The sequence below is a fragment of the Xenopus laevis genome, chromosome 3S (genome assembly GCF_017654675.1).
Source record: "Xenopus laevis strain J_2021 chromosome 3S, Xenopus_laevis_v10.1, whole genome shotgun sequence".
Classification (NCBI taxonomy): Eukaryota; Metazoa; Chordata; class Amphibia; order Anura; family Pipidae; genus Xenopus; species Xenopus laevis.
The window spans coordinates 26,367,560-26,509,165 of record NC_054376.1 but is presented as its reverse complement, the minus strand read 5'-3'; the positions used below and the strand labels follow the sequence as shown (position 1 = coordinate 26,509,165).

The following is a 141,606-nucleotide window of genomic DNA, read 5'->3' as shown; positions in this document are numbered from 1 at the left end:
GATTCAATCTAGCTTGAACAATTGGTTTGCGGATACTCAAAATGGTGAATGAGGTAGGCCTTATAATAGAAAATTGCCTCCCGAGGTCCCATGGGGATGGGTCTGCGCGCTCTAGATAGGGGATTAATATGCAAGTTTAAAACTCAAGACGATAGTTATGCTACACAGATGCAGGATAAAGCTGACTGCGCGCCTGAGTATGATGAAGGGATCTGCCACATTTGGTTGGAGACCCATCCTAGTATCTACCCAAAAACAGGGAAAGGGTAGGGGTTCTGCCGGTTGCGGTCCTAATTACAGTCAGAATAATGATTCTTCTGTAACTATGATTAATGTAATTTATTATTATTTTTAATGGTAATGTTTGTTGTTTGTTGGAAGGAAATATGTTGTTAGGAAATGAAAATACAGGTCCTCTCACTTTCACGCTAACCTCCAAAATGAGGAAATTATGATTTGAGTTTTATTCTGGAATTAAGGGGAGATTTCAAAACGTATGGCATATGTGAATGTTTGAGCTTATTTTGCATCAAACTGATGGTATTTCCATATGTTATGTTGTTTTAGCGATTGTAAGTGTTTGAATTTGTAAATGTGTTGAAGGTTATGGTGCGTAAAGACCTGGGTGTATTGAAGGCACAATCAAAATTGGTATAGGCTTAATAGTCAATTGTCTTCACTGTGGGATGAATATCACGGCTCACATTGGGGGGGGGTCCCTCGTGTGTGAGGGAACAGATTATGTCACTTAATGCGGTCAAAGTGAGAATCCTCTGCTATTGGCCCAGGCTCACCTAGCTTATGCAGCCTGGTATGAATGGACCCCACAAAATTTTGGTTGAGCATGTAACGGCCGACCAAACACACACGTGGAGAGAGTGCGTAATGGGCGAGTTTTCTCCAATGGGGTCACCTGCAGCAAGGGCTATGTGGAGTATCCATTCTTCTTACTATTGACATTCTCAAAAGGTACATAAATTTATTTTTATTTATTCGGATATATAGGCATATTGGTTCTGAGACAAAGTTGTTCCACACTAAAGTGATTTAAATAAATGAAAAAAATATAGAGGTGTTCCTATTCAATATGTCCCACAAAAACAATGTATATCTGGTTATGATTTTGCGGTCTCATATAATCTGGAAATCACAGGGTAGTCTTAACAAGGTCACAAGCGTATGCAATATCTTAGTGAAAGTTTAAAGAGGTTACAGTTTTATACGATCATATTTGAGAGAGAGGAGAGGTCACTAAGAGATTGGTGTATTATCAGTTCCTGATTCTTTTAGTATTTAGGGTAATTTCAGTATTATAATTTGTAGTAAGGAGAGTATCATGGGGTATTCTGGTGAAAATAAAAAAAGGTTTTCCTAAAAAAAATATAGTTAGTTAGCCCAAAAATGTATATACACAAAGGGCTGAAACGACTGGGATGTCTACATATAACAGAAAATAATACAACTTCCGCTTTTCAGCTCTGAGCTCTGAGTTTGTCATGCGATTTTAAAGGGGGGCCCACATGGGACATAGGTGCTAATTCTAATTCGCGCAGATAATGAGCCTTTTGAGACAATGTATGCATACTCTCCTGCAGTGGGTCCCACTCATTTGGGGTGGGTTCCTCAGTTGTAAGTGGAGATAGTATTACTAGACTTAACCAAAGAAGCTCACTATCCACGCTCTATAGGCAGGATGAGATCAGGCGCGCACTGGTATGATGGGATGCTCCCCGCTTTGGTTGCAGCATCTCGGTAACACCAATATCATCCAGGGGAGATATGGGGTGTGTTAACCTGTGGGTTCCCTTGGGGTCCTTAGCCAATTGAAAATCTTTCTTACATATAAATGTATAATTATTATTATAGATGGTTTGTTGTTAATAATTGTTTAAACTTTAATAGGTTTTTGTTCAATCCATAAAAGAGCCAAATTAATGGTTTATGTTCTTATTCTTGAATAAAGATGCACGATTGTCAAATACTGTGTGAGAATAAAGCCCACATTTCGGAGTATGCGTAAAGCTAGTTTGAAGAGCAGTGCGAATTTAGATTTTATGCAGTTCTATCTCCGAGGTATATTAATTCTCCATATTAGTAATACATCCAGTCACTCCATGTTTTTTAGGATGTTTCTCTGGTTTTCGTAATTTGATACAATGTGTTAACAAGGTTTATTTTCATTGGCTAAAATTAAACCTATATTGAAACCATGTATTTGTTGCAATTTCGAAACTATGTATACAGGGCCTTAATAGTCATCTAATTTGGCTTAGAGGTCCCACTTTGGGCGTAGGTGTTCACTTCTTTAAGGTAGGAGGACTTGATATGCCTTAACCGCAAGAGAGATAGCTTAATGCAGGATTACGACTATGCGGCCTGGTTCACAGGATGGATCTTCCGATTGAGTTGAGCACATGTAATTGGGCCTCGGTCTAACATAACAGGAAATGGTAGCTTCGGGAATACCCGAGTTGGAAAAGTGAATCTCCGCAAATGATTATCGGTCTCACTTACAGAGATATTACCAATATGGTACTATCAGGAGAAGAGGTCACTTGTTGATATTTAAAGGTATATGCTATCCTGTTACACTCTAAAGTATGTTTAAATTCAAATATAATTGTTTACCTCATACAAATGAAAAACATTGTTGGGATGATTTTGAGTTTTTATTCTGGATTAAGGGAGATTTTCAATACGTATGCATATTGTGATATGTATTGAGCTTTATTTTGCAGCGAGTAACCTGATTGTAGTTCCTTTACGCATTTTGGTTATTTTAAGTAAACTTGTTTTAGGATTTTTGCACTTTGGTTCTGATTATATATTGAATCTCGCTCCAGAACTCTACTTCAATAACCCCAAGTGATATTTGTGCAAATCAATTGGTATAACGTGTCCTTAAAGACAACAGTGTTGCTGCCTGGGGTTATCCTCACATGGGGATGGGCCCATTTTGTTGAGGCGAAAGTTGTGGATATGGATATCTGCTTAACAAACAACAGAGATCCTAATCACTGGCAGGATACCCGCTAGGTCTGGCCTGGTCCCGAAATCCGATGTGGAGCTGCTTTTGGTTTGAGCATGTCATACCGCCCAAAAACGGGAAAGGGTAGGGGTTCCGTGGAGTCTCCTTTCCCTCGCCATTGAAAGTTACTCATCCTCTACAACACATATATAATAGGTCACTTTGGCTATTCAAAATTTCCCTTAATAACTTGGGTATCTGTCTCGTCTTATCAAAGTGCTTTTAACTATGTTACACTCCATTTGGTGTTTCTGCACTAATCCAAATGAAAATTTACTTAATGTTTGGAGTACTTATCATATGTGCTAAGGATTGATAGGGAGATGATTTAACAATACAAGACAGATTCTATTTGATGGAATGGTTGAGGCGTTTAATGTATCGACAGTGACTATCTGAATTGTATTCTCCATAATGGTTAATATTGTTTTTAAAGAATGTTTTGGTCTGTAGCATACATGTGTGCAATGTGAAGGTCATATTCAATATCCGAGCATTGCTCTGGCATCAATGTTGGAGTATAAAATATTCTGTCTGGAATGCAAAGGCCTTCCAATAGTCAATGCGTCGGATCCCCAGGGGGCTGGGAGATCACACTTAATGAAAACCGATTGAGTGATTGTTTATTAATTGCTAAACCACAGAAGAGATACCTTTCCATCTCCTAATCAGGCTGGATAGCTAGCGCCGGTTTATGCAAAAGGAATCACATCTCATGAAGTTTGACGCATAAGTATACGCGGCAACAAACAGTGCCGAAAACCGCGGCGGCTAGGGGATTTGTTCCCTTGGGGTCCTTCAGCATTGCATATTCTTCTATAAGCATATAATTATATGTTATATAGGATTATTTGAGGTGATAAGGGTATTGGTGGAGAGTAAAGTGTTTTAAATGAATAAGGTTGTGTCGAGAGGGCGAGAGATGGAGCTCCCAGCAAATTATGATAATGAGTTTTATATTGCGCTGGATTTAAAAGGAGAGATTCTTCTAAGTATCGGATGGAGGGCATAATTGTGACACTGTTTGAGTCTGTTATCTTTTTGCCCAAATCACTGAGATTGCTTAACCACAATGGGGTTATTTACTTTGTTTTTAATACGCGATTTACTCTGTTGGTGAAATTAAGAATGTGAAGGGTGTATTCCATCGCCTGAGCACTTGTGGCAACCTCAATTGGGTATATAGTGTGCTCTTTATATAGTAATCCTATATTTTGCTCCGGTATGAACTACTCCGACCTATGGGGGTGGGGTCCCTTTGTGCAGGGATGGATATTGCTTACAACTCCAAAGACCGATCCCTTCATGGCAAGGATAGCAGTCAGCCTGGTTATCGCCCAAATGTGCCACACCTAGCGAATGTTAAAAGTTGAGCATCCTGTAACCACCAATAAACCAATAATGAACACAGTGGGAGAATAAGAAGCTTTAGAGGGAGTAATCCCTATGGGTCCCTCTACAAATTTGAATTTCATTTCTTACAGCATCAATTTAAACATGATATTAAAAGATAGGTACAATTTATTATATATGTAAAAAATGCAGAGTAATAAAGTTATAGTTAAGAGTAACACGCCTGATTCTAAGAGATGTAAATAAACCCTATTATAGTATTTCACAATCCATATAGTCGAATTAATGATTTGAGTTTTATTCTGGATAAGGGAGATTTTCAATACGTAAATGCATATTGTTGAATGTTTGAGCTTTATTTTTGCATCACTGATTGAATATTTCTCCATATGGTAATATATTTGTTTTAGGATTTTATTGCCTCGTCCGAATTTGAAATGTGAATCTGTTGTATCATATATGTCATAGTAATATTGTGCAATTTGCGAGAGGTTGGGTATACTCCTGGTGTGGTGGCCCTCCATAAGTAGATCAAATTGCTGGGCTTGTTTATTAATCCACCACAATATGGGAGGTGGGAAAAACAGTCCCTTTCCGTTAGGGGAATAGATATGTCACAATAATCGTCTAAATGAGACTCATTCCATGGCAGGATAGCTAGCGCCTGGTATGATGGACGCACTTGAGTTGAGTCTATTGTATATCCCCAAATTTCACAAGTTGTGCCATGAGAGCGATAGGGCGCCTTCCCTTGGGTCCTCAGCCAATTTGTAATAATCTGGTCTTATCATCATACCCCAATGTAATACCCCTCATTACAACTTATAATGGTATTGCCTAGTTTAATCACAAGAGTTTAATATGTTAATAAAGGTTTTTGCAATATAAGAAATAAGATACATAAATAACTGTATTGTTGAGTATTTTATTGCAAAGTGATTAGGGAGAATTTCATACATATTGACATATTGTAGCAATGTTTGTAGGCTTTATATTTTTGCATCACACTAACGTATGTCTCGGTAAGTGCTCTCAAAATGGTATAAATAGAAAAAAAATTGTGCTCTTCTCAAGAATTCTGTTTTAGCCCATCTCTGAAATGGATGAGAGGCTCTTTGACTCTAACCAAGTTTCCCTGATGTAAATTGTGTCAATCAATGTGGTTATTTCCATGGCCTTAGAGACGATCCCAACAATTTCGCCTGCCCTAGGGTCCCCAATTGGGGTAGGTCCCTTTTGTAGGGGATGATATGCTTACCAAAGAGATCCTTCATGGCAGGATAGCTAGCGGCCTGGGTATGATGGACCACTTTTGGTTGAGCATGTAACCCCAAAAACAAGGGAAAGGGTAGGGTTCCCTTGGGGTCCTCAGCAATTGAATTCTTCTTACATATAAATGTAATATTATTATTATTAATGGTATTGTTGTTAATTAAAGTGTTTAAATAATAAGGTTTTTTTTCAATCCAAATGAAAATTATGAAATTTGAAGTTTTATTCTTGGATTGAGGGAGATTTCAATACGTTATGCAATATTTGAAATGTTTGAGCTTTAATTTTGCATCATCTGGATTGTTTCTCCATATGGTTATATGTTTTTAAAAGATTGATTGTTTGAATTTGAATGTGAAGGTTATTCATGGTCATTGTGCAATCAATTGGTATAGGCCTTATAGTCAATTGCTGGGTCCCCATGGGGTGGGTCCTTTGGTAGGGGATGAATATGCTTTACCAAAAGAGACCTTCATGGCAGGATAGCTAGCAGCCTGGTATATGGACTGCTTTGGTGACGCATGTAAACCCCAAAAACAGGGAAAGGGTAGGGGTTTCCTTGCGGTTCCTCAGCAATTGAAATTCTTCTTACATATTAATGTATATTATTATTTGTTTAATGGTAATTGTTGTTAATAAAGTGTTTAAATTAATAAGGTTTTTTTCATCCAAATGAAAATTATGATTTGAGTTTTATCTGGATTCAGGGAGATTTCAATCGTCATGCATATTGTGAATGATTTGATCTTTATTTGCCATAACTGATTGTATTCTCCATATGGTTATAATTGTTTTAGTATTTTTTTGGTTTGAATTTGAATGTAAAAGGTTATTCCATGTATTGTGCAATCATTGGTATAGGCCTTAAATAGTCAATTGCTGGGTCCCCATTTGGGGTGGGTCCCTTTGTAGGGGATGAATATGCTTAACCAAAGAGATCCTTCAGGCCAGGATGCTAGCGGCCTGGTATGAAATGGACTGCCTTTGGCTGAGCATGTAACCCCAAAAACAGGGAAAGGGTAAGGGGTTCCCTTGGGGTCCTCAGCAATTGAATTCTTAACTTACATATAAATGTATATTATTATTATAATGGTATTGTTGTTAATAAAGTGTTTTTAAAGATGAATAAGGTTTTCCAATCCAAATGAAATTATGGAAATTTGCAGTTTTATCTGGATTAAAGGGAGATTTCAATACGTTATGCAATATTGTGAATGTTTGAAGCTTTATTTGCATCAACTGGATGTAATTCTCCATATGGTTATAATTGTTTTTAGGATTTATTGTTTGAAAAATTTGAAATTGAAGGTTATTCATAGTATGTGCAATCAAATTGGGTATAGGCCTTAATAGTCAATTGCTGGGTCCCCCCATGGGGGTGGGTCCCTTTGTAGGGGATGAATATGCTTAACCAAAGAGATCCTTCATGGCAGGATAGCTGCAGCCCTGGTATTGATGACCACTTTGAGGTTGAGCAATAGTAACCCCAAAAAACAGGGAAGGGGGTAGGGGTTCCCTGGGGTCCTCAGCAATTGAATTCTTCTTACATAATAAATGTATAATATTATTATAATGGTATTGTTGTTAATAAAGTGTTTAAATGAATAAGGTTTTTTTCAAATCCAAATGAAATTGTTATGATTTTGGCGGTTTATTCTGGATTAAGGTGGTTTTCAATACGCTAATGCATATTGTGAAAAGTTTAAGATTTTATTTTACATCATTGGTAATCTCGATGTGGTTATACTGTTTTTAGGTATTTTTCGGTTTATAATTTGAATGTAAAGGTGATTCATGTATTGTGCAATCAATTGGTATACGGCCTTAATAGACATTACTGGGTCCCCATTGGGTGGGTCCCTTTGTAGGCGGATGATATGCTTAACCGAAAGAGATCCCTTCATGGCAAGGAATAAGCTAGCGGCCTGGTATGATGGACCATCTTTGGTTGAGCATGTAACCCCAAAACAGGGAAAGGTTAGGGGTTCCTTGGGGTCTAGCATTGAACTTCCTTAGCATATAAATGTATATTATTATTAATCATTTGTATTGTTGTTAATAAGTGTTTAAATTAAATAAGGTTTTTCAATCCAAAATGAAATTATGTTTATTTTTATTCTGGATTAAGTGAGAGATTTCCAATATGTATGCATATTGTGAATGGTCTGATCTTATTTTGCATCACTGCATGTTATTCTCCATATGGTTATTTGTTTTTAGGATTTTTTGGTTTGAATTGAATGTAAAGGTTATTCATGTATTGTGCAATCAATTGGTAATAGGCCTTATAGTCAATTGCGGGTCCACATTGGGGTGGGTCCCTTGGTAAGGGGAATGATAATGCTTAACAAAGAGAATTCTTCATGGCCAGAATACTAGCGCCTTGGTATGATGGAACTGCTTTGGTTTGAGCAATGTAAACCCCAAAAAACAGGGAAAGGGTAGGGGTTCCCGTTGGGATCCTCGCCAATGAATTCTTCTTACAAATATATATATAATTGGTATTTGTCTAATGGTATTGTTGTTAATAAAGTGTTTAAATTAATAAGGTTTTTTCAATCCAAATGAAATTATGATTTGAGTTTTATTCTGGATTAAGGGAGATTTCAATACGTATGCATATTGTGAATGTTTGAGCTTTATTTTGCATCACTGATTGTATTCTCCATATGGTTATGTTGTTTTTCGGATTTTTTGGTCTGAATTTGAATGTGAAGGTTATTCATGTATTGTGCAATCATTGGTATAGGCCTTAATAGAAAATTGCTGGGTCCCCATGGGGATGGGTCCCTTTGTAGGGGATGATATGCTTAACCAAAGAGATCCTTCATGGCAGGATAGCTAGCGGCCTGGTATGATGGACTGCTTTGGTTGAGCCATGTAACCCCTAAAAACAGGGAAAGGGTTAGGGTTCCCGTTGGATCCTCGCAATTGAATTCTTCTTACAAATATAAATATATTGGTATTTGTTTAATGGTATTGTTTGTTAATAAAGTGTTTAAATTCATTTGGTTTTTCAATCCAAATGAATTATGATTTGAGATTTATTCTGGATTTAGGGAGATTTCAATACGTATGCATATTGTGAATGTTTGAGCTTTATTTTGCATTACTGATTGTATTCTCCATATGGTTATATTGTTTTTAAGAATTTTTGGTTAGAATGAATGTGAAGGTTATTCATGTATTGTGCAATCAATTGGTATAGGCCTTAATAGTCAATTGCTGGGTCCCCATGGGGTGGGTCCCTTTGTAGGGGATGATATGCTTAACCAAAGAGATCCTTCATGGCAGGATAGCTAGCGGCCTGGTATGATGGACCACTTTGGTTGAGCAATGTAACCCCAAAAACAGGGAAAGGGTAGGGGGTTCCCTTGGGGTCCTCAGCAATTGAATTCTTCTTACATATAAATGTATATTATTATTATAATGGTATTGTTGTTTAATAAAGTGTTTAAATGAATAAGGTTTTTCAATCCAAATGAAATTTGTTATGATTTGCGGTTTATTCTGGATTAAGGGTGTTTCAATACGTATGCATATTGTGAAAGTTTAAGAATTTATTTACATCATTGGTAATCTCGATATGGTTATACTGTTTTTAGGTATTTTCAGTTTATAATTTGAATGTGAAGGTTATTCATGTATTGTGCAATCAATTGGTATAGGCCTTAATATACAATTGCTGGGTCCCCATTGGGGTGGGTCCCTTTGTAGGGGATGATATGCTTAACGAAAGAGATCCTTCATGGCAGGATAGCTAGCGGCCTGGTATGATGGACTGCTTTGGTTGAGCATGTAACCCCAAAAACAGGGAAAGGTTAGGGTAGGGTTGCCACCTGTCCGGTTTTGAACCGGACAGCCCGGTATTTTGAAGGGCTGCCCGGTTCAATGCTTCCTGCCCGGTTTTCCAAATAAGGAAAACCGGGCGGGATTAGCTTGATTGACGCCGCGATCGGCCAATCGGTGATCACGACGTCATAGCTCCGCCCCGTGACGTCACGGGACCGCCCACTGACGTCACGGGAACGCCCACTGACGTCACGGGAACGCCCACTGACGTCACGGGACCACCCCCTGTCCGACTGGAGCCACAGGGAAAGGTGGCAACCCTAGGTTAGGGGTTCCCTTGGGGTCCTTAGCAATTGAAATCTTCTTACATATAAATGTATATTATTATTATAATGGTATTGTTGTTAATAAAGTGTTTAAATTAATAAGGTTTTTCAATCCAAATGAAATTATGGTTTATGTTTTATTCTGGATTAAGTGAGATTTCAATACGTATGCATATTGTGAATGTTTGATCTTTATTTTGCATCACTGATTGTATTCTCCATATCGTTATATTGTTTTTGGGATTTTTTGGTTTGAATTTGAATGTAAAGGTTATTCATGTATTGTGCAATCAATTGGTATAGGCCTTAATATACAATTGCTGGGTCCCCATTGGGGTGGGTCCCTTTGTAGGGGATGATATGCTTAACCAAAGAGATTCTTCATGGCAGGATAGCTAGCGGCCTGGTATGATGGACTGCTTTGGTTGAGCATGTAACCCCAAAAACAGGGAAAGGGTAGGGGTTCCCGTGGGATCCTCGCAATTGAATTCTTCTTACAAATATATGTATAATATTATTTGTTTAATGGTATTGTTTTTAATAAAGTGTTTAAATTAATAAGGTTTTTCAATCCAAATGAAATTATGATTTGAGTTTTATTCTGTATTAAGTGAGATTTCAATACGTATGCATATTGTGAATGTTTGAGCTTTATTTTGCATCACTGATTGTATTCTCCATATGGTTATCTTGTTTTTAACAATTTTTGGTTTAGATTTTGAATGTGAAGGTTATTCATGTATTGTGCAATCAATTGGTATAGGCCTTAATAGTCAATTGCTGGGTCCCCATTGGGGTGGGTCCCTTTGTAGGGGATGATATGCTTAACCAAAGAGATCCTTCAAGGCAGGATAGCTAGCGGCCTGGTATGATGGACTGCTTTGGTTGAGCATGTAACCCCAAAAACAGGGAAAGGGTAGGGGTTCCTTTGGGGTCCTCAGCAATTGAATTCTTCTTACATATAAATGTATATTATTATTATAATGGTATTGTTGTTAATAAAGTGTTTAAATTAATAAGGTTTTTCAATCCAAATGAAATTATGATTTATGTTTTATTCTGGATTAAGTGAGATTTCAATACGTATGCATATTGTGAATGTTTGAGCTTTATTTTGCATCACTGATTGTATTCTCCATATGGTTATATTGTTTTTAGGATTTTTTGTTTGAATTTGAATGTGAAGGTTATTCATGTATTGTGCAATCAATTGGTATAGGCCTTAATAGACAATTGCTGGGTCCCCATTGGGGTGGGTCCCTTTGTAGGGGATGATATGCTTAACCAAAGAGATCCTTCATGGCAGGATAGCTAGCGGCCTGGTATGATGGACTGCTTTGGTTGAGCATGTAACCCCAGAAACAGGGAAAGGGTAGGGGTTCCCTTGGGGTCCTCAGCAATTGAATTCTTCTTACATATTAATGTATATTATTATTTGTTTAATGGTATTGTTGTTAATAAAGTGTTTAAATTAATAAGGTTTTTCAATCCAAATGAAATTATGATTTGAGTTTTATTCTGGATTAAGGGTGATTACAATACGTATGCATATTGTGAATGTTTGATCTTTATTTTGCATCACTGATTGTATTTTCCATATGGTTATATTGTTTTTAGGATTTTTTGGTTTGAATTTGAATGTAAAGGTTATTCATGTATTGTGCAATCAATTGGTATAGGCCTTAATAGTCAATTGCTGGGTCCCCATTGGGGTGGGTCCCTTTGTAGGGGATGATATGCTTAACCAAAGAGATCCTTCATGGCAGGATAGCTAGCGGCCTGGTATGATGGACCACTTTGGTTGAGCATGTAACCCCAAAAACAGGGAAAGGGTAGGGGTCCTCAGCAATTGAATTCTTCTTACATATAAAGGTATATTATTATTATAATGGTATTGTTGTTAATAAAGTGTTTAAATGAATAAGGTTTTTCAATCCAAATGAAATTGTTATGATTTGCGGTTTATTCTGGATTAAGGGTGTTTCAATACGTATGCATATTGTCAAAGTTTAAGATTTATTTTACATCATTGGTAATCTCGATATGGTTATGCTGTTTTTAGGTATTTTCAGTTTATAATTTGAATGTAAAGGTGATTCATGTATTGTGCAATCAATTGGTATAGGCCTTAATATACAATTGCTGGGTCCCCATTGGGGTGGGTCCCTTTGTAGGGGATGATATGCTTAACCAAAGAGATCCTTCATGGCAGGATAGCTAGCGGCCATGTATGATGGACTGCTTTGGTTGAGCATGTAACCCCAAAAACAGGGAAAGGGTAGGGGTTCCCGTGGGATCCTCGCAATTGAATTCTTCTTACAAATATATCTATATTGTTATTTGTTTAATGGTATTGTTTTTAATAAAGTGTTTAAATTAATAAGGTTTTTCAATCCAAATGAAATTATGATTTGAGTTTTATTCTGGATTAAGTGAGATTTCAATACGTATGCATATTGTGAATGTTTGAGATTTATTTTGCATCACTGATTGTATTCTCCATATGGTTATATTGTTTTTAGGATTTTTAGGTTTAGAATTTGAATGTGAAGGTTATTCATGTATTGTGCAATCAATTGGTATAGGCCTTAATAGTCAATTGCTGGGTTCCCATTGGGGTGGGTCCCTTTGTAGGGGATGATATGCTTAACCAAAGAGATCCTTCAAGGCAGGATAGCTAGCGGCCTGGTATGATGGACTGCTTTGGTTGAGCATGTAACCCCAAAAACAGGGAAAGGGTAGGGGTTCCCTTGGGGTCCTCAGCAATTGAATTCTTCTTACATATAAATGTATATTATTATTATAATGGTATTGTTGTTAATAAAGTGTTTAAATGAATAAGGTTTTTCAATCCAAATGAATTTATGATTTATGTTTTATTCTGGATTAAGTGAGATTTCAATACGTATGCATATTGTGAATGTTTGATCTTTATTTTGCATCACTGATTGTATTCTCCATATCGTTATATTGTTTTTAGGATTTTTTGGTTTGAATTTGAATGTAAAGGTTATTCATGTATTGTGCAATCAATTGGTATAGGCCTTAATAGTCAATTGCTGGGTCCCCATGGGGATGGGTCCCTTTGTAGGGGATGATATGCTTAACCAAAGAGATCCTTCATGGCAGGATAGCTAGCGGCCTGGTATGATGGACTGCTTTGGTTGAGCATGTAACCCCAAAAACAGGGAAAGGGTAGGGGTTCCCGTGGGATCCTTGCAATTGAATTCTTCTTACAAATACATGTATATTGTTATTTGTTTAAAGGTATTGTTGTTCATAAAGTGTTTAAATTAATAAGGTTTTTCAATTCAAATGAAATTATGATTTGAGTTTTATTCCGGATTAAGGGAGATTTCAATACGTATCCATATTGTGAATGTTTGAGCTTTATTTTGCATCACTGATTGTATTCTCCATATGGTTATATTGTTTTTAGGATTTTTTGGTTTGAATTTGAATGTAAAGGTTATTCATGTATTGTGCAATCAATTGGTATAGGCCTTAATAGTCAATTGCTGGGTCCCCATTGGGGTGGGTCCCTTTGTAGGGGATGATATGCTTAACCAAAGAGATCCTTCATGGCAGGATAGCTAGCGGCCTTGTATGATGGACTGCTTTGGTTGAGCATGTAACCCCAAAAACAGGGAAAGGGTAGGGGTTCCCTTGGGGTCCTCAGCAATTGAATTCTTCTTACATATAAAGGTATATTATTATTATAATGGTATTGTTGTTAATAAAGTGTTTAAATGAATAAGGTTTTTCAATCCAAATGAAATTGTTATGATTTGCGTTTTATTCTGGATTAAGAGTGTTTCAATACGTATGCATATTGTGAAAGTTTAAGATTTATTTTACATCATTGGTAATCTCGATATGGTTATGCTGTTTTTAGGTATTTTCAGTTTATAATTTGAATGTAAAGGTGATTCATGTATTGTGCAATCAATTGGTATAGGCCTTAATAGACAATTGCTGGGTCCCCATTGGGGTGGGTCCCTTTGTAGGGGATGATATGCTTAACCAAAGAGATCCTTCATGGCAGGATAGCTAGCGGCCTGGTATGATGGACTGCTTTGGTTGAGCATGTAACCCCAAAAACAGGGAAAGGGTAGGGGTTCCCTTGGGGTCCTCAGCAATTGAATTCTTCTTACATATTAATGTATATTATTATTTGTTTAATGTTATTGTTGTTAATAAAGTGTTTAAATTAATAAGGTTTTTCAATCCAAATGAAATCATGATTTGAGTTTTATTCTGGATTAAGGGTGATTACAATACGTATGCATATTGTGAATGTTTGATCTTTATTTTGCATCACTGATTGTATTCTCCATATGGTTATATTGTTTTTAGGATTCTTTGGTTTGAATTTGAATGTAAAGGTTATTCATGTATTGTGCAATCAATTGGTATAGGCCTTAATAGTCAATTGCTGGGTCCCCATTGGGGTGGGTCCCTTTGTTATGATGATATGCTTAACTAAAGAGATCCTTCATGGCAGGATAGCTAGCGGCCTGGTATGATGGACTGCTTTGGTTGAGCATGTAACCCCAAAAACAGGGAAAGGGTAGGGGTTCCCTTGGGGTCCTCAGCAATTGAAATCTTCTTACATATAAATGTATATTATTATTATAATGGTATTGTTGTTAATAAAGTGTTTAAATTAATAAGGTTTTTCAATCCAAATGAAATTATGATTTATGTTTTATTCTGGATTAAGTGAGATTTCAATACGTATGCATATTGGGATTGTTTGATCTTTATTTTGCATCACTGATTGTATTCTCCATATCGTTATATTGTTTTTAGGATTTTTAGGTTTAGAATTTGAATGTGAAGGTTATTCATGTATTGTGCAATCAATTGGTATAGGCCTTAATAGTCAATTGCTGGGTCCCCATTGCAGTGGGTCCCTTTGTAGGGGATGATATGCTTAACCAAAGAGATCCTTCATGGCAGGATAGCTAGCGGCCTGGTATGATGGACTGCTTTGGTTGAGCATGTAACCCCAAAAACAGGGAAAGGGTAGGGGTTCCCGTGGGATACTCGCAATTGAATTCTTCTTACAAATACATGTATATTGTTATTTGTTTAAAGGTATTGTTGTTCATAAAGTGTTTAAATTAATAAGGTTTTTCAATCCAAATGAAATTCTGATTTGAGTTTTATTCTGGATTAAGGGAGATTTCAATACGTATGCATATTGTGAATGTTTGATCTTTATTTTGCATCACTGATTGTATTCTCCATATGGTTACATTGTTTTTAGGATTTTTTGGTCTGAATTTGAATGTAAAGGTTATTCATGTATTGTGCAATCAATTGGTATAGGCCTTAATAGACAATTGCTGGGTCCCCATTGGGGTGGGTCCCTTTGTAGGGGATGATATGCTTAACCAAAGAGATCCTTCATGGCAGGATAGCTAGCGGCCTGGTATGATGGACCACTTTGGTTGAGCATGTAACCCCAAAAACAGGGAAAGGGTAGGGGTTCCCTTGGGGTCCTCAGCAATTGAATTCTTCTTACATATAAAGGTATATTATTATTATAATGGTATTGTTGTTAATAAAGTGTTTAAATGAATAAGGTTTTTCAATCCAAATGAAATTGTTATGATTTGCGGTTTATTCTGGATTAAGGGTGTTTCAATACGTATGCATATTGTGAAAGTTTAAGATTTATTTTACATCATTGGTAATCTCGATATGGTTATGCTGTTTTTAGGTATTTTCAGTTTATAATTTGAATGTAAAGGTGATTCATGTATTGTGCAATCAATTGGTATAGGCCTTAATATACAATTGCTGGGTCCCCATTGGGGTGGGTCCCTTTGTAGGGGATGATATGCTTAACCAAAGAGATCCTTCATGGCAGGATAGCTAGCGGCCTGGTATGATGGACTGCTTTGGTTGAGCATGTAACCCCAAAAACAGGGAAAGGGTAGGGGTTCCCGTGGGATCCTCGCAATTGAATTCTTCTTACAAATATATGTATATTGTTATTTGTTTAATGGTATTGTTGTTAATAAAGTGTTTAAATTAATAAGGTTTTTCAATCCAAATGAAATTATGATTTGAGTTTTATTCTGGATTAAGTGAGATTTCAATACGTATGCATATTGTGAATGTTTGAGCTTTATTTTGCATCACTGATTGTATTCTCCATATGGTTATATTGTTTTTAGGATTTTTAGGTTTAGAATTTGAATGTGAAGGTTATTCATGTATTGTGCAATCAATTGGTATAGGCCTTAATAGTCAATTGCTGGGTCCCCATTGGGGTGGGTCCCTTTGTAGGGGATGATATGCTTAACCAAAGAGATCCTTCAAGGCAGGATAGCTAGCGGCCTGGTATGATGGACTGCTTTGGTTGAGCATGTAACCCCAAAAACAGGGAAAGGGTAGGGGTTCCCTTGGGGTCCTCAGAAATTGAATTCTTCTTACATATAAATGTATATTATTATTATAATGGTATTGCTGTTAATAAAGTGTTTAAATGAATAAGGTTTTTCAATCCAAATGAAATTGTTATGATTTGCGGTTTATTCTGGATTAAGGGTGTTTCAATACGTATGCATATTGTGAAAGTTTAAGATTTATTTTACATCATTGGTAATCTCGATATGGTTATACTGTTTTTAGGTATTTTCGGTTTATCATTTGAATGTAAAGGTGATTCATGTATTGTGCAATCAATTGGTATAGGCCTTAATAGACAATTGCTGGGTCCCCATTGGGGTGGGTCCCTTTGTAGGGGATGATATGCTTAACCAAAGAGATCCTTCATGGCAGGATAGCTAGCGGCCTGGTATGATGGACTGCTTTGGTTGAGCATGTAACCCCAAAAACAGGGAAAGATTAAGGGTTCCCTTTGGGTCCTTAGCAATTGAAATCTTCTTACATATAAATGTATATTATTATTATAATGGTATTGTTGTTAATAAAGTGTTTAAATTAATAAGGTTTTTCAATCCAAATGAAATCATGATTTATGTTTTATTCTGGATTAAGTGAGATTTCAATACGTATGCATATTGGGAATGTTTGATCTTTATTTTGCATCACTGATTGTATTCTCCATATCGTTATATTGTTTTTAGGATTTTTTGGTTTGAATTTGAATGTGAAGGTTATTCATGTATTGTGCAATCAATTGGTATAAGCCTTAATAGTCAATTGCTGGGTCCCCATTGGGGTGGGTCCCTTGGTAGGGGATGATATGCTTAACCAAAGAGATCCTTCATGGCAGGATAGCTAGCGGCCTGGTATGATGGACTGCTTTGGTTGAGCATGTAACCCCAAAAACAGGGAAAGGGTAGGGGTTCGCGCGGGATCCTCGCAATTGAATTCTTCTTACAAATACATGTATATTGTTATTTGTTTAATGGTATTGTTGTTCATAAAGTGTTTAAATGAATAAGGTTTTTCAATCCAAATGAAATTGTTATGATTTGCATTTTATTCTGGATTAAGGGTGTTTCAATACGTATGCATATTGTGAAAGTTTAAGATTTATTTTACATCATTGGTAATCTCGATATGGTTATACTGTTTTTAGGTATTTTCAGTTTATAATTTGAATGTAAAGGTTATTCATGTATTGTGCAATCAATTGGTATAGGCCTTAATATACAATTGCTGGGTCCCCATTGGGGTGGGTCCCTTTGTAGGGGATGATATGCTTAACCAAAGAGATCCTTCATGGCAGGATAGCTAGCGGCCTGGTATGATGGACTGCTTTGGTTGAGCATGTAACCCCAAAAACAGGGAAAGGGTAGAGGTTCCCGTGGGATCCTCGCAATTGAATTCTTCTTACAAATATATGTATATTGTTATTTGTTTAATGGTATTGTTGTTAATAAAGTGTTTAAATTAATAAGGTTTTTCAATCCAAATGAAATTATGATTTGAGTTTTATTCTGGATTAAGTGAGATTTCAATACGTATGCATATTGTGAATGTTTGAGCTTTATTTTGCATCACTGATTGTATTCTCCATATGGTAATATTGTTTTTAGGATTTTTAGGTTTAGAATTTGAATGTGAAGGTTATTCATGTATTGTGCAATCAATTGGTATAGGCCTTAATAGTCAATTGCTGGGTCCCCATTGGGGTGGGTCCCTTTGTAGGGGATGATATGCTTAACCAAAGAGATCCTTCAGGGCAGGATAGCTAGCGGCCTGGTATGATGGACTGCTTTGGTTGAGCATGTAACCCCAAAAACAGGGAAAGGGTAGGGGTTCCCTTGGGGTCCTCAGCAATTGAATTCTTCTTACATATAAATGTATATTATTATTATAATGGTATTGTTGTTAATAAAGTGTTTAAATGAATAAGGTTTTTCAATCCAAATGAAATTATGATTTATGTTTTATTCTGGATTAAGTGAGATTTCAATACGTATGCATATTGTGAATGTTTGATCTTTGTTTTGCATCACTGATTGTATTCTCCATATCGTTATATTGTTTTTAGGATTTTTTGGTTTGAATTTGAATGTAAAGGTTATTCATGTATTGTGCAATCAATTGGTATAGGCCTTAATAGTCAATTGCTGGGTCCCCATTGGGGTGGGTCCCTTGGTAGGGGATGATATGCTTAACCAAAGAGATCCATCATGGCAGGATAGCTAGTGGCCTGGTATGATGGACTGCTTTGGTTGAGCATGTAACCCCAAAAACAGGGAAAGGGTAGGGGTTCCCGTGGGATCCTCGCAATTGAATTCTTCTTACAAATACATGTATATTGTTATTTGTTTAAAGGTATTGTTGTTCATAAAGTGTTTAAATTAATAAGGTTTTTCAATCCAAATGAAATTATGATTTGAGTTTTATTCCGGATTAAGGGACATTTCAATACGTATCCATATTGTGAATGTTTGAGCTTTATTTTGCATCACTGATTGTATTCTCCATATGGTTATATTGTTTTTAGGATTTTTTGTTTGAATTTGAATGTGAAGGTTATTCATGTATTGTGCAATCAATTGGTATAGGCCTTAATAGTCAATTGCTGGGTCCCCATTGGAGTGGGTCCCTTTGTAGGGGATGATATGCTTAACCAAAGAGATCCTTCATGGCAGGATAGCTAGCGGCCTGGTATGATGGACTGCTTTGGTTGAGCATGTAACCCAAAAAACAGGGAAAGGGTAGGGGTTCCCGCGGGATCCTCGCAATTGAATTCTTCTTATAAATATATGTATATTGTTATTTGTTTAATGGTATTGTTGTTAATAAAGTGTTTAAATTAATAAGGTTTTTCAATCCAAATGAAATTATGATTTGAGTTTTATTCTGGATTAAGGGTGATTTTAATACGTATGCATATTGTGAATGTTTGATCTTTATTTTGCATCACTGATTGTATTCTCCATATGGTTATATTGTTTTTAGGTTTAGAATTTGAATGTGAAGGTTATTCATGTATTGTGCAATCAATTGGTATAGGCTTTAATAGTCAATTGCTGGGTCCCCATTGGGGTGGGTCCCTTTGTAGGGGATGATATGCTTAACCAAAGAGATCCTTCATGGCAGGATAGCTAGCGGCCTGGTATGATGGACCACTTTGGTTGAGCATGTAACCCCAAAAACAGGGAAAGGGTAGGGGTTCCCTTGGGGTCCTCAGCAATTGAATTCTTCATACATATTAATGTATATTATTATTTGTTTAATGGTATTGTTGTTAATAAAGTGTTTAAATTAATAAGGTTTTTCAATCCAAATGAAATTATGATTTGAGTTTTATTCTGGATTAAGGGTGATTTCAATACGTATGCATATTGTGAATGTTTGATCTTTATTTTGCATCACTGATTGTATTCTCCATATGGTTATATTGTTTTTAGGATTTTTTGGTTTGAATTTGAATGTAAAGGTTATTCATGTATTGTGCAATCAATTGGTATAGGCCTTAATAGTCAATTGCTGGGTCCCCATTGGGGTGGGTCCCTTTGTAGGGGATGATATGCTTAACCAAAGAGATCCTTCATGGCAGGATAGCTAGCGGCCTGGTATGATGGACTGCTTTGGTTGAGGATGTAACCCCAAAAACAGGGAAAGGGTAGGGGTTTCCTTGGGGTCCTCAGTAATTGAATTCTTCTTACATATAAATGTATATTATTATTATAATGGTATTGTTGTTAATAAAGTGTTTGAATTAATAAGGTTTTTCAATCCAAATGAAATTCTAATTTGAGTTTTATTCTGGATTAAGGGAGATTTCAATACGTATGCATATTGTGAATGTTTGATCTTTATTTTGCATCACTGATTGTATTCTCCATATGGTTACATTGTTTTTAGGATTTTTTGGTCTGAATTTGAATGTAAAGGTTATTCATGTATTGTGCAATCAATTGGTATAGGCCTTAATAGACAATTGCTGGGTCCCCATTGGGGTGGGTCCCTTTGTAGTGGATGATATGCTTAACCAAAGAGATCCTTCATGGCAGGATAGCTAGCGGCCTGGTATGATGGACTGCTTTGGTTGAGCATGTAACCCCAAAAACAAGGAAAGGGTAGGGGTTCCCGTGGGATCCTCGCAATTGAATTCTTCTTACAAATACATGTATATTGTTATTTGTTTAATGGTATTGTTGTTCATAAAGTGTTTAAATTAATAAGGTTTTTCAATCCAAATGAAATTATGATTTGAGTTTTATTTTGGATTAAGGTGGATTTCAATACGTATGCATATTGTGAATGTTTGAGCTGTATTTTGCATCACTGATTGTATTCTCCATATGGTTATATTGTTTTTAGGATTTTTAGGTTTAGAATTTGAATGTGAAGGTTATTCATGTATTGTGCAATCAATTGGTATAGGCCTTAATAGTCAATTGCTGGGTCCCTTTGTAGGGGATGATATGCTTAACCAAAGAGATCCTTCATGGCAGGATAGCTAGCGGCCTGGTATGATGGACTGCTTTGGTTGAGCATGTAACCCCAAAAACAGGGAAAGGGTAGGGGTTCCTTTGGGGTCCTCAGCAATTGAATTCTTCTTATATATAAATGTATATTATTATTATAATGGTATTGTTGTTAATAAAGTGTTTAAATGAATAAGGTTTTTCAATCCAAATGAAATTGTTATGATTTGCGGTTTATTCTGGATTAAGGGTGTTTCAATACGTATGCATATTGTGAAAGTTTAAGATTTATTTTACATCATTGGTAATCTCGATATGGTTATACTGTTTTTAGGTATTTTCGGTTTATAATTTGAATGTAAAGGTGATTCATGTATTGTGCAATCAATTGGTATAGGCCTTAATAGACAATTGCTGGGTCCCCATTGGGGTGGGTCCCTTTGTAGGGGATGATATGCTTAACCAAAGAGATCCTTCATGGCAGGATAGCTAGCGGCCTGGTATGATGGACTGCTTTGGTTGAGCATGTAACCCCAAAAACAGGGAAAGGGTAGGGGTTCCCTTGGGATCCTCGCAATTGAATTCTTCTTACAAATACATGTATATTGTTATTTGTTTAATGGTATTGTTGTTAATAAAGTGTTTAAATTAATAAGGTTTTTCAATCCAAATGAAATTATGATTTGAGTTTTATTCTGGATTAAGGGTGATTTTAATCCGTATGCATATTGTGAATGTTTGATCTTTATTTTGCATCACTGATTGTATTCTCCATATGGTTATATTGTTTTTAAGATTTTTTGGTTTGAATTTGAATGTAAAGGTTATTCATGTATTGTGCAATCAATTGGTATAGGCCTTAATAGTCAATTGCTGGGTCCCCATGGGGGTGGGTCCCTTTGTAGGGGATGATATGCTTAACCAAAGAGATCCTTCATGGCAGGATAGCTAGCGGCCTGGTATGATGGACTGCTTTGGTTGAGCATGTAACCCCAAAAACAGGGAAAGGGTAGGGGTTCCTTTGGGGTCCTCAGCAATTGAATTCTTCTTACATATAAATGTATATTATTATTATAATGGTATTGTTGTTAATAAAGTGTTTAAATGAATAAGGTTTTTCAATCCAAATGAAATTGTTATGATTTGCTTTTTTATTCTGGATTAAGGGTGTTTCAATACGTATGCATATTGTGAAAGTTTAAGATTTATTTTACATCATTGGTAATCTCGATATGGTTATACTGTTTTTAGGTATTTTCGGTTTATCATTTGAATGTAAAGGTAATTCATGTATTGTGCAATCAATTGGTATAGGCCTTAATAGTCAATTGCTGGGTCCCCATGGGGGTGGGTCCCTTTGTAGGGGATGATATGCTTAACCAAAGAGATCCTTCATGGCAGGATAGCTAGCGGCCTGGTATGATGGACTGCTTTGGTTGAGAATGTAACCCCAAAAACAGGGAAAGGGTAGGGGTTTCCTTGGGGTCCTCAGTAATTTAATTCTTCTTACATATAAATGTATATTATTAGTGGTGCTTGCGAAGCAAAGCATCACTACTGTTATCTTGCAAACTTATTTTTATTCTTCTTCCGTATGAAAGTTTGGCGCGTAACTAGTCCCGCACCGTTTGTCCTAGACCCATGAATGAGGTGTCAAATCGTGCGGCTTAGTTGGGAATGGGGTGCTATGACTTTTCTAAGGGGTGGGTGGTTAATTGCCCCTTGCGGGGGCAATTAACCACCCCGAAAAGTCCCATAGATTAACATTGAGGCCAACTTTTGACGGATTCTAGCGCAGAGAGGGAATCTTGTAGAAACGTTAAATTTACCACATTTGAAGAGGTTTGCGACCTGTGTCAGATGATACCCCACACGAGGGTATAAGTTTTACCCCCGGGGCAGGAGAGGTCCCCAAATTTGCCCCATTGACTTATAATGGGGAATTTATCGAATAATTAGTTTGTCGCAGACCCATGAATGAGGTGTCAAACCGTTCAGCTTATTCGGGAATGGGGTGTTGTGACTTTTCTGTCCTATTTTGGGGACCCAAAAAAGTGAGCGGAGCCGCAAACAACCAATCAGATTTTCCCTATTGACTTCAATGAGAAAATGTAAACAGCTGTAATTCTCACAGTAATAAAGCCAGAGCTCCCAAACTTGGCACCGTGGGTCACTGGGTGACTGCAGCCAAAATTTACAAAAAGTGGGCGGAGTCTACAACAGCCAATCAAATTTCAGCCATTCAATTAAATAGGAAGATTTTAAACTGCTGCCGCTCTTAGACGGTTAATGGCAGCCTCCTCAAAGTTGGCACAGTTGGTCACTGGGGGACTGGGATTAAAATTAAGAAAAGTGGGTGGAGCCAAAACCAACCAATCAGATTTCTTTGATTGGTTTTAATGGGAAAAATTAAGAAGGCTGCCATTCTCTCAGTATTGATGTCAGGGACCTTGAATATCACAAATGTGGTCGCTGGGGGTTTCCACTTCAAGTTTAGAAAAAGTGGGCGGAGCCACCAACAACCAATCAAATTTCATTCATTGATTTTCAATAGAAAAAAATAGAAATGCTGCCATTTTTACACATTAAATGACAGCATTCCCAAACTTTGGTATGTTAGTCACTGAGTGACTGTGGTTCACAATTAGGAAAAAAAGGGGCGGGGCAACAACAGCCAATCAGATTTGGGCCTGAGTTTTGCCACGGCAAGCACCACTCACATTTTCTTCAGGAAATGTACCTCTCTAGTTATTATAATGGTATTGTTGTTAATAAAGTGTTTGAATTAATAAGGTTTTTCAATCCAAATGAAATTCTGATTTGAGTTTTATTCTGGATTAAGGGAGATTTCAATACGTATGCATATTGTGAATGTTTGAGCTTTATTTTGCATCACTGATTGTATTCTCCATATGGTTATATTGTTTTTAGGATTTATTGTTTGAATTTGAATGTGAAGGTTATTCATGTATTGTGCAATCAATTGGTATAGGCCTTAATAGACAATTGCTGGGTCCCCATTGGGGTGGGTCCCTTTGTAGGGGATGATATGCTTAACCAAAGAGATCCTTCATGGCAGGATAGCTAGCGGCCTGGTATGATGGACTGCTTTGGTTGAGCATGTAACCCCAAAAACAGGGAAAGGGTAGGGGTTCCCGTGGGATCCTCGCAATTGAATTCTTCTTACAAATACATGTATATTGTTATTTGTTTAATGGTATTGTTGTTCATAAAGTGTTTAAATTAATAAGGTTTTTCAATCCAAATGAAATTATGATTTGAGTTTTATTTTGGATTAAGGTGGATTTCAATACGTATGCATATTGTAAATGTTTGAGCTTTATTTTGCATCACTGATTGTATTCTCCATATGGTTATATTGTTTTTAGGATTTTTAGGTTTAGAATTTGAATGTGAAGGTTATTCATGTATTGTGCAATCAATTGGTATAGGCCTTAATAGTCAATTGCTGGGTCCCTTTGTAGGAGATGATATGCTTAACCAAAGGGATCCTTCATGGCAGGATAGCTAGCGGCCTGGTATGATGGACTGCTTTGGTTGAGCATGTAACCCCAAAAACAGGGAAAGGATAGGGGTTTCCTTGGGGTCCTCAGTAATTGAATTCTTCTTACATATAAATGTATATTATTATTATAATGGTATTGTTGTTAATAAAGTGTTTGAATTAATAAGGTTTTTCAATCCAAATGAAATTCTGATTTGAGTTTTATTCTGGATTAAGGGAGATTTCAATACGTATGCATATTGTGAATGTTTGAGCTTTATTTTGCATCACTGATTGTATTCTCCATATGGTTATATTGTTTTTAGGATTTTTTGTTTGAATTTGAATGTGAAGGTTATTCATGTATTGTGCAATCAATTGGTATAGGCCTTAATAGTCAATTGCTGGGTCCCCATTGGGGTGGGTCCCTTTGTAGGGGATGATATGCTTAACCAAAGAGATCCTTCAAGGCAGGATAGCTAGCGGCCTGGTATGATGGACTGCTTTGGTTGAGCATGTAACCCCAAAAACAGGGAAAGGTTAGGGGTTCCCTTGGGGTCCTTAGCAATTGAAATCTTCTTATATATAAATGTATATTATTATTATAATGGTATTGTTGTTAATAAAGTGTAGTAAATTAATAAGGTTTTTCAATCCAAATGAAATTATGATTTGAGTTTTATTCTTGATTAAGGGAGATTTCAATACGTATGCATATTGTGAATGTTTGAGCTTTATTTTGCATTACTGATTGTATTCTCCATATGGTTATATTGTTTTTAAGAATTTTTGGTTTAGAATTTGAATGTGAAGTTATTCATGTATTGTGCAATCAATTGGTATAGGCCTTAATAGTCAATTGCTGGGTCCCCATGGGGGTGGGTCCCTTTGTAGGGGATGATATGCTTAACCAAAGAGATCCTTCATGGCAGGATAGCTAGCGGCCTGGTATGATGGACCACTTTGGTTGAGCATGTAACCCCAAAAACAGGGAAAGGGTAGGGGTTACCTTGGGGTCCTCAGCAATTGAATTCTTCTTACATATAAATGTATATTTACATATAAATGTATATTATTATTATAATGGTATTGTTGTTAATAAAGTGTTTAAATTAATAAGGTTTTTCAATCCAAATGAAATTATGATTTGAGTTTTATTCTGGATTAAGGGTGATTTCAATACGTATGCATATTGTGAATGTTTGAGCTTTATTTTGCATCACTGATTGTATTCTCCATATTGTTTTTAGGATTTTTTGGTTTAGAATTTGAATGTGAAGGTTATTCATGTATTGTCATGATGCAGGCGCGCGTTCTGACGCAGGCACGCGTCATGAAGCAGGCGCGGCGTCCTGACACAAGCGTGCGTCCTGAGGTTAAAAGGACGCTCAGGCCTAGGCTCAATGCGAGGTGATCGTCTCTACTGACACTAAGCGTTTTGACTTTGATGATTCTTCTGATTACGACCACGGCTTGTTCCTGACTACTCTTCTGATTACCCCTGGATCTTGTGACTGATACTTCTGATTTCGACCTCGGCTTCTCCTGACTACTCTACTCGTTTATTCCCTAACCGGCTCCAGCTTCCTGATTGTCTCTAGTGTATGACCCGGCTTGTTCCTGACTTCGTCTCTTTGTTTGCAGATAAGTGCTGAGTCCTTATTCACAAACTGTTATTTTCTGTGGGCTCTATCGGCACTCCTGCTATTCCTTATTCTGGGACCGTCCTGTACCAACCCTCAGGGCGCAGCTCAGTGGGAAGCGTGGGGGAGGCTTATACCTTCAGACTCGCCCTGATACCTGACAGTATCACCTCGCCATGGAGTCTGAGGAACCAGCCCCTTCCCCTTTGGAAATCGTTGCCCAACAATTGGCTGGCCTCACCTGGGCTGTTCGAGATTTACAGGGAGGTTATCAACAATTGCAGGCCCAAATGGAAGATATGACTGTTGGTGCTGCTCTTCCTCCTGGGCCCCCAGTTATTCCAGCCTCATCTGTTTCAGCATCCTCTTCCACACATCCGACACCCGAGCCCAAGATGCCACTTCCTGAACGTTTTTCTGGGGATAGAGCAAAATTTCGAGCTTTCGAAAATGACTGTAGACTTATGTTTTCTCTGAAAGTTCAATCCTATTCTGCAGTACAAATCAGGGTGGGAGTGGTTATGTCATTATTGTCTGGGGAACCCAAGACTTGGGCTCATCGTTTATTTGAAACTCAAAGTCCATTACTGGCTAGTGTGGATACTTTCTTTTCGGCTATGGCTCAGATCTACGATGACCCTAAGAGATCTGATACCGCTGAAACGATGATTAGGACTCTTTTCCAGGGTAAACGCCCAGTGGAAGATTATGTGACGGATTTCCGTACATACGCCACCGACACCAAGTGGAATGACAAGGCTCTTAGGCATCAATTCCATTTGGGTTTCAGTCTCACTCTGAAAGACGAATTAGCCAGAGTAGGAATACCTGACTTCTTGGAATCCTTGATTGATCTTTGTGTACAGATTGACCGACATCTAAGGGAAAGACGTGCAGAGAGAGCTACAACATCCTCTCTTGGAGCATCCTGGGTTCTACCTAAAGCCCCTCTATCTCCACATGTCTCTTCAACTTCCTCACTCATCTTGCCTTCTGCTTCTACGGCAAGTGTCCCGGAACCCATGCAGATTGGACTTATTAGAGCAGCTATCTCAGCTCAAGAAAGGACTCGGAGAAGAGAAAATAACCTATGCCTATACTGTGGGCTTTCTGGGCATTTTTTGAGAGACTGTCCTACCCGACCAGGCAGGGCCGCCATTAGAAATCACGGGGCCCCGTACAACAAAATTTTTGGGGCCCCCTGGGCCCCGCCCACACTGACGACCAAGCTCCGCCCCATATCCCGCCCACATCGCAGTTAAAAGACCACACAGACATCAGCGCTAAAAAAGTAACCCCCCCCACACAAGTTGTAAAAAGCTATTGATGGTCAGGGCCCCCTTATAAAAAAAATTGGGGCCCCAAAAAAAAAAAATTAAAATTTTTTTTTTTAAAAACATTGGTGGCAGGGGCCCCCTGTTAAAAAAAACTTGGGGCCCCAACAAAAAAAAATTTAAAAGAAACTAAAAAATAAACAAACATTGGTGGCAGGGGCCCCCTTCTAAGTTAAAAACAAATTGGGGCCCCAAAAAAAAATTTGAAAAAAAATTAATTTTTTTTTGAAAAAAAAAAAAAACATTGGCGGCAGGGGCCCCCTTATAAGTTAAAAACAAATTGGGGCCCCAAAAAAAAATTTGGAGAAAAAAAAATTTTTTTGAAAAAAAAAAAAATGGTGGCAGGGGCCCCCTTACAAGTTAAAAACAAATTGGGGCCCCAAAAAAAATTTAAAAAAAAAATAATTTTTTTTTGAAAAAAAAAAAAACTGGTGGCAGGGGCCCCCTTACAAGTTAAAAAAATTTGGGGCCACCAAAAGAAAATTAATTTTTTTTTTAAAAAAAAAACCCAAAAAAAAACAATGGTGGCAAGGGGCCCCTTACGAGTTAAAAAAAAAATTGGGGCCCCAAAAACAAAAGTTTTAAAAAAAAGATTGGTGGCAGGGGCCTATAGAATATTAAAATAATACATTGGTGGCCAGGGGATTAAAAAAAAAAAAAAACACAAACTGGTGTTCAGTAGAATTGAACTCATGGCTTCAGTACTTCAACTTCGCCTCCTTTCGTGACTTCGGGTCTTTTCACCGCTTCAGGACTTCGGCTGTTTTCGTGACTTCGGGTCTTTGCGCTGCTTCAGGACTTCGGCTTCGGCTGTTTTCGTGACTTCGGGTCTTTTCGGCGCTTCGTGACTTCGGGACTTCGGCTTTTTCCGTGACTTCGGGTCTTTTCGTCGCATCGGCTTCGGCTTTTCGGCACTTCCGCATTCGGCACTGAAGAGGCAAGATGTACGGCTCGGGCGCTCGTAAGGGGGGCCCGGATCTTCAAAAAAATGCAGCGCTGCCGGGCCCCCCTTCATGCCCGGGCCCGGTACGCTTGTCCCCCCTGTCACCCCCTGATGGCGGCCCTGCGACCAGGGGTTAAGCATGTTCACCCAATTTGTCTTCCATCCTCATCTTCTGTCATTTGAGATTTGCCTCTGCTTATTGTTCCCATTTCCTTACAGTGGCCTCAAGGGTTCCCCGAAAGTAAGGTCGTCATAGATTCGGGAGCCTGTGGGTGCTTTGTGGATACGGAATTCATTAAGACTCACAATATTCCAACTCGGCCCAAGACACAGCCGTTTCTTGTAAGAACTGCAGATGGCTCTCAACTTTTCTCCGGACCAGTGATGCTGGAGACTATACCACTGTCTGTTGTTATGGACTCTAATCATATTGAGACTTTGTCATTTGATGTGGTGTCTTCTCCTCTTTTCCCTTTGATTCTTGGTTTCCCTTGGTTGAAAACACACAATCCCTCAATAAATTGGAGCACTGGGTTATTGCAATTTTTGTCCGCAGCCTGTAATTCTCATTTTGTCTCGCCCAGAACCAATTCCAAATTATTAGCCTTGTGTTCACCCCAAGGCCCTCGTTTCCAGGCTATTCCAACCTTCCTTCATGATTTTATGGACGTCTTCGATCAAAAGGGAGCTGACACTTTACCTCCTCATCGAATCTATGATTGTCCTGTGGAGTTGCTTCCTGGGGCTCCTATTCCTTTTGGACGCATCTACCCTTTGTCTGAACCGGAACTGTTGGTCCTGAAAGAATATATCCATGAGAATTTGAAGAAAGGATTCATTCGTCCTTCCACTTCTCCTGCAGGAGCAGGTATTTTCTTTGTAGAAAAAAAAGATCATTCCTTACGTCCTTGTATTGATTACAGACACTTGAATCAAATTACAGTGAAAAAACGTTATCCATTACCCCTTATACCTGAGCTGTTTCAGAACCTTCGTGGGGCCAAGATTTTTTCAAAATTAGATTTACGGGAGCATACAACCTGGTAAGGATACGACAAGGAGATGAGTCGAAGACAGCTTTCCGTACACGTTTTAGACATTATGAATATCTCGTTATGCCATTTGGCTTATGTAATGCTCCCGCTACTTTTCAGCATTTTGTTAATGACATTTTCAGAGATTTTTTGGATCAATTTTTGATTGTCTATCTGGATGATATTCTAATTTTTTCTTCCTCAGAACAGGATCATGAGATACAGCTAAGAAAGGTTTTCAACCGTTTGCGGACTCATCGGTTGTATGCTAAATCGGAGAAATGTGAATTCTGCAAGTCTTCAGTGGATTTCTTGGGGTTCGTAATATCATCCGATGGAGTCTGCATGGATAAGAAGAAGGTGTCCACTATTCTTGAATGGCCTGTTCCTTCGTCCCGAAAAGTAGTGCAAAGTTTTGTTGGATTTGCTAATTTCTATAGGAAATTTATTAAAGATTTTTCGAAGATTATTGCTCCTATTACAGATTTAACCAGTTCCACTAGATGTTTTCAGTGGTCTACGCAAGCACAGGAGGCTTTCGATCAGCTGAAACTTCTTTTTATGTCTGCTGCTATTTTGAAACATCCTAATCCTGTGTTGCCGTATATTTTAGAAGTTGATGCTTCTGAGACTGTTATTGGAGCCATTTTATCTCAAAGAACCGGCAATAATAACACCCTTCATCATGTGGCTTTCTTCTCAAAGAAACTTTCAATTTCGGAGAAGAATTATGATGTTTCTGACAGGGTACTCTTGGCCATTAAATCAGCTTTTGAGGAATGGCGTCATTTGTTGGAAGGAGCTTTACATCCAATCATTATCACCATAAGAATTTAGAATATTTGTGGACCGCCAAATGATTTAAGCCAAGACAAGCCAGATGGGCATTATTTTTTTCTCGTTTTAATTTTCATATTACTTACAGGCCTGGCTCTAAGAACAAGAAAGCAGATGTTCTTTCACGATTGCAGGCTCAGGAAGAGAATCCTTTGCCACCGGATACAATATTACGTCCTCAAAATTTTTTTCTTTTGCAGACTGAACTTATGTCAAAGATCAAGGAAGCGTCCTCGTCTTTATCTCCACATGGGGATTTGCAAGTTTGCGATGGATTTTATTTTCTGAAAGATAAAGTCTTTATTCCAGAAGCTCTTCGATTGGAGACCCTTAAGTTACTCCATGATCACCCGTTGGCAGGTCACATGGGATATGTCAAAACTCTGGATCTTGCTCAGAGTTTTTTTTTTCTGGCCCCATATGGCTAAAGACTGTAAGGATTACATAGCCTCCTGTGAGATGTGTGCTCGTTTTAAGGATTCACGTGTGAAGCCTCTAGGTCTACTACGTCCCTTGCCAGTTCCTACTCGGCTGTGGGGTTCCATTTCTGTTGACTTCATCGTGGAGCTTCCTTCCTCACAAGGTAACAATACGATTTTTGTAATTGTGGATCGACTCTCCAAGATGGCACATTTTATCCCTCTTTCCGAAGTGCCTTCTGCAGCCTCTACGGTGGAGGTATTTATTAGAGAGATTGTCAGGCTCCATGGAGTTCCGGATGAGATTGTGTCGGATCAGGGAGTGCAGTTCACTTCTAAAATTTGGAGAGCACTATGCAAGGCTTTAAAGATTAAGTTGGCCTTTTCTACAGCATTTCATCCACAGTCCAATGGACAGACAGAGAGGACTAATCAGACATTGGAACAATATCTTCGTTGTTTTTCGTCTTTTCTTCAGGACAATTGGAGTGAACTTTTACCATTGGCGGAGTTCTCCTATAATAATGCTCTTCATTCCTCTACCAAGCAAACTCCTTTCTTTGCTAATCATGGTTTTCACCCTCACGTTCTTCCTAACCTTCCGAAGGGAATAAAAGTGCCAGCAGTACAGGAGAGACTTTCTTTTCTTCTTGAGAATACTCAGAGAATCCAACAAATGATGTCTCAAGCACAGAATAATTTTAAAGTCTTCGCTGATCGCACGAGGAGGAAGGATCCAGAGTTCCAAGTTGGAGACCTGGTGTGGTTGTCTACTCGGCATATCAAACTTCCATGTCCTTCCAAGAAGTTGGGTCAACGCTTTTTGGGTCCTTTTTCCATTATTCAGCATGTGAACGAGGTAACGTTTAAACTTAAATTGCCGGCTACTTACAGAATTCACCCTGTTTTTCATGCAGCTTTACTAAAACCAGTGGTGAAGAACACCTTTTCAGGAAGAGATCACAATCCTCCAGCTCCTGTGTCTATTGAAGGGGTGGATGAATTTGAAGTAGAGGCTGTTTTCATTAGATTCCGACAAGGTCGACTTCAATATTTGATCCAGTGGAAAGGCTTTCCTCCCGAAGAGAATTCATGGGAACCCGTGAGTAATGTACATGCTCCTCAACTTATTGAATTGTTTCATAAGTCTCACCCTGAAAGGCCAGATCCTACATGCATCCGGAGGTTGCATATTGAGGGGGGACAATGTCAGGGCTCGGCAGAACAGCTCCGGGTTGAGCTGACGTCATCTCCTGAATCGGCCGGTGCCTCTGCGCCAGCGGCTGTTGTTGGCGCGTGTGCTGATGCGCGCGCGTTTTAACGCCTGCGCACGTTTTGGCGCGTGCGTACTGGCACACGCGCGTACTGGCACAGGCGCGCGTGCTGACGCAGACGCGCGTCCTGACGCAAGCATGCATCCTGAGGTTAAACGGACGCTCAGGCCTAGGCTCAATGCGAGGTGATCATCTCTACTGACACTAAGCATTTTGACTTTGATTCTTCTGATTACGACCACGGCTTGTTCCTGACTACTCTTCTAATTACCCCTGGATTTGACTGATACTTCTGATTTCGACCTCGGCTTCTCCTGACTACTCTACTCGTTTATTCCCTAACCGGCTCCAACTTCCTGATTGTCTCTAGTGTATGACCCAGCTTGTTCCTGACTTCGTCTCTTCGTTTGCAGATAAGTGCTGAGTCCTTATTCACAAACTGTTATTTTCTGTGGGCTCTATCGGCACTCCTGCTATTCCTTATTCTGGGACCGTCCTGTACCAACCCTCAGGGCGCAGCTCAGTGGGAAGCGTGGGGGAGGCTTATACCTTCAGACTCGCCCTGATACCTGACAGTATGGCTAAAAACTACATCCCCCACAATGCCTCTCTTCCTAAGTTTTTCATTTCCTGGGCAGAGACTTTTGGTGTGCATGCAGCTCTTCAACAGACATTGTGGCAAGAAGGTATTACTGCATGGAGGAGGGGGGTTAGATAACAAGCTATAGGCAGATAAGGTATTCAGCAGTAGTCATAAACATAGATAAACTTCTGTATATAATGTTTATGTGTTGTTTGTTTGGAGCATGTCTTGAAAGCAGCAGAGAGAACTATATTGTAATTTCCATTATCATTTAACCCCTTGATCCAGGCATTTTGTGTAAATGCTCTGTAGAAACATCTGAAAAATGTTGATCTCTTTTCAGCAAAATATGGAATTTGAAACAGAAGTAATTGATGCAAACGTTTATAATGTAGGTATTATTTTTAATCACTTCTTTGTTATGATGCACTAACTGTCGCATTTATGGTTGTTTCCACTTAAATTAACAAAATGCTAGGCTGTGGTTTAATAACTGTGCAAATAACTAATTTCTTAAAGGGATACACATCAACCATGGTAATTGATTGTGATTGTGTTGATGCAGTCCTCTCCAGAAGCACTTGCGCCATTTTTTTTTTAAATATGCGGATGCCCATAGTAAATTATTTTAAATTTGTTTTATGCACTTGTACCCTTATTTTTTAATATGCAGATGCCCAAGGTGAATATTTTTAATTAGCTTTATGCACTTGCACCATTTTTAAAACAAATATGCCGGTACCCAGGGTAATTATTTCTAATTTGCTTTATGCACTTGCACCATTTTTTAAAAAAAATAGTCCGGTACCCAAGGTAAGTATTTTTAATTAGCTTTATGCACTTGCACTATATTTGTATATGCGTAAACCCAATATAAGTATTCCTAATTTGCTTTATGGCTAAGTTTCTTGCAATCTGTATAACAGAGCATTCTGTCCCAGTGGCTGCACAGATCCTATCTGATCCCCATTGTACACAGCAGTCCTGTCCTGCTTTATGGCAGCTGAGATTCTAGCTATCTGTATAGTGGAACATTCTGTCCCAGTGTCTGCACAGATCCTATCTGATCCCCATTGTAAGCAGCAGTCCTGTCCTGCTTTATGGCAGATGAGATTCTAGCTATCTGTATAACAGAACATTCTGTCCCAGTGGCTGCACAGATCCTATCTGATCCCCATTGTAGGCAGCAGTCCTGTCCTGCTTTATGGCAGATGAGATTCTAGCTATCTGTATAACAGAACATTCTGTCCCAGTGGCTGCACAGATCCTATCTGATCCCCATTGTAAGTAGCAGTCCTGTCCTGCTTTGTGGCAGCTGAGATTCTAGCTATCTGTATAACAGAAAATTCTGTCCCAGTGGCTGCACAGATCCTATCTGATCCCCATTGTAAGCAGCAGTCTTGCCCTGCTTTATGGCAGCTGAGATTCTAGCTACGGTATCTGTATAACAGAACATTCTGTCCCAGTGGCTGCGCAGATCCTATCTGATCCCCATTGTAAGCAGCAGTCCTGTCCTGCTTTGTGGCAGCTGAGATTCTAGCTATCTGTATAACAGAAGATTCTGTCCCAGTGGCTGCAGAGATCCTATCTGATCCCCATTGTAAGCAGCAGTCTTGCCCTGCTTTATGGCAGCTGAGATTCTAGCTATCTGTATAACAGGATAAACCCCTGGTTTATGACTGATATTCTATCTCAATAACTTATATTTTGCACCACTTGTATTTCTGTTATAGTTTCAGAAATAAAAAGAAAAAAAATGTAAAAAGGCTATATCCTATGAAATAATTCAACCATAATAATTGTTGTGTTGTGTTACATGGTATATGCCAACTGCTAATTATAGTTAAAATCAAAAAAATATATATATTGCCCACTATCTCAACCGAAATTACGTTTTGGTTGAAGTTCACCCTCATACAACCAACTATAGCATGACACCCTGATAGGTTGTTAAAATATACTGTTTGCAAATGTAGTATCACATGCTCAAATTCACCATCATGTTTTGAAATCTTTTAGCTGTATATGTTATGATCCAGTGATATCAACAATTAGTCTACATGTACTTTATTTATTTTCTCCTAGGATTCTGATGTTGAATCAACAGAACTAAGCACTTCTGAGGTTTGTAGTTGATCATGTACTTCAAAAAAAAAAAAAAAAAATAAATAAATATATATATATATATATACACACAAAATCAATAAAAACAGTTCAACTCAAATTATTTTAATTTCTTTCTCATAAGGACACTGAAGATGAGAGTGACCACACTGACATAATAGACACTGTCTGTGACCCGGCGAGTATCATTAGTTGTCTTCAGCTGTCTTTTTATTTATACCATTGTCAGGTTCCTTCCTAACAGCTTTGTGGTTTATTTCTTTTTTTATTTAAAGATTTTATTTTCATACCCACTGCAGACTTTTACATGAAATTTTTTTTCCCTTTACTAAAAGTTGGGCTGGTATAAAGGCCCATCGTTATTGGTAAATGCCCTCCAAATCATAGCTTCAAACCTTCCAAATAGATATGGGATCGTTGAGCTCAAAATATTCAGGTTCTGGTAGTACATTATCATTACATTATAAGTACATTATTACATTATAAGTACATTATAATTTGGCCTTCTTGTGGGTTGTGTATGGCTACCTTTTTTATCATATGCGATTGATTTATTTCCAAAGGCATATGTTCTTTACAATTTTCTTTTATATTGAAGGATCTGGATTCGCTCTATGCTGGGTTAAGGTCTATGATGCAACAGAAGCATGTACAATGCTTTCAAAATGACCCTGTATGGCCTATTGGGTCCGATATTCCTGATGAAAATAAAGAAAACTCCAGGATTGACAACACAAACTGGTGTGCTTGCAGTATATGTGTCTCTATGCCTACATTAGCTGAATCTTTATGTTGTCATGAGCTTGATGATCTAAAACAACACCTAAGTGAAGAAATGTCATGCATTAGCCAGCTGGCTGCAATAAAAGCAATAATACTGAGCGAGAATATGTTAACAGTGATGATTAGATTTCATGGCAAAGTTTCAGCAAGCCACTTTAAAGAACACAAGCACAGGTATGTTGCATATCAAACGCTTTTGAAAAGCTGCCATGTTTTGTGGTTGTGACATAAATTGTACAAAAGGAGATTGCATTTCAAATGGGCATACATAGAGATGACACCCTGGTGATGCCCTCGGCAAACAATCATCATTTACATTTCTGTGGTCACTGACAAGTTAGAAAACAAAAGGTGATATCTCTCTAGTGTTGATAAATACACCTCAGTGGGCATTGTAAATATCACTGAACCCCCTAAACGGATGCGTTGTTAAGACCGGCTAACAAACTAATGTTGTGTGAAGGCGTTAAGGTTGTCCACTTTGTACATTTAAGATAGTTATTAAAATGTATAAAATTGTTATAAATATATATTGAAATCAGCGCCGGATTTCAGTGTGCGGCGCCCCTAGGCCGCGCGGTCCGACCAGGCGGCCGCGCGGTCCTAGTGCCCACCTCACCTCCCCTTCCCAGCGCGCCGGCGTTTTTTCTTTGTGTAAAGATTGGTCATCAGCTACTCTACAGTCATCTAAAGAACTGGTGGCTATTGTATTTACATTGTTAGCATCTGACAAAGCCAGTGACAGCTGCTTAGGGAAAATTGTTGGAATAGCATCAGCTTTTAACCTAGTCTGATACCGTTTTAGCACATAGCAATTTTTATCAAAATGTGCAGAACACAACCTATAAGCGTCATTTAACTTTCCTTTTTGCACAAGCATTGCAAATTGATCGAGATCTCCAAATTCTTGAGGTATTTGCTGCAACCATAATTTGATTCTTTCTAAAGATGCCAGAAACGCATGCAGTATTATACCTGTAGTTTTCTTTTTGCTACTGTTCGAGCAGTAATGTACAATACAGGAAGGCATTCTATAAAAAACAAAATGGAGATGTACAAATATTAAGACGAAGTATTCAAGTGATTCAATTCAACAGATCTCTATTGCATTTCTGATTGTGATATATGCATTATAGAAGTTGAAGAAATACAAACCATGTATTTTTTGGTAAAGAAATAGACTACTCTACTAATCACTAATGGTGAAAATCTGTGATAGTAAGCAGATATGGTGCCTATAGTAACAGTGGTAAAATAGTCTCTGGGAAGGGAGTGTGACTGTGGGATAGCAGGTATAGTAGGGAGAGATGGTGCCTATAGTAACAGTGGAATAATAGTCTCTGGGAAGGGAGTGTGACTGTGGGATAACAGGTATAGTAGGGAGAGATGGTGCCTATAGTAACAGTGGGATAATAGTCTCTGGAAAGGGACTGTGACTGTGGGATATCAGGTATAGTAGGGAGAGATGGTGCCTATAGTAACAGTGGGATAATAGTCTCTGGGAAGGGAGTGTGACTGTGGGATAACAGGTATAGTAGGGAGAGATGGTGCCTATAGTAACAGTGGGATAATAGTCTCTGGAAAGGGACTGTGACTGTGGGATATCAGGTATAGTAGGGAGAGATGGTGCCTATAGTAACAGTGGGATAATAGTCTCTGGGAAGGGAGTGTGACTGTGGGATAGCAGGTATAGTAGGGAGAGATGGTGCTTATAGTAACAGTGGGATAATAGTCTCTGGGAAGGGAGTGTGACTGTGGGATAGCAGATATAGTAGGGAGAGATGGTGCCTATAGTAACAGTGGGATAATAGTCTCTGGGAAGGGACTGTGGCTGTGGGATAGCAGGTATAGTAGGGAGAGATGGTGCCTATAGTAACAGTGGGATAATAGTCTCTGGGAAGGGAGTATGGCTGGAGGATAGCAGGTATAGTAGGGAGAGATGGTGCCTATAGTAACAGTGGGATAATAATCTCTGGGAAGTGACTGTGGCTGTAGGATAGCAGGTATAGTAGGGAGAGATGGTGTCTATAGTAACAATGGGAGTTTCCCCGCGCAGAATAGCTGGGCAATTCCAAGTGCCGGTTGAGAAGGGGGTGGTTTTAGCAAGTTGCTTTAACTGAAAGCTATGTTAAAAAATATGGCAAAAAGAATATAACAGTCAACGGTGGGACCCCAAAAATAAGTGAGCCCTGTACAGATGCCCTATTGCCAGCTTATTAAAGTGGACCCGTCACCCAGAAATAAAAATCTGTATAATAAATTTTCAATTAAATTAAATATGAAATCCAATTTCTTTTTTTTATTAAAGCATTCATAGCTGTTGTAAACTCATTTAAAAAATCTCAGCTGTCAATCAAATATTGCCTACCCCACCTCTATGCCTAGGCATAGAAGCGGGGCAAACAATTACTTTCACTTTCCATTCAGCACTTCCTAGATGTCACCGCTCTCCCTGCATTCCCCCAGCTCTCTTAACGATTTAATTGTGTAACCAGGGCATGGGGATGGACATTGGGTCCCTGTCCCCTGGTGCACAAACAAGATTCTGAGATGATACAAGGCTTGTCTTAATAACAGTGTCCACAAAATGGCTCCTGCCTGCTTGCTATAATTATGAGTTCCCAGACTGATGGAAACAATATTAAAATAATTTATACAGTGTAATTAAAGTTCATTTTGCTTGACTAACATGATAAAATAGGATTTGGAATAATTTTGTTTGGGTGACGGGTCCCCTTTAAAGGAGACCTGCAAAGCAGACCTGGTTCCAACAGCTCCCCTCTCTCCCTGCTGACTTGTTGCAGGCAGTTATGTGGGGGAGGATGAGTCCTGGTCTTCTGATGGACAGCTCAATCAGCAGGAGGGAGAAGTTGTCTAGGTTACGACTATGCTTCCTGCTGAGCATGATGACGTGAGGATTTCTGAGTCAACTACTTTCAGTGAAGCTGTCTGTAACTGGAGTGAAGAAGAAAAAGGCTGAGTGACCATTAGAAGCTTTTTCAGAGTTAAATTGTCTCTAAAAGGTAAGAAAAAAATAATGCATTGCAATTAATAAAATATGTGTTTCACTACAACTTAAAGATTTGGACATTTTTTTGAAAACCGGAGTTCCCCTTTAAAGGGCATGTAAAGGCAGAAAAATAAAATCCCATTTTTACTTTCTTTAATGAAAACGAAACCTATCTCCAATATACTTTAATTAAAAAATGAGTACCATTTTTATAAGAAACCTGACTGTATGCAGTGAAATTCTCCCTTCATTTACTGCTGTGGATAGGAATTGTCAGATGGTCCCTAACTGCTGAGCAGGGAAACAATCATACTTATGAACAGCAGGGGGAGCCCCCGCCTTACTTCCCAGCCATGCAGAACTCAAGCAGCTTTGTTTATGACGATCCCTAAGCAGCCCAGACCACACTGAGCATGTGCACAGTCTTAGTCTTGCAAAGATGTTTAACAAAGTTACAAGATGGTGACCCCCTGTAGCCAACTTTGAAAGCATAAATCATTTGTTTGACTAGGCTTGTGGTGCAGTAAGAATATTAAGTAGGAGGAAAGAGAAGCTTTATACACCACGGCATCACTGTGTTTATTTATTTTTTATTTTTCTAGCAAATAAATGGTCGTGGCTTGCACATGGACTTTTAAAAGGAAGATTTTTTTAGTCTAATCATAGTGTGATTTGTAGTGAATAAAATATTTTTCTAGCAGTAACTGCTATCTGAGTGCTCTCCTCTATACTGCAGAATTTTGAGTCTACATAGGATTGCGGTAATCCTTTGCTGAGGATCGAAGCATTGAGGAATTAACTCCGCACGGCTGAGCGTGAACAAATTGTGTTTTTTGTGGTGCAGTAAGTTCATGTTTATATTTAGTATACAAAATACAGCATTTCTAGCCTTATTCTATTCTAGACTTTGCATGCCCTTTAAATATTCAGATTACATTTACAGTCAGCAGGCTTGAAACAACACTTTAGTTAAAGTGATACTGACACTAAAAAATTAATTTTAGCATATGAATGTACATTAAATGTTACCTATAGGTCATGTTGATCATTTTTTGCTGAGAGATTTGTTTTTATATATAATTGTTAGTTGAAGTTCCTAAGCCTGACTCTCTGACACTCTGACTTTGCCAACCTGACTGTCCCATCTCAGCCTGTTAGTTACAGTTTCTAATGCTAACGGACTCCTGCTGCACAAATATGGCAGCCCCCTCATACAGGAACATGGGGGATCAGACAGGTAATGTAAAAGCTTTGTGCAAATACTTTATGGCAAAGTTAGAAGTAGCTTGCAAAGCCAATATTATAAGAGATGTAAATAAAAGTTTAATTTCAGGTGTCAGTATCTCTTTAAGGTCAGAAACTCCAAGGGGGGACAAGTGCCCTCCCTTGCCCCTATTTGTGGACTAGGTTTGCCAACTTTTGGCCTAATGGGGCTGTGACTCTGCAGGGGGTGGGCTATGACATGGCGATCGGCAATTGGCCAGTTGTTAATCATAGGGAATTCTGCCTGGTTTTTCTAATTTGAAAACTGGCAGGTATAAACCCTATTGTGGATGATTATAACTGCAATGTTCTGACAACTTACAATTCTACACATAATTTAGTCATAATTCATCTTTATGATGGTTCACCAGGGCCCCATTTAGCAGGATTACTATAGGTGGTTCCCCCATAACTGTAAGGCCCAAGAACTTCTAGTTACACCCCTGGCAAGACTATAATTAATATCTGTCTTCTGGAATTCTCTCCTTCGCCCCTTCATACATTACTATTCCACCAACACCCCAATTGTAAAAATTCTGTCTATGCAGGGATGCTTCTCAAAGTAGGGAACAGGGCCGGATTTACATAACAGGCGCCCCTAGGACCGCTGTTGTTCATCACCCCAGTTCACTCCCTTTTTATTCGCTCAAATTCTCCTCACTGGGACCGGAGCAATGGGGATTGGCGCACAGGAAATTTGACCCAGTACAGCTGAAACTGCAACTTCACACCCATCACTGCTGCAAATTATTCTCCCAAATATTACTCCAATCCCCTCTCACTAGACTTTAAACTACTTGTACTGAGGCAGGGTATGTAGTTACATAACATATAAGACTATAGAGAATCCTTCATAACTGGGGTTACTTAACTTTGCCACTTTCACCTTCCAACTGTAATTTCTAACAAGCAGGAACCTCTCTCCTGATTTCTTTCATGTGGATTTTTTTCTGATGAAGAACCAAATGTATCATATCCCTACTCCACAGGGAATACAGGTTATTCATGGATCTAGTGATTTACACAGTTTTAAGAGAACTTGCAGATTGACTTCTTACATCAGCTTTGTTGTTGCAGCGCCGGGGCCAGCTATATATTACATTTGTTCTAGCAAATATGAGAAGTCCTTCTCAGGGATTAGGAAAATCTATGGGACGCCATGTGGAAGTAGATTTGAAATCGTTTTCATTGGGGATGCACCAAATTTAGGCAATTGTAGGGATTAGTTCAGAATTCAGTTTGTAAAATGTGGATTTGCTCAAATACTTAGGGGCAAATTTAATAAAGGGCGAAGTAGCTAACGCTGGCGAAAATTCACCAGTGTGACGTCATTTTGCCACGTCGCTGATTTACTAAGTGTCCTTGTCGAAAATTCGCTGGTGAAGTAGATACTACTTCGCACCCTTACGCCAGGCGAAGTTGCGCTCTGGTGAAGGGACGTAACTACGCTAATTCATGAAGTTGCGGATTTTACTGTACGTTACCTCTTGCGCCAGACTTTACTTCACCAGCTCAGACCAGGCGAAGTGCAATAGAGAAGATAGGCGTTTCTCTAAAAATAGTTTAAAATTTTTCTAAGTCCCAAAAAACGATGGCGTTTTTTACTTTTTACTAGGTGATAGGCTGAAAAAGATCAAAAAAAATTTTTTTTTGGGGTACCCTCCTTCCCTCTTACATTTGGCACCTAAACTATACAGTGGGCACATTTGTAGGGCAATATAAGACCTCTATTTAATCTTTAATAATAAAATAAATCTTTAATAATAATAATTAAGTTTCCCTGGCCTTGTGTAGTGTAATGTAGTTGCTGCAGCATATACGTCCATTGTACTTTAACTACACGCCGTATGCTAATTAGGCATCTGCAGCATAACTTCCGACTGCTTATCGTATTATCACTAGCGCAACTTTGCAAGCGTTCAATCTACGCCTGGCAAAGTGTTGCGGATGTGAGCGAAGCCAGCGCTGGCGGATCTTTGGAGGTAAGTAAATTTCCCCCTTAGTGTTTAGCTCATTTACAATGTTCCACACAGTGTGTGAGCCGATATTCAGACATTTCTTGCACTTTGCCCACTGCATGGGGCATTGTACAATTAGCTGACGGCCTCTGCTCTCCATTTCTGAGCATTAGTTGGTTATGAATTTGTGAGGAGTGACAAGGGGAGGCAAGTAGTAGGCGTATTCCTTTTCCAACCATCCAAGGTAGGACAAGCAGCCTGATCTGGTCATAAACGCCTGATTTTTATCCGGCTCTCAGTGCAGGGGGGACATTTACACCCCCAAGTCAAGAATTACTACTTAAAATGAATTGTTACACCTCTTTTTTAATAGGGTTGAAAACATTGCCGTTTCAGAAAGCGTGATTTACCAGTCACAGCATTGCTGCCAACTATGCCTGGTTTTGACCATCTGCCCCTGGAAATGGCCCTTGCATTTGAGACTGACAAGCCAATAAAAAAAATTGGCAACCATAAATCAATAAGAGCTTAGTCAAACCAAATGATTTCATGGATAGGCAATCTATGCAGCATGCTACAGGCCTCTCTTTCACTCTGGGGTTAAATTCCTACATAAAGCGTGTGAGACTGGAACAATGGAAACAGAGCCATAAGTGTGTAAAGTCTCCTCCAGATGTTCTGAGCTGGAACCTGCCCTTCACCTCTCCTTCTCCAGATGAATAATAAATAGAAAGGATTTTTTGGAGTGAGACTGTAAGCTTGGAGCAGAGTCTGAGAAACCAGAATGGAATTTACAGATATAATATCTATTATCCCTCCAGTCCTTATTGCAATGGCCTTACACATTTCATGTCATTCTCAAACTCTGTCAAAACGTAACCTTAAAACATTGATCAGAGGAAGCAAAGATCTTTGTACTTATTTTTGCCCATGTGCTCCTATTTTGAGGCAGGACACAACTCATAGAGATAAGTACAAGTACAATGAAAGACATGTGCATTTCACATCTGTCAGAGGTTGCCATAGTTTGGAACATAATATGTAATTCATTTAGTGCTGTCTTTTAAATTCCCTGAGCATTTTCTGCCTAGTGAAAACAGCCTAGAGGTTGACACTATCCTAGCAAAGACCTGCCACCATATGCAGTTTATCTTACTGTTTTTCTTGAGGTCTATGTGGAATTCAGAGCCCACGTGGGCTGTTTATACCCTCTGATTTTGATTGGAAATGAAGGTTGGCATGTGGGAAAGTCACTATGAAAGTGCTGAACAGATTGTGCAATGGGTATGGACGTGGGCAGGGAGGGAGCTAATGAGATCCATAAGATAAGGAGGATATGGAGATCATACATGACCAAGCCCCAAAACATCCTGGGGAAGACGAGGTCTGGCTGACAGAACTGGAAAGGGAATGTTGTCTATAAAAAGAACTGTAACATTTTAACAGTGACTGAGAAAACACAGAATCAGCTATGCCGGCAAGAGGCCATAAAAACTAGTTCAGAAGAAACCCATTTAAAACACAGGTTTACTGATATTTGGTCTCTATATTTCAATCAAGTGAACTAAGCACATGTATAAAATTTTGGAGCTGTTACAGTTTTAATGATTCTACTTTAGTGGCTCTGTGTCTCTATAAAGCTTTTTGATTTCTTAATTCCACCATGTGAGGTTTAGTTTATGTTGAATAGATTCATTTCTTTATTTGTTAATTTGATTATCAGCCTTGTACAATGCAGTTATTGTGTTTATACTTTTATAAGTGTTATATACTCCTTTGCATTGGAAGCTACATGTTATTGGCTTGCGTGATATTTTATTGTGGTTAACATGATCTGTTAGATTGAAAATCTGTTGTGCTTTGGAAAACCTAATAAAAATGTCGCATCAGGAGAAACAACAGACTCGTTCAGGGCCAGACTCGGAGAAAAAAGCAGCCCTGGCAAAAAAAAAAAAAAAATCAAAGCAGCCCACTTCAGGTATGGGATTGGTTATCCAGAAACCCGTTATCCAAAAAGCTTCAAATCATGGAAAGGCCATCTCCCATAGACTCCATTATAATCAAAATGTTTAAAATTGATTTATTTTTCTCTGTAATAATAAAACAGAACCTTTTACTTAGCCAAACTAAGATATAATACATCTTTATTGGCATCAAAATAAGATTATTGGGTTTATTTAATGTTTACATGATTTTCTAGTAGACAAAGTATGAAGATCCAAATTTTGGAAAGATCCATTGTCCGGAAAACCCCAGGTCTTGAAGATTCTGAATAACAAGTCCCATACCTGTTTACTGTACATGTGTGACATTGGCCACCAAGCTCCCCCACCCACACAAGCTAAAAAGCAAACATTGGTGGTCAGGGCCTCCCCAATAAAAATAGGGGGAAAAAGGTGGTCAGGGCCTCCCCAATAAAAATAGGGGGAAAAAGGTGGTCAGGGCCTCCAATAAAAAGTAAAAAAAAATAAATTGATGATCAACCCCCCAGTTAAAAAAAACATTGGTGGCCCGCTCCCTCCAAGTTAAAATAAACATTGGTGGTCTGGGCTTTCTAAGAAAAAAAAAGATCATCGGTGTTCAGTGGAAACTTTTAAAATTTGACAGTTACAGGTTCCATAAGTGCTGACACCTAGTGGTTCCTTTGAAGAACTGCAGAAGAGCTGCAGTCACTAGAGAAATAAGCGACATCTAGTGGTGTTTGTCAGCAACAGGAGCCTCATTAAATCTAATCGGGACAGCTGCTGCCCATTTACATTGCACAGACAGTGGCCCAATGGGCATTTGCCCGAATTCACAGATGGCCAGTCCGGGCCTGGACTCATCTATCACATGTGTCCTGAACACAAATAAATGCTCCATAGCATCTAGCTGATCTAAAATTCAGAAGAAACAGAACTATCAGTAGTTATCTACAACTGGCATTGTAGGGGAGAAGAAAAGCATTGACTCTAGTATGGCAATCAGACCAGTGCTGGACTTAGGTCCCACTAGAGAAGCTGACATGAAAGGCCCAACTCTCACAACAATTAGATGTAGACAAAAAGGAACACCAAGAGCCCCAATAGTGTAATATGTTTTTACAAGGAGTAATGGTAGAGTAAACAAGTTAATACTCATAAACCAGGGTTACCGATAGGCAACCACTGTATAGGCAGGTGGGGAGATTATCCTGACCCCACTCAGGAATAGGACGTCGCTCTCTGTAGAAGAAGAAAACAGGGATGATACCCCTCCACTCGGGGTGGAATCGATATGGTAGTAAGACAAAACAGAGGCGCCAAAAGGATAAAAATAGCTAAAAGCACTTAAAAACTCAATGGGTAATTCAGAGAAGTTAGTAATGAACTTACCTCCTCCAAGCAGACACCAACGAAAGTGGTAATTTTCAATAATAGTTTATTCACAAAACTGTTTTGTGAATAAACTATTATTGAAAATTACAAATGTATCTTTTAATAGAGACCTACATTGTTTGGGGGGTATAGTTTTCCTTTAATGTAATTGGTGTCATATAGACCCATATAGACCCTATGGAAAAAATCTGAAGAGCTGATGGGAATGGTCCCTGGCTTGGCCCCACTGGGAGACAGCTAGTTTTTTTTAGAAGGGTTGTCCTGGTGAAAGCTGCCTGTTCAGATTTCCAAATAAAGAAATCCAAGCAGAATTCTGAAGTGAATGACTGGTGATCAGCAAACCGTCGATCAACGTGGCCTAGTACTGCCCCTGACATCACCACTGCATCCTCCTGACATCACTATCCTGCCCCTAAAACTTCACCGACCCACCCTCTGCCTTGACTTCCCTGCCCAATAGGCCTGTTTCTCAACATTTTATTGGGGTTTATGGAAAACATAAAAGATTTTCCATTGTTGACAAATAATGTAAACCACAATAATACAAAAGAAATGCATATGCAATGCAGCTTACACCGCAAAAGGATGCAAAAAAAAATATATATATATGTGCACTATAAATTCAAGGATACAACCCTATTGGGACAGTACTTTTGCAGGCCAATTTGAGGTCAGGCAGGTTTAATTTTCCTGTCCTATGGAAAACCATATCTGTGCATTGGCCTGGTGCTTGACCCACATTAACAGCAACTGTGATCAGCCCAATATTGGGCACCTCTTTGTTGAAAGATCCTCTCGTTTGTGACCTCACCATCTTTATGGACACCATTAAATATTCCTGGAACTACAAAAGAGTGAACCCGTTAGGGGGTGAGAGTGGTGCCCAAGCACCAAAAGAAGGGGCCTGAACCCAGTTAGCCTAAAAAACAGAGAACTATGTTGGCATAGTAAGTGATGTGGTTAAGGGTTACATGCAACTAAGTAGACCGCATTTATATCAATACCAGCATCCACTGTTCTACTTTCTTTATTTTCAAAAGCCACAATATTTGTTGAACTCTTTTAACTCATAAAATGGGAGCTTGTAAAAAACCATCATCTAGCTACAGATGTCAGAATTATAGGTCTGTAATTCTCGGCTTGAGATTGCATGACTTTTGTCTGGGAATAAATCGCCTTCCCTCGACTGACACTACACCAGACAAGATGGAATGTGATTAAAAATATTTGGCTAAGGTTAGGGGTACATCCAACTCTTGGCATATTTCAATTGGTTGAAAAGTGCTTGGCTCTACCTCCTGTGGATCCCATAGACTTGAAATAAAAATGTGTGGAAGTGCAAAATGTGGTCTGCACATATTCTAATGAGAATGTACCATTTAAGTCAATGGGAGCTGTACGAGTCACAAGTGTTTTTTTGTTGACTGAATTAAAGGACCAGTAACATAAAACAAAAAATATGTACATTTTTTTTCCTACTTATCGAAAAAAAAACCACCAAGGCAGTTTTAACTTTCAATTCACAAAGTCTTTATTAAGAAATTACTTACCGATTCTCTGCTTGCGCTCCTCTTCAGAAACTGCGTCAGGGCGATGATCCATCGTGCGGCGCTTGATTTCTCCTCCCTGCCTTCTATAAGAGATATCCAGGGAGGAAAAATAGAGTGCCGCACGATGGATCGTCGCCCTGTCTGAAGAGGCGCACAAGCAGAGATTCAGTAAGTTATTTCTTAATAAAGACTTTGTAGTAGATTCATCTATTCATTACAAACATTTTCTGTTATTTTCAAATATGTCCTTTAATTAAGAGACTGCGAGATCCCAGTTCATACATGTCTAGGGTACAATACAGTTTTGTTGAATGTTGAACAAAGATACATGATTTTGTATATTCAATTTTCTGCATAGACTCTGATTGCATGAATCAGATCTAACTGTACTGGTTCTCTTACATGGAGCAAGAACATGAAGCTGTTGGTACGTCACCACCCCAGCACTCCTGTAGTGTCCAGCATTTCCATTCACAGTTTTATGCAGGGCTGTAGTTGCATCACATAAGGCCGTCTAGGGGTGGAAGTTGTAACTAAACATACAAACGACATAAATTACATAACAGTTAGGGGCAGATTTATCAAAGGTCGAGGTGAATTTTTGAATTAAAAAAAAATCTAATTTCGAGCTATTTTTTGTGTACTTCGACTAATGAATAGTCCAAATTCGATTCAAATTTGAAAAAGAATGAAAATCGAAATTTATCATGTACTGTCTCTTTAAAAATTCAACTTCGACCATTCGCCATCTAAAACCTGCCGAGTTGCTGTTTTAGCCTATGGGGGACCTCCTAGAACCTATTTGGAGTCAATTGGTGGACTTTAAAAAATTTATTTTTTGTGGGAAAAACTTGAATCGAATTAGAATGAATGTGCTATTCTTCAATTCGTACAATTCGAATTCGGCCGAATAAGGGCCTATTTGATCGAAAATGGGCTTATTCGACCCCCAAAAAAATAACTACATTTCGGTTGGTCTGCTTGAATTCGAATTTCGAAGTTTTTTCAATTCGAAATTTGACCCTTGATAAATATGCCTCTTAATGTTTTCAGTACATTCAGACAGAGGAGGATTATGTTAAATCCTACCATTGGCTCACTAGCTATTGATATAGGTTTCCCAGCAGCTCAAATGCTGTTAAAGGAACAGTTACACCAAAAAATTAAAGTGTTCTAAAGTAATGAAAATATAATGTAGTTTTGTGCTGCACTGGAAAGGTTGTGTGTTTGCATAAGAAACACTACTATAATTTATATAAACAAGCTGCTGTGTAGCCATGGGGGCAGCCGAAAAGGCACAGGATACACAGCAGATAACAGATAAGCTCTGTAGTATACACTGGGATTCTTCAGAATTTATCTGATCTATTGTGTTTCCTGTGCTTGAATGGCTATAGTAGTATTTCTGAAGCAAACACACCAGTTTTACCAGTACAGAGCAACAGAACTAATATAGTCATTCCTATAAAACACTTTTTTTTTTGTTACTGTTACTTTAAAGGGAATGTAACACCAAAAAAATAAGTGTTTTAAAGTAATACAAATATAATGCAGTGTTGCCCTGCACTGGTAAAACTGGTGTGTTTGCCTCAGAAACACTACTATTGTTTATATAAATAAGGAAAAGAAGACTAATCGTATATTGTCATTCACAGAAACAGTAAACTGTATATCCTAATTGCCTGACAAATAAAAATAAACCCTTGCGTGATCACATACGGTGCTAAAGTATTCAGACCACTGATCAATTCGATCATTTTAATGTGAAATCCTACACCTGAAATCTTGCTTTCTGTACAATGTCATTGCAGGTCCGGTGAGTTAATCTGGTAACGGCACACGTCTAAGCTTTGAGCTCATTAACTAAAGCTGCTTGTAGCAAACCCTCTACACAAGCCCTGTCCAACTCTTTCCATGTAGTGGGCTAATTAGCGAACATACTACATTTTCACCAGCTTGATAATATCAAGATTAAGTCATGAAAGTATAACAAAACAGAAGGAGGCCATTAAAGAAAACCTTGAAGGGTCACATCTAGCATGTGGGCCTCCAGCTGGACAGACCTATTATACAGAAAGAGCTTTACCAAGGACACCTCAATGTGTTTTTCCTGTGTCATTTCTTCTCTGCCTGAGGTGCTTGATCTCAGACTGCTCCTTCTGACAACAGATTCCAGCTGCTGGGACACTGTGTACAGACTACAATTCCTTGTGCTCCTTCTAAAAATATTAGATCTATTTTTCTTCCCTTTGCTCAGATTAGCCTGTCCTCTTGCACTTGCTGTTCACACACGCCTGTGAAGCAAATATTCCCATGGCTGCTTCCCTGACTCTGGTTAGAAGATTCTATTGGTTGCTGGTCCCAAATCTCTGGGGACAGGTCTTTGGGCAAAGGCCGCTCCTGCAGATAGTTGTCAAACTGGCGCAATAATTCCTTGGGGTTTTTCTTGGCAAAAGACTCAACCTCTGTGGAAAATCAAATGGGGAAATCGTTAAGATACAACTCTGCTCTTCTACAGATTTGTGATTTATACATTGTACAAAATGGATGCCGCATGCAGTGTTTGGAAGGAACAACTGGCAGAAGGAGAATTGCTTCTATTTCCAGCAAAGTCCAAATGCATGGGTTTACAGGGAATGGTAAAGGCTAATAAAAAGAACCGAGCATTTTCTATTGGGCTGTACAGAATAAATGGCAAATGTAGCAAAGTACCCTCCAAAGTTGCCATTACTCTTAGGCAAGGCATTAAGTGTACAAAAACGACTTACATTTCTTACAAACCACCACAAGTTTCACTATGGATAAACACACAGCTACAATTAGAGGCATTATACATAACACACATATTCTGCCAGAATTATTTATCAGATGACAATCCATCTCACACCCAATGAGCCCCTTTTGTGTTCAGAATCACATTACGTGGCAGATTTATCAAGGGTCGAATTAATTAGAATTTTTTTAATGGTTTGGTTAAAACCGACTACTGTAACAGGCTTGCTCACAACCTCCCCACTTTGCTTGTTCACCACAAGACATGAGTGCTGTGGAAGCAGATGGAAACCGTGCAAATCCCCTGCCCCCTACTGCTACCATGGCACCTGATTCATAAAATATAGGGATGCACCGAATCCAAGATTCGGTTCGGGATTCGGACAGGATTCAGCATTTTTCAGCAGGATTCGGCCCGGCCGAACCGAATCTGCATATGCAAATTAGGGGTGGAGAGGGAAATCTCATGACTTTTTGTCACAAAACAAGTAAAAAATGTGTTCCCCTTCCCACCCATAATTTGCATATGCAAATCTTTCGATAAGGATTCGGGGGTTCGACCAAATCCAAAATAGTGGATTTGGTCCCTAATAATATAGCATGGCTTTGCAACTTCTCATTACCAATTTAATAAGCACCCTATAATCTAAATGTCAACCTTTTCCTATCTAGATTGTGATAGTAGTATCACCACCCCACACCTACCTTTCAAGACAAAGCCTGAGTCACTGATAGTTTTCTTCTGCGTCTTCCACATATGGTAGAGATGATAGAACGTCGCCACATAGAAGTCATTGAGTACAGCAAACACCTGCTGTCGGCGGTTACATTCCCTGTAATCAAGAGAAAATTGGTTATTGGTGCTTTAAAATGTGTATTTGTTAGAGAACAGAAATATTACACAATATGGAGAAGCAGGGTATGTAGTGATATAAAGGCACACACAGCAATACAGACACGGAAAGGTATACATAGATATAGAGGCATAAATAAAAGGCAAGAAGAGACGCGGTGGTAAAGCAGGTGCAGATACAGGGAGAGAGAAATACAAGACAGACAAAGGGAAACGCTCACTTGGAGACTCGTTCTTCTCTAAGAGCCTGGAGGCAGATTCTGGTGATATTAATGGACATAATGCAGAATGGAAAATTCTGAAAGAGGAAGAAAGATAGTGTATGTCCCCTTATGCCTACTTCTCTACCAAGCTAAAACCAGCAGAAATCAGTTCACCTTCAATGTTGGTTATTCTAAGTTACCAACTGTTGGACCACCCAGAGACTCTATAAAGGTCCATTTAGTTTTATGACTTAAAGAGATACTGACACCAGAAATTCAACTTTTTTTACATCTATCATAATACTGTCTCTGCATGCTATTTAATATTTTGCTATAAAAGTATTTGTCTGATGCTTTATATTCCCTATCCATTACTCATATACCTCTACGAGGGGGCTGCCATGGTTGTGCAGTAGTAGTCCGTTAGCATTAGAAACTCTTAATACTCAGGGTGACAAAAGGGACAGTCAGGTTGGCAAAACAGTCAGGTTTAGGAACTTCAAGTTACAATTACTTACAGAAGCAGAACTATCTGCGAAAAATGATCAATATGACCTATTGGTAACTTTTAATGTACATTCATATTTTGAAGAGTTGTTTTTTTAGTGTCAGCATCACTTTAAGTACCATTAACAATAATACATAAATATTATAATGCAAAGGTAATAAGGATACCTGTGTATGGTGCTGTGACAGTCTGTAAATATCATGGGCAAGAGGCAGTGTTTTGGGCTCCATCACCATGTACAAAGGGTGCATCAGACCCAGCAATCCAGCTGCTCGAAGATCTGTGCCTGGATCCAGACCTATAAGGGTTGTAAAATCACAGGACTCTGTAAGTTGCCATATTTATTATAGAGGTGTGGGATATATTACATGGAAACCTGGTACCCAGGTTAAGAGAGTGCCTGACCAATTTTCCTTTTCTCTGTAATAAATAAAATGACCTTGTACTTGATGGTGACTAAGCTGCATAAACCCATGTTAGAGGCAAAGCAATTCTACTGGAGTTTCATGATGTTTAGTGGAACCCAATGAGGGTGCACAGGGTTAGCCAAAAGAAGAAGAGGAAAGGTTTATGCAAATAAAGTGTCATCTTATCACATGGGCAATAAATATCATGAGCCTAACTAAAGTCTAAAATAAAATAAGGCTAGAAATGCTGTATTTTGTATACTAAACATAAACTGACTGCACCAGAAGCCTAATAAAACAAATGATTTATGCTTTCAAAGTTGGCCGCAGGGGGCTGTCATTTTGTAACTTTGCTAAACATCTTTGCGTGTGCACATATCTGCCATAGAAGCCTATACAGCAAGACGTATTAATAATCAGAATAGGCAGACTGCACTGGGTCCTGTGTTGTCATGTAATCACATGTGGATTTCATAGTTTTTGTATTGTTTAATACAAACTTTTCCAAACTCTCCAGAACCAGTGGCTGCAGCAAAATAATCCTTCAATGAGAATCCCAGTTTATCTGTTAAAATCTTGCTCCATGATCTTTGTCCCTGCAGCTGGAGTTGGAAACATTAAAGAGGATGTAAAGGCTAAAATGGGACTGCCCTGCTCTATCATTATTCAAAATGAAACCACAATATATTCCACCACTTATGCTAATATCCATGCTTTTCACCTTGGAATCCTAGTTGCTCCCAGTGTGATCCATACAATGGGCAGTCAAATCTGGCCCCAGTGAGCCTCTTGTATATGGTCTGTAGGACTCTGGTGTGAACCTGCTGACTGTTGTCCAGGGGACCTGAGCACACACAGAAGAGGCACAGTGAAACCCACATTGTAACACTTTACTTTTGCTATTTACTACTATTACTCTGCTCCCACCCACCAACACATACACACAGCTAACATTATACCTCCATACTGTTAAATCTACTGACAAGAACATTACATACACAGGTCTCCTATCTCTAAAAAAAAAACCTTTCCTCAATCAGACAGAGTTTATGTTGTCAGCTCCCTATATCTTAAGGTGGTCATACACGGGCAGATAACGCTGCCGATATCAGTCGTTTAGACCAATTTGACAGCTTATCTGCCCGTGTATGGAGGCTTCCGACGGGTCTTCCCGATCGATATCTGGCCACGATATCGATCGGGAAGGTTTGATTTTTAACCGACCGACCCGTCGGAGCCCCTTGGCGCATCGTAATTCGTTCGAATTACCCCCGATATAGCCATTCAGTTAGTGGCATATCGGGGAAAGATCCGTTCGTTTGGCGATGCCGCCAAACGAGAGTATCTTTGAGTCTATGGCCACCTTTACTCACATTGTGCAATAGCAAGCACCAGGTCCCGCTCTGAATGAAGTTCCTTGCTAAGCCGGGGAGGCCCAAATAGCATGTGAGAAATTAGAGAGAGTCCTGAACGACGAACCGTAGGCTGAATCTTCCTCTGTAGGATAAAACAGAAACCTCAGATGGGAGTTGCAGTTGGGGCATTCTCTGTAATCACTTCCAACAATGTTCTGTATTTGGACATGTTTGTTTACATACCTTGTACTCTGACATATCTGCTGTCTGGAAGTACTGAAGTGCTTCATTAAAGGAGATCAAACTGGTTTGTCCAGGAAAGTCTCCCAGGAGACCTGATAGAGGATTAAACTGATCAGCACAACATGAAAACAAATATCAACTGTAAACAGATAGAAACTGAATTTGTACAGGAAGATCTATAAACACCTGTGCCGATCTCTGCACCCTTCTTACGGCTACTGCTCCTTTTCTACATCTATACTCAAGACATGTCAATGCAACGAAAATCTGACTTTCTTTGTCCTCCCCTCTTGTACTTGGAGTGTTGTTAACTTATCTTATAATCTATTATACACAATAATGCCAAAAAGCCAAGTAGTTCAATTCAAGCCTAGATTAATTTAGGCACAAGGGCTATTCCTGACTCTTGCATCAATATTACAGATAGGGATGAACGGAATCCAGGAATCCTTGTGCCTGCCGAACCAAATCCTAATTTGCATATGCAAATTAGGGGCGGGAAAGGGAAATCACAAGACTTTTTGTCACAAAACAAAGAAGTAAAAAAAAAATCCACTTTTTCCTTTCCTGTCCCTAATTTGCATATGCTAATTAGGCTTCGGTTTGGTATTCGCCCAAATCTTTCATGAAGGATTCGGCTGAATCCCAAATAGTGGATTCGGTGCATCCCTAATTACAGAACACCAAAGAAGGAACAAAAAAAAGCCCAAGGGGGTCGCCTTTATTAAATTCAAATTGTAGACAAAGTGGGCCAGACCACTTACATCACTGTAGCAATATCTCTGCTACTGCACCCTGCTACAGCTCTTATACACACATATAGCATTCCAGATATGCTAGATATGTACACTATAGGACTGCTTCCCCTTCCAACTTCTCTACTGATATCCAGCAAACACACAAGCCTTCAAACCATTAAGTGACCTCTGTGCCACAGGTACCAAACAGACCTCTAATTTTTCTATCCCTGTATCAATGCACATGTACTAAACTCCTATATCTAGACATATAAAGGACCACAAAATCAAAATGACCAATGTAATTGGAGTAACAGAAGGGCTTGTCAATCCATACCTGATTTTTCGCTGTGCAGCCCTAAAACAAAAAACAGACACCAGAAAATGTTAATAACTTTTCATAACTACAACTATAAGTGGCAATGGTGCATTACATACACATATGTGCAAATGAATGGATTAGTACACTACATAGAGAAAGCATAAACTGTGAAGAAACTGACCTGTCTGCAGGGTTTCTAAGGCCTCCCACTCCTCCTGTGCTCTCAAGAGATCCTCCCTGTCTGCAAACAGAAAGAAATATTTTATAGATAATGACATTTAATGAACTCAAACATAGGGGAACTACTACAGGAATGGGATATGTTATCTGTAAACCAGTTATCCAAAAAGTTCCAAATTACTGAAAGGCTGTCTCCCATAGACTCCATTATAATCATAAAATCCAAATTTCTGAAAAATTATTTCCTTTTTCTCTGTAATAGTAAAGCCGTATCTTGTAATTGATCCCATCTAAGATATAATTTATCCATTTTGGAAGCAAAGCCAGCCTATTGGGTGTATTTAATATTTACATAATTTTCTAGTAGTCTTAAGTGTGAAGATCTAAATTACAGAAAGATCTGTTATCTGGAAAGCCCCAGGTCCCGAACATTTTGGATAATAGGTCCCATACTTGTAACAGAACAGTCCGTGACTGAGGATGTAAAATACATGTATCCTTCAAGTATGTGCATTGAGAAAGAGGTTGCCCCTAAACATCAACAAGAAATAATGTTATAAATCATAAAGTGGGAAATATATAAGTAAATGAATTAAAATGTGCAAAGTATGCCAACTTAGTCATGAATTTGTTCCAAAAGTGTTGGGCCAGTCACAATGAGATGCCTTTGATTAATAGTATTCAGTGTATGCTTAGTATTTCTGCCTGTGATGAGCAATATACAAGGTATTTTCCTACCCCCCTTCAGTGCTTTTTTGGATTTCAGCAAACTACCTGCTCATATACAACATTTCTCAATGTTCTATAGGTTTTAGTAAAGATCAGCCCTCCACGTACCACATTCTTTTTCCGGTTCTCCTGAACCGCTCACAAGCGTCTGTAGGACACTGTTTTGCTTCACAGCTGAAATCTGCAGAAATAAAGAAAGGGTGTTGGTCACTGACATTGGGCATACCTGGGGCAGATAGAGAGGATTATTTCAGTAGAAGGGAACAGCCAATGAACAGCAGTCTGGAGCTCACTACTCACAGGGAGAGCTTTCATGGCCGGCAGGAAGCTGCTCTGAGATTCAGGAAGGTCAAAGTTCATGGTCCAGCCGTTCATGGCCTAAATGGGGAAGAGAAAAGCAGAATGAATGTTCTCATTGCAAATATGCTAGGCAGATTTCATCACATCTGTTGCCTTTCAGTTCACACTCATCTTAAAATTAATATTGCTAGAAAATGCTGTATTTTATATACTTATTAAACCAGCCTAAAGGTTCAGCATCTCAATAGTAGTAATGATTTCCCTACCCACCCCTAATTTACATATGCAAATAAGGATTCGGATTCAGTTCAGCCAGGCACAAGGATTCGGCCAAATCCTGGCCGAATCCCAAACTGAGTCCTGGATTCGGTGCATCCCTAATTATTTACTAATCAGTCTTATGACATTTATATTATATATACCTTATATTGTGTGTCTGTGACTAAGCTCAGTAACTGACAACAACACAAACATCTTTGGAGGCACAGATCTTTACAGCTAAAGTGATGCCTTGGGCTGGTATAGAAGCCAAAAACATAATGTACAATATTTCTTCTATAGTCTCTGCCTATAGTGCAAGCTACCCTTTAACAACAGTGGCAAAATCTTGTTGGATTAGTAACGGTCATGGAAAATAAAACCCCCATCCCTGCTGCAATTAAACAATATTTCAATGAGCAACATGCTCCCCGTTCCTAATACGCACCAATCTTATCAAATTCCTGTGCACTAGGGAGTGACTTTTAGGGAACATGGGACATTTCCCACTTCAATTTCCACTCCACCTCCAATTTAAATGTGGAAAGAGAACTTCAGATGTTTTGCCACACACACTAGAGGAATCCAGGATTCAGCGGGATTCCGATTTGGCAAACCGAATCTGAATTTGCATATGCAAAGTAGGGGTAGGGAGGGTAAACACGTGACTTTTTGCCAGAAAACAAGGCAGTAAAAATTTGCATATGCAAATTAGGATTCGGTTCGGTATTTGGCCGAAAGTCTCAAACGGATTCGGGGTTTGGCCGAATCCAAAATAGTGAATTCGGTGCATCTCTAGATAAAACGTTCTGAGGCACCTGTGTGCCAACCAGGACTACTTAATAATATGCTGCCCCCACCCAAGCCTTCATGTTCTGCATACCTCACTCTCCATCATGAGCTATCAACTATGCAGATAAATGGTTTCACAACTGAAAGTTTTCTGCTATAATAATCCAGTATATTTGGGCCCGCCCCTGAGTCTAATATGCTCCAGCATATTCAGCAGGGTTATTAGGGGATGCAGCTGCAGCGAATGGAAATCAAAGTGTCTCGTTTCAGGCTACAGCAGCCACAGCTTCCATGGGTCACGTGACTCTCAAGTCTGCTTTCTGTAACACTGCAAAACAAACAGAAATTTTAAAAAAGAAAAAAGTTAGAGAGACACCACATCACAAAACTGTCATAATAGAAAACCAGATACAAGAACAGAAACTGCAGTTAAAATTCATAGAATTAGCAGTGCTTTGAATTAGCAATTTGCCCCCCCCCAATTGAAATAGTCCATGTAGGGCAGGGTTAGATATTAGACAGCAGAGCTTGCAATCTTCCCACCCACATGGTGTGGTGCTGATGGTGGGGGCACAGTTGCCATTATGGCACAATAGTAATTAAAATAGTTTTGCCTTCATGGGTATAATTACCCTTTAATGTGATGCTTCACAACTCCCAGGCAAATGGTGCAGAGGAAATTGCACAGTATGGCATAGTATTATACACTCATGCAGGTTCCCCCATCAAATCTACAGCAATATGACTCAACAAATGAACTAGAAACAGTGCGAGTATATTAGGGCTCAGGGGCCCCCATGGCACAAGCACTAAACCTCCACTGCCTGGATTGAATAAATCTCAGCAGCTACCTACCATCAATCACAGCGGCCATCAGCTTCTACAGAGTCCTGGCAACCGAGCAGCGCGCTGCATGACGGGAAACGTAGTCGTTAACGAAACCCGCACGATTGAAATCACAGCACGCTAAACTACAGTTCCCAGAATTCCTTTAGTCACCGCCTTTTGGAAAGGGAGATTAGTGTTGATGTTTGCGTGCGTCACAGGGATGTTCCCCCAGTGCAGGAAAAGGGTACTGATAGGGGGCTAGTTAAGAAGGCAAGAAACGTTTAGACCTTTAAATGTTCCGCTCATAAGGTCTTCCCATCCGCGCTTCAAAACTTTTATCAGAGTCTCGCGAGACTAGGGGCAGAAAGAGTCTGTAATGACGGAGAAATTGACAGTGGCCGTCAAGCGTGACTGTTTTCTTTCTGAGTTTTGTAAGAAAAAAAATGGGACCAGACTGTGTTAAGACAATGGGTGAAACTGTTTAAAAGTACTTCCCAACATTTTGGAAATAGAAGGGTAAAAAAGGTTTGCAGTGCAGAGAAATAGTTGTGACCACGCCCATTTATAGTCACACCCCCTAATTACCATGGACGTTTTTAAAAAATTGGCAGGTAATGAAAGATTGAACGCATTGCTGTGGTTTTTATGTTTTATTGCAGTTTTGCTGATGAAGGTGAATTGCCCTTTAAGCTGCAAGTCAGTTTCCCAAAGAGACCTGCTTATCTTAAAGGGATACTGTAATGGGAAAACATGTCAAAATTAATCAGTTAATGGTGCTGCGCCAGCAGAATTCTGCACTGAAATCCATTTTTCAAAAGAGCAAACTGTTCTTTTTATATTCAATTTTGAAATCTGACATGGGGCTAGACATATTGTCAGTTTCCCAGCTGCCCCAAGTCATGTGACTTGTGCCTGCACTTTCGGAAGGAACTACTTTCTGGCAGGCTTTTATTTCTCTTACTTAGTGTAACTGAATAAGTCTCAGTGGGACTTGGCTTTTACTATTCGGTGTTGTTCTTAGATCTACCAGGCAGCTGTTATCTTGTGTTAGGGAGCTGCTATCTGGTTACCTTCCCATTGTTCTGTTGTTAGGCTGCTGGGCGGGGGGGTTATAACACTCCATCTTGCAGTACAGCAGTAAAGAGTGATTGAAGTTGGAATCAAGTTGGAGTGATATCAACCCCTCCCTTTTCCCCCCCAGCAGCCAAACAAAAGAACAATGGGAATGTAACCAGATAACCGCTCCCTAACACAAGATAACAGCTGCCTGGGAGATCTAAGAACAACACTCAATAGTAAAAACCCATGTCCCACTGAGACACATTCAGTTACATTGAGAAGGAAAAACAGCAGCCTGCCAGAAAGCATTTCTCTCCTAAAGTGCAGGCACAAGTCACATGACTGGGGGCAGCTGGGAAACTGACAATATGTCTAGCCCCATGTCAGATTTCAAAATTGAATATAAAAAAATCTGTTTGCTCTTTTGAGAAATGGATTTCAGTGCAGAATTCTGCTGGAGCAGCACTATTAACTGATGCGTTTTGAAAAAAAAAATGTTTTCCCATGACAGTATCCCTTTAAATTGTTACAATTGTTTCTTTGCTTATCTTAAATTGTTACAAAAGTATCTAAGTGCACCTGCCACATATTCTGGGCTCTCTGCCAAAAGCCAATTGCGTTTTGGAAACTTTGTATCTTTTTCTGGCTGTTCAGCGTAGGAGATCAAAGAGAAAGTTGGGACTGCAAACTGAGCTTTCAAAATTGGGACTCTCCCGCGAAAAACGGGACAGTTGGGAGATATGAACCAAAAATTCAAGTGCTTGCCATTGGTTACAGCCCAATGTTGGTAGCATTAATAGCTGTCAATAGAATACAGTATTTCGCACACTTTCACGGATCAGCAGATGCGGTGGTTTTAAAAGGCTTTATTTCCCCAACAGATCAGATCCAATATGCAATATTGGATTCTATTGACCGTTGTGTCTCCCAAAGCTGTGGGTTCAGGGCGCTGCACCCGGGCCAGTGACTTCAAACGGTGAGTGACCTGCATATATTGAATGCCTGTGAACATAAATTGAATAAGTGAAAGGGTATCTGCACCTGGGCCCACCCAGTTACAGGGTGAGCGTTGGCAACAATTAGCCGATTAACTTCACAGAAGGGGGGAATAGAGTTTGAGTGCAACCAATTTTTTTGTTGTAAGCATTAATAGCTGTTCTATAAAATACACCAAACCAAAAAATATTTGTTTTTTACGCTTATTTATTATTACATTTTCCTGAAAATTTGCTTTGTGGGAAAAAATCTGATTTTCATGATTTTTTCATACGAATTTACCGATTTTTTCCTTAGCGTAAAATATTCTATATATATATATATATCAATTATTCTGAGACCAGCACTCCCTGTTATAAAAGCCAATTACTTTATTATTGCATTGTGTCTGTCGGGCACAGACACGATGCAATAATAAAGTAATTGACTTTTATAACAGGGAGTGCTGGTTTGAGAATAATTGGTGTATACATAATTACCGTGCACCCCTCCCTTTGCTGAAGTTATTTGCCTTGGAGTGCGGATACTCATTTGGATGACATCAGAACTAACTATTTATAAGGATAATTTGAGTTCAGTTCGGCTGGGCAGAAGGATTCGGCCGAATCTGAATCCTGCTGAAAAAGGCCGAATCCCAAACCGAATCCTATTCGGTGCATCCCTAATATATATATATATATATATATATATATATATATATATATATATATTAGGGATGCACCGATAGGATATATATATATATATGTAGAAGGGCTGTGGCACACACTTACTGGAGCAAAGACCCAGGTGCTAGTCAGAAAAAATGGTATATTCCTGTAGAAAGCTGACGCACACTGGGATTTATCAAAATAAAACTTGTTTTATTGGATCGACGTTTCGGTCCACACACGGACCTTTATCAAGATGAATATAAAGTGCAAGTGTAGACAATTTTATAGACTCACCCACCAGTGAACCTTCACCAGAACACGCCCACATATCAAGTGAATATTTTAACCCTAGAAGACCCAAAAGTCCAGCGAACATGGATGGTTTTAACTTGGTCTGAAAAACAAAGTGCATAGAACCATATAATTTAGTATGTAAAATCACATATTATAAATCCACTTAAAAACTATACTAAAATTGATAAAGAGATTTTTCTCTAAAAAGTGACATTATAGTAGATATAGTGTTAAAAGTGTCATAAAAAACTCTAAAAACAATGTCTAATAAATCCATAAAGCGTGAGCTGTTTGCATATAGTCATGTTACTATCTATCAATAACAATACAAGAAATAGTCTAAACCTTATAGATACTTATAAAAAACAAGAAAAAGAACAATATTCATTAAGACCTTTAGGGGCAATGGTGAAAAGCAAATAGTGGAAACCGCCGATAGATTTAGACAAAGGGGTTATCGCCAGCATGTAATTACCAAATCCGTTGAAAGAGCCCGGGAACATCTAGCACAGACACAGGATACTCAACAGACAGTATGTCCCAAGGAACAGAATCGTTTCGTTGTAGCATCCAGTTTCACGACTGGTTCCATGGCGGTCAGGAATATAGTCGAAAATAGTTGGCCAATCTTGAAAAGTGACAAAAAATTATCCCAATTGCTTACCCAAAATCCTCTATGGGGTTACAAACGTGGACCCAATCTAAGAGACCTATTAATGCAGACAGATCCAACTAAATGCTATGAATCTGGTGGTAACATTTTAAGTAAACTAAACAAAGGTTGTTACAAATGTGCGGGTTGCATTACATGTCGATACATGGTATCAGGCAAATCTTTTAAACATCCCCATACTGGGAAAGAGATCATGATTAGACACCGTATTTCTTGCACATCCACACATGTCATTTACATGATAACATGCCCATGTGGATTGACCTATGTTGGGAAAACGCAGAATACCCTTCGTGAGAGGATGGGTAATCATAGGTCCTCCATTAAAAAAGCCTTAGAAAATGGAAAATCTGATTTGCCACTACCACAACATTTTTTAAAAATGGGTCACAATCTCCCAACATTCAAATTCATGGGCATAGACTTAGTTCCCGAACCGGCCAGGGGGGGTGATTGGGATCGCATGTTACTGCAAAAGGAGGTATATTGGATTAAAATGCTAAATACCATTGCCCCTAAAGGTCTTAATGAATATTGCTCTTTTTCTTGTTTTTTATAAGTATCTATAAGGTTTAGACTATTTCTTGTATTGTTATTGACAGATAGAAACATGACTATATGCAAACAGCTCACGCTTTATGGATTTATTAGACATTGTTTTTAGAGTTTTTTATGACACTTTTAACACTATATCTACTATATTGTCACTTTTTAGAGAAAAATCTCTTTATCAATTTTAGTATAGTTTTTAAGTGGATTTATAATATGTGATTTTACATACTAAATTATATGGTTCTATGCACTTTGTTTTTCAGACCAAGTTAAAACCATCCATGTTCGCTGGACTTTTGGGTCTTCTAGGGTTAAAATATTCACTTGATATGTGGGCGTGTTCTGGTGAAGGTTCACTGGTGGGTGAGTCTATAAAATTGTCTACACTTGCACTTTATATTCATCTTGATAAAGGTCCGTGTGTGGACCGAAACGTCGATCCAATAAAACAAGTTTTATTTTGATAAATCCCAGTGTGCGTCAGCTTTCTACAGGAGTATATATATATATATATATATACATACACACAGACACAGGTATGGGACCTGTTATCCAGAATGCTCAGGACCTGGGGATCTTTCCATAATTTGGATCTTCATACCTTAAGTCTACTAGAAAATCATGTAAACATTAAATAAACCAAATAGACTGGTTTTGCCTCCAATAAGGATTAATTATATCTTAGTTAAGATCAAGCACAAGCTACTCTTTTATTATAACAGAGAAAAAGGAAATCATTTTAAAAAATTTGAATTATTTTTATAAATATATGGGAGACAGCCTTTCCGTAATTCGGAGCTTTCTGGATAATAGGTTTCCAGATAACAGATTGTGTGTGTTTGTGTGTGTGTGTGTATACACACCAATAGTTTCCAGACCAGCACTCCTTTTTGTATAAAAACGTAATACGTTGGTCTGGAAACTATTGGTGTATAAACGATTTACCCCTTCACCCCTCCTTCTATTAATATTGACTTTGGAGTGCAGATACTCGTCTGAAAGTTTTATTTATATTTATATATATATATATATATATATATATATATATATATATATATATATATATATATATATATATATATATATATATATTAGGGATGCACCGAATAGGATTCGGTTTGGGATTCGGCCTTTTTCAGCAGGATTCAGATTCGGCCGAATCCTTCTGCCCAGCCGAACTGAACTCAAATTATCCTTATAAATAGTTAGTTCTGATGTCATCAGTTATAAACGGTGAGTTCTGATGTCATTTCTGTCACATGACTCACTGAAACGTGTGTATTATAATTAATAAAGTACCCCCAGTTGCAAAATATGAGGATATTAGAAGTTATATATATATATATATATATATATATATATATATATATATATATATATATATTAATGAATATCAAAGAACCGGCACATCCATGTAAAAAATCTTTTTTTATTTTGTATCAAGGTTCAATATACCTTTTTCAAGGATACAAAGCCATTTCAACAACCTTTAAATTACCTTTTGTTTTTGAACGAACCAATCAGTGCTCGCTGTCCAATTGACTCAATTGAGAGATTAACATGTGACCATCTTCACCAGTATAAAATTTCCATCCAGCTAATATTATATAATTATCATAAATGTTCATCATAAATATTATAAGTTAATGTATAAAATAGCATATAACAGTGTATAAAACAGTGAAATAAATCAGTGCATATATTATGTGAACATATAAAAATTCATTTGTATCCACAAGATGTCACCAGTGTACCTCATAAGCTCGTGTTACAGTGTCTATTTAAAATCCATTTGTTACAAAAACTACTAAAAATAGAAAAAAAAAGAAACAAAATTGTAACCAATTTGTATCTATAACTCATAAGTATTTCCTTTCACTGTTAAAGCCACAGTATTACCATAGTTCTATAGCTATTTGTTTCAACTAGGGATGCACCTAATCCATGATTCGGTTCGGGATTCAGCCAGGATTCTGCATTTATAAGGCAGGATTCGAATTCGGCCAAATCCGAATCCTAATTTGAATATGCAAATTAGGGGTGGGAAGGGACTTTTTGTCACAAAACAAGGAAGTAAAAAATGTTTTCCCTTCCCACCCATAATTTGCATATGCAAATTAGGATTCAGATTCGGTTCTGTATTTGGCCTAATCTTTCGCAAAGGATTCTGGGGTTTGGCAGAATCCAAAATAGTGGATTCAGTGCATTCCTAGTTTCAACCGACTTGATGAACATTATATTGTTATTTTTGGCAAAAAACAACCCATATTGACCTGTCCAGTGGCGGATTAAGGACATGTGAGGCCCCTAGGCTACACTTTCCACAGGGCCCCCTTCTATGGTAGGGAACACAAAGCTGAATATTTTTAAACCACGCCCCTTTTGGCCACACCCTCTAAAAAAAATATTCTGTCATGCCACTATTAAATGGATAATCAAAATATTATATGCAGATCTGACAGTATACTACATTTACTACAAAAATGGACCCTAGCTGTTCCAGTATAATCACTGTAGAAATCTAATGAACACTCCATTGATTCCAGACAAGTAAGATGACTAAAAACATGGCCAACTGTGCAGAAATTATTTCACTGTGTGTAGACATTATTTCACTGTCTCCAGAAATTATTTCACTGTCTGCAGGCTACAAAAATTATTTTACTGTCTGCACAAATTATTTCACTATCTGCAGAAATTATTTCATTGTCTGCAGAAATTATTTCTCTACAGAATTATTTCTCTGGCTCTACAGCTGTTGCTGGCCTGGGCCCGGCCGGTGGTGCCCCCTGTACACTGCTGCTGGCTGCTGCCCAACCCCTGGCTGAGCCTGAAGTTTTCAATTAAAAAATATATTCTGTGCTGGCTAGCCTGACTGCTAGGGCTACAGCAACCAGTGGCTGGCCTGGCCGGTGGCCCTGCCCCCCCCACCCTCTGCTTTCTAGCTAGCTGGCTGGGACTGAGTTGGAGACAGACAGGCTAGGCCTAGGCAGGATTGAAGGAAGGTGCTAGGTGCATCGTGCAGGCTGCAGCCTTAGTTAGCTAAGCAGCTTAAGATAATAATGGCAAGCCACAAGAAGAGTCAATCAGTGATCACATAGAAGGCAGATAGCAGACAGACTGTCACAAATTCACAACAAGTCACTAGTGTGGTCAGCCTGTGTGTATGCCAGAGCGCACTGTGCTCAACTATATGAAGGCACGGGGCAGTGACGTCACCAGTGTGCGCGACGCACCAGTTCCAAATCAGCCGGGCAACACAGTGACACGCAGAGCGTTGACGGAGCATGGGCACACTGACACACACACGCACTGTGACGTACACCTGCTGCGCATTGTGTGTCTCTCAGTCCTCCCCAGGCCAGACAGCAAGCGGCGGTGGGGGGGGGGGCCCTCGGACCAGACAATTTAAAAAAAAAAAAAAAAATTTCCTTCATAAATCTAAAAGGCTTCCCTTCTCAGAAGGATTTTTTCCATATTCCCAGCTCTTGGATGTATCAGTGTCTGTTCAATAGGCATGCATCTAAAAGAGGAAGCATCATGTTTAGCCTCCAACCGATGCTTTTTATGACCATAAAAAAACACGAGGCTGAAGGCCTGCTAACTTCTAATATCAACAAACTTGTAGCAGCCTGCTACAATAAAGAATTTTCCAGAAATGCTGTCTGATACTCTGAGTTTGTTAATATTATACAGTGACTGAGGACTGAGCGCCTGGGTGATGGAATTGTGGGGAGCTAGAGTGGTCTCTTACAGTTTGTGTTTTACTGTAACTTCTAATATCTTGCAACTGGGGGTACTTTATTTATTATAATACACACGTTTCCATGAGTCATGTGACAGAAATGACATCAGAACTCACCGTTTATAACTGATGACATCAGAACTCACTGTTTATAAAGATATAATTTACAAGATATTCATGGCTTTTGTGTAATATATATATATATATATATATATATATATATAATATGCATAAAGTTTATTAATGAATGGCCATGTATTAAACATTTCCAAATGTCACCAGTGTTCCAGTATGGAATGTGCACTCGTGTGCCTTTGTGATATCTGAAACAGGTTCTAACTGAGATTTAAAACAGGCCCTGGTATTGCAAATACACAAAGGCAGTAACCTATTAATATATCCACCATTTTTGTGCAAAAAGAAAATAAAGTCAGCATTACAAAATCTTTTTATTTCAAATTTTAATGATTAAAAAAAAAACCCAAATAACATAGCCAAAAAACAAGTTTCAGCATGATTATGTGATTTCACAAGACACAAAATTATGTATCATCATTAGCATGATCCTACAAGCCCAGAGATTGCAACACAGCATTCAATAGTCACAGGAGAGGCATGGTCTTCATGGACCAGCCACCACATTTCACATTAAGGGGAGCAAAGGCGGGGGGGGGGGTGTTATTTCATGCTCGGTATACGGGAATGTTTGTAGGGAAAGCAAGCTGTGCCATTTACTGGGAGGTCAGTGTATGCATTGGAGAGCAAGTGAGGATAGAGGAGAGTGGAAAAGGAATCACACAGACTCGGCCCAACAACTATCAGAGCAAGTATCTTATAGGGGAAGCCCATGGAATTGCGAACCAAGTAAAGATTATATTTGCAACCCCAATTTCAATTCTAATGATTAGCTCTGTTTAGCAAACATTCTGGTTCCTTATCTGGCAGAGCATACGGATGCAATAGGGGTACAAAGTTTGTTCCAGGTCTATAAATCCACAGCAACCAGATGTTCACTTTCAAACAACAAACCAGTACACGTTACCTGCGCATTGTTTTCTATGTGACTTCTGCGTGACACTTGGGATTTGCCAAACTGGAATCCTGCAAGTGATTGGCTGGGTGACTAGGCAAGAAATAAATCCTTGGGCAGCTCTAAACCAACCAGTAAAACCAGACAGTGGTCTGAATAGCAAGAGAGCCTTGAAGGCGAACTAAACCCTAAAAATGAATGTGGCTAAAAATGCCATATTTTACGTTACTAAATGTATTGCATCAGCCTAAAGTTTCAGCTTGTCAATAGCAGCAATGATCCAGGACTTCAAACTTGTCACAGGGCGTCTCACATGCTCAGTGGGCTCTGAGCAGCTGTTGAGAAGCTAAGTTTAGGGGTCGTCACTAATTATCCAGCAGAAAATGAGGTTTGTCTCTGATATAAGCTGATGCTACAGGGCTGATTATTAAATTGTGATGCTAGTTGCACTGGTTTCTGTGCTGCAATGTAGTAATTATCTGTATTAATTACTAATCAGCCTTATATTGTGACATTTCTATTCTATGTGTACTGTATATTGTGAGTGGGTCCCTAAGCTCAGTAAGTGACAGCAGCACAGAGCATGTGCAGTGAATCAGCAGAAAAGAAGATGGGGAGCTACTGGGGCATCTTTGGAGACACAGATCTTTACTGCTAAAGGGCTGTGGTTGCCTTGGGCTGGTACAGAAGCCCAAAACTTAATGTACAACATTTCTAGCCTACATCTTTAATTAAGCTTTAGTTCTCCTCTTTAGTAGAGGATATCAAGCAAGGTGGCCTTGCAACATAGTCTGGGGTGGGGTGAAACAAGTATGGAGCCCTTGGGACTTGCACACTGAAGGGGTTGAAGAAAAAGATAAGGGATTCGGTGTGACTAATGGACCCTAATGGTAGGAATTATAACAGCATAAGGTCCTCAATGTCTTGCAATGACACCCATGGAAATGACACCAAACTGCCTGCACAGCACAAGGAATGCTTTCTTACAGCACCTAGAATAGACTTGATCAAGATCCCTGGTGCTAATCAAAGCCCAGAATAGTATATATGATATACCTACATGTGACTTGTATCAGAGTGCATGAGTTTGTAAATTAACCATCTAGTTGCCCACTTCTCGGATCAACAGGAAGCATTTTGGCCTAGTGAAGACATGAAGTGCTTTTCTTGTGGTAATAGCCTATCGTGTTAAAACCGTTTTAGTGCAACAGGAACCTCTCGTTGCCAGGCCCCGCCTCCCCCCCCATATTGCTTTTGCTCGTTCACAAGTGGACTCACTCCAGTAGCTCGACATAATTGGCTGGAAACATTCCAAAGTGACCACTGGGGGCAACACCACGCCACCAGCCATCGTCAATCATCTCGATTTGTATTATTACGTCGTCTGGGTCAAATGAGATCTCTGTATCATCAGCTGCAAGGAGGAAACAATAGAAACCCACAATAGTGCAGTTATTATACAGATACAAGTCCATACAATACATACATACAATTTTGAATTGATGTGAATTTTTTTTTTCCTCGAATAAATTCGAATGGGAGGTTATTTGTTAAAAATTGTGAACGTCTAAAATAAGATTGAATGGGAATGACCCCAAAAATTTGATTTGTATTCGAATCGAATACGAACAAAACTCGAATCGAATTTTCCTGAAAAACATTTGAATGTCAGAAAGACTATTAACATCTTCAAATGGGTCAACGGAACTCTGCCATTTAGGTGGCGAATATTGAAATTAGAACCGTTTCCATGGTCAAGGTGTGATAAATCTCACATTCTAATTTACATTCGAGTTGGTGCTTTTAAATTAGTATTTGTAAGTTTTATCAAAAAAAAATTGAAAATTCGAATTTACCATTCAAATCTTAATAAATCTGCCCCATAGTGTGAAAGCTGCACTCCCTTAGAGCTGGGTGCCTGGAATCCAAAAAGTTAAATACATGCAATGAAGGTGGCCTGTACTCAAAGTGCTTTATTCCATAAATTACACCAACTTTGTTTTGTAATTTATGGAATAAAGCAATATTTGAAGTGTGGACCACCTTCATTGTAAATATAAAAATACAGTATATATATATTGTATATATACACACACACAGGGGCACATTTACTAAGGGTCGAATTTCGAAGTGGTAAAACTTCGAAATTCGACCATCAAATTGAGCGAATTTAGGCGTTTTTGATCAAATTCAAATTGTTCGAATCGAACGATTTAATCAAACGGACGAACGATTTTCAAAAAAAAAAAACTTTGAAGTTTTCTAAAGAGACAGTACTTCGATTTTCGAATGGTCGAATATTCAGAGTTTTTTCAATTCGAATCGGATTTTGGCCTATTCGATCTTCGAAGTACCCAAAAATTACATTGAAATTTGAAGTTTTTGAATTCGAAAATTCACTTCGACCATTAGTAAATGGGCCCCATAATATTTAACACCTATTCTGTTATTCCGACAAGCAGGAATCAAATGTCTTTGAATTTCATCTTGTATTCCATCTCTTTCCACATAAGCAATCTCACCGCATTGTGCTGTATTTAGCTATAAATGTAATTGCTATGACTGAGGAAAGGTCAAATACACTATGTGTTTAGTTAGGGAAGTAGTAATGCCCTTGCTGAATGCTGGCACAAGACCAACAGCTGCTTCTTCTATATGATTATCTAAACTTTAGAAATATTTTTATGGCTTTTCCTATGGAGACAACTAGTGATGGGCAAATTTATTCGCCAGGCGGGAATTTGCCCATTTCCCTGCCGTCGAATAAATTCGCCACAAAAATGTAGACAATTTAGACAATAAACGGACGCCCATTGACTTTAATCAAAGTTGATGCTGCCGTCAAAATCGCCGTTTCTCTAATTTTTCTACAGTTTTGCAAATTTCGCTGGACTGATGGGACAAATTCGCCCATTACTAGAGACAACTACTAATTCAACATAACATTCATTTCATTATATGTCATTTTAACAGTGATGACTCAAATAAGCCTGGGTTGTGATAAACCTGGTAAAAAGAGTCAAGACCTTCCCCTTGATTCAGGGAGCCATGTACCTTTGCATTGTTTTCTCTCAGCCCACACTATCCAACTCCATGTTAAATATAAACCATTTCTATTTCCCATTAGGCTTTGCTACACCTATTAGCAGCATTCTTCCACTGACTAACCAATGTTTAAATAACTTATGAAGATCCACATACTACGTAAACCACCCATGTCATGAGATGTTGCTCTTCATCTGTTTCTAACCTATGATTCACGTGCTAAAACCCAGTGGGACAGCCACTGGCTGGAATGTATTATAACTTTATAATAAAGAAGAGCCGTGAATATCCTATAAATGATATCCTTTTAAGCTGTGCTTAGTGATGTCATCAGTTATAATCTGGTGCTTGGCCTATATGGTCATGAAACTCTTCTCTGACTGATAATATATTTTTCAAACAGGGGGTACTTAATTCACTATACACAGCCTGAGATCATCCAGCACACATTCCAATATCCCTACCTACATAAACATTTTCTACATTTTGCCTCTTCAGTCTATCCATGAACATGTGTTCACACAATTTTATCATACCCACCTGCTTGGTAGTCATACAGTGCCCGAGCGCACATTCCACTATCTTCTGCCACTCCAGTCTCATATACTGGATCCTCCTGGGGAAGCAGAGACAAAAGTAAATTAGAATTTAGCTCTCTGCTTTTCAACCTAATGCCCAAGAGAAAAAAAAAAACATCTGCATCTGGATACCAATTATCACTGCATAAAAACAGACCTATAGGCCTTAAAGGGGAACCATTCAAAAATGAAAATTTAAAATAAGCTACATTATACTGAAATAAGAAACTTTCTAAATACAATCAATTAAAAATTCTGCTTGTTTCGGAAATAATCAAGTTTATCTTCACTATACCTCTCTTAGCATCTATTTCTCTTCATTCTTCATGCAGCAGTTGGGTAGATATTCATTGACAGTTAGATCCAATATATCGTATAGGGGAGGCTTCCTTTCCTAACAGATGTATTAGAGCTCACTCAAATAACTGATTCCAGTACAAACAAATCCTGCATGTAGAGAGACATGATGTCTGGTGATTTTAATAGAGTGAGCTCTAATACATCTTCTAGGCAAAAAGACCCCCCCTATAAGAAATATTGGATCTTACTGTCAATGAATATCTGACACCCAACTGCTGCATGAAGACAGAATGAAGAGAAACAGATGCTGAGAGAGGAATAGTGAGTAAGAGCCCTACGTACTATTCTTACACTGGACCTGCACAAACGTAGAAGATGTTCCTAAGTCAACATAAAGTATGGGACTTTTTCCACGTAATGTCAATGGGAAGAACTTGTACTGTAGTGAGATAAAACCCACCAGTGGAAGATTTAATGTTGGCACAGGCAGTGCAGGCAGAATGGGGTCCAGCCACAAAGAGTTACAAATATGTAAAAACTGTTTTTGAATAATTGTGCAATAAGGTGTGTAAGGCATTGCTAAACTAGCGAGTGCCACTATTCCATTAGTGTTGTACAGTTCCTATATAACTTCTAAAGAAACCTCCAATTTGCCTTAAAGAGGCCGTTCACCTTAGATTTAGCATGATGTAGTGATGATGTCGATGATATTCTGAGATAATTTGCTTCTTATTTTGTGATGTTTATATTATTTAGCTATCTGTTCGGAATCTCTCAAGTTTGGAATTTCAGCAAGCTATGTGGCTGCTAGGTTGCAATATACCCTAGTAACCAGACAGTAGCTTCAGTGTGAGACTGGAATATGGATACAGTATAAGGGGGACTAAAGAGAAAGGTACGCAAAAAAAAATAACAATAGAATTGTAGCCTCACTGTCCATGGATTTAGGGCTCTTACACACGGCCGTTTTTGCCTGCACTCCCCTGAGTTGTGCGTTCATCCGTTCAGCCGCAGGGGAGCACAGGAGTAGACGCAGTCAATTATTTTGTATGTGCCAAACGCAGGTGAAATGCAACATGATGCGTCCCAACCTGCATTTGGTGCTTACATGCGTCTGTTCTCTACTCCTGTGCTCCCCTGCGGCTGAACGGAAGAAAACACAACGCAGGGGAGCACAGACAAAAACGGCTGTGTGTAAGAGCCCTAACGCTGCACCATAAGGCTCATTTACAAAGGGGTGCACAAGATTGGAGAGTAGAGAGTTGCACCTGTCATTGGTCACTGCACACAAGAGGGGCAGCATATGGGCAGATTAATACAGGGATACTGTCATGGGAAAAAAAATATTTTCAAAATGAACCAGTTAATGCTGCTCCAGCAAAATTATGCACTGAAATCCATTTCTCAAAAGAGCAAACAGATTTTTTTATATTCAATTTTGAAATCTGACATGGGGCTAGACATATTGTCAATTTCCCAGCTGCCCCAAGTCATGTGACTTGTGCTCTGATAAACTTCAATCACTCTTTACTGCAAGTTGGAGTGATATCACCCCCTCCCTTTTCCCCCCAGCAGCCAAACAAAAGAACAATGGGAAGGTAACCAGATAGCAGCTCCCTAACACAAGATAACAGCTGCCTGGTAGATCTAAGAACAACACTCAATAGTAAAAACCCATGTCCCACTGAGACACATTCAGTTACATTGAGAAGGAAAAACAGCAGCCTGCCAGAAAGCATTTCTCTCCTAAAGTGCAGGCACAAGTCACATGACCAGGGGCAGCTGGGAAATTGACAAAATGTCTAGCCCCATGTCAGATTTCAAAATTGAATATAAAAAAATCTGTTTGCTCTTTTGAGAAATGGATTTCAGTGCAGAATTCTGCTGGAGTAGCACTATTAACTGATGTGTTTTGAAAAAAACATGTTTTCCGATGACAGGATCCCTTTAAAAAGAAACAAATTTTTAAAAAATAAAAAATTACTGTTACTGGTCCTTTAACTCTGCACAGTTGATACTGACAATTGCTTATCTCACTCACCTGGGGTGTATCCTCATAAATATTTTGGTTCTCAGTGGCATCCTGGTATATATTCTCTTCTTCTTGCTGGGAGGCAGTGAATTGCTCTGCAGACACACAGAGAGTTACCCATCACACTTATCCTACAAGATACAAACTTTATATCCAGAATCTTACTTTTGCCAAGTACTTTTTTTGTACCTTTCACATGGACAGTGGACTCTGGTGCATGAGAGACAGGGGGCACAGGAGATTCTGGGGGTGTCTGGTGAGCACGATACACAGGGGATGATGGGGGTTCCTGGACACGATGTACAGGGGACGAAGGAGGAGAAGACTCAGGCTGACAGGCCGACTTCTGCAAGAAGGGACTGCGCAGCCTCCCTGAGGATTGGCAGAGTGAAAGACTAAGACGCCATGAGCAGACAGACTGTGATGAACTCAGAAGAACAAATATTGGTATACGTCTGCCATCACTCTAACAGCAGGCACAGATACTCACCAGGCTGGGCACTCACTGAGCCAGACTCGGGTAATGAGCGCTCTTTCTGAAGGAACATCTCACGTGGGTTAACAGAGCGCTGGGAGGCAGGAACCTATAGAAGACACAGTAAAGCTCTGTAATAGCATCTCATTTTATCAGGATTCACTGAGGTCTGGCCTGGTGTTGTGAGACTGGTGAATTGTTAATGTGATGCCACTTTTCAAAAAGGGATCCCGTTCCCAGCCTCAAAATTATAGGCCAGTTAGTTTGACGTAGAAAAGTTAATAAAAGGGACAAGATACTTAACTTCATTGCAAATCATAATACTATTGAGTTTGTGCCAACATAGGGCAAGGCCAGATGTGGCGTTTTTACGCTGTGTTTTTAAAAAAGCTCTAAATACGCATAAACTGCACTACCACTGAAACTAATGGAAAACGCACTATGGCAATTCACACAGGGCGCTTGCAAGCCGAAATCCGCCACAGGACACCAGTATTGGCGTTTTTCAGCAGAAACGCCAATACGTCAAGAAACTACCAAATCAATAGACTCTATGGGATCTGCACGTTTGAAACCACACTTTGCGTAAATACGAATCGTATTTTAAATATGGGGTCCAAAATCTCAATAATAATGAGAGCATGAAACGCATGTGACGGTCGCGTGTGGTTTCAGTGGCGTATTTACGCCCGGCGTTTCTTTTTTAAAAATGCAACGTAAAAACGCCATGTCTGGCCTTGCCCATAGTTTTAATGTGCAACAGATCTTGGCAGACTGATTTAATTGCCTTTTATGGGGAAGTGACCAGGAACCTCAACTCTGCAATGGCAGTGGATGTGATCTACTTGGACTTTACTAAAGCATTTGATACAGTGCCACACAGAAGGTTACTGGTTAAATTATTGGCTCTTTATACTGTACTGTATTAGTATCTCCTGACTCAGCAGTCTCCTCCTCTATTGACTAGGTTAGTGCTGGGGGGAAGATTTTCATACAGCCAAGTAACTACCCAGAGTTCATATTATGAGAAGTGCCGGGGTTTCAGGCTCTTAAATTAAAACTTACCCATTAACCAGCAGTAACAAAATCATTATGTATTTCAGATTACTGGTCAGTCCAAGCACTAGTGTTACTCCTGTTCCCTGAATATGGCTACTCACCGTCTGCTGTTTTTCTACTTCCTCTTGCTGTTTCCTGTGAAGGTTAAATTCATTTGTTTATTAAAAATTAACAAAATCATGATTTATATTTTCTTTATTTCCCCTGATATGCATGTCTCACTCACCACTGTATATACATTAACTAGCCCTCAATATGATAATACCCTGTAAGTGCTTTCTAAATCTACTCATCCTTTGTTTAAGTTTGTCACTAAGTTTTCCGGTTTTCTCAGAATTCTCTCTCTCTTTTCTTGCTTTCTCACCAGCACTTGATTCGACCTCTGTACAGTTATGTCACCTTGAGCCGTCTCTTAGACCTTCCCCAGGTCTGGACTAAATCAAAATAAGCCCTGGCTTTTCAAGTACACAAAGACCCAAAGCACCCCTCCACAGGCCCAATAAATAGTGACTGTCTATGGTTTCTTACAGCAGCCCTGTGGTATTTTCCAGAATTTACAGATTGCCAGTCTGGGCCTGAACTCCCCCATCTCTTTCTTATATTTTGTCTCCAGTCATTCCTTAATTAAGTTGTCTCTCCTTTGTAAAATTGTAGCAAACACCTGTGTCCGTCTATCTCCTTTGACCTCTCTCGGAACCTCCGCTCTCTCTCCTCAGCCTCCCTCTGCTCTCTCTCCTTGCGCTCCCTCTCCAGCCGATCTTTTTCTACATTTGCCCTCCTGTGTTCCTCTATTCTTCGTTCTTCTTCATCTTTCTAATAGAGAGAGAGAGAGCTGTTAATTTCATGTAAACCTTTGCTCTGCAGTCCTGGCTGTGATTTTAGATCAGTAAAGGTACCATTACTCACCTCCGCCTTAGCCCAGAAATTCTCTTTTCCCACGCGTTTAATTTCTGACATTGCATTGGTTTTCTGATAGACTGAACCCTGTTAAATGTTGAAAAAAATATCAAACGCTGGAAAAATTTACAATCATATACTAGCCCCAATGAAGGGTTTCAAATGATTACAAAGGGTTTCAAATGATAATTTTACTTCAAGCCCCCACAGATATGTTATAGTGGAATAGTGGGGCAACAGCCTAGAGAGAGCTGGAGAGTTATTTTATGTAACATTATTCATTTAATCTAAATGAGGCCTTTTCTCACCACTGGTCCCTGGGGTCCCTCGTTGCCCCTGTTACTCTCCTTGTGGAAGTTGTAGTTGGCGCCAGATGCTTTGGCCACCTTTTCCATGATGCTCTCAGGCTCTACATCCTCTTCAGCACGAGCATTAATTGTAACATGGGCACCCTGGAATAATGGGAGTTGAATGGAATAAACTTAAAACAAGATATGTCAGTAACATTAAGAAAGGCAGAAGTGGGCAGGATGAAGATTGAGACCAGGTAATAGAGCTAGGGGCCGGGGCATTCCTACCTGGCAAAACAGAGCCACAAGCCTGGACTGGCAATCTGTACATTCTGGTAAATGCCAGAGGGGCTACTATAAAGGTGGCCATACATGGAGAGATCCGCTCGTTTGGCGATGTCGCCAAACGAGCTGATCGCCCTCCAATATGCCCACCTTGAGTTGGGCAATATCGGGCTGATCCGATCGTGGGCCCTAGGGCCCAACGATCGGATCCTAACGATGCCTAACGGGTAGTCGGATCGCAGGACCGCATCAACGAATAGATGTGGCCGCGATCCGACTGGATTTTTTGTCCCATCCGATCGAGATCTGGCCAACTTTTGGCCAGATCTCGATTGGTGAAGCCCGTCGGTGGGCCCCATACACGGGCCAATAAACTGCCGACACGGTCTGTCGGCAGCTTTTATCGGCCCGTGCATGGCCACCTTAAGATGTTATAGACAGTCACTATTTATTGCGTTAGTGTGGGGGCGTTTTGGGCCGCTTGATATGCCAGGACTTATTTTAGATCTTAGTCCGAGCCTGTAAAGTTGTGATTGGATGTGTCTCCTACTGGACTATGTTTTTTTGCACTAGATTTACGCAATGGCTAAAAGTTGCCTGCTAATTATATGCCATTATAGGCACATTGTGATCAGCAGTTCACATGCAAATTTTAAAGGTGACAGAATAAACAATAAAACCCTAATTGTGTAGGCAGTTAGGAATAATATATGGTGTTGGCTTCACATTGGGCTTAGAATGAATACTATCTTTAAAAATGGCTGCTTTATTGGAACTCCTTATAGATGTTCACTGTTCCCTGACCGTGTTTTAAATGAGGGGTGGGCATGTCCTAACAGCCACTGCCAGACATATAGAATAAATAAAAAACCATGAATTGTGTAGGCAGTTATGAATAATATATGGTGTTGGCTTCACACTGGGCTAAAAATTAATACTATCTCTAAAAATGGCCCTTTATTGGAGCTCTTTATAGATGTTCACTGTCCCTGACTGTATTTTAAATGAGGGGTGGGAATGGTTGTGGGACCTGCCAGTGCGGCTTCTGACCTACTTCCCTGGAGGGGTGGGCCGCAGACCCCCCCGTCTGATGCTGGGCGTGTCCTAACAGTCACTGCCAGAAGAACAGTAGGAGGGGACAGCCAATCACAGCCCTGCAGTCACACAAGCAAATACATGCTTCAGTTCCCTATCAGGTCAGCCTAGCTGCTGATTGGTTCCTATCCTACAGGGCAGTGTGCTGAGTGCTACTGGCTCCTCCTGCACAGCCTGAGAATTCAGGGAGCAGGAAGTGGAACAGATGGGGCAGACTAGTAGGGAGTTTGCAGAAATTCTCTATAAAGTAACCAGAAACACAAATTTTTCAAGCACATTCCTTTTATATCTGAAAGAGTAAAATGCACGGATATATAGATATCGTTTTTTGCATAATATTTCTCCTTTAACATGTGGAAATAAATAAAGGAGAACTATAATTGTTCTACAAAAAAGTACCCTAACTGTCCTGGGTGTTTAATCAAAGTGTTTTCCAAATGTTTTTATTAGTCATGCTTCACTGATTTTTTTTATTGCAATGGCATTTCCCCTTTTTAAAACGGTTATTGAAACCTTAGGTGTCTTACAAATCACAGCTACAGAGATTGCCTTCTGATTATTAAAGGGGCAGCTCACCTTTAAATGAACTTATAGTTATATTCTGAGACAAATTGCAATTGGTTTTAAATTTTTACTATTTTTGGTTTTTGTTATTTAGCTTTTTATTCAGCATCTCTCCAGTCTGCAATTCCAGCCATCTGATTGCTGGAGTCCAAATTATCCTAAAAACTATGCACTGATTTGAATAGAAGACTGGAGTTGTTTTTGCTTGGTTGGTGGGTTGCAGTTGGATTTCATGTTTGTGGTTTTAGCTTTTTATTCAACATCTCTCCACTTTGCAATTTCAGCAATCTGGTTGCTAGGGTACAAATTACCCTAGCAGCCATTCACGGATTTGAATAGGAGACTGGGATATGAATAGAAGAGGGTCTAAAAAACATGAGTAATAAAAAGTAGAAATAAAAATACATGTGTAGCCTTACAAAGCATTTGTTTGTTTTTTTGATAGCTAACTTTTTATAAATTTTAAGTTAACAGGGTATGGTTGAGAAGGAAAAAAAAGGGGGGGGGTACAGTGGAGTCCAGTAATCTTGTACATATTTTGCATTGTATAAACCAAGATTCGGTTCGGGATTCGGCCAGGATTCGGCCATTTTCAGCAGGATCCGGATTCGGCCGAATCCTTCTGCCCGGCCGAACCAATTCCGAATTTACATATGCAAATTAGGGGCGGGGAGGAAAATCTTGTGACTTTTTGTCACAAAACAAGGAAATAAAAAATGTTTCCCCTTCCCACCCCTAATTTGCATATGCAAATTAGGATTCGGGGGTTCGGCCGAATCCAAAATAGTGGATTCGGTGCATCCCTAGTATAAACATTGGTAATACTGTAATCATCATCTTAAGGCAACGTTAACATGTGTACATCAGTCCAGGGGTCTTATATCTTACCAAATTTTTCCCCCGGGCTTCATAAGTTAATTTTATCAATGGGAGCATTCGGTTTATATATTGTACCCCTTCACCTTTATTTGGTGGGAGAGGGGCAATCCATCTCATGATTAATGCTTTCCTGGCATAATAAAGGAGAGACCTAAATAAAACTCGCCCTGGTTGCATTAAGGAAGTCTTCCACTAGGCCCAGTAGGCATATTTCAGGAGTAAAAATTGAGGGAAGTTCCAGGATTTCCCCTATATAAATGTGTGACGTCTGCCCAATATGAATGACAAGGCATGTCCAAAGCATGTGCCAGTAAGACTCATCTTGCTCCCCACATTGTTTACTTATTGGGGTCTGGATTTTCCCCATGTGATGCAGCTTGTTGGGACTGAGGTAAGTTCTCAATATAAATTTGTGAGAGCATTTCTTTTTAAGCATTTGTTTTTAGATGGGGTCAGTGACCCCATTTTAAAGCTGGAAAGAGTCAGAAGAAGGAAAATAATTCAAAATCTACAGTGGTGTGAAAAACTATTTGCCCCCTTCCTGATTTCTTATTCTTTTACATGTTTGTCACACAAAATGTTTCTGATCATCAAACACATTTAACTATTAGTCAAAGATAACACAAGTAAACACAAAATGCAGTTTTTAAATGAGTGTTTTAAATGGGTTTTTATTATTTAGGGAGAAAAGAAATCCAAACCTGTGTGAAAAAGTAATTGCCCCCTGAACCTAATAACTGGTTGGGCCACCCTTAGCAGCAATAACTGCAATCAAGCGTTTGCGATAACTTGCAACGAGTCTTTTACAGCGCTCTGGAGGAATTTTGGCCCACTCATCTTTGCAGAATTGTTGTAATTCAGCTTTATTTGAGGGTTTTCTAGCATGAACCGCCTTTTTAAGGTCATGCCACAACATCTCAATAGGATTCAGGTCAGGACTTTGACTAGGCCACTCCAAAGTCTTCATTTTGTTTTTCTTCAGCCATTCAGAGGTGGATTTGCTGGTGTGTTTTGGGTCATTGTCCTGCTGCAGCACCCAAGATCGCTTCAGCTTGAGTTGACGAACAGATGGCCGGACATTCTCCTTCAGGATTTTTTGGTAGACAGTAGAATTCATGGTTCCATCTATCACAGCAAGTCTTCCAGGTCCTGAAGCAGCAATACAACCCCAGACCATCACACTACCACCACCATATTTTACTGTTGGTATGATGTTCTTTTACTGAAATGCTGTGTTACTTTTACGCCAGATGTAACGGGACGCGCACCTTCCAAAAAGTTCAACTTTTGTCTCGTCGGTCCACAAGGTATTTTCCCAAAAGTCTTGGCAATCATTGAGATGTTTTTTAGCAAAATTGAGACGAGCCTTAATGTTCTTTTTGCTTAAAAGTGGTTTGCGCCTTGGAAATCTGCCATGCAGGCCGTTTTTGCCCAGTCTCTTTCTTATGGTGGAGTAGTGAACACTGACCTTAATTGAGGCAAGTGAGGCCTGCAGTTCTTTAGATGTTGTCCTGGGGTCTTTTGTGGCCTCTCGGATGAGTTGTCTCTGCGCTCTTGGGGTAATTTTGGTCGGCCGGCCACTCCTGGGAAGGTTCACCACTGTTCCATGTTTTTGCCATTTGTGGATAATGGCTCTCACTGTGGTTCACTGGAGTCCCAAAGCTTTAGAAATGGCTTTATAACCTTTGAAATTGAACTCAGGTGTGATAAACCACAGTTAAGTTATTTTTTAACAAGGGGGCAATCACTTTTTCACACAGGCCCATGTAGATTTGGAGTTTTTTTTCTCCCTTAATAACGTAAACCTTCATTTAAAAACTGCATTTTGTGTTCTATTATGTTATCTTTGACTAATAGTTAACAGTTTTTGATGAGCAGAAACATTTAAGTGTGACAAACATGCAAAAGAATAAGAAATCAGGAAGGGGGCAAATAGTTTTTCACACCACTGTATATAAAAGAAAAAAATGAAGACCAAAAGCAAAATTGCTTAGAATTAGTCATTCTATAACACACTAAAAGTTAACTTAAAGGGATACTGTCATGGGAAAATGTGTATTTTTCAAAACACATCAGTTAATAGTGCTGCTCCAGCAGAATTCTGCACTGAAATCCAATTCTCAAGAGCAAACAGTTTTTTGTTATATTCAATTTTGAAATCTGACATGGGGCTAGACATATTGTCAGTTTCACAGCCGCCCCTAGTCGTGTGACTTGTGTCTGCACTTTAGGATGGAACTACTTTCTGGCAGGCTGTTATTTCTCCTACTTAATGTAACTGAATCAGTCTCAGCGGGACTTGGCTTTTACTATTGAGTGTTGTTCTTAGATCTACCAGGCAGCTGTTATCTTGTGTTAGGGGTCTGTTATCTAGTTACCTTCCCATTGTTCTGTTGTTAGGCTGCTGGGGGGGAGGGGGTGATATCATTCCAACTTGCAGTACAGCAGTAAAGAGTGACTGAACTTTATCAGAGCAAGCCACAAGTCACATGACTGGGGGCAGCTGGGAAAATATGTCTAGCCCCATGTCAGATTTCAAAATTGGATAAAACAAAATCGGTTTGCACTTGGAAAATGGATTTCAGTACAGAATTCTACAGGAGCAGCTCTATCCCATGACAGTATCCTTTCAAAGGTGAACCACTTGGACAGCTGGCAAATTCCTAGATCTGATTCAAAAAGAGCAAACTAGCAAAAGAGCTCCGATATTTGTCAGTGTTCCAAGTCAATACCTAATCTATAACCCATTGTCAGTCTAATACCTTGAGGAAGCTGGCCATGGTGCTGACATGGTTGGCACACATTCCTTTCCGGGCATCTTTCACACCCTCGCCTGTCTATAAGAAAAAGAGAAGAGACGTGAAGGAACTCAAACATATATATGGACATTAAAGGACTGTACCATACTCGATTGTATTTCAAGCTCACCCAGTTGATCAGGACAAATTTTGGGAGTCCAGAGTTGGGGTCTTTCACCCTGCAGAAGGCGTACATCACTTTACCACTGCTCAGTTCTTCCACTAGCTCCTCGAGCCCCCCATCTGAGGCAAATGAAGAAGAGGATGGAAAGGAGACATTGTGAATAGGGAATCTATGGGTAGTACTGTATATTGCATTGGTGCCATCTTCTGCTTGGGGTGACATTACATATACAATATGCTTATATTTATCAAAGGTTGAATTTCAAATTCATGTGAAATTTTTTTTTGTTTTAAATGATTTTTACTGTTTTTCCAAGTTAAACAAGCAGAAACTTTGACAAAAGATGAAGGCTGAACAGTGAAGCTCATTCAGTTATAAAACAGTAGGTGGAGCCATCTTGATTGTTCAAGAGATTAATACACAAAGGGGGTTTTGTAATAATAGGCACTAAGTTTGCCCAGGAGCAGTAACCCATAGCAACCAATCAGCAGGAAGCATTTACTGGTCACCTGTTTAAAAGCAAACATCTTATTGGTTGCTATGGCATATTGCTCCTAGGCAATCTTAGTAAATTTTATTACATATGGGGTATAAGGTTATACCAATCATACAACCAAACTACTAAAATACCTAACCTTAAAGTAAGTGAAATGTTTTTACTTAAATAAATTTGAAAATACTCGATATTTGAATTGGGAGGTTATTTAAGAAAAAATCTGGATGTCTAAAACGGGAACAAATATTACCAAATTGAAAATTTGAATAGAATTTGATTCGAATTCGACTAAATTCGAATCAAGTTTTTTCTCCGGAAAAAAATTTGAATGTCAGGAAGTCTACTTACATCTTCAAATTGGTCACTGGACCTCTGCCTCTGACTTATACATGAACCCAGCAGGTTTTAGGTGCCGAATAGTCAAATTTGAATTATTCCCAAACTCGATTCTTGAATTTGAATCGAGTTTGGATTATACCTAATTCGAATTTGTGAGTTTTGACCAAAAAAACTATTAGAAAATTTGAAGTTTACTATTCGAGCCTTGATAAATCTGTCTCCCAATGTTATAAGGTGCAGCTAGGGTTGCCAACTTTTAATAAAATTTTCACCGGCTGGTGGTGGGGGCGGGAACACGGGGGCGGGCTGTGATGTAAAAGGGGCGTGTCGTGATATAGAAAGGGGCGGGTTGTGGCATAAAGGGATGGATCCAGAACACATGATTGGCCAGAAGGCAGCAAAAAAGGTACATTTTGAGCGGGTCGGGCCGAGGGATTTTGTTAGGAGTATTACAAATTTACTGGCAGCTACATTGCTGGTAAATTTGTAATACCGGCCCTGGCCTTGGCAGGTGTTTTACCAGCTAATCCTGTAAAATACAGGTCGGATGGCAACCCTAGGTGCAGCCCATCCTGTTGGAGTTCCCTGATTTGGCACGTGATCTGGTAACCTTATGTTGTGAAAACAAATTATGATTCATGATAGCATGGATGCTGGGGTGTGGTTTTATTGGAGTCTGTGGATGAGATGTTATTTCCACATCTCAGTATAGCTACTCACACGCCAAGAATCTGTGGTCCTTCGGTGGGGTGGACTATTTTTTCTAAAAGGAACAGGTCAGTGTGAAAATAAAAACTGGGAAAATAGACAGGCTGTCCAAAATAAAAAATGTTTCCAATATAGTTAGTTAGCCAAAAATGTAATGTATAAAAGCTGGAGTGACTGATTGTCTAACATAATGGGCAGAACACTACTTCCTGCTTTTCAGCTCTCTAACTCTGAGTTAGTCAGTGACTTTAAGGGGGGGGGGGCACATGGGACTTAAATGTTAAGTGAGTTTGCAATTGATCCTCAGCATTCAGCTCAGATTTAAAAGCCACAGTTATGACCTATGTGCCCCCCCTCAAGTCACTGATTGGTTACTGACTGGTAACCAATCAGTGGAAACCAAGAGAACTGCAAAGCAGGAAGTAGTGTTCTGGCTATTATGTTAGACATCCAGTCACGGCAGCCTTTATACATTACATTTTTGGCTAACTAACTATATTACAAACATTTTTTATTTTGCACAGCCTATCTATTTACCCAGTTTTTATTTTTATACTGAACAATTCCTTTAAAACAAAGTGCAGTGGTATGACTGGTCAAAATATGTGCTACATTCAGCATACAGCCACATCTTACTGACACCATACAAAGTCAACACAGAGGGGCAGATTTATCACGGGTCAAACTGAAAATTCTAATTTTCAATTTTTTATGGTCAAAACGGTCAAATTAGACTAGGGAGTTATTCGAATTCGATTCAAGTTTTTAAGATTTATCATACTCTGGCTCTTTAAGAACTCAAATTCGACTATTCGCCACCTAAAACCTGCCGAATTGCTGTTTAAGTCAATGGGAGGGGTCCAGGGATCAATTTTGAGTTGCTTGCAGCCTCATCGAAAAAAAATCTTCAGAGAAAAAACTCAAATAAAGTTTTTTTACATTCAAATCGGATTCAATTCGCATTCGATTCGAGTTTTTGGGTCAATTTATTTCACCCCAGTTTTAAAAATTAGATGTTTGAAACAGTTTTAGGTCAAATTTAGAATTTATGGGAGTTTAGGGGAGTTTTTAAAAACTCACATAAATTCGAAATTCAACCTTTGAGAAATGTGCCTCGGCGTGTGCTGCTGGGGGTGAAACATATAGAACCTTAGCAAAACAGGGTGACTAAGGCACATTTTAGTTAACTCCATTAAGCAATGGAGTAACTAGATATAACTGGGCCCCACAGCAAATTATTTTTTAGGCCACCAAAATGTCTAGATGTTGACCTGTTTTACCAATATTTATTGAAACGGTATATGAATTAGGGTTTCGTGGGGACCCTATACCTCCTGAGCCCCCCTGCAGCCGCAGGGTCTGCTTCCTCTATAGTTCCACCCCTGCCATCAAGTCATGCAACCAATGTGTAAAAGGCATGGATTACTCACCACCAGTTTCAGCCAATCGGATGTCATTGCTGTTACCTTCGTATGTATAGAGAGCCCTTGAATAAAACATTATTGGCATTAATAATGGAATCACAGATGGTGGATTAATGAGCAATCTACTCTCTTTAAAATAACCCTGAATACAAAATGAGTTGCATTCCTCTTTGAATGTCATTGTACATTAGCTGTTTGAACTGGCAAGGTTAAATACACAGTTTATGTAGCTGTTGGCTGCCCAGTGCTATGTATAGTGTGCCATGAAGTGGAACTATGTGGTATCGCTACACAGCATGCTTGGTGGCTGCACAATGATGTGAGCTGCAGTTGCACAGTGGTTTCTTTTTTTAACATTCTATTTTTTTTTTTTATAATAAAACATTTGTTTTTCCTCCAGTGAGCTTACAAATTAGGGATGCACCGAATCCAGGATTCGGTTCGAGATTCGGCCAGGAGTTGGCCTTTTTCAGCAGGATTCGGCCGAATCCTTCTGCCCGGCCAAACCGAATCCTAATTTGCATATGTAAATTCGGGGTGGGAGGGAAATCGCGTGACTTTTTGTACAAAGAAGTAAAAAAATGTTTTTCCCATCCCTAATTTGCATATGCAATAGTGGATTCAGTGCATCCCTATTACAGGGGTTGCATGCTATCAAGATTAGGACATTGTTACAGTTGTCCCTAGGTTCCTCTACCCCCAACAGTGTAAGTGGCGGGCTGTGTTGCTATGTCCCGTACATCATAGAGTATAAAACATAACCAAAAAAAAAAAAAAACAGAAATGAAGAAAAAGAGAAACTGTAAGTGAACCATCAAAAAAACACGAAAAAAGAAAAAGAGAAGGAAATGCACAGTGGTTTCTAATATGAAGGTCCTGAGTTGCTGGGTGTTCTCGCTGTTTAGGGGGCAGAACAAAGGGCACGAGTACAGGAGGCAAAATTAATGGCTTTCTGTATGAATATATGTGGTTCACCCCTTTTAGAATGTTATAGAATGGCCAATTCTATGTACGATGCACCAAATCCACTATTTTGGATTTGGCCGAACCCCCGAATTCTTTCCGACAGATTAGGCCAAATGCGAACTGAATCCAAATCCTAATTTGCATATGCAAATTAGGGATGAGAAGGGGGAAAACATTTTTTTACTTCCTTGTTTTGCAGCAAAAAGTCACGCAATTTAACTCCCCAGCCCTGATTTGCATATGCAAATAAGGATTCAGTTCGGCCGGGCAGAAGGATTCAGCCGAATCCAGCTAAAAAAGGCTGAATCTTGGCCAATCCCAAACCGAATCCTGGATTCGGTGCGTCCCTAATTCTAAGCAACGCTTCAATTTGTCTTCATTATTTTTTCATTTATAGTTTTTCAGTTATTTGCCTTCTTCTTCTGAATCTCCAGCTTTCAAATGGAGGTCAGTAACCCCACCTAAAAAAAAACTGTTGAAATTGCCAACTGGAGAGCTGCTGAATATAAAAAGCTAAATAACTAAAAAAAAAAAAAACACAAATAAAAAATTAAAACTATTGCAAATTGTCTCAGAATATCACTCTCTACATCCTACTAAAAGGTAACAATTTGCACCTGCAAATATAACATTTTAGGTATTATGTCTCTAGTGCATCATGGTTCTAACCTCCTGGTTTGGTATCAGAAGAGTTAACGTGCATTTCCCACACACTAGCCTCTTTTCACTTCTTTGTGCAAACCCCCCACAACTTCCTAATGAGAACGAAACCACTCTATTGTAAGAGAAGCCTCTATACAAAGACCCATAGGTTGGCTGATTGCAAATGGGTTGGTTACTCAGAAGAACTTGTTACAGCTGGGGGATAGATATGTACCCACACACACAGACACGTGTTATACTGATCGGCACATACAGCACAGCCACTAAAACCTGTCTTTCCACATAAAAGCATAGAGCAGAACCTGTGCAATAACAGCACCCACCTCAGCCTATGGCTTAGTAGTAGTTCAACAGCCTCTAAGGCCAATCCTTAAAGGGGTGGTTCACCTTAAAAGGGGAACTCCACAAAAAAATAACAAGCTTTTTGCAAAGTAAACATAATTTCAAGCAACTTTGTAATATACATCATTTAAAAAAATATGCAGACTTTTCATGATTTTTAATGGTTTCTGACAGTTCCCTAAGCCTAGTCCCCTGCTCTCCTGCTGATATGTCTGACTACTTTGCTGAGCTGGCTGACTACTGTTACTTTGTATCAACAGCCATCTGTCCTCAGCCTGCATCCTCCAAACCCCACAATTCCCTGCACATGTGATTTCAATAAGGAACGGGACATCCCAGTGCAATGCATTGTGGGTTATGTAGTTCCTGCTGTCTGTAAACTGTGGAGAAGTTGTTACAATTGGTAACATTAATGTTTTAGTTCCTCCTTCCCTGCCAGGATTTCAAATGATGCAGAAAGAGAAGAACTGTTAAAGTATAGCATTTATTCATACTTTTTGAAAGAAACAGGTAACTGTGATGGGTATATTGGGGGTTTATGTGTTATGTGGGCCTCTTTATCTTTAATTTTGGTTTGGAAACCGGAGTTCCCCTTTATGTTATAGAATGGCCAATTCTAAGAAACTTTTCAATTGGTCTTTATTATTTATTTATTTTTTTAGGTTTTTGATTTATTTGCCTTCTTCTTCTGACTCTTTCATGCTTTCAAATGGGGGTCACTAAACAACCCCATCTAAAAACAAATACTCTGTAAGGCTACACATGTATTGTTATTGCTACTTTTTATTACTCATCTTTCTATTCAGACCTCTCCTATTCATATTCCAGTCTCGTATTCAAATCAATGCAATGCAAAGGGTAATTTGGGCCCTAGCAACCAGACTGCTGAAATTGCAAACTGGAGAGCTGATGAATAAAAAGCCAAATAACTCAAAAAACACAAATAATTAAAAATAAAAACCAATTGCAAATTGTCTGAGAATATAACTCTCTAGAATCTAGATTATACTAAAAGTTAACTCAAGGGTGAACAACCCCTTTAACGCAGACGGTAATTTAACAAGCAGGGGTTTAGGGGTGTAAGGGTGCTCTTTTCTCAACCTTCTAAACATTGTACAGGTATGGGATCCGTTATCAGGTCACCCAATATCCAGAAATCTCCAAATTACGGAAAGGCCATAGATGTTATTCAAATAAAGTTAAATGTTGGTGTTTCTGGCAGCTCAGTAACTCAGGTGCAGACTCTAAACTGTTACAACATTGAATTGATACATTTCTCAGCAGCCTCTCTGGAGTATTAGCAACTATTGTATCAATACTAACAACTGCCTGTAATGAAACTCAGGGATTCTGCTCAGCAGGGACAAAGATAACAAATGTATCAACTACATGTATCCATTTAGAACAGATTACAGGGTCGGCGACCCTCCCTTCCAGAGATGCTTCAGAAGGTGAAAAATGACACTTAAGACTTCAATATTACAAAAACGGTCACAAATAGAAAGTCATTGGAAAAAGTTGTTATTTCTGGTGATCTGGTATCTGAATACAACTAGTTGTTTGAAGGTGAACCACTCCTTTAAGATATAATAAATCCTTATTGGAAGCAAAACTAGCCTATTGGGTTTATTTAATGTTTATATGATTTTCCAGTAGACTTAAGGTAAGAAGATCCAAATTACAGAAAGATACATTATCCGGAAAGCCCCGGGTCCAGAGCATTCTGGATAACAGGTCCCATACCTGTATGAGTGTGGCTTCTGCTTCATATTCGGGCAGAAGGATGCCAGTGGTAGGAGAACACTAGCAGATAGGGATCGGCCAATAACAGATCCTAAACAAGCTGTAGGCACAAGTCTGTAATTTTACTATATACACACAAACACAGACATAATAATGAATGGAGCTCTGCCAGATACAAAGCCGCAACCTAAGCATAAACTGTGTAATTACACGGCTGGGACGCTCCTTGTTGCACCTTGAGCCAAGGCATCAATGTTAACCCTTTGCAGTAAGAGAACCAACAGCCTGGGTTTTTATATAACAGTGAGGACACATATCTGAACAAATATGTTAGATCTAGGCAAAGCATGCCCGGCCATGGAAAATTCTACAGCCCCTATTTAGTATATTATTTAGCACCTAAAGAGAATGTTATTCAGTAGTAACAGCTATATAATTATACCAAAAAAACTACAGACTGAAGACACATTTGAAACAGGCTACAGACAATGGTCCCTTGTTATACACAGGCATATTCTCAGTCTGTTACACACATCAGATCCCTGGATTAGATTATATTCAGTTTTAAAATCTGACATGGGACTAGACATATTGTCAGTTTTCCAGCTGCCCCCAGTCATGTGACTTGTGCTCTGATAAACTTCAGCCACTCTTTAAAGGCTGTACTGCAAGTTGGAGTGATATCATCCCCTTCCCCACCAGCAGCCCATCAGCAGAACAATGGGAAGGTAACCAGATAGCTCTTACACACAACCGTTTTTTCCTGCGCTCCCCTACTTTAAGTAGACACAGTCAATTATTGTGAAGGAGGCTGTACACAGCACATGTAAGTGCCAAACGCAGGTTGGGACGCAGCATGTTGCATTTCACCTGCGTTTGGCGCATACATGCATCTGTGTGAGTACAGCCCCTTCACAATAATTGAGTGTGTCTACTCCTGCGCTCCCCTGCGGCTGAACGGAAGAAAGTGCAAAGCAGGGGAGCGCAGGAAAAACCACTGTGTGTAAGAGCCTTAACACATATCTATGGTAGATATAAGAACAGCACTCAATAATAAAATCCAGGTCCCACTGTGACACATTCAGTTACATTGAGGAGGAGAAACAACAGCCTGCCAGAAAGCAGTTCCATCTTAAAGTGCTGGCTCTTTCTGAAAGCACATGACCAGGCACAATGATCTGAGATGGAGCCTACACACCAATATTACAACTAAAAAATACACTTGCTGCTTCAGGAAAGAAATTTTATATGGTATAGTGAATTATTTGAAGTGTGAACAGTGTAATGTAGAAATAAAAACTACACCATAAAAATCATGACTGAATCCCTTTAAACTGATGCTGACACGTAAAGTTCATTTAAAAAATATATCATCACATCTGTCTTTGTAGGAGCATTGTAATTTTGCCACAAAAGCACTTTCTGATATTTTTACATTATCTATCTGTAAAAATAGTAGTAGCAGTAGGCTTTAGGAACTTCAAGTAACAATTACAGGTATGGGATCCGTTATCTGGAAACCCGTTATCCAGAAAGCTCAGATTTACAGAAAGGCTGTCTCCCATAGACCCCATTTTATTCAAATAATCCAAATCTGTAAAAATAAACAGTACATGATAGAAAATAAAATTTAACTAATCCTAATTGGAAGCAAAACCAGATTATTGGGTTTATATAATGTTTACATGATCATATAGTAGATGTAAAGGGATACTGTCATGGGGAAAAAACATTTTTTTTCAAAATGAATCAGTTAATAGTGCTGCTCCAGGAGAATTCTGCGCTGAAATCCATTTCTCAAAAGAGCAAACAGATTCTTTTATATTCAATTTTGAAATCTGACATGGGGCTAGACATATTGTCAATTTCCCAGCTGTCCCAAGTCATGTGACTTGTGCTCTGATAAACTTCAATGACTCTTTACTGCTGTACTGCAAGTTGGAGTGATATCAACCCCCCTCCCTTTCCCCCCCCCCAGCAGCCTAACAAAAGAACAATGGGAAGGTAACCAGATAACAGCTCCCTAACACAAGATAACTGCTGCCTGGTAGATCTAAGAACAACACTCAATAGTAAAAACCCATGTCCCACTTAGACACATTCAGTTACATTGAGAAGGAAAAACAGCAGCCTGCCAGAAAGCATTTCTCTCTTAATGTGCAGGCACAAGTCACATGACATGGGGCAGCTGGGAAATTGACAAAATGTCTAGCCCCATGTCAGATTTCAAAATTGAATATAAAAAAACCTGTTTGCTCTTTTGAGAAATGGATTTCAGAATTCTGCTGGAGTAGCACTATTAACTGATGAGTTTTGAAAAAAACATGTTTTCCGATGACAGGATCCCTTTTTAAGGTATGAAAAAAATCCATTATCAGAAAAACCCCAGGTCCCAAGCATTCTGGATAACAGGTCCCATACCTGTAATTGCAAAGCAGACCTATCAGTGATAATCAAAATGACTAGAGATGGGCGAATTTGACCCGTTTCATCAAAAATTCACCACTAACGAAATATCACCGACGCCCAATAAAGTCTATGGGCGTCAACATTTTTTTGACGCGCGGCCATACAAAGTCTATGGGCGTCATTTCTGCTGTGAAAAAATTCATCCATCCCTAAACATGACCTATAGGTAACTTTTTATGCACATGAATGTTTTGAAAAGTAGTATTTCTGTGTCAGTATCAATTTAAGTATATAGCGATTGCTCTCAACAAAGAATGTGGTTTTCTTGGTTTCTTATTTACTTTTGGCAGTGGGGAATATGAAGATGCTGCAAAAAAGTGTTCTTGTATGTACAGGGGTCAGACAATTAGACATATTTTGAGCAACAGACCGCAGGAACAGGCCCTAATTGCAACTGTGCAACCCTCAGCAATCAGACATTTATTGTATTTATTCTGCACAAGACACATATAAGGTAAGCGTTACATACACATCTTACTCAACAAGGGCTGAGCTGTTCCTAGATATAAACAGAAACTGAGGTTCCTGGAATTAGATATACAGTGACTGTAGGAGGCTGTATACATGCACAGTGAGATGGGACCCCTTTATTACATAAGTAGCTTTAAGTCCTTATAAATACGCCGCTTTATCTCGGCTTGCATGCAGGGCTCCTCCCAAAATCAATCTGTACACAAAGGGTGTTTAGATACATAGTGATATGGATGTTCACAATCTAGCATAGTTCAAGGTTGTAAATAAGGCCTGGCTCTTTAGAAATCATTCTCCATAGAAGTGTATCTTAGGGTAAGGGCACACTGGGCGATTCGGGGAGATTTAGTCGCCTGTCGACAAATTGCCTCGACTTTGCGGCGACCAATCTCCCTGAACGCCTTCCCTCACTCTGCGCTGGCTAAAATCTAAAATCGCCGGCACTAATCACATGCGGCAATTAGTTTTCCGAAGTCGCCATTGCCGTGTGTGATTAGCGCTGGCGATTTTTCATTTTAGCCAGCGCAGAATGAGGGAAGGCGTTCGGGGAGAATGGTCGCCGCAAAGTCGATGGCGATTAGTCGCCAGGCGACTAAATCTCCCTGAATCACCCAGTGTGCCCTTACCCGTAGCAGTGTAAGGTCTCCCTATATAAACCTCACATTAGGAAATAAATGTACTGATCCTCTGCAGAATAATTTGAGTTAGCTGTAAGAATACATGGTAGTTGAGGTTGGAAAAAAAAAGTCAAGTTCAAACATTACTTCTAGTTTACCCAGAAAAGAATAGAAAAAATCTAAGTCTGTCAAATCTTAGCCGACTCCAAAAATGTTTAAAGGGGAACTATAGCGAAAATGAAATTTTAATATAAGCTTCCTCATACTGAAGTAAGAACCTTACTAAATACAATCAATTAAATATTTTGCATTGTTTCTGAAATAATCAAGTTTATCTTCACTATTCCTCTCTCAGTATCTGTTTCTCTTCATTCAGCAGTTGGGTGATCCACACAGCCCTCCCTGCCCACAATACAAATCTCTGCATAGGCCGCAGCACAGATCCCGTTCCACACTGCCAACCTCAATCAGTCCCAATCCCTTCCCACCTGCTGTACTGATCTCTTCCAGGCCAGCAGCTCCCATCCCCTTCCAGCCCCGGAGCCCTTCCTGGCCTGCAGTCCCAATAACCTTCCCAAGCTTCCAGCCCCAGTCTCCTGCCCGCAGCCCGGATCCTAGGCCCGATCCCCTTTCCACGCTTCCAGCCCCAGTTTCCTGCATTCTGCCAGTCCCGACTCCACTACAGACCCGCAGTACCAATATCCTCCTGGCCCGAGCCCCCATCCCCTTCCAGTTGCCAGCCCTGATCCCCTACTGGCCCACAGCCCATATCCCATCCTGTCCTATGCTGTCAGCTCCAATCTTTTGCTTGCTGCCAGTTCTGATCCCCTCCTGCCTGCGGTACTGATCTCTTCCCGGCCCACAGCTCCCATTCACTCTAAGCTGCCAGCCCCCGATCCCCTCACAGCCCGGATCCTAGTCCTGAACCTCTTTCCACGCTTCCAGCCCCAGTCTCCTGCACTCTGTCAGTCCTGGTTCCCACTCAGCCCACAGTACAGATGTCTTGTCAGCCCACAGCTCCCATCCCCTTAACATTGCCTTTGCTGATCTCCTCTCTGCTGCAAACCCCAATCACCTCATCATCATTCAATTTCTGACCCTGATCGGATCCAACATTCTGTACTCCCAGCCAGGCTTATATCTGACTGCAAATATTGTAATAAATAAAATTGAGATTAATTTGACTGAAAACGTTTAAAGCACATTTATACACATTTAACATGTTTTCATTTCTTTTGGGGTGGAAATGACTAAGAACATGCAGGCTGGGTAGAAACACATCCAGACATAAATTTGGGAGGGGCATTAAATGCTATCACAGTGTTCTCCCTGTCAGTCAGTGCTATGACTGTGGGAGAATGAAGAGACACTCCCACCTCTCATTTTAGTCTGAACACAGACAAGCGAACATCACTGTGCAGCTCTGATAAAATGACAATTTTAGAAGGTAAAATGGTTTCAAAACTGTTTTTTTCTCTGCATAATTACATATTGTATGGAAGGAAGAACAACATAATTGAAGATGAGTATTATATGAAATGTCCCCTTAAACACTGGGCAAAATTGCACCTGGGTAATAACTTATGGCAACCAATCAAATGTCTGCTTTCATTGTTCAACCGGCAGCTGCCTGTAAAAAGCCAGTCACTGATTGGTTGCTATGGGTAACTGCCCAGGTGCATTGATAATGTGCACGTCTGAAAAGTGGTCACACCTCTGCCGCCTGGCATCTGCCATTCAAGTACATGGGAGACACGGGAAGCAGTCGTAGGAGATTTTCTGATTGGAGTAATACGGCAGGCTAAAAATACACCTTTGGTGAAAATAGGGCAAGTCAATCCCAAAATAAAAAAAAATGGTGTAATAAAAGAAAACATATTCTAACCAACTTTCTAATATACATTTATTAAAATATTACAGTGCTTTTTTAAAGTTATTTATAAAAACAGTTGCTAATAAAACAGGGTGTTTGCTTAACTAATGATTGTTAGTTTTTAAACAATGTTGCAAAAGTCTCAGTTCCCCAACAAGCACAGGTCTGTTAAAGGAACAGGAACACCAAGAAATGAAATTGTCTAAAACTAATGAAAATATCATGTCCTACTGCCCTGCACTGGTAAAACTGGTGTGTTTGCTTCCGAAAAACAACAATAGTTCATATAAACAAGCTGCTGTGTAGCCATGGGGGAAGCCATTCAAAGCTGAAAAAGGCGAAAAGGCACAGGATACACAGCAAATAACAGATAAGCTCTGTAGTATACAATGGGATTCTTCAGAACTTATCTGTTATCAACTGTGTATCCTGTGCCTTTTCGCCTTTTTCAGCTTTGAATGGCTGCCCCCATGGCTACACAGCAGCTTGTTTATATAAACGACAGTTGTTTCTGAAGCAAACACATCAGTTTTATCAGTATAGCACCAAAAAAACACCAAAAAAATGAAAGTGTTTTAAAGTAATGAAAATATAATGCAATGTTGCCCTGCACTGGTAAAACTGATGTGTTTGCTTCAGAAACACTACTATAGTTCATATAAACAAGCTGTTGTGTAGCGGAAATTGAAAAAAGGCTATATGGCACAGGTTAAATAATAGATAACACCATTATGTTCTACAGAGCTTATCTGCTGTGTAACCTGAGCTTTTCTCCTTTGAAAATGGCTGCCCCCATTGCTACACAGCAGCTTATTTGTATAAACAATAGTAGAGTTTCTGAAGCAAACACACCAGTTTTACCAGTGCAGGGCAACACTGCATTATATTTTTATTTCTTTAAAACACTTTCATTTTTTGATGTCACAGTTCCTTTAACTTAGAATTTGTGACCTCTAGTATGCCATTGTTAGTCAGCGGCTAAGAATATTTGAATATGGCACGCTACCCTACCTTGCCAACAACCATAAGCCTGGTGCTGAGGAGTGAAGGGATCAGGGCCATCCTAAGCGAGTACAAGAGAGGACATACACCGGCACAAGAGACGACAGGCACAAGAGGAGACATACACCGGCACAAGAGGAGACATACACCGGCACAAGAGGAGACATACACCGGCACAAGAGGAGACATACACCGGCACAAGAGGAGACATACACCGGCACAAGAGACGACATACACCGGCACAAGAGACGACATACACCGGCACAAGAGACGACATACACCGGCACAAGAGGAGACATACACCGGCACAAGGGACGACATACACCGGCACAAGGGACGACATACACCGGCACAAGGGACGACATACACCGGCACAAGGGACGACATACACCGGCACAAGAGACGACATACACCGGCACAAGAGACGACATACACCGGCACAAGAGGAGACATACACCGGCACAAGGGACGACATACACCGGCACAAGAGACGACATACACCGGCACAAGAGACGACATACACCGGCACAAGAGACGACATACACCGGCACAAGAGGAGACATACACCGGCACAAGAGGAGACATACACCGGCACAAGAGGAGACATACACCGGCACAAGGGACGACATACACCGGCACAAGAGGAGACATACACCGGCACAAGGGACGACATACACCGGCACAAGGGACGACATACACCGGCACAAGGGACGACATACACCGGCACAAGAGGAGACATACACCGGCACAAGGGACGACATACACCGGCACAAGAGGAGACATACACCGGCACAAGGGACGACATACACCGGCACAAGGGACGACATACACCGGCACAAGGGACGACATACACCGGCACAAGAGACGACATACACCGGCACAAGAGACGACATACACCGGCACAAGAGACGACATACAACGGCACAAGAGGAGACATACACCGGCACAAGAGGGACGTGAATGCAGAGACACCATTAAAACTTGCATGGGTCATTCACTTGGCCTGTTATGCAGGTGTATTTTCTAATAGTCCCCTCCACGGGATGGGATCCCTTATTTGGAAACACATTATCAAGAATCCACTGAATTACAGGAAAGCCATCTCACATAAAGTCCATTTTAATTAAATAATTCTAACTTTTAAAAATGATTTCCTTTTTCTGTGCATGAATCCATATTGGTGGCAAAACAATCTTATTGGGTTTATTTAATATTTCAATTATTTTTTTAACAGACAAGGTATGTGGATCCAAATTATGGAAAGATTCCTTATTTAGAAAACCCCAGGTCCCGAGCATTCTGTATAATAGGTCCCATATCTGTATATCAAGGGCAGTGTACAGGTGATCCCCGCCTAAGGACACAAGAGTCTCCCTATAGGAGTTGTGTACATCTGCTTAAAGGATATAGATATATATATAAATCATACACCTTGTCCCTATATAGGTCAGGGAACAGGCACTCCCTATGCAGATGTGAGTGCAGGGGGCAAGGGCTCCTGGTAGGAATTACCTAATTATAAAGCGCACAAAGGGATTTGCAGTCTTTCTACTCACCAGTCAGTTTTGGTCTTTTCATCCAGCACATCTTTATATGCGGCCTGCAAGGCGGCCCCGTTCTTACTTAGGTTCACTGACATGTCCTTTCTTCTTCCGCCAGCACTGGTGCCCCGCTCCCTGTGCTTCTGTCACTGCACTCGCAGCCCGAATACTTCCTGGCCTGTCCTTCCCAGCAAGTCTCCGACTCTGTAACCGCCCGGGCTTCCGCTTCCTGCAGCGCCCAGTCTCCTCCAACACTGCCCTCTGCTGGCGCTCACTTGCAAGTGCTCAGTATAGTTGATCACAGTATTTGTCATTCATGTCTCCAGTCACACACTCTCAAGCAACAATAATAAACTAATATCATAGTTTTTATTCATTTTCCTGTACTTTATTGGTCTTTGGCTAAGAAATGTCTTTTTTTTTGTAATTTTCCCTCATTCTCTGAGGGACTCTGGGCAGTGTCTATTGGGGGGTCACTAAGGCAATACGATGAGATGTGTGTGGAGAATCCCTGTTTACTTTCCTAGATATGTTTTGAAGGTCAGTCTGAAGACCACACACACAAATCAGATCATACAATATCATACCAGACTGTACCATGTGGCTAGTACCTTCTCACACTACTAGGGTTGCCACCTGGCCCCGCTATTTTACCTGCCTGGCCGGTAAAAATGATGCTTGATGCCAATGTAATTAAAAACAGCAAGAATATAGGAAGGCCGGTATTTTTTTCGAGAAAAGGTGGCAACCCTAGAAACTACCCGTAGGCCAATACCTTCAGTTTCCCATCTCTGTGCCACCAAGCTTCCTAATCATAAAGCCCTCCTCTTATGCACATGTAGGGGGAAAATTACTAAAGGGCGAAGTGACTAACGCTGGCAAATTCGTCATTTTGGAACTTCGCCGATTTACTAAGGGGCGCCGGCGTAACTTCGCTAGCGAAGGAGATAGACTCTAGTGGTACGTCGCACCCTAAGGCCAGACAAAGTTGCGCTTTGGCGAGTGAACGAACGTGACTACGCTAATTCACTAAGATTGAGATTTGACTGAACATTACCTCTTGCGCTAGACTTGCCTTCGCCAGCTCAGACCAGGCGAGATATGGTTAGGAAACTCTCTGATTCTCTAATCCCAGTTAAAGGGATACTGTTATGGGGGAAAAAAAATTTTTTCAAAACGCATCAGTTAATAGCGCAGCTCCAGCAGAATTCTGCACTGGAATCTGTTTCTCCAAAGAGCAAACTGATTTTTTACATTTAAAGGAACAGTAACACCACAAAATGTAGGTGTTTTAAAGTAATGAAAATATCATGTAGTGTTGCCCTGCACTGGTAAAACTGATCTGTTTGCTTCAGAAACACTACTATAGTTCATATAAACAAACTGCTGTGTAGCAATGGCGGAAATTGAAAAAAGGCTATATGGCACAGGTTAACTAATGGATAAAAGATAACACCATTAGACAGACAGAGCTTATTTGCTATCTGCTGTGTAACCTGAGCCTTTTCTCCTTTGAATGGCTGCCCCCATTGCTACACAGCAGCAGGGTCGGACTGGGTGACCCAGGGCCCACCGGGACTGCTGGTCAAGGGCCCCCCGCCCCCCTACTGCGCCGCACCGAGTTCGGCCGCTCGAACGCCGCCATGCGCATGCGCGAGCGGCTTCTCGTGCGCATGTGCGAGCGGCGCTTCTCGTGCGCATGTGCGAGCAGCGCTTCTCGTGCGCATGCGCGAGCGGCAAAGCGCATCGGCGAAAACTTTTTTTTCCAAAATTTTTATATGTAGAGGGGGTCTGGCCCGGCGGGGGCCCACCGGGTTTTTTCCCGGTGTCCCGCCGGGCCAGTCCGACACTGCACAGCAGCTTATTTATATAAAAAATAGTAGTGTTTCTTAAGCAAACGCAGCAGTTTTACCCGTGCAGGGCAACACTGCATTATATTTTCATTACTTTTATTTTTTGACATTACTGTTCCTTTAATTTTGAAATCTGACATGGGGCTAGACATTTTGTCAGTTTCCCGGCTGCCCCAAGTCATGTGACTTGTGTTCTGATAAATTCAGTCACTCTTTACTGCTCTACTGCAACTTGGAGTGATATCACCCCCCCCTCCCTTCCTCCCCCCCCAGCACAATAACAACAGAACAATGGGAAGGTAATAAGATAGCAGCTCCCTAACACAAGATAACAGCTGCCTGGTAGATATAAGAACAGCGCTCAATAGTAAAATCCAGGTCCCACTGCGTCACATTCGGTTACATTGAGTAGGAGAAACAACAGCCTGCCAGAAAGCAGTTCCATCCTAAAGTGCTGGCTCTTTCTGAAAGCACATGACCAGGCACAATGACCTGAGATGGCTGACTACACACTAATATTACAACGTTAAAAAAATACTCTTGCTGGTTCAGGAATTACATTTTATATTGTAGAGTGAATTATTTGCAGTGTAAACAGTATAATTTATAATAAAAAAAAAATACATCATAAAAATCATGACAGAATCACACATTAGAGCAGTACCTTTGTAGTCCTGCCTGCAGAGCATGATTATGCACAGGCACAAGCAGTGCTAGAAGGCCTCCCTGCAGTAGAAGGACAAGGGTTAAAGTCACAGCCCTGCAAAAGTCCCTCTTCGGTCTAAATTCAGTTCAGCCTCAATCATGTGTCTGGTTGGCAGCAAGCTTGTAGATTAGGTTGAGTATTAGTTTATACTAAACCTAATTTATCAAAAATAGCAGCCAGTAACGGATAATAGATTTTGTATTAAATGGGAACTAAACACTTTTTAAATGATACATGATGTTTTAAGGGACATGTAGGCCTAAGGCTGCCCAAAATAAAGTCAGAAGGGCCAGGTGCCAGGGAACACTATCCCATGAATACAGAAGTTAGGGATGGGGAGCCATGCTGGGCAATGCTTACACTTGCAGCCAACTCCAAATGCACTAAAAAAAATGTCACTAGCACACAGGGCAGATTGGCTGAAAATGTGTGTGTGCATTTTAAGCTGAAACCTGCCCTGTCTGTGTATTTATAGGCACAATGACCTAGGGTCGGCAGAAGCAGAATTGTGTCTTCTATGCCGGTGACACTTGCCTTAAAGGAACAGTTCAGTGTAAAAATAAAAACTGGGTAAATAGACAGATAGGCTGTGCAAAATAAAAAATGTTTCTAATATAATTAGTCAAAATTGTAATGTATAAAGGCTGGAGTGACTGGATGTCTAACAGAACAGAACCCAGCTTCCTGCTTTTCAACTCTCTAACTCTGCGTTAATCAGTGTTATGGGGACACATGAGACATAACTGTTCAGTGAGTTTGCAGTTGATCCTTACCATGCAGCTCAGATTCAAAAGCAACAGTTATGACCAATGTGGCTCCCCCCTCATGTCAGTGATCGGTTACTGCCTGGTTTCAGTGGAAAACAAGGGGCAAATTCACAAAAGGGTGAAATTTCGCCTGCAAAGGCTTTTCTACACTTTGCGCCACTTCGTCAGACGCATGTGCTAAATTGTCAAAATGTGAAGTTGCATCTCGGCAGCTGAACGCTGGCGAAATTCGGTTGCATAAATTCGTCAGCGCAATCATTTCATAGCGAACTTTCGATAACGTTCTTTTCTGCCTAGCGAAACGTCATTAGTACACTTGCGCTTAGGTCAATTTGAATAGGGCGGGTACATATAATTCATTTATTAGAGATGTTGGTGCAAATGCTTGAAGTGGCCACTTATTATTACAATTGTTTAAAAAAGCAAGATAAAGACAAAAGAGATCCTCTATTGTCCTAGACATGAGTCCAAATTAACTGTGGCATGACCCTCAAATGAATAAAAAAAAATAGTAAACAAAAATATTTAACAGTTACAACTTTTAAACACAATCTGACTTTAAAATATGAAAAAAACACCAGCTTTTTTTTTTGTCTTCATTTTTATGACTTTTTGGCATACAGGATATGATGTCACTGACATTAGATTGAGGAGGATGTAACTTCATCTTATCAGTTCACCAGGTCTAACCTGGCAAAGGAAACTCTGGCGAAAGGGGTAACGTAATGGAAAATTTGCACTTTAGTAAAATTGCGGAGTAACAATCGTTCACCTGAGCAAAAATTCGCCCGGCTAGGCATTTTGAGGAATGTAATAACAGGACTTCTTCCTTTTTGAAGGTATATGCATACATAAAATAGTCCCCACCGTGGGAATATTCAGAAACCAAATGGATTTTTTATTTAGGTACGAGACAGCTCCTTGGCTTAAATTATGATTTTGATGTCTCCTGTTATGTATAATAGTCACTTTTTCTCTCCTTTTTCTTTTGTTATATTTATCTTGTAACATTCATTTTGTGTTCCCTAATTGAGGTAACTATTGTCTTATTTAGCCTGGGGGGGTGTTAAAACATGACTCATTGGATTCCAAAGACTCTGCTATGATTGGTACTGTACATCTGGCGGTTCCACCCAAACATCTCTCATTGGCTCTCAAGTTAGAGATCACCACAGTCCTCTAGAGTGAATTTCCACCACTCTCCATTCATTTCTATGGGATTTTGAAAGGTATATTCATCAAAGGATGAACTTTCACTTTCTCCCATTGATAAATACTCTTTTAAAAATGCCATAGAAATGGAAAGTGGCGGAATTTCACTCTAGAGGACTGTGGTGATCTGTAACTTCACTCTTTGATAAACATACCCCCAATGTGTCCTTAGTAGACACAAAACGCATGAGACCTCTGTTTTTAATTGTGGAAAATAAAATGTAAATTTTTAACTTTTATTATCTGGCTTCTGCTCTTCTACCTGGTGTGGTCCGGCCTGTGCCAGCCTTTTTTCAATGTTTTATGGTGGCAGCTTTTCTTGGCCCATGTATGGCCAATCTTTAGAGTGAGATTTGGGAACAATGTTGATTTGTTCTCACAAAGGTCAATTAAGGTTAGATTTCCTACATCTGTAAGCTTGTTATAGCCTAAGTTGGACCCTGACCAAAGGCTGGATATCCAAGGGGGGACCTGAAAAAGTACAGTTCAAACACCCGTGCAGAGTAAAGCCGGCCATACATGAGATCCGCTCGTTTGTCGAGGTCTTTAAATGAAAGTATCTTTCACCTTGAGGCAGGCAATATCAGGCTGATCCAATTGCTTGCCACTATGCAGTAGGTAGGCATAACTAAAGCAGATCCCATGGCCACAGAGGGGACCTGGACAACAGGGTCTGCTTCCTCTACAGCTGTAAGAAACTCCCCCCTCCCCAGCTGCAATCTTACATACCCAGCTCGAGTGACGGGGGTGGTGGTGAACTGAATCCTTAAAAATCAATTTGGAGTTCAGATTCAGTTCAGGATTCGGTTGAATCCCAAAATAGTGGATACAGTGCATCCTTAGTATACAGGCAATAAGACTGACAACCTATCACCACACATATGCGGCCCTTGATCCGACAGGAACCCCTGCCCAATCAATATGTGGTTGATATTTGGATAGATATCGATCTTCTGGGCCCTGTGATTGGTACCATTCACAGCCCAATAAGCTGACAACTTTTATCAACCCATGTATGGCAACCTTAAAGGCAGAGTTTGTGCCTACAGATGAAGATAACACTGCTAACACTGGGATGTAAAGGCAAACAAGGCTGTAGTTTTCCACACTCTATATTAAATACGTAATAAAGGCAATCTCTGTCACTGTAAAATGTATAACACCAATACCAACACACGCCATGATTACAAAACTCTCTTTAATACAGGTGTAGCTTGTACTTTAGCCACATTCACCCTTTAGAATGGGTTTGGGGTTTTTTTTCAATAAAGAGGTTATATTTTTTTCATGGTTTACACATTTCGGACAAATTAAAAAAAAAAAAAAAAAAAAAATAAGATGGGCACAGGCATTTAAAAAAATGTTTTTTTTTCTTTTTAATCAGCACCAACTTAAAAGATTCACAATTTGGCAGAGAAAAAAAAATAAATTAGTCATGAGAGGTGGTTAACTGTTTTACTGTTGGAGCCCCTGAAAATCTGTTAGGGGTCTGGAAATAAATTAGCATAATATCACACACGCACACATACACACTGCACACTATATAAATTCATTCCTAATAGGGGTATTTGAAAGAAAAAAAAACATGCAAGTTTATATGTTGGGGGTTTGAGATATGTAACAGTTCACTAAAAGAAAGATTCAAAAACTGTCCTCCCTCAGGCTATCTCACGGCTGTGCACTCTATGGTAGCTTTCACATTTTGTCAATACTGTAAAGGAGCCGTTTAGATTAAAACGAAAATGTACTTTACTCAAAGTATTTTTAATAACTGTTTGTTCATTTATATTCCTATTTGAATATTTACATTTTAAACATTCTCTTCATGCTGTTATCAAAAATGTCTTTATGGGTAGAACTCCACGGGCGATTTTACCTGCGATACCTTCTGTTCTCACGATGAGACTGATCACAGGCGTCACGTCGGATGCGCTGAATCCAATGTAAGTAATACGAATGCCGCATGTAGAAGCTGATTGCATCCGACACGACTGTTGGATGCGAACGCTGCATGTTGCGTCATCAGTCAGTCGTGACGGCTGCAATCAGCTTCTACGTGCAGCATTCGTATTATTTACATAAGATTCGGTGCATCCAGCGTGATGCCTGAGATTAGTCTCATTGTGTCGGAACGGAAGGTATCGCAGGTAAAATCGTCTGTGGAGTTCTACCCTAAGGGCAGAAGTTGTAGGAATATCAGGTATAGCAGGAAGAGATGGTGCCTATAGTAACAGTGGGATAATAGTTTTTGGGAAAGGACTGTGGCTGTGGGATAGCAGGTATAGTAGGGAGAGAATGGTGTCTATAGTAGCAGTGGGATTATAGTCTCTGGGAAGGGAGTGTGGCTGTGGGATAGCAGGTATAGTAGGGAGATATGGAGCCTATAGTAACAGTGGGATAATAGTCTCTGAGAAAGGACTGGAGCTGTGGGATAGCAGGTATAGTAGGGAGAGATGGTGCCTATAGTAACAGTGGGATAATAGTCTCTGAGAAAGGACTGGAGCTGTGGGATAGCAGGTATAGTAGGGAGAGATGGTGCCTATAGTAACAGTGGGATAATAGTCTCTGGGAAGGGAGTGTGACTGTGGGATATCAGGTATAGTAGGGAGAGAATGGTGTCTATAGTAGCAGTGGGATTATAGTCTCTGGGAAGGGAGTGTGGCTGTGGGATAGCAGATATAGTAGGGAGAAATGGTGTCTATAGTAACAGTGGTATAATAGTCTCTGGGAAGGGAGTGTGACTGTGGGATAGCAGGTATAGTAGGAAGAGATGGTGCCTATAGTAGCAGTGGGATAATAGTCTCTGGGAAGGGACTGTGGGATAGCAGGTATAGTAGGGAGAGATGGTGCCTATAGTAACAGTGGGATAATAGTCTCTGGGAAGGGAGTGTGACTGTGGGATAGCAGGTATAGTAGGAGAGATGGTGCCTAGAGTAACAGTGGGATAATAGTCTCTGGGAAGGGAGTGTGGCTGTGGGATAGCAGGTATAGTAGGGTGAGATGGAGTCTAGAGTAACAGTGGGATAAAAGTCTCTGGGAAGAGACTGGCTGTGGGATATCAGGTATAGTAGGGAGAGATGGTGCCTATAGTAACAGGGAGAATAGTCTCTGGGAAGGGAGTGTGACTGTGGGATAGCTGGTATAGTAGGGAGAGATGGTGTCTATAGTAACAGTGGGATAATAGTCTCTGGGAAGGGAGTGTGGCTGTGGGATATCAGGTATAGTAGGGAGAGATGGTGCCTATAGTAACAGTGGGAAGGGACTGTGGCTGTGGGATATCAGGTATAGTAGGGAGAAATGGTGTCTATAACAGTGGGATAATAATCTCTGGGAAGCGACTGTGGGATAGCACGTATTGTAGGAAGAGATGGTATCTTAAGAAGCAGTATATAAACAGCTGAAGGGCCAGCGGCTGGGTAATCCTGGAAAGTGTGTTTTTCCCTGGGCCCACTGTTACTGCTAAAGCCACCCTGGGTAACTGTCAGAGCATTCCCTGAGAGACAATAGGGATAAGCAGATCTGATCTTGGCAAACTGCACAAACTGGTAGCCATCAATGCATTAAACGCCCTACTTGGCTATGATATAGTAACTGTTGACCTTTATCTTAAAAAGGGCTTATGTGCTCCAATGTGTAACAGGATTTTAAAAGCATTCACAAATATTTAAATATATCTACAAACAGATCTATACATACATATATTATACAATGCTGAAGGAAGATACTGCTTGGACAAGAGATTTGAAGTTGTATGTGCTTGTTGAAGCTGCATCTCACAGTTGATTGTAACTTCCAGATACTATTCCCTACATTCCCACAATGGCAGGGGTTGTTGTTGTTCAGAACAGCTTGGCTCAGAGCAAGTTCTACTTGTGCTGCTTTGCAGAACAGGAAGTGACAAAGGCAAATGTGTAAAAACAGAGTATTTATCGCTTCTTACAAACCCATTAGCCACACAACACGCACTGACCTGTCTGGAAAACGGACTTCCTTTAGGAAACAGCACATGCACTTTCAAATATCTTTCATTTTGTGGAACTACTGAAAATTGTCATCGTATTCCTTATAAGTAGACCTTAAATATTAATGCAGAGTTTTTCATGATGCTTTTGTAAGCACTTTTATAATTATTGTTATGTTTTAGGGCTATTTGAGGGTTTATTAACTGCCAATACAATGAATTTTGTAACAACAGCGCCACCTGCCTGTCAGTTCTTGTAAAATGTACAGTCAAAGAGATATACCTTCAGAAGGAAAACAGAGAAGTGTTCTGATGTTATTCTGCTTAGAAAAGAGATCAGATGTCCTTTCCCATTTCCTTCCTGAGCAGAGCAACATCAGAAAACGTCTCTGCTTTCCTTCTAAAAAAAATATCCTTTGATTGTCTTCTTTGCCTGTACAGATACAGGAACTGACCAGCAGCTAGTAAATAAAAAATAAATAGCTCTGAAAATGTCAAAAGTACTTAGAAAAACATTCTGAGCAATTTTACATTCAGTTTTTTTTAAGGTTTATGTATCCTTTAGATGTAGAGGATTTCTTCATAGATTTTTTTTACTCAACCAATACATTGGGCTGAACGTTTTTAAACTAAAGACACTGGGGCTCATTTATAAACACTGGGTAAATTTGCCCATGGGCAGTAACCCATAGCAACCAGTGATTAGCTTTTTTTCAGCCAGCTGTATTTTGAGCGCTGGAAGCAATCATCCGATTGGTTGCCATGGGTTACTGCCCAGGTGCAAATTTGTGCAGTGTTTATAAATAACCTTCACTGTAGATGTGAGTATAGTATTTACCAAGCATGACATCAGATAAGAGCTTAAGAGTTGATGATTAAAATGAGATTCACAGATCATTAGGCTCATAGCACATGTAGCAGTGTGTTTATCGTCATGCTGACGGTCATTGACTTTAATGGAAATCTTTCAGACATCACTAGATTTTTTGTCAGAATGTGCATATAGGGTTGAAATGCACTTGGAGCAGTAGTGTTAGGTACAGTTTAATTATGGTCAATCACAGGCAGCAATGCAAGGCTCAAAAGATGCAATGTGTGCCTTGAGCCTTAGTCTGTAGTGTGCACAAGGCATTATAATCCACATGCACCTCTATTATTATAACAGGAAGCTTTGGGTTGGGAGGAAGCACAAGTCACTTACAGGCAAACTTTTTAGCTTGAAGGATTCCCAACTGTAAATGGGACTTGGGTAATCATTAAAAAACAGGTAAAAAATAATGGGCTAGAACTAGGTGTAGGCAGAAGAGGCACATGGCTTAGGTGCAACAGAGGAGGGGTGCTACACATGCACCATATCTAGCTGCCTTACCCATTTGTTTGGCTTTCTATTGTTTCAGCTCCCTTGCTGGATCAGGGAGTGGTGATGCACAAAGGCCACAAGTGGAGGCCCTACTTATCACCATCAAATCATGGATAATTGTCACCGCCCCTTAGATTTGGCCCGGCACTGAAAAGTAACACCGACTGCTGCTTTGTATAGTGATGCAGAGTATGATCATGCACAGCTTGAGACAGCAGGACGCATTCTAATAAATTATTTTAATTTAATCTAGAGGACCCCTAAAAACCTGCCTCTGAGGAATATCATCGGAAAAAGACATTTTGTGTCAAATAGGAACTTAGCCAGTGCAGCAAGTTAGTTCATTCAGCAAAATGTTCTATACTATTCTTCAGGCACTCTGCGTCATTATACAGAAGGCAGAGATGCTGACACAGTGATGCTTATTTTTGGAGGCTCAGAATCCTTATGGGGGGGGCAATGGGTTTCTTAATATAAAGAAGCATTCAGTAGAGTGGAATCCCCACATTTGCACAGCAGTGCAAAGCCTGGTGCAATTTGTCCCAGTATTCAGAATGAGGTAGGCTGGGACAGGGAGAAGGTCACAGGGCAGGCTCTTAAAACTTTTCTCATACCTGTAGTACATTGCACAGCAGGTAGGAACAGCAAGCATGCAACACTTGCACAGCCTGTAACAAGTTCCTCCATGAAATGATGTTAAGGGGGAGTAAACGGATGCCTCAAATGCTAGAGCCCTGCCTGAGAGTGAAGGTGGATGACTTGTCTCAGGTATCACACACAAAAAGAAAGACATGCAATGAGTTAGTATTAACTATAGAATTAAATAAAAAAGATGGCAGCTGGATTAGGCAGCCATGATGTTGAAATGTTAAGGAGCACATATACTGCTAATAGGTACTGATCACCTACACACGTAAAAGGATTCTCTGGACAGTGATGGCTTTCAGGATATAGCTGTCGGCAGAAATATTGTACATTAATAATGTGTGTCACACATTTAGGGAGTGTAACGATTAAAAACAGCATTGAGTGTTGTGAGCTGGTTTAAAAGCTGTGCCATGTTTTTCCCAGACTCCTTTGCTCTTGGGATGGTACTATGGCAGATAATGCATTCAAGATGTACTTTTCCCTGGAAAGGAATCCTCGAGGGCCTTGACACAGACACTCCCACGCTACTTTCCAAAGGTGCAATATGTCTCTCTCTCCTTCCTCCAATGGAAGTTTCCAACCATGTCATTCTGATGTGGGAGACAGTCGAAGAAAAAAACAGGGTTGGGTTCCTGGGACCCAACCTAATTCAACATCTGGTGTCCTGAGTTATTTAAAGTAGGTAAAGTGATATGAGCTTCTTGCACAAGATCCAAGGGAGGGCTTCACAGTGCAAAGCAGGACAAAGGCTTTGCAAGATGGGAGGGAGGTGAAAAAAATAAACACATGGAGGCAGAGTGATATCACAGCAGCAGATTTTCAAAGAAAGAGGGGGTAGGATTGATTCTCAGCCAGGTCAGGGGAGGTGTGTTGTGGGGCTAATCCTTGGAGTTTCTGGGTTTTTATTTTTGGTTCGGAGTTGATATAAAAACATTGCGAGGAGCATGTTGGCACAAGATGATTTTAAGGGGGATGAGGGAGGGCCTGGCCTCTATCTGAGGCTCTCTCCCCTCTCCAGTCTGTAAGTCTGGCTGAGCTATTAAGGGAGCATCATTACATTGCATATTTCTGTGTCCATTCTCTTGCTAGTCTGTTGTACCTGCAGGAGAGTAAATGCAAGCAGTCAGGCTTCATTGTATGTAAAGTACACATCATATAGTAAATATTAAAAACCGACTCCCCACATGCAATACAAATTGTACTTGTTTCCAAACGTATGTACAACAAGAGAAAAAGTACCACTTTTTCTAAATAGAGGTTCCCTTTATTTTCACACCTGCAATTGGCCCTTGGGAACTGTAGTAAATGTAGTCCTTACACAAGAAACCATTAATAGGATAAAAAAGTAGAATCCCCTTAGTAACCTGATTTTTCCCCATTTGGGGCATTTGACAGCTAGAAAGGGACCTGCCAAAAAGAGCCGCTGGCAAAGTGTAAATGACAAACTCTGTTTGTAAACTGTTTGCCATTCACACTTAGCTCTTAGTGTTATTTCTGTGGTGTGTCTCAATACATGTTCCTAAAAATAAATCTAACAACATGCCTACGTAATAGGAGATCAGTGCTGCTCACCTACATACAGCACATAGCACTTCCTTGCCACTGCTACATAGTGCAAGTATTTGTAAAAACTATACTGGCTGCTTTTCCTATGTCCCAGAAATGAAGCCTATCACACCTCAGATGTCTAACTTAATGCACTATTACGCTGCCTAACCGAAGACTACATAGTTGTTACACAAACATATGCATAACAAAGGCAGCAGCTTGGGGGTTGTTTATACAGAGGGCTCTGCAGTGAACTGCTCATTTTCTTTCACCATGCTTATGAGAACAAAAATTAGAATGTAACTAATTTTAAATTACTCTTTCCCCCTGTTCAGTGCAAATGAGAAAAAAAAAATACATACAGTGAAACCTCAATTTTACATCCCCTGATTTTAAGTTTTCCCTCATTTTACATTGTTGTTTTCTGTGGTCCCACCTATATATTATGCATAATACATTTCCCTTATTTTACATTTTCCTGGATTTTACACAATTTGTTTCTAGTCCACAGAAAAAAAACTGTATTTCTTAATTAAAGCAATAGGCAAAAAATATGTTCAGCATACGCCCTATTCAGTAAACTTTAAAAAGGGTGCCTTTAATGTAACATATTTACACTGTAAAACCGCTGCCTGAGATAACAGTCGCATGGAATGTGCGTTCTATTAGGAAATATCCTTTTCATTGCTAATTTCTCTGAATAATCTGTATTTCTTGTTTTGGCAACTGTGCGGGCAATAATGGTTGTGGCCAATTCCATTAATTAGATGGGATTTCCACATACTTTTGGCCACATAATATACATGGTAGTAATTTGTACTTACTTCTCCCGGTCTGCTTTATACGTGTGAGCAATCTCTGGCACCAGAGGATCATCTGGGTTTGGGTCACAGAGTAATGAACAGATGGATAGCAGAACTGGAGAACAAAGTCACATGTTAGTGTAGAGCTTTGGCTTTTATTTCCTTAGTACTGTAACTCGAACAAAATCAGGGAGGTCCAACATTCATAAACATCAAATTGGATCATTGCTAGCCAAACCTTACGACCACCACTGTGTGACAACCCTCAGGAACTATAACGACAATTTTTCTCTCATTTGTAAATAAACCTCCACTAACCTTTGGACACAGTCAGGGCTGGTGACCACTGGCTCCGTAGTATATCCAGGCAGATGCTTCCATTGCTGTTTATATTAGGGTGATAAATCTTCGTTGTAAACGCCACCTGTGAAAAAGCAGAGGGTAGGACTGTACTAAGGATTCCACTGTAGGTAGACAATGCTAGTGCAGAGAGTGCATTTGTGGTTTTAAAGCGGAATTTCGGCTCTTATAAGTTATCAGGAGGGGCCTTTTGCTGCCCCTGGTAACATGTTGGGTGGTGCAACCTGAACAGAGTTTCTCCGCTCGCCTCTGTGGTGCAGCTCAGTGGCGGAACTACCGGGGGAGCAGGGGGTGCGAGCGGGCCAGGGCCCGCACCCCCTCAGGGCCCCCGGCAGTCCATGTGCCACTAACAAATGCGGCCAAATGTGGCCGTACGGAGGGGGCGGGGACCGGCTGCACGTCACGCACCAGGGCCCGCCCCCCTCTAGGATCGCTACTGGTGCAGCTCCCCTGGGTTTCAATGATGACGGCATGGAGTCGCTTACCAAACTTCTCTATCAGACTTACCTTGGGAGGTTTAAAGGGGTAATCTGTAGGGAAGTGAATTGTGAGGAAGAAAACTCCACCTTGGAAAGGACTGTCATTCTGTGGGGGGGGAAAAAAGAGAGTGTTATGGGAAAGAAAATGATAACTGTGAAAGTATTAAACAGGGGATGACCATGACTTGATGTGAGAATATGGCTAACGGCACATGAGGCATTCTGACATCATCTGGTGGAAAACAGCAACAGTCAAAACAACACTGTCCTTGATTGACAATCACGGAGCATTAACAGGTGTATTTCTGCTCAGAAATGTTTGCTGTCAAGCTGTCATGCCCTGTTTGCGTTAACTAGGGTGCTTTCCATTAAATAACAGGAGCTGTAAATAAAGGAGAAGAAACCCCGGGGGGGTATAATTGCTAACCTCCTACATCAGGCCAGCACTCTTTTTCTTTAAAAGGGAACTATTGCAAAAAATAAAATGTAATATTAGCTTCATCATACTGAAATAAGAAACATCCTAAATACACTCAATTAAAAAGTCTTTAACGTTTCTGAAATAATCAAGTTTATCTTCACTATCCCTCTCTCAGCACCTGTTTCTCCTCATTCTGTCTTCATTCAGGAGTTGGGTCAGATGATCCAATATATCTTATAGGGGGTTCCTTTTGTCTAGAAGATGCATTAGAGCTCACTCTATTAAAACCAGACATCATGTCTCTCTACATGAAGGATTTCTGCAAAAGGCAGTTATTTTGTTAGATTTTGTTTGTACTGGAATCAGTTATTTGAGTGAGCTTGAGTGAGCCACCTATAAGATATATTGGATCTAAAGGTCAGTGATTATCTGAAACCAAACTGCTGCAAGAAGAAAGACTGAAGAGAAACAGATACTGAGAGAGGAATAGTGAAGATAAACTTGATTATTTCAAAAACAATGCAGAATATTTAATTGATTGTATTTAGAAAGTTTTTTACTTCAGTATGAGGAAGTTTATATTAAATTTTCATTTTCGTGAAAGTTCCCTAAAAAAAATAAAAATAAAAAAGCTTGGCACATACACAATACAGTAATCCCCAATGGCATGCCCACCCAGGGACATGCTGGTGCATTTTTAAAGTAGGGAAGCAATGGTACATGATGAATATTAGCAATTATAGTTACTTTGGGTTGCTCAACAGATTGGCACACCCTAGTGCAGTGGTCCCCGACCTTTTTTACCTGTGAGCCACATTCAAATGTAAAAAGAGTTGGGGAGCAACACAAGCATGAAAAAGTCCCTTGGGGTGCCAAATAATGGCTGTGATTGGCTATTTGGTTGCCCCTATGTGGATTGGCAGCTTACAGGAGGCTCTACTTGGCACTATACTTAGTTTTTATGCAATTAAAACTTTCTTCCAATCTTGGAATGCAAAAATAAGCACCTGCTTTGAGGACAATGTGAGCAACATCCAAGAGTTTGGAGAGCAACATGTTGCTCACGAGCTACTGGTTGGGGATCACTGCCCTAGTGATATAGGGTTTTGCTCTCCTTTAATTGTCAGTTGTGCTTATACAGTTAAAGTAATAAAAGCAGTTGTAGTTTTACAGCTCAAATAATTGTAATTTCAAACACCAGCACATAGCCATCTTGTGATTTGCATTTGGTATAGGCACAATAGTATTCCACATTATTACGCATGGTATAAATGTAATACATTCCCCCATGATTACAGGTATGCAAATATCACTTTATATCAAATAAGTTATCATAGCAGGCATTTACTGACCGTGTTAGAGGAACAAATCTGTTTATCAGTAGTGTTTATCTACCCATTGATTATAAAATGGCAAAACACATCACTGTGCATAGCCATATTGCTAATGCATTCTCCATATGCTGCAACAGAATACTTTCCTCAATAATGAAAATTACAAGGTTCTATTGCATGCTGTAGAAAACATCTCAGCAGTTGCACAAATATTTATGAATCCGGCTGTACAGAACTGGGACTAACCCCAAAAGGGTACATAGGGTACATGCTTAAAGGAACAGTTCAGTGTAAAATAAAAACTGGGTAAATAGATAGGCTGTGAAAAATAAAACATCTTTTAAATATATTTAGCCAAAAATGTAATCTATATAGGCTGGAGTGACTCCATGTCTAACATAATAACCAGAATACAACTTCCTGCTTTTCAGCTCTCTAACTCTGAGTTAGTCAGCGACTTTAAGGGGGGGGCACATGGGACATAACTGTTCGGTGAGTTTGCAATCGGTCCTTAGCATGCAGCTCAGATTTAAAAACAAAAAATTATGACCTGTCTCCCCCCTAAAGTCACTGATTGTTACTGACTGGTAACCAATCAGTGGAAACCAAGAGAGCTGCAAAGCAGGAAGTAGTGTTCTGTTCTTTTCGACATCCAGTCACTCCAGCCTTTATACATTACATCTATTTACCCAGTTTTTATTTTTACACTGATCAATTCCTTTAAAACATAGATCTGTTATCTACTGTTATTTTTAGACACTATCTAAATTTCTGGGAAAAGTTGGTGTGGAAGGTGGAAGAAAAAGAGGAATTGTAGAAACAGCTGGCGGCTGAAGCATGAGAGGTACTTACAGGACCCATAATGGTCGCCTGCCAATGGAACACTGCAACAGAAAGAGAAACAGACATGACAGATATTTTTCAAGCTATTGTAGTCCAATAAACACAGCACAAATGGTGAATTGCAATGTCAGTTACCAAGTGAGACAATATCTTGCTACCTGTAAAAAGCAGGGATGCATGGAGTACAGTATTTGGCGAAATCGGAGAACTTTCTGCAGGAATTAAAGGATAAGTAAACCTTTAAAACAAGTGAATGTAAAATTGATGATTGTGCTATTCTCAGTAATTTTGCAATGTACATTCGTTATTTATTTTGTTTTATTCCAAGATATTAAGGTATATATGTGCTGCTAATATGAATTAATTTTGTTACAACAGCGCCACCTTCTTCTCAAGGAAGTTGTCAGGAGAAAGAAAAAGGATGATCTGATGTTCTTCTGCTTAGATAAAAAATAGAAACCTTTCCCAAGCAGAAGAACATCAGAGCAGCCTCTTTCTCCTGATAACTTCATATGAATGAACAAAATTCATTCATATTAGCAGTACATATAAACCTTAATGTCTTGGATTAAAAACAAAATGAATAATGAAAATTGAATCATCAATTTTAAATTCACTTATTTTAAAGGTTTTCTTATCCTTTAAAACCCTTAAAGTCATGTGGCTTTAAGATCTGTCCAAAAATGTAGAACATCAGCACATCCCTGAAAAATGTGTTGGCATTATAAAACTAAACAATAAAAATAAACGAAGCATAATACATTTTTTATCAAAGACAATGGATTTTTGTTTTTCCACTTTAATACACAAATTAGGGTTCAGATTTGGTTTAGTGGAGGATTTTGAAAATGATGATTAATTAAAAGGTTTCACTTGTGCCAAAAAGAAACCAAATGTAATGTTACATGGAGTAGTGTTGGTTTGGAGAAAATATTAACTGTAGCAATGTGATGCCTTGCAAGAGACACCACTCTAATAAAGGTGTTAAAGTATCACAGCAAATATTGTATCAGTTATGAAAGTGAATTCCAGATAAACTGACAATGATATATGTGCTGCTTGACAGGTTATCTGATGACTTTGGGTACATACCAGGGGGTGCTTATCATCCATCCACTTTAGACGCGGTGCAATCCGGAGCCACAGTTGAAAAGAGGCAAAAGAATTTTAGCCTTCTACATCTCCAACCTACATCATCCACAGGTACCCTCTGAGTTATGGAATCATGCAATCCATAACTATGGGTCCTGGGTTCCCTGCATGGCAGCTACAGAAACTCCCCGACCAGACTGCAGTTGGATGATAAACACCATTGGTGTGTACCCTTAGGGTTTTTAAAGAGATCCCATTGACTCTATACTTACAATCCTCTCCTACGGGACCAGCGGAACACTGTGCTGGAGGATCCCTCTGCAAATCCATCAGCTCCTGGTTCATCCAGAAACATAAAGAACAGGCAGGATCATCAGTAATAACTTCTCCCCTATTATAGCCAGAACACCAAAAGCCGCTTCTGACCCAGTGTAGACTGGGAGGCAAGGAGCCCACAAGAGAATCTTAGATCATAGGAACAATTTCTCCACTGGCCCTATGCGTTTCGTGGCCCCCCAAGCTCATTATATTTTTAACTTCACTTTTGGCAGCCCTTGTGGAATTTCTTTAAGTGGCCAACACCCCCTTTTATCATATGTTGCTGGTTTATCCGATTCCTAAGGGTCAGGCCACATGAGCAGATTCGGGGAGATTAGTCGCACCGGAAACAAATAGCCTCTTCTTCGGGGCGACAATCTCCCCGAACTGCCTTCTGCCGGCTAAAATGAATCGCATGCGGAAATGCACACGCGGCACTTCACTTTCCGAAGTCGCCCTAAGATGCCTCACAAGGAGACTTCGGGTGACTTCCGAAAACGAAGTGTCGCGTGTGAATTGTCGCAGGAGATTTTTATTTTAGCCGGCGGAGAGCAGGGAGAAGGCAGTTCGGGAAGATTGTCGTCCCGAAAAAGAGGCGATTTGCCGCTGGGGCAACTAATCTCCCTAAATCTGCTTGTGTGGACTGACCCTAAAATGAGGGTCTGAGTTGGCTGTACCTGGACCACCTGTTCTACGTGGTGAGTGATCAACAAAATTTATATCCTATATCCTGTGCCTCTTCTCTTTTTGGTGGTTTAATGTTACTAGATCATATCTATAATAATCATAATAGTTTTTCTCCTCAACCAATCTCTTTATTCTTCTAGTTTTTCTACAGTCTGTAATCCAGTAATCCCCAAGCAGTGACTCTTAAACAACATGTTGCTCACCAATCCATTGTATATTGCCCCCACTGGTGGCTTGAAGTTTTGGTTGCATAAAAACAAGGTTCTTCGCCATTACCAATAGTGAATCGCAGACCATAATATGCACCATCAGGAACTTTGCCAGTTTGTGTTGCTCTCTATTCTTTTCTATAGTTAGCCTCTTGGAATAGGGAATGATGATGAATAGGCCAAATAGTTAGAAGCAAAAGGTTTTGCTGGTATCACAGTGGGCTAGGCTGACACTGGTCTCACCTAAGGCTAAAGGAACATAAATCCTCTTCTTGAACTTATATTTACATAGGAGACATATGGGAAACTAAACACTGTTGATTAAGTGCTAATTTTTTTTTTTTGGTACATTGTTTTTGAGTTTGCAAAGCAATGAACAACAGTGGTGGACACAACATATATCCACCTATTTAGAAATTAAACCATATTCGTTTGTAAATAAAACATTAAGAAAACGAATAGAAGTAGCATACACAGATCAACTAACAGCTCATTCCAATCACTTTTTCGACAAACTGGCCAAATTCTTTCAGCAAGAACAGGGAAGTCTTGTGAAGTGAAAAATGAACTTGAGTTGAGCAGAGAAAAGTCATCTAACGCTTTGTCTGGTCAGCTCTAAGAAGAGCCATGTCACAAGACTGTAGTCAGTTGGCCAAATGCCAGAGGGGCTGCTGTAAGATGTCATAGAAAGTGACTATTAGGGTAAGGCCAGACGAGGAGATTCGGGGAGATTTTGTCGCCTGGCGATTTATCGCCACGTCTTTTGCGCGACTATCTCCCCGAACTGCCTCAGCGTTTTTTCCCCATAGGCTAGAATGAAAAGTCGCCTGCGCTAATGCACACGCGGCGATGCGTTTTCAATAGTCGCCCAAAGTTGCCTCACTGAGGCAACATTGGGCGACTATTGCAAACGCATCGCCGCGTGTGCATTAGCGCAGGCGATTTTGCGCTGTAGCCTATGGGGAAAAGACGCTGAGGCAGTTTGGGGAGATAGTCGCGCAAAAGACGTGGCGATAAGTCGCCAGGCGACAAAATCTCCCCGAATCTCCTCGTCTGGCCTTACCCTTAAGTGGGCTGGTGGGAGCTTTTTGGGCCTCTATGTATTAGGAACGGCAGGGCCTATTTTGAATCCCAATTCTGTTTCAAATTCATTATATTTGAAGTTTAAAAACAGGTAATACCATGAAAACTAGAAAATAATAAATGTAAATTGCTTAGAAGAGCAATCTAGCGATTTTATCAGGGGTGTAACTACAGATGAAGCAGACCCTGCAGTTGCAGGGGGGCCCAGGAGGTATAGGGGCCCCATGAGGCCCTAATTCGTATAGAATTGCAGTAAATATTGGTAAAACAGGTCAACATCTAGACATTTTGGGGGCCTGAAAAATAATTTGCTGTGGGGCCCAGTAATAACTAGTTATGCCATTGGATTTTACATTTATTTGTTTTAAATGGTTTACATCTCCTTTAAATCACACACAGATGAATTTTACTAAAATGTATCATCAAAATCCAGTTACATGTGATTCTGAATCGGACAGACGTAGCAGGACACCAAATGCAAATAAGGAACAATATTTAATTTGCTCCTCTGGCATTTTTTCTCCCACTATTGTAAGATAGGCCCCTTTAATCTGCAAATACTGAAACTGATGTACGCCTGACATCCCAGCTCAGCTGTTACAACCTATGGCGTGTGCCTATAATTCTGTCACTGACAACCACTGCCTTCTGGAAATATTCCAGCAGCCTCTAATGCTGATTATCAGCACATTCCTCAATGGCAGTGCAGAGAGGGGCTAACTCTAGCAAAAAAAACACTAGAGAGCAGCACACAGGCCCTGCAGCTCATTTACGTGACCAAATTATATGTAAGGACATGACAGAATTTAAAGGGAACCTTCTGGGCAAAATTTAAAATGTTTTTTTTTTATTATTATTATTATTATGAATGACAAAGAACAACGGACTAATATAATCAGTCAGTGGAAAGCTAACATCTTTTAAAGGGGTTCACTTTTTGAATTAACTTTTAGTATGATGCAGAGAGTGAGCTTTTAAGACAATTTGCAATGGGTTTTCATTTTTTATTATTCTTGCATTTTGGATTGTTTAGCATTTTGTTCAGCAGCTCTCCAGTTTGCAATTTTTAGCAATCTGGTTGCTAGGGCCCAAATTACCCTAGCAACCATGCACTGATTCGAATAAGAGACTAGACTACAAATAGGAGAGGGTCGAAACAGAAAGACGAGTAACAAACAGTAGCAATAACAATACTTTTGTAACTTTACAGCACATTTGTATTTTAGATACTAGTTATTAGATATTTGAAAGATGGAAAGAGTCAGAAGGCAGAAAATAATTTAAAAACGGTAAACATGAAGGCCAATTGAAAAGCTGTGTAGAATAAGCCATTCTATGACATACTAAAACTTAACCGTGAACCACCCCTTAAACCCATTACTCACCAGCGACATAAGATACCCCATATTCAGCATACCGGTAAGTGGCAGCCTGACTAATACACAGTACTTACAATTCCTAGCAAAGCACAAAGTATAACTAATGACTTTGCATGGAAGGAGCACACCTATGGCCAATGCCTTTTCAATCCATTTACTGCAGCGGAAAAAACAGCATAAGCTTTCGGGGGAAACCCCCTTCCTCAGATGCAATGCAATGGTATCCCCCGAAAGCTCGTGCTGTTTTTTCAGCTGCAATAAATGGATTGAAAAGGCATTGGCCATAGGTGTGCTCCTTCCATACAAAGTCACTGGATACTATTTGGTTTCTGATGCAGCCAGCAAGTGTATGCACTCTTGAAAATCAAGTAAGTGGTGTGCTGAGGAATTTTGTATTTGAACAAAGCATAACTAACCCATGGCAAGGAGAAGGTTAAAAAGGAGCATACAACTAATAGTATATGGAGCATACAGCTCAACCCTGCATAACAAATGACTTCACTAGGGGTTTAATAAAAGGGTAAGAAGAGTTTGCTTGGGATCCTGTACAGACATTATTCTCCTATCCTCATCTCATATTAAACGTGATGGTCACCAAAAACCCATTTGTTGCATAACAAAATAAAGTGTGATTGTAACTTTGCAATATACAGTCATTAAAAAAAATGTTCAGTGCTTTTAAGGGTAGGACTACACGGACGTTTTCGGTGTGGTCCGTCGCTCTGAGACAAAACGCATGCGACGGAAATAAGGTAAGAGATAGAAATGATCCTTTGATCCGACACGACTGTTGGATGCAGACGCTGTCAGCATCCGACAGTCGTGTCGCATTGGATCAACGCTTCGACTTCATCCGACATTTCTATCTCTTATCTTATTTCCGCCGTATGCGTTTTGTGGCAGCGCGTCGGATCGTGCCGAAAATGTCCGTGTAGTCCTACCCTACAGTAGGGATGCACCGAATCCAGGATTTGCATATGCAAATTAGGGGATGGGGAGGGAATTCGCATGACTTTTTGTCACAAAACAAGTAAGTAAAAAATGCAAATTAGGATTTGGATTAGGTTCGGTGTTCTACCGAAACCTTTCGTGAAGGATTCTGGGGTTCGGCTGAATCCAAAATAGTGGATTCGGTGCATCCCTATTTTAAAATGTTTTGTCAGGGAAGAACTGCCCAAGCTCTGATAAATGGAAAATGCTGAAGACCAGTGCTTTATACTGAGCCTGTGCGAGGATATTTGGGCCTTTGTGTACTTTGTGTACTTAAACAGTCAGGGCCTAGTTTGAATCCTAGTCTCTGCTACATTGTTTCAAGAGTGAGAACCAGGGAACAAAAAGGGATGAATAAACATAATTTACGATGAAACATGCCACTGACAATGTATAACGGATAAACAAGGACTGAGATTTCCTCATGAAAGCAGAAGCCTGTCAGTAGTGATGGCAGGAGTGAGGAGAGCTATAAAACACGTATATGTCTATATTAGCTGCAGCCACTCTGTGCACTTATGGCCTGATACCCCCACCCCCTGCACTGTCCCCTCTATCCATTTAAGGTCGGCCACAGCAGCTGGCCCGTGGATCCCTTTCTGGCAAGAGCTATAGTAAGAGGAGGAGGGGCTGCTATTTGCAGCTGTCACTCACAGCACATGCGCAGTGGAAACAGAAGCGACGCTTCCTTACCACGCATGCGTATAATCATCCATCACGACATACCAAGCACTATCACGTATGCGTACAACTTGCTTATGCTTTGGGGGCGAGGCCTTTATCCCTGCCAGCACATGCGCTGTAGCCACACGAAGTGCTCATTATCTCGCAGATGCTCCGCGCTGCCCTTGGTTCGGCTTTACGGTCCAATCAAGCGGCCGATTTTAATTCTGTCCCGCCCAGTGCTAACCTAACGCTCCGCAAGCTACTACTACGCTCGGTAGCCGAGTAGCTTAATTGTCGGTGCTTCCCGCGGTGAAGCGCGGCATTTCCCTCCTCCCCCAACCCGCTTTTCCCATTTTGCCTCTCTCACCTTCTGGATCCTTTTCAGCGCCATGTTGTTTGAGAGCCGGCGTAGCACACTGTGCTGGGGGCAGCGGCAGCCCGAATCTGACACGAAGCCCCGCCCTCTGACTCACTGCGCCGGCTGTGGGCGTGGATGACGCGGAGATCTCTGGGAAATGTAGTTTCTTTTATTTGTGGAGTTAAATAATAGTGCTAATTGAGCAACAGCAGCGTATAAATGGCCTCCAGACTCTATGCGTAGTTTCTTCTATAGCCAAGGTGCGGATTTGGGCTACTTTTCGGGTCTTTGGCTGGTTTTTACTTTGGAAACCAGCCGAAGTTTTTTCTTGCCCTAATGTGCCAAGCCTGCGTCACCCGATGAATGCAGGGTAATGTAGTTTTTGTTTAACAATTTGCCGACTGCTAAGTTTAATGTAAGACTACAATACCCAGCATGCAATGAGACTGACTTGTGTAGAAGTTGAAAGTTACCATATTTTGGGCTCAGTTATTTTAACTTTCCTCAATTCTTAGACAATTTTGGGGCAAAAATCTGCTGGCCACCAAAATGTCTAGAGGTTGAATTGCTTTACTAATATTTATTGAAATTGTATATGTATTTTGGCCTCATAGGTAGGGTTGCCACCTAGCCGGTATTTTACCGGCCTTGCCAGTAAAAATTATGGTTGTTCTCAATATTATTAATAGGTTAAAAAGATAAATATATAGGAATGCCGGTATTTTTTTCTAGAAAAGGTGGCAACCCGGCTGGTATTTTACAGGTCTAGCCGGCCCTAATTTTTCCTACTAAGTGTGAGCTTTGTGACGGCCAATTCCCTTTGCTGAAGTTGTGAAAGTCAGTGTTAGAGTTTGGACAGTGGCACTCTGGGTAATGTCCAGCATTTTGCTACTGAGCGGCAGTTGGGTTGGCAATAATCACCTCAGCTGCGAGCTTAGAAGCTTTTGTGCACTGCCCTCTTCACCTTTGCACCTGGTCTCTATGTATGTAATTCTGTATATTCATCCTATGAACCCATTTATTGTAAAGCGCTGTGCACTGTGTTGGCGAAACTAAAAATACATAATAATATTGCACTTATCATTCAGCGGAGGGGGCCATTGTATTTTGCTGCCTGTCTGCCATGCTTGAAAACAGCGGCAGTCGCCCGAGTGCCTTTCTGTATAGCAAATGGGGTGCCATTTTTATCTTTCTCCCTAGTTACTATTGCTGGCATCAAGCATCATTTGTACCAGCCAGATGGCAACCCTAAATACAGGACCTTCGCTCTGCTGCAATGCCTGGGGCCCATTAATCTGCAAAGGTTACCAATTGTGCAGGGGCACAAGTTACTAAAAAGATAAATATATCAAAAGGTCAGTATATTTTTTCAGAAAAGGTGGCAATCCTACTCCCACAAACAAGCCCGCTTCCCGGACTGGCCCACCGGGGTAACAGGAAAACTACAGATTTTGGCTGCTGTGTTCTGTAGCCTGTAGCCAAGGGGTCCCCAACCTTTTTTTTACCCATGAGCCACATTCAACTGTAAAAATAGTTGGAGAGCAACACAAGCATGAAAAAAAGTCACTGGGACTGCCAAATAAGGTCTGTGATTGGCTGTTTGGTAGAACCTTTGTGGATTGGCAGCCACAACTGTTTGGCAGTACACCTGGTTTTTATGCAACCAAAATTTTTGCCTCCTAGCCTGGAATTCAAAAAGAAGCACAAAAGAGGCCACTGAAACCAACATCCAAGGGTTTGGGGATCACTGCTGTAGTCTGAGCACTGAGTCAGTGATCATCTGACGAATTTATCTGACCGGCCCAATTAGGGTTGCCATCTGGCCAGTATTTTGCCGGCCTGGCCGGTAAAAACAATGCTTGATGCCAATGTTATTAACAGGGAAAAACGGCAAGAATATAGAAAGGCCAGTATTTTTTTTCCAGAAAAGGTGTGAACCCTAGGCCCAATATATAATCTGGTCAAGATATGAGTCAGGTGATAGGAAGGCCACCTGTACATGTGCCACTAAAATGTCAACTGATTCTGGAGGGGCCAAGCCGGCATTATCACACTGTTTACCTGGAGTTGAGTACAATATTACACCTGTTAATCATGTACATCAGATTCATAAGTGTGTTGTCTGAATGTCCGTTCAATACCAAAAAAACCCACCTTATTCATCAGCTGGAGTGAGCCTGCTGTATGATCCAAGCGTTGGCTACATGAGTTTTTATAGTACAGGTATGGGATCCGTTATCCAGAAACCCATAATCCAGAAAGCTTCGAATTACGGAAAGGCTGTGTCCCGTAAACTCCATTTTATCCAAATAATACAAATTTCCTTTTTCTCTGTAATAATAAAACAGTACCTTGTACTTGATCCAAACTAAAATTTAATTAAACACCAGCCTATTGGATTTATGTAATTTTTACATGATTTTCTAGTAGCCTTTAAGAACAAAGATCCAAATTATGAAAAGATCCATTACCTGGAAAACCCCAGGTCCCAAGCATTCTGGATAATAGGTCCCCAGCTGTTTTATGTTACTTCATCCCTGTGAATACCTCTTATGTTTCAAAAAAGTTCCACTAAGAACTCTTTCTGTTCCTATATAGGTTTTTTTTTTTTTTAACAAATTCTGGGTTAAAAAAAACCCCTTAACCTGAGTGCATTAGTCAGGGAATGCCAGGAGAATATGAGCCCTATTTATTACATTTGTGTTTAGCATAGGAAGCCCTTACTTAGACAAATGACAATAGTAGCACAAATGTTATTGCTTTGCATGGTTAACTAGACAGATAAGTACAATGCAAGCTTTCAGGGCTCTCATGTTCCTTTATCAGGCTAACATCATTGCTCACATGTTGCGGAAAGGGAATGGGACATTCGGATATGATTAGCCAATTTGTTTCCTTTAGACCATGGATTTGTGTGTTTGTTGTGTGGGGAGGGGGCAATACACATCAGATTTTACCTACAAAGAATTTATTAAATGACCGTTTAACATTGTGTATGCTCTAAATGCTTCCTGCCCCCAGCCTGCTTTAAAAAGTCTGCTCTCACTTTACACCCTGTTAGTGAAAAGGGGTGATCTGTCTAGAACTTCACTGTGATGAGCACGACAACTAAGCATGTTATATAGCTTTAAAATAAGCAAATAAAGCTCAAAAATCCTTATACAGGTATGGGACCCGTTATCTGGAAACCCCGTTATCCAGAAACCTCCGAATTACGGAAAGGCCGTCTCCCATAGACTATTTTATCCAAATAATCCAAATATTTTTTCTCTGTAATTAATAAAACAGTACCTTGTACTTGATCCAAACTAAGATAGAATATTCATTTTAATTGGAAGCAAAATCTGCCTATTGGGTTTTTTTTAATGTTGACATGTTTTTCTAGTAGGCTTAAGGTATGAAGATCCAAATTACGGAAAGATCCGTTAACCCGGCAAACCTCAGGTCCCGAGCATTCTGGATAACAGGTCCCATACTTGTAATAGCTTTTATTTCCATACCTTCAAATGCATCGGGAACACTACACATTCTATTCCAAATCAAAACATGAAGAAAAATGTATCAAGTTTGTCTTATTCCGTTACAGAAACAGAAGAAAAGGGAATATTAAGCTGTTCCAAAAATAGCAGTGTCTGTATTCTTTTCTACAAACTCAAACGTTCACTGTATAGACTGAAAATGTTTCAAGATATAGCTTTCCTTTGAATGACTGAATTAATATTTAGTTGTATAATCAGTGTTTCTGAGAACTGTGTGTGTTGCATGGAGTCCACTGACTTCCAACAACCTGTTACATTCCACAATTCTTCTGCATTTCTTGCTTTTGCCTCAGAAACAGCATTTTTGATGTCACCACAAGTTTTCTATTGGATTAAGGTCCGGGTATTAGGCTGGTCACTCTATAACTAGTGTGTTTGGGGTCGTTTTCTTGTTTAAACCCCCATTTCAAGGGAATTTCCTCTTCAACATAAGGCAACATGACCTCTTCAAATATTTTGATGTATTGAAACTGATCCATAATCCCTGGTATGTGATAAATAGACTCAACACCAGAGTATGAGAAACATCCCCATATCATGATACTTGTGCCACCGGCTTCACTGGCTTCACTCTGTACTGTGACTTGAATTCAGTGTTTGGGGGTTGTCTGACAAATTGTCTGCGGCCCCTAGACCCCAAAATAACAATTTTGCTTTCATCAGTCCACAAAATGCTGCTCCATTTCTCTTTAGTCCAGTCAATGTGTTTCTTTGGCAAATTGTTAGCTCTTCAGCGCGTCTTTTTTTTCCAACAATGGGACTTTGTGGGGGCTTCTTGCCGATAGCTTGGCTTATTATTATTATTATTATTATTATTATTATTATTATTATGTATTTATATAGCGCCAACATATTGCGTAGCACTGTAAAGTAACTGTGATTATACAACTACATCACATGAATTACATACATAGAATATATGGAGTAACAAACATCACAATCAATACAGGTACAAAGAGGTGAGGAAGGCCCTATGCATAGGCATACAGTCTAAAGGGAAGGGAGTAATACACAAGGTGTGGGAGTGGGCAAGATCGAAGTAAGTGGGTGAGAAATGTGGTGTTGTATGTGGTGTTGCGTTTGGTAGTTAAGCAGAGTGAGGGTAGGCTTCTCGAAAGAAGTGCGTTTTCAGAGATTTTTTGAAAGCAGAAAGGTTGGGAGAAAGTCGGACAGATCGTGGGAGAGCGTTCCAGAGGAGGGGTGCAGCCCTTCCAAAGTCTTGAATGCGAGCATGTGAGGAGGTAATGAGAGAAGAGTTGAGTAGCAGGTCAGTAGAGGAGCGTAGTAAGCGAGGGGGTGAGTATATAGAGATGAGTTCAGAGATGTAGGGTGGAGCAGAGTTGTGAAGTGCTTTGAAAGTCAGTGTCATTAATTTGAATTTGATTCTGAAAGGTAACGGAAGCCAGTGCAGGGATTGACAGAATGGCGAGGCAGAGGATGAGCGGTTGCTGAGGTGTATGAGCCTCGCAGCCGTGTTCATTATGGACTGGAGAGGTGACAGTCTCTGGAGGGGGAGGCTAATTAAAAGAGAGTTACAGTAGTCTAGACGCGATATGATGAGAGAGTGAATAAGAATTTTGGGAGCGTCTTGGGTGATAAATGATCGTATTTTGGATATGTTCCTTAGGTGGAAGTGACATGATTTAATAAGTGACTGGATATGAGGAGTGAATGACAGGGCAGAATCTAGGATAACCCCAAGGCACCGGGCCTGGGGAGAGGGGTTGATAGTGGAATTGTTAACTATGATGGATACTTCGGGGATGCTACTGGTGTTTCTTGGAGGAAAGAGAACCATTTCAGTTTTAGAGAGGTTTAATTTAAGGTAGCGTTGCGACATCCAGGTAGAGATAGCGGACAGGCAGGAGGAGACGCGAGTTAGGAGTTCTGGGTTGAGATCAGGAGATGAGAGATAGATCTGAGTATCGTCAGCATAGAGGTGGTAGTGGAAACCATACGAATTTATTAATTTGCCAAGGGAGGAAGTATAGAGGGAGAATGGTAATGGTCCCAGGACAGAGCCTTGAGGAACTCCAACAGAAAGAGGTAGGGGAGAAGATGATACTCCATTGTAGGCTTCACATTGGAGTCTTCTAATTGAAACAGTATCACAGGTAACTTTACATCTTCTTTGATCTTCCTGGATCTGATCATTGGCTGAGTCCATTTTGGACAGAGTTTTCCGTTTTCTTTCAGGTTTTGGTTGCCATTTTAAATGCTCCCTGTTATCTAGCATGAACTTCAGCCGCTCCACATTGTCTCACAAGCAGGGGCTGCAAGTATAAAGTTAAGGTAGAGAACAGGGAGCAAGAAAGTTAAGGCTGGCAGCATGTTTGAGGATTTCCCAACTTGGGTGGGGGCCGTGGGTGCAAATCCAGTGGGACCCAGACACCCCAGTCCGACACTGGTTGGTGCTTCATTAGTTTCTGGCATTGGCCACTAGAATTCCTGCTTTGTACATGTCTTCCTCTGATGGAAACAATAGGGAGAAAACTGAGCTCCACCAATGAACCACCAAGCTGCATGGGAACTGGAAAAGTTCATTGGTTGTTTAATGTTAGTTTTCATTGTATAATTCCAATTGGCAAACTAGTGGGCTTGTTGGTGGGATTTGCTGCTACAAGCAGTCCCCGGGTTACGTAGAAGATATCGTCTGCAGGTTTGTTCTTAAGTTAAATTTGAATGTAAGTTGAAACATATACATTTAAATGCATTAAATGCAATTTAGACAGATGTTTGTTTTAAAAGAGAAGGAAAGGTTACAATTAAGTAAGCTTTATCAGAAAGGTCTATATAAAAACACCGGTAAACCCTCAAAATAATGCTGCTCTGAGTCCTCTGTCAAAAGAAACACTGCATTTCTTTTTTTATATTGTGTACTCATCGGCTTCTGTATCAGACTTCCTGTTTTCAGCATAAACCTCCAGGGCAGGGCTTGAGCATGCTCAGTTTGCTCCTCTCTCCCTTTTCCCTCCTCCCCTCCCTGCTGTAATCTGAGCCCAAAGCTATGAGTGAGCAGGGAGGGACTCACAGGAAGTGATGTCACACCAAGCTAATATGGCAGCTGCTAGCTGAGATAGAGTTTCTAGAGCTGTTTACTCAGGTAATGATAAAGCATTCTGCAGAATAAATATAGTGTTATAGCTATATAATATTTGTATAATAGTATAACTGCTTTCCTTCTCCTTCAACATAGTTGTAATGGTTGGCAGTAACGTAACTAGAGGGGGACGAGCCCTGGCGGGGGACGTGCAGCCGGGCCCCCCACCCCCCTCCATACACCCGGAACTTCGGTAGAAGACAGTGGCGCGAGAGCTGCCGGGGGGCTCTGAGGGGGTGCCCAATGCACCCCCTGCTCCCCCAGTAGTTACGCCACTGATGGTTGGCATCCTAAATCTAGAATTGATGCCAAGCACCGTGGTCTCAGCTCGTGCTTCTGCCTGTAGCAGCCGCCTTTGGCTTCGGGAGAGGCCCTCAGCTACTCAGATGTCGCCAGGTGCAAGGCGAGGGGTTCTAGACAAGCAGAGGGGTACAACCAGATAGCAAAGTCTTTGGGCAGAAGGTCACTATACAAGGCGTGAGACGGAATTGTAGTCAGAACACGCCGGGTCTGGGCAGGCAGAATACAAGTGTAGTCAGGAAGGCAAAGGTCAAACCGTGATCGATCAGAAGGGATTAGCAAAAGAGGTAGTCGGTATTCAAGCAGGGTCAGGATACTAGAGTTCAGGATAGTCGATAATCAGGCAGGGGTCAAAGTACAGAATCAGATCAAGATTCAGAACAGCACAAAGCTCAAACACCACGAGTTACAAAACCTATAACGCTCAGTGTGTAAAAAGAAAATGTACCTTTAAATACTTTTACATTTTGCGCCATTGTGTGCTGGCGTCATCACGTCAGCGCACCTTTAAATTACAAGGAGGAGCGCCGCCCGAGCCCTAAGAACCGGCGCCTGCGGCGTTAGAAGAACCAGCACGGCGAGGCGGATGTCCCCGCCGAGGGGGCGGCAGGTGTCCCTGCCGTCCCCCCACTAGACCACTAGGTACGCTCGCTACAATAGTATTTATTTTTTCCTTTCTGTGCCCATTTATTTTTACCTATCTGTGCTCTGCAGTAGACAACACACACCAGAGGGGATTTGGGCAGGTGGTTTATTAAAACAAAATGCTAATAACAGTTAAGCAAACCACAGTACATTACTGTAATAGCCTCTGTATGTAAGTGTGAGTTGTATGTAAGTCGGGTGTATGTAACTCTGGGACTTCCTGTATTCAGACACATTAGTGGGTTGGGCATGGATATTGGTGTTCAGTTGGGTTGAGCTCAGTGTAGGCCAGTCATGTTCTCCCACTCCCACCCCAACAAACCCATTTTGTTTGGACCTTGGTTAGAACATGGCTTAGTACATGGCAGCATTATTATTGTGCTGAAACAGGAAAGAACCTGCCACAAATATAAAATGGAATTGTCAACAATGTCATTCAGGTTTGTTTTCCCTGGAACCAGCGGCCGTAGCCCAGATTATGGAAAACATCCGCAGACTAGTATTCCTCTTTCACCAAACTGTCAGCGTTTAAGATAGGTAGCACTGTCCTGGAATCTGCCGGACCTCCAGATGGCGAATCATGATTCATCACTGTAAAGTATGTTTCCACTGTTGTACAATGGGATGGGAGGGTGTTTAAGCTGCCACTTGCCATTATGTTGCCCTGTGAAACTGTCAAATAGCTCTTAGACTGCCGTTGCTTCCAGTTTGGAACATGGCAGTTAATGTTCCAAGTGATTACATGATTTTAGAAGGGGCGTCTTTACTTGCTCATGCCTTCCATTGGCACATGTTGGATGGCATTACCCAAAAAACAGAAGAGATCAAATCCATTTACAGTAATAAAACGCAGTGGTTTCCCTGGTCTTTAACTACAGATGTGGAAGTGCTAATGCCTTTCTGCTTAATGAGCAGAGTTTGTGCCACAGGCAGATTATGCTAAAGGAAACCATAACAAGTCACTGTATATGGATTCCTAAAGCATTTTAAAAGTAATAAAAAGCGTACTCTGTACATATTTATATATGAATACAGCAGAAGAGAACCATGCATTCGTTTTACATATGTTTTCAATTAACTGCCTGTTTTAGATTGAATGGCAGTTAATCCCTAGTTCTAGAGACTGGAACATATTTAAAATGGCTATTCATCTTTAAATTAACTTTAAGTATGCTGTACAATTCTGAGACAATTTGCAATTGGTCTTCGTGTTTTTATAAATACATTTATGGTTTTTTCAATTATGTGGGTTTATTTTCAGCAGCTCTCCAGTTTATTTCAGCAGAATCGGAGAGGCTCTGACTACAAAGATAAATAATAAAAAAGTAACAATGACAATAAAATTGTAACCTGACAATGCAATAGATTTATGACTGCCAGGGTCAATGACCCTTATTTGAAAACTCGAAAGAATCAGAGAAAAAAGTAAAAAAAAGTAAAAAAACTATAAAAAAAAACATGAAGACTTATTATGTGGCCATTCTGTAACATATAAAAATTAACTGTAGGGCTCATACTTACCTGTGTTTTTTACTGCGATCCCCAGCGGAAATGTATTGACCGTTTTTATGACCCCTAATTACCATGTTCATTTTCCAAAATTTGGCAGGTTCTGAAAGTTTGAACACATTTCTGTGGTTTTTATGTGTCATTACAGTTTTTCTAATGAAGGTGAAATTCCCCAAGAGACTTGCTTATCTTAAATTGTTACAAATGTATCTAAGTGCACCTGCCATGTATTCTGGACTCTCTGCCAAAAGCCAATTAAGTTTTAGAAACTTTGTATCTTTTTCTGGCTGTTCAGTGAAGCAGATCAAAGAGAAAGTCGGGACATTTTAGTAACAATCTGGAACTGCGGGTTGAGCTGTCAAAATCGAGACTGTCCCATGAAAAACGGGACAGTTGGGAGGTAAGCCCATCATTGCAGCCCATCAACTTGCATTTATTGAGGTGGCCATATGGGAACTCAGATCAGACAAAGAGCTGCTTGTGTATGACCAGCTTTAGACATAGCCTTGATTTTAGTCACTTTGCTGTTATGAAAACTACAATCCTAACGCATCACAAAATTTTCTCCAAAATGTTTGTTTCTGAATTTATTCTACTCACTATACAAAGCAGCATAGAACAGGAATAAAAAAAATCACAACAAAGACAAAGGACAAGTAGGAATGTGAAAAAAAAATCTAAAATATTTATCTAATATTTATTATTCTAAAATATCTTAAATGGTCTGCAGGGGGCGTCCAGAGACTGTAAATGAGGATGAACACTACATTTAAAAGAGAGTTAAATGAAGGCTTGAAAACAAAAGCCCATTTCAATTATAAAGAGAAATATTTCTATATAACATGGAAGGATATCACAAAAGCCATCAGATCTTTAAAGAGTAGGGAAATGCTAAATCACTGGGGGTGCCAAATGTTAGGCACCCCAATGACTGTTATCGCTTACCTGATACCATGGGCTGGTGCTTGTGTTAGCAGAAAACTGTCCCAGCCCAGGTAACTTTCCAGCAAGCACTATGTAGCAATTTTATTCAGCGGCTCTCCAGTTTGCAATTTCAGCAATCTTGTTGCTAGGGTTCAAATCACCCTAGCAACCTTGCACCGATTTGAATCAGAGACTGGGATATGAATAGGAGAGGACCTGGCTAGAAAAATGAGTAAGATAAAGTAGCAATAACAATACCTTTGTAGTTTTACAGAGCATTTGTATTTTAGATTGGGGTCAGTGACCCCCATTTGAAAGCTGGAAAGAAGAAGACAAATAATTCAAAAACTATAAAGTTCTGTCATCTCTAACTGATAGCTATCTCCAGTTCAGGACTGGCCCATGGGGACAGAAATCCTAGGAGAAATTCTGGCGGGCCACACTACCCCGGATTTACTGGGCATGAGGTATATGCTCGGCAAGCGTGGGTTTGTGTCTGCGGAGTGGGTTGTAAGAGTGAAGGGTGGGGGGCCGAATGGTCTCCAGTATAAGGGCAGAGACACACGGGAGAATTAGTCACCCGGCGACTAATCGACCTCTTCGGGCGACTAATCTCCCCAAAAAGCCTTCCCGTCGGCTAGAATCAGAATCGCAGATTCGTTTTCCAAGTCGCCCGAAGTTTCCTCGGGAGCCAACTTTGGGTGACTTTGAAAAACGAAGAGCACCGAGTGCCATTCCGACGGCGACTTAGATTCTAGAAGGCGGAAGGCATTGTGGGGAGATTAGTCGTCCAAAGAAGAGGCGATTTGTCGCTGGGCCACTAATCTCCCACAAATAGCATTGTGTGCCTCTACTCTAATACTGGCAGCAGATAAATCATATGAAAGGGGTAGTTCACTTTGGAGTGAACTCTTATGGGTAGATTTATCAAATTTCACGTATTTTTTCCAATATAAAAAAAAATCAAAACCATAAAACTTGCCTGAAAATAGGGATGCACTGAATCCGCTATTTGGGGCTTCCAACAAACCACTGAATCCTTTGTGAAAAGTTACGGCAGAATACTGAACCAAATCCAAATCTTGATTTGCATATGCAAATTAGTGGTGAGAAGGGAAAAACATTTTTTTTTGTTTTATGACGAAAGGTCATGTGATTTTTAGGATTCCGTTCGGCCAGGCACAAGGATTTGGCTGTATCCTAAATCTGCCTAAAAAGGCTGAATGCAGTGAAATGACATTCTAGCCTTCATTTTTAATGAGTCTGCCAAATATCTTGAAAACTTAAATCAAAAAGGGCTTGAAATGTAAAAATACAACCGCCATTTAGTTTTTCATGACCTTGTCAAACTTTTATTTTGCTCTTAAGCGATCATGAAAATTCTAGTTTGCAATTTTTGTCACGAAAAACTGTAAATAATGTAAAAGCACACATTCTAAGGCTGCTAAATCTGCCCCTTAGTATGGTGAAGGCCAGCAGGCTGGCTATGGACCTTCAAGGCATATTGGAGCCCTCTCCCAACTCTGCCCAAGGACTCCTAGCATAGCAATAAAAGTGAATACAGCCTTTTCAGTTGCAAGCTGGAAAAAAGCAGAATATGAAGGCTAATTATTGGAAAACCAATTAAAAAAACAAAGACCAATTGATAGGTTGCTTAGCATAGTACCATCAATGACAATGAAAGTTAATTTAAAGACGAATCGCATATTTAACTCTCCTGCAGGCGTGGCACCCCCCACAATTGTTGTGCAGGAGACAGACTACAATAAATCACAGCTGACTCATACAGGCACTTACACAATGCAGGATGCAACTGCTGCAACACTATTCATGGAAGCATCAATTTATTACATTTAAACAGCTATAAACATTTATGTGTCATGACCCCTCCTGGTTATGACCTTTCCAGTTGTGGGGAAGGTTCTGGGGCAAGTAACAGCTTCCACATTAAAGGAAAATGATAACCCCGAACAATGTAGACCTGTATAAAAATATATTGCATTAAACAGCTGATATGAAAACCCCTGCTTCATGTGAATAAAACATTTTCATAATAATATACTGTTTTAGTAGTATATGCCATTGGGTAACCATAAATAGAAAATTGCCATTTCCCCCGGGGATCCTAGGATTCACGGTGCACACAAACAAACCCTACATGTTAGGTCACATGAGCCAATTAAAATACAGAGATGCCACACTTCTTCCTGTTACAGTTAGAACTGCAGTATTTCTGGTCAGGTGATCTCTGAGGCAGCACACAGACCATCACAAATGGTGGCTCAAGGCAAGAGATGTAAAAGGGCAATATTTACTTAAATATATATACCAGTTTGATTCTTTAATATGCCACTTAATTTGATATAAACTATCTGTTGCTTAAGTATTAATTTTGGGGGTATAGTTTTCCTTTAACTTTATACTTCCCCTGCCTCCTTGATCTTGACATAGGGGTGTTATAAACGTATCACCCATCGACTGCACAAAGTCAGATAAAGGGACCCCAGAAACGTATACCTACTTTACTATTAATGTACAGTTGGGAAGGGGTTCCAAATTTCAGTTGAATGGTAAGACAGGCCTGGTGCTTACCCCCTACTCCTATGTGCAGGATTAAGGGAGGGGTATATTGTCTCTTGCAACATATACTTACAGCTGGCATGTATGACTTGAGCTTTCCTTCTGTATGAGCAATTAAGAGTGCAAAACAAAAAGATACAAATTGCCATGTTTTTTTTTTTACCCACAATACAGCATTCTTCCCCACGATTCCAGCGTAATTACCATGCCACTGCTTCCAGAATCATCAGTGGACGGTGGAAGAAGTTTGCAGCAGTGCGGAAGATACTGAACTTTTGCTCCTACAAAGAGAACTAAAGTCGTAAAGAGGCAATGACTAGAAATTCTGTTGTTTTATAAACTGAAGTTTGGCAGCCCTACAACAGCAATGATCCATGCCTCCAAATTTGTCGACAGGAACCTACCATATTCTGATATTTGGGAGATCTTCAAAAATGACCAACAACAAACAAAAAATGATCTGATGCTACGGGGCTCATTATTAATACTAATCAGAAACTAATTAAATACTATTACAGGTATGGGACTTATTATCCAGAATGCTCGGGACCTGGGGTTTTCTGGATAACGTATCATTCCATAATTAAGATCTTAATACCTTTAAGTCTACTAGAAAATCATGTAAACATTAAATAAACCCAATACGATAGTTTTGCTTCAAACAAGGATTAATTATATCTTAGTTTGGATCAAGTACAAGTTATTGTTTTATTATTACAGAGAAAAAGGAAATTGTTTTTAAACATTTGGATTATTTGGATAAAATGGAAACTATGGAGTATATTTATTAAAGAGTGAAGTTATAGATCGCCACAGTCTGCTAGAGTGAAATTCTGCCACTCTCCATTCATTTCTATGGGATTTTGAAAGACGTATTTATCAGGATGAACTTTCTCTTTCACCCATTGATAAATACTCTTTTAAAAATCCCATAGAAATGAATGGAGAGTGGCGGAATTTCACTCTAGAGGACTGTGGTGATCTCTAACTTCACTCTTTGATAAATATACCCCTATGGGAGGCGGCCTTTACTTATTTCTCAACTTTTTGGATAAAAGGTTTCCAGGTAACAGCTCCCATATCTGTATTAAATACTAATTAAGCTACTAATAAGCCTTATACTGTGAATTTTGTTTTGTGTATATTGTGAGTGGGTCCCTAAGCTCAGTAAGTGACAGCAGCACAGAGCATGTGCAGTGAATCAGCAGAAAAGAAGATGGCGGAGCTACTTGGGGAATTTTCAGAGCAGGCCCGGACTGACAATCTGTGGGTTCTGGCAAATGCCAGAGGGGCTGCTATAAGGTGCCATAGAAAGTCAGTATTTAGTGGACAGGTGGGAGCTCACTGGGGCTCTGTGTACCTGAAATACCAGGGCCTATTTTAATTCTTAGTCCGGACCTGATTAAGAGGCACAAATCTTCCCACTAAAGGGCTGTGGTGGCCTTGGGCTGGTACAAAATCCCCCAAAAATATGGCAAATATACATATCTAGACATTCTTTCATGAGTTTTAGTAATGGTTCTTAAATAGGTGCCAAAACGAAGCAGACACCCCACCCCAAAAACTGACACAAAGCAAATCTAGAATTCCCTAAACTACTCAGCAGGTATATTGGAAGTCACCCACTTTGCTGTGAAATGAATTAATTATCTGTTAATCTTAGAATACAGAGACGTCAACCAATCCCATGTCACGAGGGTGATAATGTTCCAGGCCTGGATTTTTTTTAGGCTAGTGCCAAATGTAGCGGATCTCAGCCTGCGGAGAAACAAGCCAAGAATCCACTCCATCACTGCTCGATGTGCCTATACCCAGATACAATGGGGTATATTTATCAAAGAGTGAAGTTAGAGATCACCACAGTCCATTAGAGTGAAATTCCACCACTCTCCATTAGAGTCCTGCGCGGGTCCATTTTTTAGGAACCCGTACCCGCAACCTGCAATCCGCAACCCAACCTGCAACCCGCATTCTTACCCACTTGGACCTGCTACCTGACCCGCAAGTACCTTATCCGCAACCCGGACCCACTACCCGCTGACCATCAAGAATCAGGAAGTGCTATCATTGTAAACCAGAAGTGACATCATCGGAAGTAGGCATGATCAGAAAAAAATGAGTAAAACAGGAAGTGCTGTTATTGATCAGAAAAAAGGAGTAAAAATCGCTATTGAGAAGACCCGCGGCCTGATCTGCAAACCTGCAGGGTACCGCTGCCGCAGGTTTTTGCGGGTACCAGACCCGCTGCAGGACTCTACTCTCCATTCATTTCTATGGGATTTTTAAAATAGTATTTATCAATGGGTGAAAGTTCATCCTTAATGGAAATGAATGAGAGAGTGGCGGAATTTCACTCTAGTGGACTGTGGTGATCTCTAACTTCACTCTTTGATAAATATATCCCATTGCCTTAGTTCAGGTGCAGGCAGACGCGGGGTATTTCAGTGCCTAAACACACAAGAGATTTTGCATTTTGGTGCCAAAATCTTCCGTGTCTACCTGCACCCAAGCCGAGGTAATGTTTCCGGGTGCGGGCACATCAAGCAGAGATGGAGCTGATTCTTGACCTGCATTTCTCTGCAGGCTGAGATCCACCGCATCTGGCGCTAGTCTAAATTTCTCTTCACACATAAAGGCCCATTTATCAAAGATCGAATTTCAAATTCATATTTACTCAAATTTCAATTCAATACTCACATTTCAATTCGAATATCTAATATTCGATCGAATGGTTCTGACCCAAAAATTCAAATCACATTAGATTCATAATCGATCAAAACTTGTCAGGAAGGCTATAAACATCTCCAAATGGCTCAATGGACCTCAGCCATTGACTTGTACACGAACTTGGGAAGGTTATAGGTGGCAAATATTCAAATTAGGACTGTTTCCATGGACGAAGTGTGATAAATCTCACATTCCAATTTACATTCGAATAGGGGGATTCAAATTTGAATGTGTGAATGTGTGAAACTCGGAAATTCGAATATACTATTTGACCCTTGATAAATCTGTCCCTGAATTGGAACAAGAAATAAGGTCTCAGCAGATTATTATTACTCTCATGACAATGACATGGCATTGGTTAATATTACTGAGAATGAGCTCCAATGAATTCTAATGCAAACAGCATTTTGTAAAGCACACTGGCATTTTTTGAGATTACAAGTAGCCCAAAAATAATTATGGGAGATTAAAACCCAATCACCAAGACACCATGTGATTGTATGATTCACATTTATTTGGCCTCACCCATAAGTAACCCAAGTAGAATATTCTGGCTCTTGATATTCTGCACATGAGGATTAAGAAAACCACTGTCCAGTTGTAGGGATTGCACCCACAAGTCCTTAGTTTAAAGGGATACTGTCATGGGAAAAAATGTTTTTTATCAAAATGGATCAGTTAATAGTGCTGCTGCAGCAGAATTTCTTTATATTTAATTTCTAAATCTGACATGGGGCTAGACATATTGTCAGTTTCCCAGCTGCCCCCAGTCATGTGACTTTACTGCTGTACTGCAAGTTGGAGTGATATCACCCCCTCTCCCTTCCCCCACCCCCTCGCAGCCTAACAACAGAACAATGGGAAGGTAACCAGATAGCAACTCCCTAACACAAGATAACATCTCCCTGGTAGATCTAAGAACAACACTCAATAGTAAAATCCAGGTCCCACTGCAACACATTCAGTTACATTGAGTGGGAGAAACAACAGCCTGCCAGAAAGCCGTTTCATCCTAAAGTGCTGGCTCTTTCTGAAAGCACATGACCAGGAAAAATGACCTGAGATGGTGCCTACACACCAATATTACAACTAAAAAAAATACACTTGGTTCAGGAATTAAATTTTATATTGTAGAGTGAATTATTTGCAGTGTAATTTAGAAATAAAAACAACATCATAAAAATCATGACAGAATCCATTTAAGGATGCCCCCACTTTTTGGTCAGGACAGGTCACATCAGTCATTGTTTCTTCCCTCTGTTATTTATTATGGATAAAGAATGAATGTGCCCTCAATTAGCAAACTCCCTACTATGCATGCAAAGGGGTTAAAATGATGGTAGGAGTGTATATTAATTGAGTGGTCCTGGCCATTCTAGCTTATGGGTTCCTCCTTTACCTTAGAGCAGCTGCTAGTTCTGCTCTGTCATGTGTGTAAATGAATGAGCCCAATTAACCCCAGCCTGCTCTGCAAGAGGGGACACCAGGGACATCATTAGCCAATTCAATTAGCAGGAATTAAGCAGCCTATCATTTGGGGGGTGAACAATATAGAAAGAGAAAAACTCTCTAGGGATTGGTATCAAGAGACTTCCAATGCAGCACATAGGAACCCAACACAGTGTCAGCATATGCTGTATTAGGGATAAGGCTGAGAGGTCAGACACTCTGGCCAGCAGACAGGTTTCCAGGCCAAGGCTCGGATTTTTGGCTATGGGGAGTCATCACTGAAAAGAACATCGATTAAAATAATTATAACAATGCTGAATGTTATTTGCTTTTTCCCTTGTAGGAAGAGCATAATTATGGTTTAGGGAGGATTAACCTCCCCCAAAAGAGACCCATTGCATAAATTAATAGCCAGTAGGCTACTAGCATATGGTAGTCACCCCAGTCAAAATGCAACCATTCTCTTAATCCCATCTAAGGATGAAATTGGAGGAATCTCTGCATGGTTCCTAGAGTGAACAAATGGTGCAAGAGGGAGAATCCACACACTGTGCATCATTTATAAGTGCAGTGGAAAGAGAGTGAAATTATTCAGTGGCCTTTATTTAAAGGCATACTGTCATCCTTTCCAGCCCAAAACTGGCTTAGTAGGGAACTTGGGTCTGCCTCATTGAGACTATTGATGATATCTGGGGACAACAGACATGAACAGTAATATTTACATATGGAGAAATTACATTCACATATATGTTACTGATCAGTTTATAGGAAATAATGACCAGGAATGAAAAAATAAATACTGTAAATACAGCACCCATCTATGTTTCTATACCATACCTGACTTTCAGGCTAAGCTGGCACCTTGACCAACTGCACACAGGAAGACAAATATTGACTTTTTTGGTGATCAATGCCTATAAAACTTTGATAAGCCAATTTACTTGTGGCAAAGGGGGGGGGGGCAACCCAAAGATAAATCCTTTATTATTCAGAACCCTTAAAGCAATTAGGGCCTGACCCAGGTTATACAGGTATGGGATCAGGACCTGGTGCTTTCCAGATAATGGATCTTTCATACCTTAAGTCTATATACTATAAAATCATTTAAACATTAAATAAACCCAATAGGCTGGGTTTACCTCCCATATTAATTATATCTTTTAATTATATCTTTTAATTATATAATTATATCTTAGTTTGGATCAAGTACAAGGTACCGTTCTATTATTACAGAGAAAAAGGAAATTATTTTTTAAAATTTGGATTACTTGGATAAAATGGAGTCTATGGGAGATGACCTTTCCGTAATTCGAACCTTTCTGGACAATGGGTTTCCAAATAACGGGTCCCATACCTGTTTTTTTGCTGGATAATAAAATCCCCCTTGGCTAAGGATTACATCACCCTGTGGTTTGCATCTAGATGGGAGTAAACAGATCCACAACTTGGATTGACTTATCCGGCAAATATCTGTTTGGTTTGTGACCTGGACTAATGAGCAGCTCCTGCCACAAACAGCTTTAATTTGATGCCTCTTTCATTTCCTTTCTTACCCCAATCCAAGAATCCCTTGTCTCTCGCTCTCCCTTTCCTTATTCCCACACTGTCTGTGCCAAACTTCCCACTTCTGACTTACTTTAGCTGTCCCATTCTGTCAGAGAACTTGACACACCAAGTGATACAAGGAACGGTGCACCCACTTCTTCATCATAAGTGCAGTGGATAGGGCTGGTGCTGCATTTTGCCTGTTGTTTTAAAGTTAACTTTCAGTATGTTGTAGAATCACCAATTCTAAGCAACTTTTTAATTGGTTGTCATCAATTTGGTTAAAAATGTCATATTTAACATACTGAACGTATTGCACCAGCCTAAGGGCTCTTACACACAGGCGGTTTTTCTTGTGCTCCCCTGCGTTGCGCTTTCTTCCACACTCAATTATTGTGAAGGGGGCTACACTCACACAGTCGCATTTATGCGCTGAACGCAGGTGAAATGTAAAATGCTGTATCCCACCTGCATTTGGCGCTTAAACGCATCTGTGTGAGTACAGCCCCCTTCAGAATAATGGACTGCGTCTACTCCTGCGCTCCCCTGTGGCAGAACGTAAGAAATCGGAGCGCAGGAAAACCCGCCTGTGTTTAAGAGCTCTAAAGTTTCAGCTTGTCAATAGCAGCAATGATCCAGGACTTCAAACTTGTCACAGGAGGTCACCATCTTGGAAAGTGTCTGTGACACTCACATGCTCAGTGGGCTCTGAGCAGCTGTTGAGAAGCTAAGCTTAGGGGTCATCACTAATTATCACACAGAAAATGAGATTGGTCTGTAATATAAGCTGATGCTACATTATTATTAGCTGATAATTAAATTCTGATGCTAGTTGCACTGTGCTGCCATGTAGTAATTATCTGTATTAATTACTAATCAGCCTTATATTGTGACATTTCTATTTCTGCCTTACTTCTTTAGTTAGGCTTTAGTTCTCATTTAAATTATTTACCTGGACTCTTTCCAGCTTTGAAATGGGGGGGGGGGGCACTGAAATCAAATGCTCTGTAAGGCTCCAAATTTGTTATTGCTACTTTTTATTACTCATCTTTATATTCAGTCCCTCTCCTATTCATATTCCAGTCTCTTTCAGTGCATGGTTGCTAGGGTAATTTGGACCCTAGCAACCAGATTGCTGAAATTGCAAACTGCAGAGCTGTTGAATAAAAAGCTAAATAACTCAAAAACAGCAAATAAAAAATGAAAACCAATTGCAAAATTGTCTCAAGAGTATCACTCTCTACAAAAAGTGAATTTAAAGGTGAACAACTCCTTTAATAACAACAACAAAAAAAACGATGGTTTTAAAGCTATAGCAGAAAAGGGGGAATTGAAGCTACTTCATGTAAGGTTCTCGTGAGGTGGGTAAGTAGATTTGAAAACTGGAAATTCGGTGCTCTTAAAGTTACCAGGAGCAGCATTTTTGCCTCCCCTGCTAACCAGTCAAGCGCTGCTACGTGAGGCGAGTTTCTTAACTTGCTTCATTGGTGCCGCACCCCTGGCTGTTGCTCCCAGTGGCCTCAAAGCAGGAGCTTATTTTTTTATTCCCGAGTTGGAGGCAAGCTTTGGCTGCATAAAAACCAGATGTCCTGCCAAACAGAGCCTTCTGTAGGCTGCCAGTCCATATAGGGGCTACCAAATAGCCAACCACGGCCCTTTGGCACCCCTGATGCTTGTGTTGCTCCCTGACTTTTTTTACATTTGAATGTTGCTCACTGGTAAAAAAAAAAAACTTAGGAGACACCTGTTCTAATTTATCCTTCTATTACATCCCTTAGGCCTCTTAAGCTGGCCATAGACGCAAAGATCCAATCGACGATTTTCAGACCGTATGTGGAGAATTTTCGTCCCATAGAGATCGGTCGTTTTGGACAGGTTAAAGGATTTCTGTCGGCTGACGATAATTTCTCTGCATGTATTGTCGTACGATTTTCAGTGGGAGACTGTCACCAGCTTTTGTGGGACATGACGATTGCTGTCAGGGGCAGAATATCAGCTGATCTGTTCTTTTACTACTTTATTTGGTCGGAATAGTTAGTGGCAGGTCGGGAGATGGTCTGATCATCTATGACCATCTTAACAGACGAGTGTTTTTAGCTGCACCCTGGTTTCATGTGTTCAGCCGCCGGGGAGCGCAGGAGTAGACGCATTGAATTCTTTTCAATGGGGCTGTACTCACACAGACGCATGTAAGCACCGAATGCAGGTTGGGACGCAGCATGTTATACCTTATACCTGCGTTCTGCGCTTACATGCGTCTGTGTGAGTACAGCCACATTGAAAAGAATTCAGTGCGTCTACTCCTGCGGAATGTAGGGGAGCGCAGCTAAAATTGCTGGTCTGTAAGAGCCATTAACCGGGTTGTTCACCTTTTTATTCAGCAGCTCCAGTTTGCAATATGGTTGGCTAGGGTCCAAATTATTAGGGATGCACCGAATCCAGGATTCAGCCTTTTTCAGCAGGATTCGGCCGAATCCTTCTGCCCGGATGAAACAAATCCTAATTTGCATATGCAAATTAGGGGCGAGGAGGAGAATTGTGTGACTTTTTGTCACAAAACAAGAAAGTAAAAAATGTTTTCCTCTTTCCACCCCTAATTTATATATGCAAATTAGGATTTGGATTCAGTTCGGTATTCGGCTGAATCTTTCGCGAAGGATTCAGGGGTTCAGTCAAATCCAAAATAGTGAATTCGGTGCATCCCTACAAAAAGTTGCTTATAATTGGCCATTCTATAACATACTTAAAGTGAACTAAAGGTGAACCACCCCTTTAACTATATGTCACTGTCATACTACTGCTATTTTTGTGGTGATAATTAGAGATCATCCTTTCCCATTCAATGAAAAATGTGCCCCAGCAGCCAGATTAAGGAAAGTGGCATAATGTTTGCTTGCTTTCCTGGGCAGCAACATTTTAAGAAAGTAACCTTGGGAGTAAATACATAATTGGCCCTTTTCAGTCCACCTCATCCAGGTTTCTATAATACCAGCTAGGTGATAACTCTACTAGGTGATAACTCTACTAGGTGATAACTCTACTAGGTGACAACTGACAGCTAGGTGACAACTCTGCTAGGTGACAACTGTCAGCTAGGTGACCGCTCTTACTGGCTACTCTGCACGTCTCCTCCCACAATTCTGAGAAAATCTCTTGTTTTTGGTTATATAAAGCGAGCCTGTCCACCTGGAGGCCCTTGGGCTGGAAGTACCACAACAAGATATTTTTATGGGTCTCCGTCATCTCAAGAATATATTGACTTATTATTTCCATAAGTTGCCCTCATAGCGATGACTAGTTCCATTAATGCACTTCATTTCAATAGCACATCAATCCAAAGATTGTAGCTGCACATCTCACAATATATAAAATTGATTTTAGCGTTAGCTGGCAGAATTGTATTCAAAAAATGGATAGAAAATTGGATAGCAACCTAGTGAGGAGTTAAAAACTCTTTACACAAATGAAGCAATCAGTTATAGAGTTGAAAATATTTATAGTAGTTTTAAGTTAATCTGAAAATGGATTTTCTTTTTTTCCAAAACTTAAGACTCTAAGATTCAATAATATACTTAACCGTTCCATGGATACATAACGTCATTATAGTCTAGCCTTAGGAGTGGGCGAATTTAACCCATTTCGCTTTGCCTACAATGCATTAAAGTGTATGGGCAACATTTTTTTTCTGACGCGCAACATTTTCTTTTTTCTCCCATTGAAGTCTATGGGCGTCATTTTCGAAGTGAAAAAACAAGCTCTTCCTTATCCCTACAGATACCTGAAAAATAACTATTTGAATGCTCAAATTCAGTGTTCTTTATGAATTCTTGAATTTATCTTTTATTATTATGACTTATAGTTATTTTGTAACTTAATTTTAGGGGCAGATTTATCAACGTCGAGGCGAATTTTCGAATGAAAAAATTACAATTTTGAGCTATTTTTTTGTGTACTTCAACTAGGGAATAGTCCAAATTCGATTTGAAAAAAATTAGAAAATTCTAAATTTATCATGTAATGTTTCTTTGAAAATTCGACTTCGACCATTCGCCATCTAAAACCTGCCGAATTGCTATTTTAGCCAAGGGCTAAATTCAATTCGATCCAATCCTCAAACATGCCGTATGAGTATTTGGCCCCGCTACATATAAAATGTTAGATCAGTAGGAATCATGTGGGTTCAGATTAACATGCTAGCTATTTGAATCAAGCTCAATCTTTCTATTGAACTGGATACAAATGTGTGTCTGTTCAATGAAATCATTTGAAGCCACTGGTCCTTATGTGGCACAAAAATCCGCCCTATGAGTAAACATACTGCAGCCAGACAATCTTTCAGAGGCTCATCGGGGCTTGTTGGTACAAGATTGGAGAGCTCCTGTGGACAACTTTAGATCACTACTTGTACAGGGCTGCTACAGTAAGTAGAGGAGTAAGGAGAACTAAAGCTTAACCTAAAGGGGAACGCCACAAAAACATAAGCATTTTGAAAAGTAAACAATTCTAAGCAACTTTGCAATAAACATCAATTAAAAAATATGCAGACTTTTCATGATTTGTAATGGTTTGGAACAGTTCCCTAAGCCTAACCCTCTGCTCTCCTGCTGATCTCTCTGACTACTTTGCTGAGCTGGCTGACTACTGTTACTTTGTATCAACAGCTATCTATTCTTAGCCTGCATCCTCAAAACCCCACAATTCCCTGCACATGTTATTTCAATAAGGAAATTGACATCCCAGTGCAATGCATTGTGGGTTTTATAGTTCCTACATGTTGTCTGTAAACTGTGCAAAAGCATAGAAAATGGCATTTATTCATACTTTTTGAAGAAACGGGTAACAGTGATTGGTACATTAGGGGTTTCTGTGTTATGTGGGCCTCTTTGTCAAATTTTGGTTTGGAAGCCGGAGTTCCCCTTTAAGATGTAGGCTAGAAATGTTATAGATAACGTTTTGAGCTCAAAACCCAAACCAACCACAGCCCTTTAGCAGTAAAGATCTGTGCCTCTGAAGATGCCCCATTAGCTCCATATCTTCTTTTCTGCGGATTCACTGCACATGCTCTGTGCTGCGGTCACTTACTGAGCTTAGGAACCACTCACAATATACAGTACACATAGAATAGAAATGTCACAGGCTGATTAGTAATTAATACAGATAATTACTAATGGCATAGCATCAGAATTTAATAATCAGCCCTGTAGCATCAGCTTATATTACAGACAAACCTCATTTTCTGCTGGATAAGCTTAGCTTCTCAACAGCTGCTCAGAGCCCACTGAGCATGTGAGTGTCACAGACACTTTCCAAAATGGTGACCCCCTGTGACAAGTTTGAAGTCCTGGATCATTGCTGCTATTGACAAGCTGAAACTTTAGGCTAGTGCAATAAT

General features: G+C 40.0%; 3 protein-coding genes across 4 annotated transcripts; all 3 read right to left on the bottom strand.

Annotated features, from left to right (window-relative positions):
- Positions 1-46,488: 46,488 nt before the first annotated feature.
- elmod3.S (ELMO/CED-12 domain containing 3 S homeolog) lies at positions 46,489-56,863 on the bottom strand. 2 transcript variants are annotated; one of them, NM_001091301.1, is given in 13 exon segments: positions 46,489-48,723; positions 49,736-49,863; positions 50,105-50,181; positions 50,762-50,892; positions 51,723-51,845; positions 52,375-52,498; positions 52,600-52,691; positions 53,674-53,694; positions 53,840-53,899; positions 54,676-54,748; positions 54,868-54,945; positions 56,009-56,245; positions 56,773-56,863. In NM_001091301.1, coding segments are annotated over 12 exon segments (1,131 nt in total). In that variant the 5' UTR covers positions 56,021-56,245; positions 56,773-56,863; the 3' UTR covers positions 46,489-48,511.
- Positions 56,864-65,144: 8,281 nt separating this feature from the next.
- Positions 65,145-95,014, bottom strand: dbnl.S (drebrin like S homeolog). Its single transcript, NM_001092694.1, is given in 12 exon segments — positions 65,145-67,158; positions 69,330-69,405; positions 71,709-71,794; positions 72,190-72,283; positions 73,335-73,368; positions 73,895-74,046; positions 74,140-74,217; positions 74,439-74,582; positions 80,006-80,080; positions 80,172-80,284; positions 83,139-83,194; positions 94,835-95,014. Coding segments are annotated over 12 exon segments (1,131 nt in total). The 5' UTR covers positions 94,918-95,014; the 3' UTR covers positions 65,145-67,018.
- Positions 95,015-103,272: 8,258 nt separating this feature from the next.
- On the bottom strand, positions 103,273-118,060 carry ube2d4.S (ubiquitin conjugating enzyme E2D 4 (putative) S homeolog). The gene is made up of 7 exons (XM_018255106.2): positions 117,906-118,060; positions 112,479-112,542; positions 111,124-111,155; positions 108,545-108,622; positions 107,996-108,101; positions 107,699-107,792; positions 103,273-106,425 (listed from the first exon to the last, which is right to left on the bottom strand). The coding sequence occupies exons 1-7, from the start codon at positions 117,927-117,929 to the stop codon at positions 106,380-106,382; spliced, it is 444 nt and encodes a 147-aa protein (XP_018110595.1). The 5' UTR covers positions 117,930-118,060; the 3' UTR covers positions 103,273-106,379.
- Positions 118,061-141,606: the final 23,546 nt, after the last annotated feature.

Bases quoted from the DNA above. Each gene is read 5' to 3' on its own strand.
- ube2d4.S (XM_018255106.2), bottom strand. From the start codon at position 117,929: ATGGCGCTGAAAAGGATCCAGAAG. The intron at 108,102-108,544 runs GTAAGTCTGATA...GCTTTTTCACAG, and splicing joins ACCCCTTTAAACCTCCCAAG to GTGGCGTTTACAACGAAGAT. The intron at 107,793-107,995 runs GTTAGTGGAGGT...TTTGTTCTCCAG, and splicing joins AGCCCTGACTGTGTCCAAAG to TTCTGCTATCCATCTGTTCA.
- elmod3.S (XM_018254208.2), bottom strand. The intron at 52,692-53,673 runs GTATGGATTGAC...ATCCTCTATCAG, and splicing joins GCTGCACAGCGAAAAATCAG to GTCTCCTGGGAGACTTTCCT. The intron at 50,182-50,761 runs GTATCCTTATTA...TTCCTCTTTCAG, and splicing joins TGTCACAGCACCATACACAG to AATTTTCCATTCTGCATTAT.